Source organism: Lytechinus pictus, chromosome 6 (genome assembly GCF_037042905.1).
Source record: "Lytechinus pictus isolate F3 Inbred chromosome 6, Lp3.0, whole genome shotgun sequence".
NCBI lineage: Eukaryota > Metazoa > Echinodermata > Echinoidea > Temnopleuroida > Toxopneustidae > Lytechinus > Lytechinus pictus.
Window position 1 is genome coordinate 10,478,623 of NC_087250.1, and position 144,179 is coordinate 10,622,801.

The following is a 144,179-nucleotide window of genomic DNA, read 5'->3' on the forward strand; positions in this document are numbered from 1 at the left end:
GATTGGCATGTATTTATTAACTACATCCAACAGAATTTCCTGCCATCTATCGACAGCGTCATCCACACTGTCCATTTCTTTTACAATAGACCAGTCAATGTCCTCGATTTCAGCTTTAAAAGCATTTAAATCTATACCTTTTGACTTACGAAATGTGACGAACTTAGACTTAGAGGCGTTATCATTTGATTGATGAGCATTCAAAATTAAGAAACTCATGGAGTGGTCACTAAGACCGTTATGAATTACACCATAAGAATGTACATTTTCTCGACAGTTCGTTATAATATGATCAACAAGTGTTGAAGAATCTTTGCATATTCTTGTGTATTCGGAAGTATTTATTTGTTTCAGACCATAAACAGCATTTAGTTGGTTGTATCGTTTACATCCACTTGTCGGTGGTTGTTTTAAGATATCAAAATTAATATCTCCCATAAGAACGATAGGTGTATTAAATCCATCAAGAAATGTTAACATAGTTTCATAGTAATCAAGCGTATCACATGTGGAGCTAGGAGGGCGATACCATGTGGCAAATATGAACGGTTTATCTCTTTTTAAATCAATTTGTAGTGACAAAGTTTCTATCTTATATGGGGAAGCAGGCTTCAATTGATGAAAAATTAAACTATTGTGAACATAGATAGCTACCCCGCCACCTTTTCTGTCACGATCATTTCGAACAATAGAATATTGAGGTATATAGATCTCTGCATCATTGATACTATCGTCTAATCTTGTTTCATTCAGAGCTAATAAATGAATATCATTACTGCACAAAATTGATTTTATTTCGTCAAAATGTTTGAAAAGACTGACGACGTTCAGATGTAGGCATTTTATTCCACTCTTAGAAAGCTGGTCGTATTTCAGCCCCAAATTATGGACAATATTCCCATCTAATTCTTTATTTGGATTATAAGATACACTTGTAGAAATTTTACTTTCACCATAAAACGGTAAATGTTTCATTGCACACTGTGGACATTCCCAATTCAAGAACATTTCTGTGTTATCATCGTATAATTTAACTGGCACCAGAGCACATGATACGTGAATCAAATTTTTACATTGCGTACATAAAAGGCCCCTTTCATTTGATTTTACAGACTTCCTACATAATCCGCATGGATATTTCCTTACCATTAAAACAATTCTTATCAAATTTAGCTTAAAAGAAGTGGAGTTCCCAAGATAAATAAATTAGCAAAAACTACGTAAACAGGTTAGATATACAATTTACAAATGTCGAAAATTGACAGTCAATAGAAAAAAAAATGTTAAAATTAAAAAAAAAGCAATGGGTTTGTTTTCGTTAGAATGATACACCACATACGATGCCATCACAATTCACAAATCATAAATTCATCAACGGAAAAGATGTTTCTCACACCTTTTTAAAATCCTCGACGGACTTGATCAATTTCTTACTGGTTTCCAAGTATTGAAACAACACCAGTTTGGAATCAAACCGATGCTGTTTTGATACTAATTGGTGTTGTATAAACACCTATCTGGTGTTAGACCAAAACGAAGCTGGTGTTGTTTAACACTTCTCTGGTGTGGACATATATAGATTCCGGGCTGGTGTTAAATCAACACCGGAGTTTTTGCAGTGTACGCATTACCCCCTCGCTTTCCAGGGCATTAAACATACATCCTATTTATATCAGTAACTAAGGATCTAGAACCTCTTGACAAGAACAGATTGCCTGCATACTTGCCTTCAAATTCAAAATGCCCAGGAGTTCAACAATATGAAGTATACAATGCCCTTCGAAAGATAAAGAGCAATAAAGCAGGTTTGAAGGAAGACCTTCCACCTCGCATTTTACGTGAATTTGCTTATGAATTTAGTAAACCTGTAACAAATATCTTAAATGCATCTTTTAATTTAGGTATTGTACCATGGCAGTGGAAAAAAAAAGTCAAATTGTTCCTCTCCCAAAGTCACAACCCCCTACTATTACTCAACTACGCCCAATTGCTCTAACAAGCCGTCTCTCTAAAATAGCAGAATCCTTTATTGTTAAATGGCTTTTGGAAGATGTTTCTCAATGTATTGATTTAAACCAATGTGGCAACATTCCTGGATTATCAACATCGCATTATCTCATCAAATTATTACACCGTATTTTAGAAAATTGTGAGAAACCCAAATCTATATCAACTATTATTTGTACTGATTTTTCCAAAGCGTTTGACAAGTTGGACCATAATATTTTGGTTAGAAAATTAATTGATTTTAGAGTTAGACCGTTTATTATTGATTGGATCATTAGTTTTTTAGAACAAAGATCTCAGTGCGTAAAATATCAGAATAACTTTTCAGAATATGTAACCACCCACGCCGGAGTGCCCCAAGGCACAAAATTAGGACCCATTTTATTTTTGATTATGTTTAATGATGCTTGTCAAGAACAATTGTTGCCTTATTTCAAATACGTTGATGATCTCACGTTACTTGAGAACAGAAACTTACAAAAACTATCAATTTTCCAAAATGTATTAGATGATTTATTAGAATGGACAGACAGTAATCATATGACACTAAATCCTAGTAAGTGTATGGCAATGAACATAACATTTATGAAAAATGCACCCTTATGTGAGTCTTTGCATATCGGCTAATCAGAACTGCCTTGTGTTGATACCTTAAAGATTTTAGGAGTTTATATCCAACATAATTTAAAATGGGACTTCCATATAAATGAAATGTTAAAAAGTGCAATAAAAAGCTCTATATGTTTAGATTAGTGAAAAAATATAAATTACCAATTTCTGACTTAATACAAATATATATCGGATACATCCGCCCTGTTTTAGAATATTGTGTGCCTGTGTTTATTAATCGAAGTTTAACTTTAGATCATGTACAGAAACTAGAAAGAATCCAGAAAAGAGTTTGTAAAATTATCTTAGGCAAAAGTTATTCAACTTATGAAGATGCTTTAAAACGATGCAAACTGGTTACACTAAAAGATAGACGTGAGCAATTATTATGCTCTGATTTTGCAGTATCTGTAAGCAAAAATCCACATTGTAAAAACTGGTTACCGGAAAGGAACGTTGTTGGCATGACTTTACGCAATAAACAAAAGTATATGCAATACAAATGCAGGACCTCCCGTTTTAAACATAGTGCAATACCGTATTTTATTGATCTTCTTAATAACTCGTAAAGTGTATATTTTCATTGTAATTTCAATGTATACTGGGATTTTTTTAATGTACCATTAGTTTTATCGTCATTACATAATTGTTTTATGCTACATGTGCAATTGTTATACCTTTGTAAATACATACATTTCAGCGTTTTAGCTGCAGTATGTGTATGACTGTTTTTACTGGAAATAAATAAACCATGAAATGAATCCTAATGGAAAGGGTAAGTAGGTTGCCAAAATTGGGAAAGAGGGTCTATTTTTGCAAGACATGTATACGTATATGTGTAAATGGTATATATTTCAATCTATCATGAAAAAGAATGATAAAGCATTCACGCAAAAAAAGCTATTTAAACTTTTTACAACGCTGTTTGCTGTATATGATATGGTATTACACCAAATCCATGTGTGACACGTTCCTCAAAAAGTATTCATTGTCACTATTTATACACATTAAATATATTTCAAAAATGTATTATGACTAATATCAATGGAGGAGAAAACAAATTAATAGACGAGCTGTGATTGGCTGTCGAGGTAGACATATGATTTTAATACAGCCGTAAATTGAAGCAAAGTAACTAAAATAACGCAAAGGTTCTTTCGAACATCTGGCGGCAGAGAATAGGGTCAGTTAGCTTAATATATTATGCTGCCTGGAGCATACGCAGGTGAGTGAAACTCCTTGCTCGGCTGAGTACCTTATGCCTAGATAAACACTATTGTTTTCTCTAAATGAAAAAAAAATAAAGATATTAGTAAACCAACTCAAACTCACCGCAATTCTCCTCATCTTCGTCGTTGGGACAATCGGTGAAATGATCACAACCCAGATAGCAAAATATCTGGGCCCCATATGGGTCCAATGTGGGTTATCTGGGACCCATATGGCCCATATGGAAACCATATGGGCTAGAGGTGGGTAGGTCCACATGGGGCCCATCTGGGTTATATCTGGGCCCACATGTACCAGATGAATATCATCTGGGCTGGAGATGGGCATTTTCAAGTGGGACCCAGATGGGCTAAAATATGTGGGACCCATCTGGGTTAAATCTGTGCCCATATGTACCAGATGAATATCATCTGGGCTGGAGATGGGCATTTTCAAGTGGGACCCAGATGGGCAAACATATATGGGACCCATCTGGGATGTATCTGGGCCCATATGTACCAGATGAATATCATCTGGGCTAGAGATGGGCATTTCCAAGTGGGACCCAGATGGGCAAACATATATGGGACCCATCTGGGATGTATCTGGGCCCATATGTACCAGATGAATATCATCTGGGCTAGAGATGGGCATTTCCAAGTGGGACCCAGGTGGGCTAAAATATGTGGGGCCCATCTGGGTTATATTGAAGCAAAGCAACTATAATAACGCAAAGGTTCTTTCGAACATCTGGCGGCAGAGAATAGGGTCAGTGAGCTGAATATATTATGCTGCCTCGAGCATACGCAGGTGAGTGAAACTCCTTGCTCCGCTGAGTACCTTATGCCAAGATAAACACTATTGTTTTCTCTAAATGAAAAAAAAAATAAAGATATTAGTAAACCAACTCAAACTCGCCGCAATTCTCCTCATCTTCTTCGTTGGGACAATCGGTGAAATGATCACAAATCCAATAATGATGTATACAATCACCATTGGAACATCTGAATTCGTCGGGCATGCAACCTTTAAAAGGTAAACCAAAAAGAGGGAATCAGTGTTTCCATCGATAGCTCAAAAAAATATTTCGCGAACCTGAATCCGGAATTTCCACTATTGGAATTTTTTTTGTCATTTGAGATTTGCAACACTTACATTCCACCCTTTCACACGTAAAAAAAATTGATGATTCCATGCAGTGGAAAATAAGGCTAATTACGAATTTTTTGCACGTTTGAAACCATATTAGAACATGATTGAAACAACACCAGTTTGGAATCAAACCGATGCTGTTTTGATACTAATTGGTGTTGTATAAACACCTATCTGGTGTTAGACCAAAACGAAACTGGTGTTGTTTAACACTTCTCTGGTGTGGACATATATAGATTCCGGGCTGGTGTTAGATCAACACCACCAGAGTTTCTGCAGTGCACAGTGCCTATACTTTCATTCTCCACGAAACAATTTTATCTAAAAAGTTTTGTGATAACATGACATGTGTTTGCGCCAATGTGATTATTCGCGTATTACTCGCATAGAGGAGTTCTTGCTCCACAATGCATGACGGTTAGAAAAAAAAAACGTAGAAAATGTATTGTCAAATGCTTCATGACCAAGAGCAACCAAGAAGTCTTTGTCGAAAATATTATTGGTTAATCAATCAACCAGCAGCTTCGTCCTGGATTCTGGACAAGCGACATAATTGCACGTTTTCGTCAAATCTGAAATCTAGGACGAAACAGCCGTTCCCGTTCGCCTATTTTCGACAAAGACCTCCCAGCTGTTGTCGTTTGTCGGGAATTTTCAATACATTTACTATGTTCATGAATCCCTATTCTTGGCGCGACCGCATCAGGACAACTGCAACCTGGATAATCACCCCCGGACAACTACCCCGGACAATATTACCACCCGAGGACAATTACCCTATAGAATAATTTTCTTCGGGGGGGGGTAATTGTCCGGGGCTTGTTGTCCTCGGGGGTAGAACGTTGTCCTCAGGGGGTAGTTGTCCGAGGATGATTGTCCGGAGGTAATTGTCATAGAACCGTCGACCGTTTCGCCAAATTATACCGTTTTACTGGACCGTAAACCTCCTACTCACCGGCTCCAGGACGGGGATCTGTCGTCGCCGGGCTATCCGGAGGGCGACAAAAGACGCTACCGGTAGGAGAATGCGGCTTTCCAAACAACGTTGAGTTCCTGACCGGAACACCTCTGTGGAGCGCACCATCAGAGTTCCGGAACATGGGACAAACTACTTCCTGAAGTTCACAGTGTGATATTGGATAAGATGGATGCAACACTGCATTTTTAGTTTTAAAAAAATGATTGCATTGAAAAATAATCATAAGACTCTGCATTGAACAAACTACACTCAAACAGTTACAACACAAATAGGGGGGGGGGGGGTGGGGCACTTGTGTAAGACCGGCATATTTATATAAAAAATATTGACCATGACATTTGACCCGTGCGCCCCCCCCCCCCCGGATCCGCCACTGGTATAACTACACAGTAAAAACGCTGTTTAAGATTTTATACAACGCTGTTTACATTATGAACCTTGCAGTAGTTGTTTAACAGTTTAAACAATCGTGTTTAATTTATTGAAGATTAGATATTGAAAATTAAACTTTGTTGTTTAGATTTTAAACACTTGTTTAAACTGTTTAAACAGTTACTGTAAGGTTCATATAGTAAACAGCGTTGTATAAACATTTTAAACAGCGTTTTTACTGTGTATAATTTCAGCTCGAGCTTCGCGCATGTATAAGTTGTTCAGTGAGAGTATGTATTCTGTACATTAATTCCTACAAGCAACCCTTAAATGTATTAGTTTATCATAATTATTTATAACAATAAAAAATGCCGTTCGCGCTTCGCTCGCACACTATTTGTTTTGTGACATTATTATCTTCGTTTCGATTCATCAACACAATACCCGCAGTCTATTTAATTATCATTTACCACGAGTACGTACCTCAGTTTCTCATAACTCAATTAATTTTCAAGGACCTATTCTTTGAAATAATTTACCGCATTCTATTAAAACATGCCGAACCCTCAATTCTTTCAAACATTATTATAAATTGCATCTTTTAAGTTTGTATTCTTAATTTGCTTGTATAACTACGCTGTATATTTTGAATGTATGTGTTAATATATGTTTTCATTTATGTTATCTTTTTTTTATTTATTTATTGATTTTGTCTCATAGTTGTTGGGTCAACGCTCAATAAGGCTATCTGCTCTTTTTTGTTGGCCCCTCATTCTCATAAATATGTTTTTTGTATGTTGTCACAATGTTTTACTTATGTACCTTATGTATGTTTTTCATGTTTTTATTGAGAGTGTAAATAAATTGAATTGAAAAAAAAAAAACATGCTTAAGACCTGGTCAGACCGCCCGAACTTTGTTGGAGCGTTCCTTGAACAGTAGGGAGAGGGGGCCGAATTTCGACAACGCTCGTCATCGCGCACAAAATTGGGAAAAGATCGAAAACACGGGCGTTGCTTAAGCGGTGCACCATTGAAGCCGGCGTTGTTTAAGCGTTGGTTTAGCGGTGAAGCGAGCGTTGATAGGGCGGCGTTCTGCGCATGCGGGTGTTGGCTCGACGGGGGTTTAAAGTTGGATTAGCGGCATACCGCTTTTGACTACGGATCTGAACGGATCGCTTTGATAGAAGTTCTGGTGGGTGTTTCATAAAGCTCTTCGTAAGTTAAGAGCGACTTTAAGAACGACTGGTGATCCTTTCATATGGTAAATGGCATATTTATTAGAAATGGGTTTGCTCGTAAGAAAGTATCACCAGTCGTTCTTAAAGTCGCTCTTAACTTACGAACAGCTTTATGAAACGGCCCCCTGGTCCATTTCTCCCCGTATTTATAGCCAAATGCTGGTCCCGCTCCAACACCTCCATACCAACGCCAAACCAAAGTTCATCACCGCAATGCATCGCTGCTTAAACGCCCGACAACGTTCCAGCAATCCCGTGTCCGCTCGTAAAACGCTTAAAACCGCTCCATCAATGTTTGTGCCACGTTTAATCACCGCCCGGGAAAACCTTGCGAAGCAGCGGTGGTCCAGCATTCAAGGTTTCTGCGTTGGCCTAGCGGACCCAAGCGTCCACGAACTTGCGTCTAGTGATGCCAAACTTTGACTGGGCGTTTTTGGAGCGGAGGAGAACCTTGCCGGAGCGGAAAATTGCCCGCTCATCACCGCTCGCAATATTTTGTGCACCTCAGAACTTTCGGAGCGGTAGGAGGGACCATCAGCGGTGGCCGAGCGTATACGGCGTTGCTTAAACGGGGGCCAACTTCTGTTAAACGGGGGTGAACGGTAACGAGCGACCGGTGATTTTTTTTTCATCGCTCCAGGAACGCTCCAGCAAATTTCTGGCGGTGTGACCAGGCCTTTCTCCCTTTCAAAAGTCAGCAGAAAAGAAGCCATATGATATGAAATAATTTAGCATGAATTGTAATTAGATAAAAGAAAAAAAAGCGAAAAATATCAATAAGTTACATTTCAAACTATTCACATTCCTAATTGTTTGAATATAGTACAATAATGTACATATGTACATAAACTGAAAATAGTCATTAATTACAAATTTAAGAAGTAACAACTTGTTTTAAGGAAATTTCACAAGGTTATCGAAAAAGAAAACTTACTGTTGCAGAAAATCCATACAGCCAGCCCAACAAACCGATTCTGTTGACGAAAAGGAAGAAAAATTATTATTATTGATTTGTACATTATGACGACATAATGGAGACCTACGTGTACTAATATTGTTTCTCTAATTACTCTCAAGCTTCAAATACTTAATTCAAGGTAAGTCCACCCCAAAAAAATAGTCTGTTTGAATAAAAAGAGAAAATCTTATGGCCAAGTGGATTTGACTTTGAAACAGAGGGTCGTGGTTTCGAATCCTGGCCAGCCATGGCGTAATTTCCTTCCCAAGAAATTTATCCACATCGTGCTGAACTCAATCCAGGGCTCCGTAACACAAAAGATAAGCGATTAATTGTTAATTTGAAAGAACAATTCTGATTGGTTCCTAATCAGTCTACAGAGCAAAATGCGCACGCAAGGATGATCTTGATAGGCCATTTCATTTAACGATTAATCGCTAACCTTTGTGTTACGGGCCGGGGCCCGTTGCAGAAAGAGTTGCAATCAATCGCAACTCTAAAAATCATGCGCGATTTGATTTTCAACCAATCAACAGCGCGCATTTGGGACTTGCGATTGATTTTTGACTTGCGTTTAAACGCAACTCTTTCTGCAACAGCCCCAAGTTGGGTGTTTCATAAAGCTGTTCGTAAGATAAGAACTTTCTTGTGGTAAATGGTATACACCATAGGCGATGGTTTAGCGCGTAAGAAAGGATCACCAGTCGTTCTTAAAGTCGCTCTTAATAACTTACGAACAGCTTTATGAAACGGCCCCCAGGTGAGGTAAGTGGATACCTGGGAGGAATGTATTGCTTGAAATGCCACCGCGCTGTAAGAGTCTGCGGGGCTAAAGCCAGGGTAATAATATCCAATTGAGCGCCTAGGGACGCATTATGGAGTGATATGCGCTATGAGCATGTCACTATTAGTATTCCCTCAAACTCGGATGTAAAATAAGAAAGTGACATTTTTATGATTTTGATGAAATTTTCATCTTTATTCTAGTTTTATTTTTCTTTACGCCGATTACCATCTTCATTACCGTCATCATCATCACCATCATCATCATCTTCGTCACCATTATCATCATCATCATCATCAGTGGCGGACCGTGACCCGAAGGAGACAAATGATTGGAGGGCACTGTATTCTTTGCGAACAATGCTGTGCCCCTCCAATGCTTTGTCTCCTCCGGGTCACGGTCCGCCACTGATCATCATCATCATCATCACCATATCATTATCATCATCATCTTCGTCACCATCGACCACCAATAACAAAATTCATCATCATCATCATCATCACCATCATCATCGTCGTCATCGTCAATGCATTATGTTTTTATTTTTTAATTGTTTATTCCGTTGATCGTATTCTTCTATTTCCTGTTCTCAAACAAGCTAGCTTGTTCCAACTTTTATTTTCTCTTTAATTATTATATAGGGTCTACTTACCATTTACAAAGCCGTGCTAAATCTGCTTCGCTGCAAAATCAAATGGAAAAAAGAGAATATATCGAAGTAAATCTGTTCAGACAATTCCAAACGTTTGGGTCTATTTCAAGTGAAATATATTGCTTGAAGTGTGTCATTCACAACCATTCACTTCGGAAGTTACATTTTGATCTAACCCCAAAGTGATATTCAATTATATATATCATGAATTCCCAAAATTTAGCATTAAAAGAAAGGCTTTAAAAAAAGTATGCGCAGTTTAGGCACATGTCATTTTTTTTTTTTTTTTTTTTTTTTGCTTGATTTTTTTTTTTGGGGGGGGCAAACTATTGATAAGAATATAACAAACTCTGTGTAAATGATAATCTTTACTATGATTTTTGTATGTAAAAATTTCCTATATGTTTTTATTTTATATTTTATTTTATATATGTTAGAAAGTCAAAAAAGGGGCCTAAGCTTTCGATCCTAGCAGAATCTTCGTCGGAGGCAAATATGTGTATCAAAATGTACGAAACGAATTGTGAATGTTGGAAATGAAATGAAAAATCCTGAATTACCGAAAAGAACCCACGGTCGATCAGCAGCACGCCAAAGTCTTGAAAAATACAAACATATAGGGCCTACCCTACTTCGAATGAACGGCCGAGGGAGTACACGTGAAACATACTTGTTAACGCCAAATTACTTCCATCATTGCCTACTTCGCTACCAATAAACACAATAAAAGCTGGTTAAATTTCTACATCTATTTCTCAAAGAGCACGTATAATTGCTGCGTTAAATAGGTCAATATTAATCTCACATATGGCACAGCGATGGGTCATAGCACTATATGGACTGGTGCATTATCAGGTTAATGGCTATTTGGGGGGGGGGCATAGTTCCGGTATGCCCCCCCCCCCCAGTGACAGTGGCGGATAACCCCGTTTTTGTGCTTTTCTAATTTCGTGGTACCAAAATTACCTTCATTTTATTGATAGTGAAACCCCCTTTTCTGCTTGTCCAATATCTCGGTCAAACCCCCTCTTGGAAAAGCTAGATCCGCGCTAGTCTAGATTCTAGACGTCGGTGTACTTGTTATTTCTCTCCCCTTGCTTCATTCTCCCCTGCGCGCCATCCCCAGTGATCGCGCTATCCCCTCTTTCATGAGGGTAGGAAATCTTGGGGCTGTTTTCATTTCGGGCGTAGAGGTCGAGGATTGTGTTATTGATCAACTGAAAAACAGAACAGTCCTGGCAAAGGACTAGATCCGCGCCTGCCTGATGAAAATAGAATAAACCACGTACTTACTCCTAATGACGTCATGACCCCCCCCCCCCCGGAAAATTTACGGGCCGTACATCTTGACTTAAGGGGCAACATTTCACCAAAAATATGAATAAATAAATAAATACATAAATAAATGATAAAAAATAATTAATATATAAATACATGAATGAATAAACAAATAATACTTCTTTTTTTCAAACATGCTATATCAGAATACATTCACTCAAATAGAAACAATTAATTGTTACCCGAAATTCCATCAATTTCAATCACCGAAAATAGAAACTTCTTGTAACCAACATTTTGCTATCGGAATTTTGCCAATCTTGATAAAACATATTTCGGCATTTACAAGAATGAATCAGATACAAATAAGTTTTTAGGAAGTTGAATATCAAGAGTATATCAACTCTCATATAAATAATATAGATTAATAATAAAAAAGTAAATAAAATATTTATTACTTACCCTTGTCAAAAATTATGGTGAAACAACAAATGATAATAACAAGAACCGTGCAAAACAATTGCAAATATTAACAATCTATAATTTCATATCAATCAAATAGAAAAACCCAATATCATATAATTTTACAATATTGTACACTTTAAAGGGATACTCCAGGCTGAAGATATTTCAATAAATTGAGTAAAATTCACAAAGCAAAATGCTAAAAACAAATTGATCAAAATCGGATAACAAATAACAAAGTTATTGAATTTTAAAGATTTGTATTATTCCGGTGAAACAGTTCTAGGCATGTCTTCATGAATATTCAATGAGCAAACTGATGATGTCATATCCCCACTTGTTCTTTTGTATTTTATTATATATATGAAATTAGGATCATTCAAACATTTTCTACCAAGAACTAAACAATTGTAATGACAACTGATTAAATGCATTAGTTATTTATTGCTGTAAATTATTTCACTATAATGGAGACACATCATTAACACATGTATGGAAAAAATGAAACTATTATTTCATGTAATAACATAAGAAAAGGGAAAGCGGGAAGTTACATCGTCAGACGCCCTAATGAATAATCATGATGACGTGCATATAACGGTTTTCACAACTTTTGCTAAACTTTAAATTTCAATAACTTCGTTATTTGTTATCTGATTTTGATGAAATTTTCAGCATTTTGCTCTGTGAATTTTACTCCATTAATTCAAATATAATTATCTTCTACTGATAGTCAACGCCCTCTCTTGGTAATATTTTTTACGTTTTAAAAAGGGGCTATCTCACAAGTAGATCAGTTGTAGGCCTACTTATGTAGCTTAATTTACACTAAGAAATGAGGTATCGCATATGGTATTGAAGTCTGGGTTGGGGCTTGATAGATTGATCTAGATTCCATACTATAAATTAAAAAAATTGCAATGCGTGCGATAACAGTAATTTAGTACGTACATGATAAGGATCTTAAGATACTTGACATTTTCCAACTTTATAGATTATCTATCTGTTTAGCTTTATGTAAATATGATCTAATTAATAAAAAATTGCCACATTCGCTGCTACAATATTGTTCACTAATTCAACATAGATATATAGTACAAGGCAAAAGGAAGATGAGAGCTTGGGAATCGAGTTATTATCTTAATGTAGGCACAACTTCTTGGAATGAGCTACCAATCAAAATCAGAAAGAAACCATCAAGGTCAAGTTTTCATAAAGCTGTTGTTGAACATCTGTTGGAAAACTGAACTTTGTTATCATCTATATGGGATTTTTGTTATTTATATATCTTTCATATATGTAAATACTGTTAATTTTTATTAAATTGTTATGTAGGCATTATATTACAGAGTATATTTAGTAGACTTACGATTATACATTCTTAAAGGACCCAGATTCCGCCATGGGGGGGGGGGGGCCCAATTTTATTTACCCATATTTTCCCCAATCGGCCGCTTAAAGTTAATTTTTTGTTTGTTGCTATGAAGGGGTTGGCGCAGTGGCGTAATGAAGCACAAATTTTGAGGGGGCTCGATTTGGCGTATTGCGCAAAATGATAAGAAGTTGCGAGCGAGCGAGCAAAAATTTTGAAATTTTTATTCAGTACAAAAATCCAAGTTTGTGAAAGATTTTGACATAACTTTTGGAAAATAATATCATATTTTTCACCCTTGTCCCTTTTCTTTTTTCTTTTTTTCTTGGTCGTGATTTTTTTTTCCGGGGGGAGGGGGGCAAAACGCCCATGTCCTAACAGTTACTTCTTAGCTTTATTCTTATAAAACAACATAAATGTATAATATTCTCATAAGCCCTATTTAAATAGTGCGAACGCGAAGCGCGAGCTAATTCTTTTTGGAATTTCATGTACTTTGTCCTGAAAAATAAACATTCTGGGCAATGTTTGTGAACCTGAATAATTACTGCGAGCGCGAAGAGCGAGCAGAAATTTTTAACATGCGTTCTGGCCTGATCGAAAAGGGACCTGTTAAGGACGTTTTTCAGTTAGTCATTAAGACGATACATATTTCAACGATTAAATTATGCGAGCGCGAACTGAACATTTTTAACATTCCGACCTAAAAAATTGCCATTCTAAGCACTTATTGTAATCATTAACGGTATAGGTATATAACCAAACAATTGATGCGAGTGCGAAGCGCGAGCGGCAAAAATGAGATTTATGACCTAAAGACGGGACACTATATATATTTTGTAAATCATGAAAAAGGATGGGATTTGGTATCTTCCTACATTGATAATGCAAGCGCAGAGCGCGAGCAGAAAATGTTTGATATTTTTATCAGAAACTGGATAATTTTAGCACGTTTTGAATAAAGATCAAACTGCGTATTTAAATAAACATGCATGCGCGTGATTTAGAGTTAGACAGAATCTGCATGGGCATTCTGAATACATTTTATTTTTTTAATCATGACTCGCGAAGCACGAGCTGAAAATATTTGATATTCCGGTATGAAAAGGGTAAAATTTAAGCACTGTTTAAAGCACTGTGTAGGGAAATTGAAGTGAAGTGGATGTGGATAGCACACTTTATAAATGATGCGAGCGCGAAGCGCGAGCTTGTATTTTTATTATAATTTTGACCTAGGACCGGGACATTCTAGGCCTAAGAACGTTTTGTCATATAAAATGATGACTATCTCCCCATTCCTCTTCCTAAGCGCAATATGAAACTTGTCGATAATCCTTTCTGAAAATCCTCTCTGAAGAATTTAGTTATTGGGAAATCATGAAAATTTTATTATATTTATTAATCTGATAAGCCTAATGATTGCATGAAATTGGTTAATGTTGAGGCCTGAAAACTGACTATTTTAAGCACTTTTGTAATGATGAATAGGATTCATGGGTCGATATATTTTTAAGAAGTAATGAGAGCGCAAATCGCGAGCCGAAATTTTTGATACAATGTACACTGTTATAAAAGGTGGATTTTAAGTAGTTTGTTATAGAATTAGTATAGAATAACTCACCAATCAAAATGCGAGCGCGCAGCGCTAGCTGATTGGCCTTTGTTTTTGACAATCACACCTGAAAAGGGATATTTTGATAATCTTATGGAATACAAAAATACAATAGGTGGGCCTACTTGGAAAATCAAATAATGCGAGCGCACAGCGCAAGCATGAAATTGTTGATATTCACACCATAAAACGGAATTTTACAGAGCACTTTGAAAAAAATTTGTAAATCAAAGCTCAATGTCCGAGGTGCAGTATGTTTTCTATATTGACTTCAAAACTTGATATTTTAAGCTTTATATCGACCCGTATTGAGCAAGATTTATATCTCACCGAACAGGCAATGCGAGCGCGAAGCGCGAGCGAAAATTCAATTATTAAAATTATTTTCCAAGTCTTCCCCTGACTGTATTTTATTCACTCGTCTCCCTCCTCTTTCCTCTTCTTTTTTTCTCCTTTCTTTCCCCTTTTTTTCTTTCTTTCCCCTTTTTTCATTTTTTTGCTCCTCCAATAGGGGGGGGGGGGGGAGGGGGCCCCTCTCCCCCTGGATCCGCCAATGTTAAACGAGAATGAAACCTTTGGAACAAGTGGGCTTGTGTGGAAAGAGAAAAATCAAAGGATAAGATCAAAGAAAATTTGAGAAAAATCGGACAAAATAATGAGAAATTTATGAGCATTTGAATATTGTGATCCTCCCATTCATTGGCATTGCGTCAGATATGTGTGATGTCACATGTGAACAACTTTCCCTTTGATGGAATATGAAATACCCCCAAAATGTCTCTTTTTGCTCTTTCTTATGGTGATACAAACTCTTTATCCGTGATATATTCTTTGAAAATCTATATTACAAGCCCTCCTTTAGAAAAAATTCATGATCTACTGATAGATGTGATAAAAGAGGCATTTTAAGTGAAATAAATACAAAAGCAATGGGAAAGTTGTTCACATTTGATATCACACATCCTTGTCGCATTGCCAATAGGATCTACATTACAAAAGTGATCTAAACACACAAGTTATATTGTTCCAAAGGTTTAATTTTCCTTTAACAACTTAATAAAAATGTGTTTTTATCTGCCTAAACTACATGAACTACAAGGAGCTAGACTTGACTATCATTTATGCTATGTTCTGGTTCCTATTATCCTGGCTTTTTTATGTATTCATAACTGAATGGCTGTAAACTTGAAAAAATATTATTCATTATTATCATTATTTATGTTTTATGTCCTGCGCTTTTCACCAAATGTCCCAAAGCGCTTACATCTTCAAAAATGTCAAATCAAGTATAAAATGAACTTTGCAATCTTAAGACTCTCGGACTGGAAAAAAGAAATGTATCAAGTCCCTTTGTCAAGGTCAAGTCCACCTAAGATTTTTTTTTTTTTGAATCAATAGAGAAAAAATCAGACAAGCGTAATGTTGAAAGTTCATAAAAATCAGATGAAAGGCAAAAGCGAAATTTTAAATGTCATAACTTTCTTATTTTTCATCTGATTTTTGATGCACAATTTAGTCACATGCAAATAGGAGAATCGATGACGTCCCTCACTCACTATTTTTTTTTAATTGTTGTCTGAATTATACAATATTTCATTTTTACAGATTTTACAATAAGAACCAACTTGACTGAACCATCAACATGTTAAACAATGGTAATTTCCACATGTTCAGGGAGAAATAAAATTTGGTTTCATAGATTATTTCATATTTCCAATAAAAGAAACAGTGAGTGAGTGATGTCATCGATTCCCTCATTTGCATATTGACTGGGAAGTGCATATCGTAACTTTTTTGTGAAATTAAGCGAAATTTAAATATGTCATAACTTTCTTATTTTACATCCGATTTCGATGAAATCGTCAGCGTAATTGTTAGTTTTTTCTCTTTTTATTCAAATCAATTTTTGTTGGGGTGGACTTGTCCCATAAATAAAAAGAGCGATGGTTACTATATCATATCACTGCATTGGATAATAAATAAATTTATTCATTAATCAGAATACATAATGCGGGGGCGGATAACTGTTTAGTGAGATAACACAATCGAATGATTATGATCATAAAAGTTACCGATTTTAAAAACCTCTTTCGATCTAATCAATGTAATATGATGTTCGTCTGATGTTTAAGATATTTCTTTCCAAAATAATAGGACCCACTCGTATAATAGCCCCCCCCCCCCTTCTTGACCGTCAGCTGAGCTCATTGGCATTGCATTGAGTGACAGTTGTGGAAACAAACAAAGCGAGTGCCACGCCCCCTCTTTCACCACGTGCATGCTTAACGCTTCTATAGCATATAATCGTTCGATGTTCTGCGCATGCGGTTTGGCACTCAGCTGATCGATGGTGCGTGTAAATGACAAGACCGTACCCGGACCCCACCACGACAGAAGCTCGATAATTTTACCACTTATGTGCTGGTCGCTACATCGTCCGACTATTACATGGGCCATTATTCGTCGGGAGCCTTTTGTTCTTTATGAATAAAATATCGGAATATTTTCCTCAAGATCAAACGTAAATCAGAGAGCTCTCAGTCGGCAGCCTCGCCTCGTGTCTCGTGAACCATTTCGACGAAAGTACTTCGACGTTAGAAAAGCCGGCTTAGCTTATTCGTGACATATCGTTCGATAGACGAGGCTCAAGTATAGCTGAGCTGTTTCCATTCTGCCTTATTTTTAGCATCAGACTCCTTCATCAACCTATTTTGAACTGGAAAACTGAAACTACAAAATGGCTTCGTGGTTAAGTGATCCCCTGGCAGCTTTGGAGAGCACGTTTGACGGTTCTTGGATCGACTGGTCGCTGTCTTCGTGGTATATCACTTTCATTTTCTCCGCCATTTATATCATGCTGATATACCCCCTACGAAAATGGATGGAACCACAAGAGCCAAAGAAACTCCGTGGACCGCTGGTCGCTTGGAATCTAATTATAGGGATGTTCAGCATTATTGGGACGGCGAGGGTTCTCCCAGATTTCCTCAAGAACCTCCGCAATGATGGATTTTATGCTAGTTTTTGCGAGAGCAATTACTTTTTGAAAGACCATGTAGGCATTTGGGGGTTCCTGTTCATATTATCGAAGATCCCCGAGCTAATTGATACCCTATTTATCATCTTACGCAAGCAGAAATTGATATTTCTGCATTGGTATCACCACGCTAGCACCCTCATTTTCGCCTGGCGAATGTACGCCACACGCAGTTCAGTCGCTTATTGGTTTTGCACTATGAACTATTTCGTCCACAGCCTCATGTACAGCTACTACGCGATCCGCGCTGCGGGTTTTCGAGTGAACAGAAAAATTGCAATGGTTATAACTTCGCTACAACTTCTGCAAATGTTCGTAGGAATTTATGCTGTGTTGTACGCAGTGCACCAAATAGCCAACGGCCACCGCTGCGATACGAAAACCCCAGAGCTGGTATTTGGAGTCGTCATTTACACAAGTTACATGATACTTTTCTCCAAGTTTTTCTACGATGCATACATCGGGTCACGGCGTGTACGGCCATCGCGCGATAGCGTAGCAGACGGCAAAAAGGTCGCCGAGGTCAATGCCAATGGATCGAACCATGACGTCATGAATGGAAAGGGAGATCACCTAATTTCAAATGGCAATGGACACATGCGGCTTAGAAGTACACAGACCCAACAATAATGAAACTGAATGTTTATATTGTTAAAAGTATAAAATTATAGTTATTTAAGGTATCAAGTACATTAAACAAAAAACAAAAAATGCTGGATGTTTTTAGTTTAAAGCAGGAAAGAAAGATTAATTGTGTCTTTGAATTCACCTTTTTTTTTGTGTTGGCCTTGTTTATTTTTGCTTGTTGATTCTTGGTCACAAAGGTTTAATGTTGAATCAATTCTAACTATTTACTACAGGTCTGTAAGACTTGAAAAGGAGAATAAAAATCCCAATTCGGCCCACTCAAAAGTCGTATTTCATGTGGATTTAAAAAATTGATATAATTGCACTTGTAACTTTGTCTTACATTTTTGCAAAGAATCAATGAGTGGTTGACTACCAAATTTCAAAATATCTTGAACAATATTTATTTCAGCTGCATGCTTGCACAAAGGTCTGGAAAATATTTTGATATTTAATAACACGCCAAGCCTCAATTCTCAAACATGTCAATTCCTATTTTTGCAAAATGGAACTTCGTTTTTGAGTTGCGTTTGTATTTTGAAAGCTAGAGCTAGAGTTGTCCTGAAAACTTGTGATTGTCAATGACAATATGTATTTACTAAGTGATGTGTGTGCAGTACACTGTAACTGCTGATTCCTTTCAAAGCGCACAATCTCTCTCACATAGGCCTACAACTTTTTTGGGGCAAATGCTGTTTAAAGGTCAAGTCTGCCAAAGAAACATTTCGATTTGAATAAATAGAGAAAAATCAAATTAGCATAACGCTGAAAATTTCATCAAAATTTGATGTAAAATAAGAAAGTTATGACATTTTAAAGTTTCGCTTTAATATTTTTCACAAAACAGTGATATGCACAACTCAGTGACATGCAAATGACACAGTTGATGATGTCCCTCACTATTTCTTTTGTTTTTATTGTTTGAATTTTACAATATTTCATTTTTTACAGATTTGACAATAAATGAAACTTGCCTGAACCATATAGTATTAAACAATGCTAATTCAACATGTTCAGGGTAGAATCATTGTTTCACTTGACAATGAGGAGAAAATTTGAATATTTCATATTTCAAATGATAAAATTCAAAAGAAAGTGGATGACGTCATAAAGTCTTCTCATTTGCATACCGACCAGGATGTGCATGTTATAGTGTTATGTGAAGTGAAATTAAGCGAAACTTTAAAATGTCATAACTTTCTTATTTTACGTCTGATTTGGATGAAATTTTCAGTGTTATGCTTGTTGGATTTTTATCTTTTTATTCAAGACAACTTTTTGTTTGGGATGGCCTTGTCCTTTAAGTATTCAAAGTCAAACTGCAAAATTATTGCTGGGAGGTACATTAAACAAGCAAACAATACTTGCTCTTCAAGGAGCCATTTGTCATTGTCAAATTGTTTTTTAGTAGGCCCCATTGTGCGTTATCACTGTTTGCATACATTGTCTTGGATATTTATTCAGAGATCTATACACACTGAAAATCTTGAACATTGCCATTACAGACATGCATATTTTTAATATCTGGCGAGTCAAGATGGGGAAGATTTTGCACAGAAAAGCAATGCTGTTTTTACACATGTATAGATCTGGAAAGTGTTCAATTCATCCAGGGGAGCGTTTCATGAAAGACGTTTTATCCGACAAGTCCTGTTTTATCCGACAGTTACTATAGTAACAATAGTAACAGTGCTTCTCAACCAATCAGAATCCAGGAAAGTTGTCAGATCTGACAACTTGTCGGACGAAAATATTGATGAAACGCCCCCCTGATCTGAACCAAGTGGCCTAGGCCCATATACCATACAAATATGATGTTTAATGTGTTTTTTATTAGTAATCAGAAGAGTTGCAGGTATTTGTCATATTCCACATGTTTCATCTTTATAATGTGTATTGTGTGTGAGTTCAAATGCTGTTTGATTATTTACCAAGGAAGATGATAATTATTATATATGTTCCTGTGCAAGTTTGTGCATTATTGGGGACATTATATTGTGCATGTTATAATTTGTGCTTATCAATAGCAAAGTTCATGCATGGAGGTTTGTGTTATATCCCTATGGCTTATGCTTATATGCTTACATGTAGGTGTAAACCTATTTCAAAGAAAGGGGGGGTCGGTTAGTGGGGGGGGGGGGGGTATATTTTGCATGAATCGATGCTACTCTGCATGGAACTATGTAGATGGAAACGGGCTCTGATTTATGAAGAATTCACTTTATCCAAACGTTTGGATAATATATCGACAGAATAAAATCTGTATGTTTGTTTAATGGTGTGTCTCCACTTCCACAAATGTTCAATCATGCGGAAAATATTGCCTACAATGTATGTTCATCAAAATATTCTCCATTTACATGTATTCTCCCGTGAGTCAATGTGTGTGTGTCCAACTATGTGATCATGCATTGACGCTGAAACACAGTTTGTACTGCTCTATTTCTGTACAATGTACATAAATCTAGCACAGTGTATGTATATGTATCTGTTTTTGTAATGACAAACTATGTGTGGGGCATTTCGCATTGTAATAATAGATGAATTGCAGTTTGCACTACATGTACTCGTGAGGGGAATGTATAATGTATCATGTATGTATTCATAGTAAAAAGACCTACTGAACTCAGATTGCATGTGCAATTATACTGGATGCATTGTTGCGTTTGATAATTATGGAGAAATAAATACTTTGAAGTAGGACGAATGAAGGAATGAAATGCGTAAATGTTACAGAGCTCTGGATGATGCCATGAAGCATTTACAATGTAGTAAGAAGGCATGGTTACATGTAGGACTTGGGAAAATAAATCACGCTATCAAGGATACTGTATAATACATATTCGGTTACTTGGAGTCCATGACACGATACAGATTTTTTTCATTATCATCTGCAAAACCTTGCAAAATGGCTCAAAATGTTCATTTGTGTGCATTTCCAATTCCATCATTATTAAATATAAAAAACACCCAAAAATAGTTGTGTGTGTGTTATTAGTCACGTTAAACCTTTTATTGTATCACTTGGACATGATGAAAATGAATGTTTTCATTTTTCTTTTTTAAGATGAAAGGAAACAAATTAAATTCTGTGTTTCAAAAACGAACAAACAGCCCATGTGCAGTGTGCACACAATGTCATGGAATTTCGCACATTTTCTTTCAGTAAAATTTTGTGATATTTAACATTGTTAAAGTGATTATATACAAATATTGGTGTAAGTATTTGTGCATATATTAGATATAGGTCACAAATATTGAAAGCTTTATTTTAATTCTTGTAGAAGTCACTTCCTCTGTTAGTATTTCTGTTAAAGTGTTATTTTTAATGCGCAAAAATGAGTCATGTATTTGAATATCTGGTACAGCATGCACTGTACCTAGTATAAGTTGCATATTTAAATGTATTCGTTTGAGTGTTGATTTCAATGCAAGCAAAATGAGGCTTATTTGAAAGAATAATGAAATCTAATGATTTTCATTTCTTTGTAAATATTTTTGCATTTTTATGTTAACAAAAGCTTGTGAATTACTGAATTGAACAATTGTGATTGTTTTAGGCGACTAATTCCATATTGTGAATAAAATTCACTTTAGTGACATCAATTTAATTCAAGTGTTTGTTCTTTTAAAATCATGGAGCTACATGTACTAACACATGGTTCTTTGGAAAGAAACAAAGCATTTACATGAACAGGTCAAATATCACTTCTGTCACAGGGTCTGACATTCGACCTCATGGGCGAGTTAGGGGATGGTCAAATGATGGATGAATGAATGGATGGATGGATGAATGAATGGATGGATGAATGAATGGATGGATGAATGGATGGATAGATGGATTAAATGGATGGATGAATGAATTGATGGATGGATAGCCCCCCTCCCTATGCCAGAATGAGGGAACATGAAGAAAAAAATGGGTTCCTGTTGGCCTACATAAGGACATACATTTTCATTCGAAGAAGTAAAAGAAAACCACTGGAGGTCGCGAGAAAGACTAAAAAATATTACGCCCCTCCCCAACTTTGATCCAAGGTTGTGTCTTTAAAAAAAGGTGCACTTTTGAAAAAAAAACAAAAAACAAACATTATAAGGGAAGGAGTTATGGGAAACTCGTAGACTAGCCTTGTCCAATATTGTAAAGAATGTATTGAAACTAGATTGCTCATCATCTATTATAATAGGCTTTCATGTTTCTGAGAGGAAAGTCATTAACTTTGATTTAAGGGATGGTCCGGGCTGAAAATATTGATAGTTATATAAATAGAGTAGAATTCACTGAGCAAATTGCCGAAAATTTCATCAAAATCGGATAACAAATAACAAAGTTATTGAATTTTAAAGTTTAGCAATATTTTGTGAAAACAGTCGTCATTAATATTATTTTGTATTTTATCATATTAAAATATAGGTTTATTCAATTTTTTTCCTCCAGGAACTAGAAAAATTGGATTGACAACTGATTTAGTGCATTAGATATTTATTGCTGCAACTTATTTCATTATAAGGGAGACATTTATTCACGCAAGTATATATGAAATAATGAAAAATTATATGATTTTATGTAACGTAAGAAAATGGAAAGTGGGGATGTGACATCATCATCCCACCTAATGAATATTCATGACGACTGTTTTCACAAAATATTGCCAAACTTTAAATTTCAATAACTTTATTATTTGTTATCCGATTTTGATGAAATTTTCGGCATGTTGCCCAGTGAATTCTACGCTATATATCAAGATACACATATTTTTAGCCCAGACCATCCCTTTAAAGCTTACGGGGTTGATGATGATATGAACGAGTAATAATGTATTTATGTTTGGCCTTGCTGAGTAAAATCTACTGGTTGTGGGATAGTAATATTGCATCAGTAAACAGGAGTTGCTGTACATAGCAATATAAATTTCCTGGTAGACTCAGTGGTAATGAGAGTATTATTAATATAAAAGTAAATGAAGTTATATGTATAAAAGTGAGCAGTGCTCGCCTTACATGCAAAGTTTTCGAACTTTTGCGGTGTCTTCTAGAAAATATGCTATCCATACTGATAGGCCTATACATAATAAAGCATTTCCCAAGCATTATCTGTTATTAAGAAGTCATTCAAAAGTATGTGTAGCACTGGCGGATCCAGGGGGGGGGGGGGGCACAACCGGGCCGTGCCCCCCCTTTGAGAGCCACAATCAAATTTACAATGTAAATAATATACCGCTTTTACCCAAGTGTGCCCCCCCCCCCTTTTGAAATTTTTTTTTTTTTTTTTTTTTTTTTTTGCTTGTCAAATTTTAATCGGAAAAATGTGCCTTCCCTTTTAGAAAATCCTGGATCTACCCCTGATTAGTAGCACCCCATTTAGGGCACTGTTGTACGGATGAGGCGGGAAGGGGGCAGGTTCAAACGAGTCACGACAAAGGGGGAAAAATGATAACGAAAATGAAAGAGAGAAAAAAAAAACAGACAGAACTTGAAAGAAAGAATATGGTGACATATGATATAATTTAATATTGGAATGTTATGACAAAAATCTATGACAAAATTTGATTGACAAATGATTTTACAGTGTCAACATATTCGCGCGCTTGCAAATTTTTTTAGGAATCCTCCCTATGCCATGTTGTACCTTTCAACATTTTTGGAAATTACGCCTCTGATTTAAAGCATCAAAACTGAAATATTTTTTCATCCGTTACAAACAAACACGTAGCATGTTTGTTTTGTTTCCTTCCATTTGTTAATTTCACCACTCAACAATATAAACATGGCCATACGCAGATTTTCCCTGCCAAGGGGGGGGGGGTGTAAGATGCGGAAAACTTTTTTGAAGAAACTCGAAAGCAAGGGAGCAAAGCTTTTCATGAGGACGCTTTTGTATTTTCTAATTTATAAGTGAAATTGATTAAGGAATTGTGCACTTATTTTTGTGACTTAAAAAAATGTCAGCTTTAAACATTTCTGGGGGTCAACTAGCCCTCCCCCCTGCTGCATACGGCCATGAGAATAAATAATGGTTAAAAAAAGTCACGCCAGCATTAGATGATCACTAACTTGTATAAAAGGTCAATGCGTCCGATAAAAATAGCACCATATGATTATAGTCGAGCCATATGTATGTCTGGATCTGACCATATCTCAGAGAACAAGCTGAAAGGACAAGTCCACCCCAACAAAAAGTTGGCATGAATGTAAAAAGAGAAAAATCAAACAAGCATAACACAGTGGCGTAACAGGCGGGGGGGGGGGGGGGAGCAGGGGGGCACTGCTGCCCCCCTGGCGGAGTTCACCGGATAAATGGGGGAAAAAACGGGAAAAAGAAAAAAGAATGGGAGAAAGAAAGAAAGGGAAGGGAAAAGGTGAGAAAAAAGAGGAAAGGGGAAAGGAAAGGGAAAGGGGAAAAGGAAAGGGAAAGGGGAAAAGGAAAGGGAAAAGAACACTAAGAAAAAATATAAAAAGGGAAAACGGGGAAAAGTAGTGAGGCGCGATAGCTCAGTCGGTAGAGAGGGTGTTTCGGATTCCGGTGACCCGGGTTCGATTCCCAAGTGGTGCGCTACCCGGGTGCGCTAGTGCCCTTTGGTAAGGCATTTATCCTCATTACCAGGTCCCTCGGAGAGGACATTAAGCCGTTGGTCCCCTGGTTGCTTGCTCACAGGCATTCGTGCTTTCTTAGCAGTCAGGTAAAACAACCTCGGTATAACAAAAGGAAAGAAAGAAGAACATGTGAGAAAGAACAATTCTCCCCGATATACTCCCCGAGTTTTGTGACACCCCTGGTATAATAATGATAATTATTATTTGATGATAATGATGATTATGATGACGTTGGTGATGATGATAATGATGATGCTGACGATGGTGATGATAATGGTGGTGCATGGTGATGATGACGTGGTTGAAGTGGTGGTGGGGTGATTGATAGTGACGAGTGTCGCAAAAGACTGTCATATCAGACCCTGGTGAGAAAGACTGCATACATGTATGGATCTTTTTTTCCAATAAAAGATTTTTGCAATGCTAAATTCATCCACAATATTGTGCAATAAATGGAATTTTGATTTATGGTGATCTATTCGAACGAAAGTTTATATAGGCACCTTAACCCCCCCCAAATGATAATACATCACCACCACCACCACCATCATCATCACCACCACCACCACCACCATCATCATCACCACCACCACCACCACCCTTCATCTTTACCACCACCACCACCACCATTATCATCACCATCATTATCACCAACGTCACCATCATCATCATCATAATCATCATCACCATCGTCATCGTAATCATCTTCACCATCATCACCACCACCACCACCCCCATTATGATCATCATCGTCGTCGTCATTATCATCATCACCACCACCGCCACCACCATCATCATCATCACTACAACTATTACCATCATCATCATCAACATCACCACCACCACCACCCCCACCACCACTAGCATCATCATCATCACCATCATCATCACAACCACAATCACCACTATCATCATCATCACCACCACCACCACCATCATCACCATCATCACCACCACCACCACCCCCACTATCATCATCATCATCATCGTCGTCGTCATCATCATCATCACCACGACCACCATTCCCATAATCACCATCATCTCCATAACCTGGAGATTGTGGCTCAGTGGTAGAGCGCCTGCCTCTTGAACAGAAGATCCTGGGTTTGCTCCCAGGCTGAATCATATACCAAAGACTTTTAAAGTGGGACCTTCTGCCTTCTTCTCAGGTACTTGACATTTTCAAATGGAGAAGTGTAATAATAACATTATGTTATGCAGGGCCCACTGGGAGAATAAGTGCTGAAGTTGCTTCCCTGGCTGAGTAAAAAAAGAAATATTACCACCACCACCACCATCCTCCTCACAATCACTCTCACAGTCATTACGATACTGACAAACCATCATATAATTGACAAATGAATTGAATGAACAAACAAAGACAGGTACATTATACAAATCTCGTTTAATCCATAGGTATTCGGCTATTTATTGCCATAAATACATACATGTAATATACAGCAATTATCATAATTCAGTACTAACAGAATATCTTCTGTCTTCTAATACAATAACATTTTTCTAGGGAAGCATCCTCTCTCACATGCATTTGGATTTCAATAAACACAAGCAGAAGTTTTGTGGGGAAATGGTTGTGAGAAAACATATTTTCAGGTTCCTTACACTGACAGCTATTACTTTTTGAAAGGAGCCCATTATAAAGTACAAACTTTGATTTTAGTGTACAGTCACCATAATTTCAACAACAAAAAAATACAAATCCCAAGGTATTTAATGATGGTCATAATCCTTTTGTAATGCATATATACTCACATACACTCATATTACAATCAATTATATGTTTCCCGTCATACATGTCAATTTTTATGATTTACAGTTTAAACTGTAGGTATATAAAGATGCAAAGCAGCAATTATTCTGTTTGTTCTTTCTGCTCATAGAAAAAAGGATGAAAATATTTAAGGCAATTAAATTCAAAATGCTACAACTATTAAACAAAAGCCCACATCAATTAAGTCTACTTATATTCCTTTTCTGAAATAGGTAAATGCTTTGTTTTACCATACTTTCTTGAAACTTCATTTTTTACATATTTGATAAAAACAAAAACATCATCAAACAGAATGAAAAAATAAAATTATTAGCAATCAAATTGCTTAAATACAATAAAAAAACATTCTTTTTTATTTTTGTCTCTGTTAAGTGGACATTTTTATCGACAAGGGCCAACATAACAACAGTGTCAAAGAAAGCAAAACTTCCACAACTTTTATGCTAAAGTCACACCAATGCAACCGACTCCAGTGCCCCCATTTCATAAAACTTGTCACAATAAACAAATTGTAATAACAGTTAAAAGCTACTGATATCCTTCAATCTCATTGGCTGATGAAAAATTTGTTATAGAAATTGTGCATTTGTTATTCTAACAAACAGGGACCCAGATCGATCAAAACTATTTTGTTATTTTGAATGGCGTATCATCGGTTGTATTGGAGTCGGTATCGTTGTTGTGACTGTATCGACATCTCTAATGTCCACTATCAATGCACTCTGTCTCTGTAATATATCTTTGATTTTCCTTTAATTTTCCATGCAACATATATAGTACTGATAAGGTATTTTAAGCATGATATATATACAATTGCAAGTAGAGTAGAACTATCCTCATACTCTTTTCATAGCAGAATCTTGTGTGTACTCTGTAGCACTTTTTATGCTCGAACTGTAGACCATTAAAAAAATATCAATTACATAATTAACTCCTTCTAATAATTAGTAATCATGATAATAATAATAATAAAAAAAAAATAAAATAATAATAATAAAAATGGTAATAATAATAATGATAAAAATTATAATGATAATAATAATGATGAATATAATAATAATAATAATTATAATGATACTAATGATGATAGTAATACTGATAATAAAAATAATAATGATAATAATAACAACAACAATAATAATAACAATCATAACAAAAATAATATTAATAATGATAATAAATATCACTAATACTACTACTGCTACCACTAATAACAATAACAAAAATATAATGCATGTTCATCTCTCAAGTATAATAACAATGATAGTCATTGACAATAAAATAAAATTATACATCAATCATAACAGAAAACAATGGATCACAAAAAATATATGTATATATAACACAAAACAATAAAAACCATGGGAAAATATAAATGTATGGTACAAATGGAAGTATAATATGTTTGAATTTAGCAGCCAATAAAAAAAAAGCAAAAGCACTTTTAGTGCAAAAAATAGATGAAATCCATTTCAACATACTTGTTTAAGATTCACATTTGTACTCACCACCCATACAAACAATATCATACAACAAGCAATGGGCATAAAATAAACTTTAAACTATAGAGAGTGTACAAAAATAATTAGTTTTATATATGTGCAAATTATAAGGAATAAAAAAAATAATTGACTTTGATACATGTAGGACATGTTTATGAAGGTTACATTCATTTTGGATAAAGGATTGCGAGCTCTATATGTATGTTGATAAAATCTTAATTACGTAAACATAGTAATGTAGTAATAGTTACTTTTGTTTCTTAGAGAATACTGAAATAAAAAAGAGAAAAATCAGGAATTTACACTCACAATGACTGATCCTGATTTCGAAAAATTATTAAAAATCTCACTAAAAGAGGAAAAACAATTAAATTAATATGTTAGAAAGTCGCTTGAAGAATAAAATTAACTGAAACAACAACTAGCAGGGCCCTGTCTCACAAAGAGTGATGATTGATCCAATCAACCGCAACTTTGGCAAGCCAGCAACGTCAACATCGAAAATGCATGTTTGCTCAAAATGTTTTCTAGACTTGATGTATACTCATACATAATATGCATTGCTGTTTTGATAATGTGGTGTGTTCTCATTTGTTTATTAAGGATATTGTGTGATTTTCCTGTAGGAAAAGTTATAATGATGGAATTCCATATAGTTGCAATCGATCCGATCAATCATAACTCTTTGTGAGACGGGGCCCAGATCTTTCATTATAATGCTGACAAAGCAAAAACATGTATATAATTCAAAAAAAGATAGCATCAAAAGAAAAAAGACTTGCCTATGAATCTGACATTGAGTAAATAAAAAAGAGAACAATTGCTCAAGAATGCTGACAAAGCAATTAAAGGACATTATAGATGGGTGTCATGCATAAGTAACTACCGACTCATGGCCAACAATGCATCTGGCAATTACTCATGCATCGCAAATTGACCTGATGCAAGGCTACCCATGCCTATGGTAATTACTTACATATGCATGGCTGTAAAAAAAAATCAACCATCCTATAAAACAAATGATACACAGGTTTGTGCATCGTTAGGACAAGTGAGTATGCGGTAAATATGAAAACTAGTCTAATAGCTCTATCGTTACCTTTAATATGCTCACTAAACCTACCGATGCACTCACATCTGTGCATCATTTGTATATTAACCCTCTGCCCACAAATGTTACAAAATTGCTCATTAATTAGTGCAATTAGATTCACCGATAGTGATAACAAGTTTTTCTTACTCATTTTTGAACCAGCGAAGCTTAGGAGTAACTAAAATGTAAAATTCTTCAGTAACATCTACAATATAACTATCTGTATCAATGGTACTAGAGGGAAAGCAAAATTCAGTGAAAATATTCAACAATAATCATGTATCATGGCTGGCAAAAATGTTAAAACTGTCAAAGGTTCTTGCGTTTCAATTTTTTTAATAATTCTGACTTTGTATGCCTTAAAGTCTTTATTTGTATATTTTTAGCATTTATATATACTTTTTTTTTTTTTTTAATGCCTTTAGGGCCCCTTTTAATACAAGCTTTTGCTGAAAGGGCACCCTATTAAAATATTGTTCAATAAATAAATAAAATAAATCATCATTATCCTTTTAAACTTAATTCAAAATGCAAAGAGTTTTAATCAAAGAGGAATAGGAGCAAAGTATTGACTTTAAGGTTTATCTTGAAAACTTAATCCGGCAAACATGACTATTATGACACCAGTATTGATTTGACAAGGTAATCACTCATCGGCAAACAGTCAGAACATTTTGGTACACTTTGGACTCAGACTAGGTGATATGTCTATCAGATTGATTCTATTTAGATTCAAATATGGAGGGGGGGGGGGGAGGAGATAATTAAAAAGTATTTGATTTGAATGAACAAAATCGGAGGAAAATTTAGGAAATATAAGAAAAACAAGAATAGGAGAAGGGAGAAGAAAGAGAAGGAAAAACAAGAAGAAAAACAAGAAGAAGAAAAACAAGAAGAAGAAGAAGAAAAGGAAGACAAAGAAGAGGAAGAAGGAGAAGGGGGAGGATAATAAGAAGAAGATGAAGGTAAAGAAGGGGAAAGAGAAGGAGAAGGGGGAGGAGGAAAACATCAACTCATTATCATACAAATCACACCTGTTTTCAATGCTTCAAACCATCTTTTGTTTGTGGAATGACAACTGAAATTGGGGTTACCCGTGCCATAATTTAGTCTGGAAAAACGAATCTTCTGCCAATGCCAAGCCTTGTCAGGAGAAGATAAGATACACAGAAATCTAATCTGTCTAGACAGCTTAACAATGTGAAAAGTTAAATGGACAATACTTCTTAAAACTACATTGATAATACCCCCTGGAGGCCACTTACATTGACAAAGTGGATATCACGCCTGCCCCAAAAAATATGAAAAAGGGTCCCTGGGCATGTTACGCAATGTAATAAGGCTGTCAAAAAAAAAATACTGAAAATATTGTAGGCCTATATATGTCACTTGGAGAGCTACGTGTTTACGGTCCAATTTGCAATTAAGGGTATAAGAAGACTAAGATGCCTCATAAAGGATGTAATTTTTGTGCAACCCTACGTGTTCAGGGTCCGACTTTGAGCGAGGTGTGGGAGGTAAATCCAATGTACGTAAAGGTAATAACTGTAACTCAAATGAGCATACACATACTAGAAAAAGAATTGCTGGGGCTGTTAAACTATCGCTGTACGTGATTGGGGGGGTCAAATTAAAGGAATATTTGTCAAGGCCAGGGTACCGTCTTGTGTCCACTACTTGTGAGGGGTGGGGTTTCACCCACCAATGCTTGTAAAGGGGTGCATTTTCAGAACATGGAAAATACTTGTTTGGGGTGCCTTTCGAAACCCCATGGACGTGCATGATATCCACTCATCAATGGAGGTGCCCCCCCCCCGATTAATACCCTAAAAATAGGTGAGTGTGTCATAAAGTTGTTCATAAAGGAGGCGCGATAGCTCAGTTGGTAGAGCGGGGGATTCTTATTCTGGTGACCCGGGTTCGATTCACACTTGGTGCGCTAGTGCCCTTTGGTAAGGCATTAATCCTCATTACCAGGTCCTTCGGAATGGACCTTAAGACGTCGGTCCTCTAATTGCTTGCTTACAAGCATTCATGCTTTCTTAGCAATCAGGTAACAAATCCCCACCAATCAATCAATTGTTCATAACTTAATACAAATGACTTCATGCAGGATTGGTGAACAATTGTTCTGCTAAATCTACCATTCATGTTCATGTGTGACCTAATGAACACCTTTTTGCTATTTTAAGTCTGAAAAGAGTTTTCTATTAATTCCAGTAGAGAACACTCTCAGTGAAAGAGGTACACTAATTACTTACAGAACTCTAAAATCAAGATTTACAAGAAATTTCAAATACTGAAATCCTTTGATTAGCAAAGGGGTCTTTTTAGGATATTCTTCAACGAGAATCATGTCAAATCTTGTTAATCTCTCCCCTTCAAAAAGAAGATTTTTTTTTAGTTGCACCAGATAAAGAAATAATCAACTGCTACAAAGCGAGTTAATAAAAAATTCCAATTGTCTTCTTTTGCTGAAAATTAGGATTTGGCAGAGAAAAAAAGCAAAAGATCCATTTGTTTAGAACAAAGGATATCACATCATCGCATAGCTTCTACATTAACTGTAAGTGTTCTAACTCAAGTGGAGAACTCTCTGAGCTAAAAAGGAGCACTACTCCTGCAACTCTAATATTAAGATTTACATGTACAAGTACTTCCAAAGAACGAAAAATCTCTTGAATAGTGTAGGAGTCGCTTTAGGATATTCTTCAGTGAGAATTAGATCAAGATCCGGTTAAAGTGATTGGTTAACATTGGTTTGACTTTGAAAAAATCTGAGCTAGAAGGTCACACTTGTCACCTGTGTCTGTGATATGTTACAAAAATGAAGCCCAGAAAAAATTGCGTTCGTAAATAATTATTTAGTGCTTCAAAAATTGAAATATAAAGTGACTGGAAACACCATCTTAATTTCATCCCATACACTTATGTGTACTATTTAGGCGTCTATAAGATGCCTATTTACAAAATCGGGGTTTGCCTTGTAGTTTTAGCTTTTCATTATCAATAATGGTTGTTTTCAGGGTTTATTAGTTCTAAAACATGCACTTGTACACATGTTTCATCTTGGTTTGAGACTTTTTTAAATCGGCTGCTCACAAAGTTAAACAATACCTTTAATCTCTCCATCCACAAAAGAGGAGTCTTTAGATGCACCAAGCTGTAACAAAGCACTTGGTGTTATGGGCTTGCAGATGACCTACTTTTAATTTTACGACATGCTTAAATAAATTCCCCGACTTAAATCTAAATTAGAATGGCTTCCTTAAAAAGAACGAGTGCCCAATTTACACTACAACGATGAGGATATTTGTTACAGAATTTGAAAAAGAAAATAAGTCTATTTCTTCACAAACATGTATGCCTACCTGGAGAATTATCCCAAGCACCAAGAAAAAACCCAACACGATCCATTGTCTTATGTTGATCAAGAAGCATTTCATCCAAAACGAATATTTACATACATATATGTATAATCATCATCAGCTGCATTATGACTAATTACTTCATGAATATGCAAAACACATGAATATTCATGATACAATGTTCAGGAACATGAACTTATTATATACTTCAAATTTTGATTGAATTAAAAGGAAACATTTAAAACTATTTAACATATATGAGAGCAGAAAGGCATTATATGTACAGTATGTTCAATGTTGTTGCAATCATGGACCTATTACGAATGGACATTCAACGAATCCCCTCCTTTGACACAGAGACCGTCGCCGCTAATCCTTTTATAAACAGAGCGCTGGCAGCTGACACCCATCAAGCCGGTCGTAAAACATGCTCTCATTGATTGACAGCGGAAATCGATTGTACGCTGCTCCTACCCATTGCGATGTTGTTCGTTCACTTTATCAAAAGCAACGCACAGCAGCGAACGTTAGCGCTATGAAAATGATAGCAGAAACAAGAAAACAGACGTGCATAAACGTATTTTTTACGTACATCGCTAACAACCGGAAATGAAATGCATTGACATCACCTTGCAGATCCGTATATCTACGGCAAAAAAGCAGTTGAAATTCGACGAAAAAATCTGCGGAAAAACGTTAAAATCTCAGCTTTTTCGGACAGTATCGATGTCGATAGTAGCGCTTACCTTCGGTCAGAAGTTGATTTTCATTTGGGCATAAAATTCCACAGGATTGATGAAATTTAACGGGATTTTTTTTGATGGACAGACGACAATCGCACATTATAGAGAGCCTAAAATAATGTACTGAAAAACCGGATATGAAAAGCGCATTGCATTCTAGGTAATGTAAGGACTTTCCCTATTGGCAATCGGGGCTACAACATGACCGTCTTTGGTCGAAAGAGGGCCAGTGATCGATCGGTGACGATCATCGGGCGAAAGGAGCTTGTGTAAACAATCACCCCGGGCGGTCGTTGTAAAAACCGCGTAAAGAGAAAGTTAAGGGTTAGACAGCAATTTTGACAGCTGGAAACAGGTGGTGGTCATAAAATGCTCTCGTTGAATGTCCATTCGTAATAGGTCCATGTTGCAATAAAGAAGATGACAACAAGTGGTTAGCAAATACTGATTTTTCCATCCAGAAGTATAGTATACAATTAATGAATGTTTATGAGTGCAATGGACAGAATACTTCATGAGGTGAAAGATGAAATGATCCATTCAACGAGGCGTAGCCGAGTTGAATGGATCATTATTTCATCTTTCACCTCATGCAGTATTCTGTCCATTGCATGAATGAACAAACATTCATTATTTGGTTTATACGACACCTTTTTCATATGAAATTTATGAATTTCGATGCAAAACATGCTCATGCAGTGAGAGTTCGGTCTGTTGATTGTTACGTCATTACAACATGCGTACTGCTGGTGCCTGCAGCTGCAGTCTCGGTGCGCGGGTGCAATGGACAAAATCGTATGGATCCACAATTGCACGATGAATGGATCCAAAATTGCACGGTAGAGGACGTCATTGCAAAATGCGCTGAATGAACGATATCAAACAACCAATCAAATCACGAGGATCTACCTAGGTGTCATATAATGTTTGTTATTTGAATGCATTGCTTAAATTGTTGTATGCAGTTGCATTCATTTGGGAACAGGATGAAAACTTGACAGAGGTGAATATGGAAGTGTTTTTTTTTTGCTAATGAAAGTTTGTAGGCCATCCATTAGAGGGGGAATTGTTTAATGTTGTGAACTTGTCATCATTTAATACATATAATGACAAACACAGAAAAGCAATGTAATGATAAAGCATCTTTTACATCAAATATCATAATATAAAGATCATTTCAAAATAAAACTTTTACCTCAAAGCAGTTTGATTTGAATAAAGAGCTTAAAACATATATTTCAAAATAAAAAATTTATGATATACCACATAGCATTTTGAATGAATGAAAAAACTGAAAATAAAACTTAAAATTTCAGGTAGATGGCAACATGCTTTCCTATTAGTTTCCCGTGCTATCATTTTTTTCTCAAAAGGCAAGACAAACTGATTAAAATTGAAAAAAAAAAAAAAGGATAGCGATGAAAATACTAGGAACTGTTCTTGTAAAATCACAAGATATATCCGCTAAAACATGTTCCTAATTTATCATCTCCTGTACACTTTTAGCAGGCGCGGATCCGGCCGGACTAGACAAAAGACCATTCTCGGGGCCAAATTGTTTTTGAAAAACAGTTGGCTTCTCGAAAATACTGTGTCTAATCTGGCTGGATCAGAGCCTGCTTTATTTATAGGATATAGAGATTTATTATAATGTAGTAATGAAGTGGGAGAACTGAAAGCCGCAAATAGGGATTTACTCAATCTAAAATGAGGCTTCAATCCTTGCATTCAATGATAGTATACCCTACAAGGGCCCAGGGGGCTATTCAAAATGACTCTGTGAAGTCACAAAAGAAATGACTAAGCCGATACAACAATCCAGTGAAAGCTAATCTCAGATTAACAGGGGTCCCATCTTTTACAAAGAATTGCGATTGGACCAATCAACCGTGACTATGGAAAGCCAGCACCGTCAACATCTAAAATGCATGTTTATTCATAATACTTTTTACATATGTACAGGCTATTCATACATTCATCGTTTTCTTGAAATTCAGTGTGCTTCTCTTTGCTTACAAAGGACATTGTGCACATTTCCTGTAGAAAAAATTATGGCATTGTTGGATTTCCATATAGTTGAGGTTGATCGGATCAATCGTAACTCTTTGTAAGACGGGCCCAGATCTCTGTCCTTAGGCCTGATATCTTTCAAGCCAGTGATTTATCAAGTCAAGCATGATGTCAGAGTTTAATGCAAGTGCAAAGGTATCAAAGTAGAGCTAAAGAGATGCTCTTCCACACGCATGAGTCCCTCCTCAAAACTAACAATCAATCATCTCGAAGGTTTTCTGTAATAAAGGATCTCCAAAATAAACAAAACAGCTTATTCCATAAAACAATCAGAAACATGATGCAAATTTTGATAAAAAAAATTACATGATCATTTAGCATGAATATAGTAGAAATTATATTATTGGGTAGATTATGGTATAATTCTTAGACTATATGACCAAACTGTTGCACCCTGAGTAATAATCCAGGTACTACACGATTGGTTTCAGTCTTGAGTTGGCACTGTTCAAAATGACTATGGCATGTTGTGGTATGAGTATTTTAAATCATTAGTTACTTTATTCTAGTTGGAATAATTCAAATAATTCAAAAGACTGCATGTCAAAATGTTGCATCATGGGTAAAGGTTTAGGAACCACTTTAGTCATACGCTGATGCTATTCGATGTGACTGTGCTACATGTATATTGCCTCTAAAACATGAAAACAAAACAGTGAGCACTCCATGACAATAAGCTACAGTAGAATACAGCAATGGAAGAATTATGATAAGGGGGGTGTTTCACAAAGATTTAAGTATGACTTAAGTCGCACTTAAACGCCGACGCGTATCTGAAATACAACGCGCCATCTTATTGATAGATACGCAGTAGTGCGCATCCTTATGACACGATCTGACCAACGCGGTCAAGACTTTCATACCGTACGCAACTCTAAGTCATACTTAAATCTTTGTGAAACACCCCAAGGTTTCCTTGAGTAATTCATTAAATACCTTGGTGAAAGTAAATGGTGGAGGGTGGAATCACATCCCGAATATTCATCTACTCATGAATATTCATCTTATACATTGATATTCTGCACACAATGAATATTCATCTAGGGATGTACTTTCTTCAGAACAGAACATGGTGGGGTCACATCCTGAATATTCATCTACTCATGAATATTCATCTTATACATTGATATTCTTCACACAATGAATATTCATCTATGGATGTACTTTCTTCAGAAAAGAACATGGTGGAGGGTGGAGTCACATTATGAATATTCCTCTATTCTTCTCTTCATTAATATTCATCTACAAATGAAAAATCTCCACATGATGAATATTCATCTATTGATGTACATTATTCAGAAAAGAATATGGTGGAATCACATTCATGAATATTCAGTTACTCATTAATATTTACCTACTAATGGATATTCTTCACATAATGAATAAATTCATCTATTTACGAGCATTCTTCAGAAAAGAACCTATGAGGTGATGACTCAATAAACCTGAATAAAGATGAGGATTAAATTAATTATTATTCATCTCTGTTGATCAGCAAGATTGTCTGATATTACCTGAATAGTGATGAGAATGAAGTTCATGAATAGTCATCTTTGTTCATCAGCAAGATTGCCTGAATATTGATGAGAATGAGGATCATGAATATTCATGTCTCAACCGCTCAGAGGTTGTAGGTCGACCCTAACTTTCTCCTCTGGACTCAGGAGACCAACGGTCGGATAAAAGCCGCCAGCTGGGATGGTCACATTTTCTCTTCTTCCGATCGTTGTTCCGTTTCGGGTAAAGAAGACCTATAGAAACACAAAACAGAAAAGACAAATCGTGTCATAGATGTATCATAGTGATTCTGATTCTTGCCTTGTAATTAGTGCTGGCCGATATTTGATCTTAATGTTAGTCGATTATCGCCAGCAAAATATTGCCGATAACACGATATATCGCTTAGTCTGAATTTCATAATACGTGTATATTATTCAGTTTCATTGTGAACTCTAGGATTTCATGAGAGCAAGGAATGGAGAAAAAGAAAGTAAGGCTTCCATCAGTACTTGTCCATAAAGAGCGGGCATTTGGGTAACAACTTATGAAGTTCTGATTTGGTTTAAAGCAATATAGAGCAGTATTTTGTGGATGTGCCGTGGTGTAGCGGTTCTGACTCTCGCCTTGTAATCAGAGGGTCGTGTGTTCGAATCCCACCATGGCCTAGCGCCCTTTGGCAAGGCGTCAATCCACTCTTTGCCACTCTCACCCAGGTGCTAATTGGGTACCGGTAGGAAACAACCGTCATTGTGGTTGGTTTAGCAAGTTTGCGCCTAACAGGCTGCTTGGAATGCTATGAATCCAGTGACCGGGTAATAATAATTGTGAAGCGCTTTGAACAGTCGTAGATTGATAAAGCACTATATAAATGCCAATTATTATTATTATTATTTTGGTTAATAAAAGTGATCAACTTTTCATCATAAAAAATATTTTGGTCAAATTGTGTTCATGCAATATAAGAACATAATCATAAGCATCCTTGCACAATCTCTGCAAGCCATTTGTGAGCCATGAGAAAACAGGATTCTCAGATTTTCAAGAAAACAAAATTCCCTGATTTTTCCCCGATGAAGTTTAAAAATTCCCCAATAATTATTAGAACCCCTTCCCAGTTGCGCATGTTTTCTAAGTTGTTGCACTGAATTACTTGTGTTTTCAGTACAAAACCAATAATGTAAAACTATTAAGTACCACCATAACCAGTTATTCAATGGATGTTGTTATAATATGCAACAAAATATAACAGAGTCTGCCTGACTACCATGCTTTTGACCTTTTGGCTGGTCAAAATTCCCTGATTTTTCCCTCATTTGAGGTATTAAAAAATAATCAAATTTCCTGATTTTCCCTAACTGGAAAAAAGTAAAATAATTTTACTTGATTTCCCTGATGGGCTGGGAACCCTGGAAAGCCAGGCTTTAGCCCAACTTGACAAACAGTTTCTGAGGTGCTGTATAAAAGTGGATTATTACCACAACAACTATTGGCTTACTCACTTGTACTTTTGTTCTCTCCTGTTTCCTCTGACCAACGCCCATCGCGTTGATGAGCTCGTCTTCGAGCCAAAGGTCCTCGTCGTCCGAGAAGTCGTAGAGGTGGATACCAACGTTATCTTGATCACCCGGTTCACCGAGCCTGTTGGGGTTGGGTTTCCCGGGCCTCCATTCGTCGATGATCTCCTCTTCCGTATCACTGCCATCATCACTGTAGAGACAGGAAAGAAGATATGGGTCGGTATTTTGTTATAACACACATCAGTGAGGGCGTTGGTAAAAATTAATCCCCATAAGCTACATGTACCTTCTGGACATGGACATACCATGAATGATACAGCGAATGGTATATCAACTGTTTCAAAAGTACCTCCAAGTACTATACAATGATGTCTTTGCTTCATTAAAAATACCCACTACTCATCACTGCAATCAGTACTGTAAGGACTGGAACAGAAGGGCTGGTATTTCATTATAATACACAGCAGTGAGGGCGTTAGTGAAAATTATCCACACAGGGTTCATGTACCTTCTGAACAGGCTGAGTGTGTTTTAACTGTTTCAAAGGTACCAAGTACTGGGAAATTAAACTGATAAGAAGTCAACAAATCATTGTCATCATCACTGTAGCAATTGAATGATGGTGAAAAGAGAAGGGCTAGTATTTCATTATAATACACATCAGTGAGGGCGTTAGTGAAAATTATCCACACAGGGTTCATGTACCTTCGGAACAGGCTGAGTGTGTTTTAACTGTTTCAAAGGTACCAAGTACTGAGAAATTATACTGATAAGAAGTCAACAAATCATCGTCATCATCACTGTAGCAATTGAATGATGGTGAAAAGAGAAGGGCTGGTATTTCATTATAATACACAGCAGGGAGGGCGTTAGTGAAAATTATCCACACAGGGTTCATGTACCTTCGGAACAGGCTGAGTGTGTCTTAACTGTTTCAAAGGTACCAAGTACTGAGAAATTATACTGATAATTGGTCAACAAATCATCGTCATCATCACTGTAGCAATTGAATGATGGTGAAAAGAGAAGGGCTGGTATTTCATTATAATACACATCAGTGAGGGCGTTAGTGAAAATTATCCACACAGGGTTCATGTACCTTCGGAACAGGCTGAGTGTGTCTTAACTGTTTCAAAGGTACTAAGTACTGAGAAATTATACTGATAATTGGGTCAACAAATCATCGTCATCATCACTGTAGCAATTGAATGATGGTGAAAAGAGAAGGGCTGGTATTTCATTATAATACACATCAGTGAGGGCGTTAGTGAAAATTATCCACACAGGGTTCATGTACCTTCGGAACAGGCTGAGTGTGTCTTAACTGTTTCAAAGGTACCAAGTACTGGGAAATTAAACTGATAAGAAGTCATCAAATCATTTTCATCACTGTATCAATTGAATGATGGTGAAAAGAGAAGGGCTGGTATTTCATTTTAACACACATCAGTAAGGGCGTAAGTAAAATTATCAACACAAGCTACCTTCAAGACATTTCTAACCCAACCAAGATATAACTGACAGTATTTGGAGTGTTTCAAAGGTACCCAGTCTAAGTATTTATACTAATGCTCGATCAACAGTCTCCTCTTCTGTATCAGATTCGAGTCTATTAATAATAGAAAAAATGGGGAAGGCTGATATATCATAGAACACATCAGTAAGTGCACTATTAAGTTTTCCCACTAATTTCTGATCCATCTAAGATATGACTGAAAGTATTTGAACTGTTTCAAATGTACGTAATGTAGCCTGGTCATGTTAATGGTTCATTAAAAATATCCTCTTATCATTGTATTGACAGTAAGATGCACGTAAAGGAAACAAGAAGGGCTGAAGAAAGAAAGAAAGAAAGACAGGAAGAGACAGAGAGAGAAAGATAGAATGAAAAATATGAATCTCACCTATCTGCTTGGTAATCTCTAGGAAACATTATACCGCACCCCATGATGTCTCCTTTGTGGCATTTAGGTCCAAAAGGGTTTCCTACTCCGTGGCCGGTGAAGATCTTACCATCGTCTAAGGAAACAAGAGTAAAAAGTCACTTTACAAGGGTATCGATTCTGACCCAGTCCCACATATACATATTCATGTCAGTAGTCTTTAAATGTAGTTAGATGATTACCTAAAACAGCACTGCAGACATATGAAAAGAAAGAAAGCAAGAGAGGAAGGAAGAGAGGAACGGAAGAACGATGGCCTGTGAAGATTTAACTATCATCTAATGACAAGATTAAGGAAAGAGCATGTAAAGAGACCCTTCAAAAGGGTTTAAATTTTTACCCAGTCTCACATATTGATGTCAGTAGTCTGAAAATATCCATTCACTCAAGCATGAGATGTGTTCACTGGACCAAAATTTTAAGAAAACGTCCATTTTGATGAAAAGTGTTTAGGGTTAGGGTTAGAGGATCTGCATTCGCAAAGGTCCAGTAAATTGGCGACAATAAACTACATCAAAGACACAATATGCATGCACATGAAGCTCACATCAAAGTTAGATCGTAACCAACATAGTGTACATGTGCATGCTTTGCAACATGCATGATACCTTATGGCGTGCTTCGTTTGTAGGGACAGTGATTTTCCGTTTTACCGGTAAATAAAACGGAAATTCCGTTTGGTTCTTACACTTTCATGTAAAAATTCATGGAATTCACCTTTGCAAAACGGAATTCAGGTTTTCGCTGTGTACATTTTCAGTGACAAAACGGAATTTCCATTTTTACATCAAGTTGAAACGGAATTACAGATTTTCAGAAATGGAAAAGATCATTTTTTGAAACGAAAATCACTGTCTCTACGTTTGACCCACGTAGACCAATCGAAAATAACATGTTCGGACAGGTTTGTGCAATATACTATAGCCTTATTTCCCTTATTTTTTTCTCTCCCTCTGGAGCTTTTCACGGCCCACCCGTTGATAAGTGCTGATTTAGAGAGTACCTTCCCTGGCGACTTCTTGCTGGTTCTGGTGTGGCTGGTCATGTAAAAAAACTTTTATTTCGAGTTAGACCTTACCTGCATGGTAAGCGATTGACCCTCGATCCCAACCAGGATGCATATTGGTGGGGTAGTCCTTCCGGGTCACGCCGAGGGCGACATAGCAACTCCTTCCCGGGTCAATGATCTCCAGCTCGAAGTAGTGGTTTGCCGGGCCGAGCCGTTTCCGGCCCTGAGCCATCCCAAACTCTGAGAAGTCCTCCCCCTTTCCTGTGTACGTCACGATCTGTAGCCAATAAAAAAGGAAAAACCAAACAATCATGGTGGTAACCAATAATACAGGAACCACCTGTTTTCTCTTGAATAGCACTTCCTATTGAAATATGTTTTCCATCCACTTATGTTGTAAAATAGCCTTAAAAACAAACATTCTTAAGCATGTCGACATGCACCCATCAGAGTAAAATTGCATGAATGAACAGAACGCTAGAACGAAAAAGAGAACCGAAAGAGGCAATGGACGCTATTTTATGATTTTGCAGTACCAAACATTTATTTATCCATTTACATGTATGTATTAATTGCTAGAATCTGTTTATTTATTTATTTATTTTTTCTCTTAAATTACTTTTAGCAACAAATTAAAAAGACAAGTGTGCTATATAAATATCATGTATGTAAGTATGTATTATTATTATCAGAACAGGATTATGTCCATGAAGACTAACTGCTTATCAAGACCACACTTCTCATCTACGTCGGGCAATCTTTATAAACAAGTTACATTAATACAACCTTGATCACAATACCATATAATTCACCCAAAGTCAGTCTACACTCCAAGGTCTACTTAAAAAAATCCTTACTGATTGTTTTTTTTTTTGTATAACAACCAGTTTGTCTTCTTGCTATTTGATTAATTGAATGACCTTTGACCTTAACCACAAATGATCTTTGACCCTGACCAGATCATTTAAACACGATGGTTTAAATTAAACTCTGGTTTAAAGTTGTGGTTTACCTATGGATAGCCAATAGTGGCATAAATCTCTAACAGTAGAATTTCAATAAATCAGCTCATTTTTCTCTAAAATCATTCTTAACTTTTTCGCAAGAATAAATAAGATAGCTTTCTTCACCATTCACCAGTTAAGAAAGAGCACAGTAAACGTAAGAAATATACAAAGTAAGGAAAATTTTGACATTTTTGGCTCTCCATAATTTTAGCACAGAGTTAGACCATGGTTTAAGTTAAACCTGACTTTAGAATAAGGGCCAATTACTTTAGACCTTTATCAGAGTATAACACTAAATGATCTGTAAAACATACCTGTATATTGTCACATTGGTGGCCTTCTACAAAATCTGTTCTTTGATGACATCACACTATGCCCCAAATGACCCTTGATCTTAACCAGATCCTTTAAACCTCAGATGACCTTTGACCCTTACCTGTCCATTAACCGATGCATGGTTGACCCTTCTCCACATCTGTTCTTCCATGACATCATCTATCAGCATATCCTCCTCCTGGTATGACCATCTACTGAGGCCGAGGTACTTGACGTGTTGCTCTCGGCCTCCCAGACTGAATGCTGGGTAAAATGGCTTCAAGGGGTCAAGGGTTATCTCCTCTTGTAGGATCTTAACCAAAAACAAGAAAATATCAGCATACATCATAATTAAAATTATATGAATTTTTGGGCAATTATTTAATCTATATCCTTTATATGCAGTAATATAGGATAGCTAAATAAAAATATTTTTCTTATAGGAGGGGGATGAACTGATATATCCGAGACGCAATTAAATCACTAAATATCTGTTGTCTATAAGGTCAGCCACTATGACTGATCAACCTAGACATAAAACGTTTCCTTGGTAATTGGTTATATACCAGCTTGACTTTTACCAGCAAAATGCTGTCCTTCCGAGTTCCTACGGGAGTTACCATAAACAAAAACAGAAACTTTCATTATTTTGAGAAAATTGCATTTCAATTTTTTTTTATATTACATGGCATGTGGAGGAGCTGCTCGTCTTCGACGTCACAAAATGAAAACTTTAAAATTTTACGACTCTATAAAATTCCTTGATGGATTTTCATCAAACCTTTGCCAATATTTTTCTAGTCTTTTCTGCTTTTAATCAAACCAACTTATGGTCAGAGTGAACATTCCCTTTAATTGAATTGAATCAAGCTTTCTCGTGCCACGTCGTAGCGCCCTCTTACCCTTTTCCCATTGACCACAACAGAGAGTGGGCAGATGAACGTGCTAGCATCCTCCCCCGAGCATTCCGCTCGCTCGAAGTGAAGCGCAATTCCAACTTTGTCAAAGTTCTGGGCTGGTGTGCAGACTAGCGTATCTGGTCTGCCAAAGTACCTGTATGAACAAATAAAAAATATTTAAAGGAAGGGCCCATATGAAAAGAGTCCTGGACATACATACCTACTTAATATGGCATTGCCCAATTAGCATTAGGCATATTGTTATATTGTTTTGTTGCGGTTTCAAATTTCGCGCGAAACGTGTCACACCACTGAGAGTGTTTCCATAGCAACAAGAGCGCTTTCAATTTCAATTTCAATTTCAATTCAATTTCAATTTCAATTTCAATTTCATTTATTTCACATCTCTCATAAAAACATTCAAATGACAAATACAATATAAAACATATTCATACAAATATACACAATAGAAACAAAGAAAAAAAATACACGATAAATCAATTGTAAAAAAGTGGACAGATAGGGAGTGAATAACATTACTAACATAACATCACTTTACGTGAAGTGATTTAGAAAAATAAAATGTTATGTCAAGTCAACTGCCCTCATCCAAACCACCATAAAATGCGAAAAACAGTGTCATGAAGAATATACAGATGCAATGTCTTTGGGGGAAAAAATGCAAGATTTGGTGAAGAATTGCTCAAATTTGTATTCAATGAAAAAGCACTTTCGTATGCGATTTGACTGCAAAAAAAAAAATCATCCCATCTCTTTTATATACAGCGCAGCAGCGATATAAAAAGGGAAAACAAAATCGACTGACTGACCCAACTTTCTGACCTAGGGCTTATGAGGGCAGCAAAACAATATTTTAGGTTTAAGGAATTGACCTAGAACTTCTGAGACAAATATCGGGGGCTAAACTTCACAACCTACAGGTGTACTACCAAGAAGCATAAACATAACATCACAGTGAATGGGAATTTTCTGTTGCCCTTTTTAAAATTCCAGGGCTGTTTTGAGCATTTTTTTGGAGGCAAAATCGCCCCGATCACCCCAGTAAGTTTTTCCCTCAGACCCTGGAACCTACTCTTTTGCCATCGTAGACGCTATACCGTACGGACGTCTTTGTTGATAATCAGCTAGAACTTACCCTTTGCCATCGTAGACGCTGTACCCTACGGAGGTCTTTGTCGATCCTAGATGAGCATCTGTAGGGTGTGTCTGCATTGCCAGACCAACACGGATATCCTCGCTCCCTACTCCTTGCCCTTTGATCTCCACCTACAAGGATTATTAAAAGAGGAAACAATAATAACTGGATTTATCAACATATACAGATGACAGTGTTGAGACACAAAACAAGTTATGATTTATCACGTACATTGTAACATATTTTCAAGATAAAGCTATTAAAGATCTTGACGCAAGATTTCAATGTATTTCTATTGTTTTTTTCTTCTTCATATTTTTCCATTTTCACAATTTTTTTTGCTTCAGTTTTTTTCATTAATCAGTATTAATAACAAATCAGTCTTTAGACACTGAAGAGAAGGTAAATAAATCGCTTGTAAGAGCACTCTTAAAATTTGTTTTTCTCCATTCACTTTGTACACAAATCTCCCCATTGACATTGTGTGTAAATGCCCCATACGTAACATGTTGTCCCATACGTAACAATTTTTAAATCAACTTTTAATGAAAAAGTCTCTCTTGGCTTGCTTCGCGAACGAAGATTTATAAAGGCAGTCCACGTCTACTGCAGGCACGCATGTGACTCACAAGGCCAATACGTGATAGACAGACACGGCCACAGCGGCCGCAGTCAAAAGTCACGTTTGGTGTGGCTGCTGAGGCTTCGCGATTCTTTCTGCGGCGACGTTTCTCCCTCAGGTGATCTTTTCGGGATTCCTCGAAAGAAGAGGCAGCCTGATGGACTATATGTCGCCAGCTAGCACGGTCAGCAGCCAGAGTAGACCACTGGCAATGATCGATATGGCATGTACCGAGGGACTTCTTCAGGATGTCCTTGAAGCGTTTCTTTGGAGCCCCTCTGTCACGATTGCCAGTAGAAAGTTCGCCGTACAGGGCTATCTTGGGCAGGCGATGGTCTTCCATTCTTGAGATGTGTCCTGCCCAACGGAGCTGAGTCTTCAGCAGCATGGCCTCGATACTGGGGATCTCCGCCTGTTCAAGGACCTCAACATTTGTGACATAGTCGGTCCAGTGAATGTTGAGGATGATCCGGAGACAGCGCTGATGGAAACGCTCCAGGAGTCGCATGTGGTGGCGGTAAGTTACCCACGACTCAGAACCGTACAGTAGGGTGGTGAGGACAACAGCTCTGTATACGCTGATCTTGGTGCCCCTTTTCAGATGCTTATTTCTCCAGACCCGCTTGTACAGTCTGCCGAAGGCACTGTTAGCTTTGGCCAGTCTGTTGTCTACTTCCCTGTCAATCTTGGCGTCTGAAGTAATTGTACATCCCAGGTAGGTAAACTGGTGAACGCTCTTCAACACAGTCTCGCCAATAGTGATGTGAGGAAGGCGGTACTCTTCCCGGGGTGCAGGTTGATGGAGGACTTCCGTCTTCTTCAAGCTGACTTCGAGTCCGAAGAGTTGAGCAGCCTCCGCAAAGCAGGATGTCAAGCACTGCAGGGCTCTTTCGGTATGGGCAACGAGGGCAGCATCATCGGCAAAGAGAAGGTCTCTAAATATTTGCTCACAAGTTTTTGTGTGGGCCTGCAGTCTCCTGAGATTGAATAGACTGCCATCGAGGCGGTAGCGGATGTAGACAGCCTCGTCTTCATCAAGACCTTCCATGGCCTGCTTGAGCATTACGCTGAAGAAGATACTGAACAGCGTCGGTGCGACACAACCCTGTTTCACACCGTTTGTGATTGGGAAAGATTCGGAGTGATGGCTGTTTAACCTAACTTGGCCACGCTGGTTTTCATGCAGCTGGATGATCATACTGAGGAACCTTGGGGGACAGCCGAGGCGTTCCAAGATTAGCCAGAGGCCCTTTCTGCTCACCGTGTCAAATGCCTTGGTTAGGTCGACAAACGTTATGTACAGTCCTTTATTTTGTTCCCGGCATTTCTCTTGGAGCTGACGGAGGACGAAGACCATGTCTGTGGTACCTCGGTTTGCTCTGAAGCCACACTGGGTTTCTGGGAAGTGGTCTTCTGCGATGACAGGTACTAGCCTATTCAAGAGCACTCGGGCAAAGATTTTTCCTGCGATGGACAGTAGAGTGTGATACCCCTGTAGTTTGAGCAGTCAGACCTTTCCCCCTTATTCTTGTATAAGGTAATGATGACTGCATCGCGGAGGTCTCCTGGTAGCTTGCCCTGTTCCCAACAACAGACAAGGAGTTCATGGAGCTTGTTGTGTAACACTGGTCCTCCACATTTCCATATCTCAGGTGGAATTCCATCAACTCCTGCTGCTTTGCCACTCTTCATCTGCTCAATGGCTTTTGTAAGTTCTTGCAGAGAGGGCGGTACATCCAGTTCCTCCTTGACTGACAGCTGGGGGATGCGGAGGGTTGCTGAGTCCTGGACAACCCGGTCAGCTCCAAAGAGTGCCTGGAAGTGCTCAGACCATCGGGTAAGGATAGATGTCTTGTCTTTGAGGAGTGTCAGTCCATCCGCACTGCGTAATGGACTCTGAGCCTGGTGTCTGGGGCCATAAACAGCCCTGATGGCTTCATAGAAGCTTCTGTAGTCACCAGCATCGGCGTACTGCTGTGTTCTTGCTGCAAGTTTGGTCCACCACTCATTTTGCATCACACGAAACTTACGCTGGAGGTTGTTGCAGATGTGACGGAAGGCAGCTTTCTTCACAGGACAGGACGGATGTGACAGGTGGGCCTGGTGGGCCGATCTCTTCTTTTCCAGCAGTTCCTGGATCTCTTTGTTGTTTTCGTCAAACCAATCTCTGCTCTTCTTTATGGAAAACCCGATAGTTTCCTCAGATGACTGCAGAATGGAAGCTTTAAGCGAGTTCCATAGTGTTTCAGGAGAAGGATCCTCTAGGCAGCTGTTGTTTTCAAGCTTGGCCTGTATGCCTACCTGGAACTCAGCTTTCACTTCAGCTAACTGTAGCTTGTTGAGATCAAACTTTTTCCTGCGGGGGCCTCCCTTTCTTAGCTTAGGTTTGAAATGCATCCTGAGTTTGCAGCGCACTAGGCGATGGTCAGTATGACATTCTGCGCTGGGCATCACTCTGGTGTGAAGGATGTCGTTTAGGTCACGTCCACGCACTAAGACATAGTCAATGAGGTGCCAGTGTTTAGAACGAGGATGCATCCATGTTGTCTTGAGACTGTCCTTTTGCTGGAAGACGGTGTTGGTAATGACAAGTTGTTGTTCCATGCAGAGCTCCAGCAGCAAGCGTCCGTTGTCGTTACACTTTCCAACACCATGCCTTCCGAGTACTCCTTTCCAGGCGACATCATCCTGTCCTACTCTAGCATTAAAGTCGCCGAGAATTAACAGCTTGTCGTCTGCAGGGGTGCTTTTGAGAAGTCTGCGGAGTTCCGAGTAGAACATGTCTTTTTCTGCAGGATCGGCTTGAAGAGTCGGAGCATACACACTAAAAAGTGTTGCATGCTGCTTGTTCTTTAGAGGCAGGCGCATGGACATGATGCGGTCGGAATGACCAGTTGGTAGGTTTTCCAGCTTGGAGGCTATGGAAGATTTGAGCATGAAACCAACGCCAGCTAGACGTCTTTCCGTTGCAGGTTTCCCTAACCAGAAGAGGGTGTATCCAGCGCCCTGCTCATGTAGGCTGCCTTCTTCTGAGAAGCGGACTTCGCTTAGGGCAGCAATGTCAACATCAAGCCTTGATAGTTCATGCGCGATAAGAGCAGAGCGACGTTCCGGTCGGTTGCTGTCAGTTCGGTCAAGCATAGTTCTGATGTTCCAGCATGCTAGTTTCAGTGTTTGTACACCCTTACAGGTGGGTGTGTACCTTTTTTTCTTTGTTGTTGTTTGACCGCGTGAGAAGATGCCCGTTGACCGCGGCTAGCCAACTGGGTGATGAGAGACGAGCTTTGGTTAGGCCACCTTTTCTAGGCCCCTCTCCGTGTGGAGCAAGCAGTGCTGTCCCTAGATAAGGCTGCTCGGTCGTTCAGGGTGCTGCCGAATGATGCCGTCGTCTCTGGGTCAACATCAGGCGACCAATATCCTGAACCGCCTGCATGCAGGATTGGAACTGCGGCTTCCAGTGACATCTTCCACCTGCCGATTTCGCCCCTTTCCCGTCGCTACAGGGCTTGGTAAGTTTGGTGGCGTTTTGGACATGGACATGTCCTTTATGCCTGCGCTATGGAGGTTTAAAGTGGAGTACAGTGTGCGCAGTCCTGGCCCCACCCTTTACACCCGGGGTTCATCTGCCATAGCCTAGCTAGGTGGGACGGTGACAGCGAGGTCCTCGAGTCGTAGGTTTTACATCAGACTTTCCTTGTCCTAGATGAAAGGCCTGCCAAGGCTGGAGAGTTCCATCTACCCTGATTTGCTGGATGGCCGCTGTTGGCTCTCCTAAGCCAGCGCCCTTTAAGATGGATCTTACTTTTCATTCCATCAGGGTGTCCAACCACCCTCCACACCGAAACCCAAAAGGAAAAGGTGGGGGAGACGGTTTAGTCGCCGTCGACTCGACCCTGAAACAGGTAGTACTGGCTTCCAGGTTACCAGTAGCAGAAAACTGTCAGGTCTCCAGACCTGACAAGCCTCCTGACCTGACTACAAATGAAAAAGTAAACTATATTCTTTAAACTTTTTGTGACAAGTACAACATTTTCATAGTCAATAAAGACCTTTTCTTGGACTTGCCATTGAATGATGGGAGAGACTTTCTTAAAGTTATTTCTTCAACTGAATTAAATGCTTGAGTGCCTTATCAAGGCAGCCGAGCTGAAGCCAGGACAGTATATGACATAAAAGGCAGGGCCCGCTTGGGAGAGCATTTTTCAGAACTGAAGTGGCTACCCTGGGTAAATATAATGTCCTATACTATGAATATCATCATCATAATTACTATTATTACAACTATTATCATCATTATCATTTTTACTATCATCATCAATAACATACCTCAAAGAAGTTTTCTTCTTCCGTCAAATCAACCAAGGCTATGCACGCCACTGGCTCCTTCGTTTTCCCTCCCGTGTGCCGGAAGCTCCTCGCTTTTCCGTACAGATTCAACAACATGCAAGAGAGACCCTTGATGAACTGGACTTCTCCTCGTTTGGCTCCGCCTTGCGCTGGAGCCTGCTGACCAAACCGCAGCGGCGGTGGGGCGAAGTTGGGGGCATGAAATGGTCGACCCACATTTACCGGTCCAGGTGGTCCTTGAATGTGGTTTGCCGCGATGTGCCGAGGGGCGTGCATATTTCGGCGACCAAGGAGCTGGGCAAAAAGGTCTTCGCCGTTGTCGGCAAGTCGTCTCCTGCGACGCCGGGGATCCATGCGTGGATCCATGTATAGGAGGTGTGATGACTAATATGGAGCAAGTCTTTAAAGTTAGTGCAGATGGATCAGAAGGAAGAAACAAGTGAAATTCCTGGATATATACACAAGGATAAGAATAAAAAAGATTAACATGATGGTATTGAAGCTAAGCATGAGTAGTTGCAGCAAACAATCATGACTTCATGAGAGGGTCTTTCAAATAAAAATCTTCTTACACAAACCTTACTCTGTGAAATCACCAACAAAAATAAGCACACAATGGACAGTGTAATATCACTGCTTGGAAGAAGACCCAATAACTTGTTAGCATTAAAACGAGGCCCTGTGTTTGTTATATTTTTATCAATAATAAAATGCCTACCAACTGGAAAATAGAGTATTTGCGAAAGGCCGGGTGAATGCGAGGATGGCGAGCCAGTCACAGGGATTTCTTGGCAAAGCCAATACTGGAACTTCTCTTGTAGGAGATAGTGATAGCAGACTTGAATTTGATTAACAATTATTCAGGTATTGTGGAGATACATCATACATATTGATATTCCTGCTTGGGATAACATAACAAAGTCCGGCAAATAATTGAGACATTCTACTTTTCTCTTAAATCACGGTATCAAAATATGCTTCCATACCTGCCTAAAATTCACCTGGGGGGCGTTTCATGAAAGGACTTGTCGGACGTTTTGTCCGACAGTTACCATAGTAACAGTACCTCTCAGCCAATCAACATCAGAGAAAGATGTCAGATCTGACAACATGTCGGGTGAAAATGTTGATGAAACACTCCCCGGATCAGCAACAAGACTCTTGCATTTCAATAAAACAAAATTTGTGCATCGTTCTCACCTCGTTCTAAAATTTCTTGCAATTTTTTAGTTTGTAAACTGTCCCTAAACATGTGAAGGTGTTTTCTATCATTGATATCACAAATTCTTCGCTCTCACATTGGATTTTTTGAATTTTGTATTTTATTTTAATCAATTATATATATATACATATATATATTTTTTTTGAGGAGTGGGTGAGTTAGAATTACCGACCAAAAGGATATATGCCAAAGAATGATAATAGCCTTCTGAGTGTATTTGAATACAGCAAATTTCTTGAAATGTTGTGTGAAAAATCTGACTATTGTTCTTCTTTCCTCTCTTATCTCTCTCCTCCTTGAAGTTCAATTTCTTTGTTCACTTTTTCATTTTCCCCCTTCTTTTACCTATGTTTCCTTTTCTCTCCTCTATTTCGATTTCAAGCTCTCCTTTCTTTTCCAATACACCACCAATTCCTTCTTTACCAAGGGGAGATTCTGAACACATGTATGTTTAATGCCTCTTTACATCCCAGAAGGAAAAACCAGTAAGACCAGTAAGAATTTTTACTGGTTTCCAGTAGAATTTTACTGGTTTCCAGTATATTTTTACTGGGCCAGTTGATTTTTAACTGGACCAGTAAAAATCAACTGGAGACCAGTTCAAACAATTGCATTCCAGTTAAAGCAAAGTAGTTACACCAGTTAAATTGTTTTTCATCAAACTTGTGTTACTGGTCCAATAAATGGTTTCCAGTAGATTTTTACTGGTTTCCAGTATATGTTTACTGGACCAGTTGATTTTTAACTGGACCAGTAAAAATCAACTGGAGACCAGTTTAAACAATTGCATTCCAGTTGAAGCAAAGTAGTAATACCAGTTAAATTGTTTTTCATCAAACTGGTGTTACTGGTCCAATAAATAATGACTTTATTTCAAGTCAGATCATTTGACGAATTGTGGAAAATGAATCTTGCAATTCAGAGAAAGTTATTATCGTTATCATTGTTATCATCATTCTTCTTATAATTATCATAATTATTATTATTTAATTTATTATGATCATTGTTGTTATCATTCTTATTACTGTTATCATTGTTTATATCGATATTGTAATTATTATTATTAATATTATCATAATTATCAAGTATTAACATTATCATTAAAATAATTATTTCCTTTAATTATGATAAAGATCAAAGCAAGATATATTCCTCTGATATAGTCAACTGGTCTAAAGTAATTCATTGTTGAAATTGAACTGGTCAAGACCAGTAATACCAGTAATTCTGATGATGCTGATCACGTGGTTTACCTCATTTGCATATTTCCTATTTTTAAAAGAAAAATCAGGATTTAGATTAGGAATATCCTTGCAATGGCACTCATTGTTGTTTAAAAACTTTCCAAATAAGTGTGTGAACTAATTCACAATGGAAATGTGTAATTTCATATATCACATTAAAAATAACAGCAGAAAGATTAATTTACTAACCATCTTTTCCATCACATTTCACTGGCCATGGTATATAACAAACCAAATGAAAGTAATAAATTGATCCAGTAAGACCAGTACGAGGACCAGTTTGACCAGTTCGAGGACCAGTTCGACCAGTTCGAAGACCAGTAGAAAATACCAGTAAAAGACCAGTATGATCGAAGACCAGTGAGACCAGTAACAAGCACCAGAAACAAAACCAGTATAAAATTCCAGTAATTCAAGACCAGTTTAATTTTTAACTGGACCAGTAAAGTTTTAACTGGACCAGTATGACCAGTTAGACTAGTAAACCGATGTTCCAATTTCCAGAGTTACCAGTTAAAATTCTACTGGTCTAACTGGTCCAGTGGAACTGGTTTTTCCTTCTGGGATGTATTTAGTTTCAGGTTTTCCTCCTAGATGGCTGGCTCACTTCCAGGTCAGCCAGGAAGTAGTCATATTTTATTGGCTCTTTTCTCCAGCATCCACAGCATCTTTAGCTTGTCTTTCTTTTTCTTTTGCTCCTTCTTCCTTCCTTTTCTTTTGTTCCTCCTTCCTTCCTCTCTTTAGCATTTCATTCTTCCTTTTTTTCTCCTGTTCTTGACTTGAGCATTTCATACACTTTTTAGCCTTTTTTTCTCACTCCCTCCTTTTCTTTCTTTCACTTTCAAGTTTCTTTCATTTTTTACAGTGATTTGGTGGATTATTATTTTTTCACTTTAGAGGAAGGTGCCAATACCTGGTGTTGGCTTATCTTATTATTACTTTTACTAGTTTTAGACCCCAACTTGTTACTGTTAGATCTATTCTTTTATTTAAATTTTTTTTACACCGAATCAAATGACATTTTGATTTTCTCATCAATACTCAATAGAAAATGGTGTAAATGGTTGATGTGATCTGGAGGCTGGAGCCAGGACAGAGGTTTGAACCCTGGACGAATCCTCACCCGACGCTACAGCTGGAATTGGAAACAAGTCACAAATTATGCTGAATTCAATACTGAGTGTAGTGTAGTAGAATAGCCCTACAAAATTTTATACGGGTGGGACCGCGATGAGACTCCCTTCTCAATGCCATAGGCCTACAGAACAAAATCAAAAAGTGATAAAGGTGACAATAAAACATTGATACTTTCAAGACATTTATAATTTGATTCAATATATACGTACTCACTCCTCCGCATATCATTTTATGAAATCACAAATAAAACAAGAGGATAATCTGTAAAAGAATTTACCCAATTTCCATGTTTTGATATTCACTTTCGGCTCCAATGATCTCATCTTTTTTTCACTGATGTACAAAATTTCTATACCTTTATGATTTATGCGCAAATCTGTGTATCAGCGAAAAATTTTCAGACGTTTTCAATTGTGTATATTGTGGGTAATAATTAAAAAAACAAGCGTATGTTTTCTTATTCAAAAGCATGATTTGAAACATTTAAGAGTGATTTATAATGATATGAGAAAATGAAATCCTTTATTACATGTACTATCAATTCTTTTTAGAGCTTATGAGCTCTTAATATTCCAATTTGAAATAATAATTTACTGTGATACCCTCTGACATAATGGAATAGACCAACAAATTGCAACCTTGCAACGAGACGCTACCCATCCTATTGAAGCGAAGAGACAAATTTTGACAGAAATTACCTCTAGATTTCACCATGGGATGTTGTTTTTCTGGTGGTGATGGAAAACTGGCTGAACAAGAGGAACCTGCCCCTCAATTTAGTTGGTGAGTTTGATATGAATGGAGTTGATTTCGAGGTGAATATCCCATTACAAGCAGAGGCAGCGAGATGGCCCCGGCCCCGCACTGCCACTGGCCCGGGCGCCCGGCCTAGCCTGCACCAGGCCAGTCAGGGGCCAGGGCCGCAGCCCGGAGCTCGAGTCGAGGTGATGCTTAAACAAAGGCAAAGCCTTAAAATTTAAATTGCTGCCAGGCCAGCCTTAGTTTTCTTAGTCTTAGACCAAAAAGCTTCGGTCTCTGATATATTGGTTGTTCCGATGGGGCCGATTGCACGAAAGGGTCCTTGCAAGGACCGTCTTTCGTGTCGCCCATCTTTTATGATAGGGCCTAGGCCTAGGCCTAGTTGATATCAATTCAATGATACGCCATGTGAAACGCATTTCAAATAAATAATCTGCAAATATATTTTATTTGTCCGTTAGAATAAACAAAAATATTTTTTTATAAAATGATGTGATATCTTATGAAATTATATAAAATTTGATTTAAAAGCAAGCTTACGAATTTTATTTGTGATAAATTTCAGAAACACCCCGCTTATACTACCGGTATAGCGCATCATAAAAGATGGGCGACACGAAAGACGGTCCTTGGAAAGACCCTTTCGTGCAATCGGCCCCTGAACTCACCAAATACAAAGACCGAAGTTCTAGCTCGATCTGTACAGGGACTCAATGACAATGGCCATGTATTAGGGTGTCTGGAGAAAAAAATTATTTTTTCATTTCAAGAAAATATCATATTTTCTTTGTGAATTTGAATAGAAATAACCTTCAGACTGACAGAAATATAAAATTTTATGAAAAAAATCAAATTATTTGCTGCAAAAATGAAGAATGAAATCAGGTTAAGAAATGGACACACACAAATCCCAATTTTTAGCTTCTGAGAGCTGTTATAAATTTATTCTTGATGCCAAAAACTTGTCCATAAAGTGCCTAATAGGAATTTTGATTCTCTTTCTGATGGTATGATTTTTTAAAAGGTTTGGAATTCAGATCACGATGAAAAATTGTGACAAAGTGAAAAAAATTGTGCCAAACAGAAATTTCATTTTCCCATAGTTTAGTAAACGCATGGGGAAATGACAATCTCAACACACACACAAATAAGGGTTTGCAATTTATCTCTAAATCCTTATTTAAAATGATCATATAAACTTTCTTTACTGTCAAAAGAAGTCCCTGAATTTTCCCTTTCCATACATCCCAAACATTAGATAGAAATCAATTCAGATCACATTTTTTTAGCAGCCTGAATTTCCCGAAAAAATGTGCCATATTTTCCCCTAAATTAGCCTGTTTTATGCTGACACTTTTCAGTGTGGCTTCAGACACCCTACATGTATGTATGGCACGCCCATAGGGAAACAATTAAATATATATTTCACTTGAAATAAATATGTTTCTCTTCTACTAAATTATTTCACTCAAAGAAATTTATATTTCACTTTTCAAAAAAATGTTTCACTTTTCAAAAAATTTATATTTCACTTTTCAAAAAAATAAATTTCACTTTGCAAAAAAATATATTTCACTTTTCCAAAAAAATATTTTTCACTTTTCAAAAAAATATGTTTCACTTTTCAAAAAAAATATATTTCACTTTTCAAAAAAATATATTTCACTTTTCAAAAAAATATATTTCACTTTCCAAAAAAATATATTTCACTCTTCAAAAAAAATATATTTCACTTTTCAAAAAAATATATTTCACTTTTCCAAAAAAAATGTTGGAATTGATACTTGCTCCATCTCCAGCAAAATTGTTGCATAATTATATACATAAATAAGTGACATACTGAAACTTTTCGACATGCACTCATCGGAGTAAAATCGCATGAATGACCAAAACGCCAGAGCAAAACAATATATAATAGAACCGAAACTAACAGACCCGATTCTGTGGCGCCAGAAGAAGTTCGTAAGAACCATTGCGATATTTTAGTTGTTTCGCTTCAATATACGGCTGGTAACAAGCCTAACTTGTTTACTTGACAGCCAATCACGGCTCGCCGTTTAGCGTCCATTGTCTTGTTTCGGTTCTATTATATATTGTTTTGCTCTGGCGTTTTGGTCATTCATGCGATTTTACTCCGATGAGTGCATGTCGAAAAGCTTCAGTACCGGTATGTCCGTTTTTAAGGCTACATTTTTTTATAATTTATACATAACAAGATCACTATCAGCTTAACAAATTGAATGATTTAGTGCTAATAGCCAGGGTGCTACATAAGTACTTGCCTGATTGCCCGGGGCAAGTAAAAGTTAGAGCCGGGCGAGTGTTTTGAAGTAAAGACCAAAACTACTTGCCCGAATTGGGCAAGCAAAATTCACACAGTAGAAAGCAAAATTCTGACAATAGAGATATGATATTGACCCTAATTTTGGTCATGGCAGGCAGGATAAAATCACCTTGGAAAAAGAAATGCAATAGATCAGTTCATGTCAAAAGAAAAAGGTAAGTGGTTTATAAAACCGCAAAACTTTCTTTTGAAGAGGTAAAACTTTTTTTTTCAAGGATTTTTTTCGGGCAAGTGAAATAGATTTTTGGGCAAGTATATTCCAACTATTTAAAGATTTACTTGCCCGACCGGGCAAGCGCTTCTAAAAAGTTATGTAGCACCCTGTAGCTTTAAACTTGTCTAGATTAGTTTTATGTTTACAATGGACCCTTGATCTAATTAACAGGACTCAAACAGTGATTATTCATTAGGGAACCATTACAAATATCTTGGTATCACATCATTATTTGCTCCACCTTTTTTCACTTTAATGACTGCTGCACCATTCTGAGATTTCAAAATTTTACAAGGTACATGTATCTGTGAAGATTTTTAAGTGTCAGTCACATTTATGTCATCATTGCTTTTTTCATCCATTGTGAATTTTCGAGAACCCCCTGCAATATTAAACTGCATGTGTTCTAGATTTATGATACATTGCACCAATATACTAAAATGTATTCCCATTGTTTTTTCCTTTCCTCCCACTTTGATGATATTGCTTCGCTCTCTTTTTCTCTCTCATTTCTGACAATTTCACCATGTATTCTTTACCTTTCCCCTTCTCTTGGTATTTTTCTTTTTCATTCTTTATTTACTCTCTCTTTCTCTTCCTCTTCTCTTGAAAGGCTTTCCCACCGTCTTTCCTATCATTCCTGAATTTATCTATATTTTCCTCTTTTTCTTTCCTTTTACTATTATGGTTTCTGTCGCTTTATTTTGATATCTCTGTCTGTCTCTATCGGTATCTTGAATACTCTCCCTCTTGATATCTTCTACTCTCCCACCATTTTCTTGTCTCCATTTTTTTTTCTCTCTTTCTTTCTTGCTCTGTCTCGTATTCTCTCTCTCTTTCTCTTTATTTCTCTCTCTGTCTCTATTTTATTACCCTCCATTTCTACACATCTCCCTATCTTCTCATTGTGCTGCAATCATACATGTACTGTATATTGCAATTTATTTTCCCTTATTCAATATTCAAACATCCATATATTCGCATGCATTGCTTCCGCCCTTCTCTGCTTTTACAGTTGTATGTCCTGTCCTCTATTTTGCAGGGAAAAGAGAGAAAAACTCGACATCAAGGACTTCACCTTCGCCGACCTGAAGGGCGAAGAGGTCGGCAAGGTCCCGGGGAAGATAAATGGCCAGCGATTCATCATCAAGAATTGTGAGGTACAGTAATTGTCAATGGTAGGCCTATTTGAGTTAAAGAGAAATTCCAGTAGTTGCAGTAAACACTGATTTCATGAGAAAGTCTGTAAAACCAGGCTTAATTGTCAGTATATCATCGAGGATCTAGATCTGGTACAGTTACATAAACTGAACTTTGTGAAATCTTGAAATCTACGCTGCAAATGTTCAGACTGAACTTCCCCAACACAGATAAGCGCACGTGGGACAGTGTATAATTATTGCTTTGAGCGTCGGGCCCGACGCTCTACCCGAATCCTGTGCTTATTTGCTGATTTCTCAGCAATTACACAATTTCTTCCAGAATCCTTTGGCACATGCGTTTTATTTATACAAACAGACACTTTGGTGGTCATTTCATTGGATTCTGTACGAACTCATTTTGATATCGTTACCAAAACTAGCATTTATCTTTAAGTATAAAGTGTGTATAAAGGCTGCATGATGCAGATATTGCCAGTTGTACGTTTCAAATAAGACTGTACTCCACAGAAGAAGAATGATTATGGGTATATGTCATCCCATCTATATTTTTTCAAACACTGTTCATTAATCTTCTTTTCTTTAGCTAACAAAATAAAACAAACAAAAAATATCTCAATACTCAGAATACTTGCTTTATGGAGGTACATGTAGCATAGGTAAATATCTCCAATTGCAAAAATCTACTATGAAAAAATATATAGCAAGAAATGTCTAGTCCCCCAAAATGCTTCAAAAATAAAAAAAGATCTTGGGAATCGTGTGTAGGGTCCGGTTTTGTTTGAAATGTTAGCATTTGTAATATATTAATTCTAGATGACAGAGTGATTAAACTAACCCAAAGTGGCAGCTCATCCTTTGTGTGACTCATACTTTTAAACATTTTTTTTCTTTTGTCTTAGGATTGCACCATATATCTGTTTGATCACATGGCAACGATCACCGTGGATGATTGCACGAACTGCAGGCTATTTGTAGGACCAAACAAAGGAAGGTTTGTGTTTTAAACTTTATTTTAATCTCTAATTACGATGATGTATAGGCTCATCCCTCCCTCCTTTCCACTCCTCAAGAAAAGCATTCTTGAGCATTCAAGAAAAAAATCCTACCGGGTACCCATTCACCTCACCTGGGTTGAGTGCAGCACAATGTGGTTAAATTTCTTGCTGAAGGAAAACACGCCATGACTGGGATTTGAACCCACGTTCCTCTGATCGAAAGAGGAGTCATAACCACTAGACCACAACCAGGAAGAATAAGGAGCGAAAGAAGAGGAAGGAGGAAGAAAAAGGAGGAGGAAGAAGGAGGAGGAGGAGGAGGAAAAGAAGGGGAGGACGAAGAAGAGTTTGAAGAGGAAGAAGTAGGAAAAAGGAAGGAAGGAAGAGGAGAAGGGGAGGGGATAAGACGAGGAGAAGAAGAATATCTCTTTATTTTCATAATCAGTATCCATATGATCTCTCAACCATGTTTTCTGGTTTGCCTCTCATTAACAGTATTTTCCTGAGGAACTGCAGCTCAATGAAATGTGTGATCGCCTGCCAGCAATTCAGGACGAGAGATTGCAAATCAATAGAAACACTATTGCACTGCGATTCCAAGCCTATCATAGAGTCGTCAATAAAAATGAAGTTTGGCTGCTTCCAGTTCTACTACCCAGAGCTGTACGGTGAGTGGTAGCAGCAAAATGTAAATGGATTACTGTATTGGCCAGTGTAAAAAAAGAAAATACACATCTTGCAGGGGTGAAAGTAAATTATGGTAGAATAAGAGTACGTTTTATGGAAAACCATTTCAAGTGCATTTGTGTAGAAAAATTGTCCCAAAACTTAATTTTGTTGTGAAATTATGAGAGGGGATATGGTGAATGTTCAAGTGATTAAAGGGATGGTCCAGGATGGAGATATTTATATCTCAATAAATAGAGTAAAATAAAAAAAAAAAAGCTGAAATTTTGATCAAAATCGGATAACAAATAACAAAGTTATTGAATTTAAAAGATTTGCATGATTCCGGTAAAACAGTTCTCGGAATGTTTGTATGAATATTCATTAGGTGGGCTGATGATGTCATATCCCCACTTGTTCTTTTGTATTTTATTATATGAAATTAGGTTTATTCAAAATTTTTCTACCAAGAGCTAAAACAATTGGATTGATAACTGATTAAATGCATTAGTTATTTATTGCCGCAACTTATTTCATCATAATGGAGACACATCATTTACACATACATGTATGAAAAAATGAAACATTTATGATTTCATGCAATAACATAAGAAAAAGGAAAGTGGGGATGTGACATCATCAGCTCACCTAATGAATATTCATGACGATGTGCATATAACTGTTTTCACAAAATATTGATAAACTTTAAAATTCAATAACTTCGCTATTTGCTATCCGATTTTGATAAAATTTTCAGCATTTTGCTCTGTGAATGTTACTCTTTTTATTTAGATATAAATATTTTCAGCCCGGACCATCCCTTTAAAGCAACAGGTTAAGGCTCTTTGCTGAACTGATGCAATGGCATGGTTTTGAATCCCGCTCTTGATGACAAATATTAATTATATATTTTTACAGTTACAAATTATAAACAGTAGTATGTATTCCATTGAAATTAAACCTGACAGCTGACAATAAAAACAAGAAACTTGACTAAAAAAATCACTTGGAATCAGTGGTGGCGGGGCATAACGAATTTTGCAGAGCTTTGTGTAATGCTTTATACATAAACACTGTAATACGAACTTTGATATTCCGCTTACTGGTAAGTCAAAAGAGAATATCCATTTTGGTTCCTGACTTTCTGACTTTTTGTATAAAAATTCAGTGAATTTACCTTTGCATGAAAGAATCCATATTTTTGCTGTGTACATTTTCTTTGACAAAACAGAATTTCCATTTTAGATCAAGTCTGAAACACAATAACAAGATTTGGAGAAACAGACAAGGAAAGGACAGGGGGGGACGCATCCCCCCTACCTAAAATAGTAGGGGGGGACACAATATCAAATGTCTCCCCTACTATTTTTGGTCTGTTATGATGGAGAAAAATACATCATTCACAATGGAAATAATACATATATTTTGGACTAAATGACCTTACCTTTTGTGGGCGAACACTTATTTTTTCTTCTTGTTTTTTTGCTTGTCAAATTTTGTCTGGTTAAAATGACCTTAGATTTTTGGTGATAACCTTTTTTTTTTGCTGTCAAAGTTTCCAGCCCCTGGTCCCCCCTACCTTTGGGGACAGATTTCCACCCATGGTCCCTACAACTCCCTAAATTCTTGACTGTTTTCCTTTCTTAGACCAATTCAAGGCTGCTGGACTGAAGGCTTTCAGTAACACATGGAGTAACATACACGATTATACACCAGTCCCTGGGGAAGAAAACTGGACCCTCTTGCCAGAGGTAAGCCTGACCCGTCAGGGGAACATTTCATCAACATTTTGTCCGACAAGTTGTCAGGGGCCCGTTGCAGGAAGAGTTGCAATCAAACGCAACACTAAAATCATGCGCAACTTCATTTTCAACCAATCAACAGTGTGCATTTTGGACTTGCAATTGATTTTTTGACTTGCGTGTAAACGCAACTCTTTCTGCAACGGGCCCCAGATCTGACAACTTTCCTTGATGTTGATTGGCGGAGATGCACTGTTACCATATGATGGTAACTGTTGGATAAAATGGGACTTGTCGGATAAAAACGTCTGACAACTCCTTTCATGAAATGCTCCCCGGGTCTGACAACTTTCCTTGATTATGATTGGCTGAAAAGCACAGTTACTATGGTAACTGTCTGACAAAATGGATTTCGGATTTCGGTGGCCCGGGATCGATTCCAGCTTGGTGCGCTAGTGCTCTTTGGTAAGGCATTCATCCTCATTGCCACGTCCCTCGGAGAGGACCTTAAACCGTCGGTCCTCTTGCTGCTTGCTTACAAGCATTCTTGCTTTCTTAGCGATCAGGTAAAAAATCACCACCATTCACTTGTTGAATAAAATGTCCGACAAGTCCTTTCATGAAACGCTCCCCCCAAATCCTATGTGATCCATTGATATCAATAGGTGGATAGAGCTACAACACCCTCTTTTGGGAACAAAAATAGTGCTCTGATAAGTCAATTGCACGCAGAAAGTTACACACTTTTTTCTTCTATTGCGTGTGCAAGTGGATGCATCGCACATGGAGTACTTTACGCTTCAGAGCACAACGAGCTCCATCCAGCTTATTGATATTGATGATGTGATCAGGATTAATCTTCAAATTGGCAATATTAATCTTCAAATTGGCAATGTTTATATTCTATTTTTTAATTAAAGCGAATTCGAATGAAACAGACCCTTGCATACAGGAAAAACCTTCCCATCAGACATGTTTGATGTATTAGTAAGCTTTACTTGCACACAAACCTACATTTTTTTATAAGTCTCGTTTTATTATCTATGTTTTACATGTTACCGATAAATGCAGAAAAAGATATGACCACAGCCTTGTTATTTTAGAAAATGGAAAACTGGGGTCTCTATTTTAATCTTCATATTTATAGTAATTTGTTATTTTTTATCAATGCTAAATGATTTCTGGATATCAAGAATAAGAAAAAATTGTACGTCAGCATATGCTAGCCAAATCATCCAGCTACGACAGCCTCTTAAAGGAAAAATACTAAACAAAATGGCGCACATATCCGCATGTAAGGTGATCAAGCCCTTCTACATTACCCCAGCTAAGCTAGTCTACCGATTCCGGTGCACACAGCTATTTAAGGAATCACTTCCTGCTAGTACCCATTTACCTCACCTGGGTTGAGTGCAGCACAGTGTTGATCAATTTCTTGCTGAAAGAAATTACGTCATGGCTGGATTTTGAACCAACGACCCTCTGTTTCAAAATCCAGAGACTAATCATCTGGGCCACAACGCTCCAAATAATAATAAGAAAAAAAAAGCTTCCAGTAATTTTAGCTTCAAATCTTCTGACCTTTTTCCTTATTAATATATTTCCCTACTTTGTTGAAAGAATGATTATGATTAATCTTAACCCTAATTCTCCCGGGGGGGGCCATTATGGCCCCCCCCTCGACAATTTTCGCGATATATCTGCTGCGCAAAATTTTTTGACCTCGCCGCTCACTGACTTTTTACTTTCAAGTCTCGCGCAAATTTTGAGATCAAATTTGTGATGCCCGGGTACGCGGTTACGACATTACGCAACATTATGTAAGTGCATGTCAGACCAAAAATTGCTCATAAACGTGATTTCATGTACAAATCCAATGCAAATTGTGTATTTGGCCAAAATTCATAAATGTATCATTATTTCTACTTTTAATGATTAAAATTAATTAATTTTGTCTTGTTTATGATTAGAATTAAGTCTGGAACGATTTCCATCGAAAAAACAATAAAAAACAAAAAGTAAAAAAACAAAGAAATACATAAGAAATTAAAAAAACAATAAAATACATAAGAGCTCGGTCTTGGTACCAGAATTTTTTCATTCACAATTGTTAGGAATGCTATAAAGAATATTTTCACCAAAAAATAGCATTCTAGGAGCTTTATTTAGTGAATCAGAGCAAAAAGTATGATTTCATGAATAAATTAGCATAATTAATTCATATAAAATGAAAATATATGAATTCAGTGAAATTTACCAATGCAACTGCGTAGATTACGTCATTCTCTACCATCATGCAAATTTTCGTTGTGATCGCGCAATCCACGGCTGAGATCTTAAGGGGGGGCCATAATGGCCCCCCCCCGGGAATGACAAGAATCAAAATACCCCGGGAGATTGAGGGTTAACAATATGTATTCATGTCATGTCTAGACAAGAAGACAAAAAAAAAAAAATCTGTGTATGGAGTTTGCTAAATCTCTTAAAAAAACCCTCACTGTAATAACTGGGTACCAAAAAGGAAAAATGTCTCAATCTCATTAAGAAGTGTTCCAAACTTTGCTCAGATAAAATGCAAAACAGATCGTTTTAGAAAAAGTGCAATGCCATATTTCATTGATTTACTAAATTCTGAATAAATTATTACTTTCATACCCTTGAAATCAGCACAAATTTTTGGCCATTGTTCTATTCTTCATTTCAATCCAATTACTATTTGAATTTTTAATTGTCGAATATTGTATTTACATAGTTTTTCTTTTCTTTTATTTTATTTTATTATATTTAATTAATTTGTACGCATGCTTGCTCTTTAAAAATTATTTATTATCTAGGTGAACATCTTATTGTAAACATGCTAATATCAGCCTTTTGGCTGTGTAACATGTATTGTTTTTATACAAAATAAACTATGATTGAATTGAATTGAATGTATTGCACATGATATGGTACTTTTTGTTTTGAGTGCCTCTGAATATTTAGAATTATGAATTATTAATATCATTATTATCATTTTCACAGGATTTGAATGTGGAGGAGTTTTTACCGTTACCCAAGTCCGAAGAACTTGTTGCCGTGGGAGCATCGTTAGACCCCGAGAAGAGCGTCGTCCCCATCACACACGGGACAAGAAGACGTGTGGGAGATCTGGTAAATATATATATTAATCAATACCACTATATTGGTTTAAACATTTAAACCTGACTGTACTGTGCCATAGTAAGCATCTTCCTGGAGTAGGGAGGGGGAGGGATGTCGCTCAAGCCCCCTACGGTTTTGACGTGGTACATGTGTTCATTTAAAAGAAAATAAATGCATGTAAGCTCCAAATTATTAAGACAGTTTCTCCCCCAAAAAGTCAAATTTAATCATTTATATATGTCCAATTCCTGACTACAGGAATGATTTAAACTATCAAACATACATTTTGCTTCAGATGCTCTTTGCAATTCACTGATGAAAACAAAAAAGCTTAAACAGTATTAAATGTTTTTTATATTCATTGACACCAATTTATGCCAACAAGCTCATTATGTACTTCATTCAAATACATAAGAAAGTTTATTCATATCGTTTTTGTTCATTTTCTTTTATGTTATAGACATGTCTGATGTTGGTGTTTCGGAACGAGCATTCTGACGAAAGGATTAGAGCCATCATTAGGGAGGTTCACAAATCTGTAAGTATAATACAAAGTTCATTTATGCTACCCCCCTTGCCCACCCCCCCCTTGCCCTTCCCCCCTCCCCCTCCCCCTTCCATACTCGATCAATATCAGTTTTAAAAAAAAGTGTCGTCATTAGACAGATTTATAACTGGGTGATTTGACAAGTCAATGATAGTTGTAATTTAGTAAAATAACTTACTGCCATTCAAAGTCTTTATGTACCCCCCCCTCCTTCCCGGGGGGGCCAATCTCTAGTAGTCTTTGACCACCCATAACTTATCTCTGTTGAAAGAAGAATTGGTAAGGATCACCATTTGACAGACATTGCAAGCTTGTGAGTTGAAAGCGAACGATAGGTGGAAAATTCAGTGTTAACAACTGGGCAATCCTGGTTTTTATGACCTCCCCCATTTGACCCCACTTGTTCCCTTTTATCCTTCTTACTTGCTGTACCGCAATCTCATAAATCATGGGGGATCGATCATTTTAGTATGCTGGGCCATTCCTATGGAATATACTTCCAAACGACATTATGCTATTTTTTTGTGTATACCACCTTAAAAATCATGAGAAACCTGGTTATTCACGCAAGCTTTCAAGTAAATTTAATTCTTCCCCTCTTGATAGGTTCCCATTTATTTTCTCTTTACTGTCTCTTTCATGTTGGATATCGGTGCATCACAAATGTCCATGTTATTATTTTATCATTACATGGTTCCCACAGTCATGGAAAGTCCTGAAAAATCCTGGAAAAATTTGTGGTTGTGGAAAGTCAGGGAAATTGGAAAATTTGTGAAAAGTCATGGAATTGCATTTACCTCTCGGCTATGGCAGCTTTCCAGTTTGTTGTGTCTCACAACTCTCATTCTCTGATCATACTCTGCTATCGTAATTGGTGTTCATGATTTCCATTTCTCCCAGTTTTGAGACATCCCAACTCCCTGGAGGTCACAGGAAATCATGGAAAGCAGCAATGGAAAACTCATGGAATTCTGTTTTCAAATTTCTGTGGGAACCCTGCATTATAACTCGTTATGTTACAAGATTTGTTTTACTTTGTCTGTTCTCTTGAAAGTAAAAAGTCAGGGAGCGATGCAGTCAATCGCGAAAAAATATCAAGGGGAGGTGCTGAATCAGCCCCCCCCTGTCTTCTTAGGGTTATATTATCCTTCCTACTCTTTCATAGGTTTCCATCTATTTGCTCCTCTTTACTGTTGCATGAGCATCTTTGGATACCAGCACATCACAAATGTACGTGTAATTATTTTTATCATTATGATTCGTTTTGTTACAAGATTTGTTTTCCATTGTCTGTTATCTTTTGTGGAGCGTTGTGGCCCAGTGGATTAGTCTTCGGACTTTGAAACAGAGGGTCGTGGGTTCCAATCCCAGCCATGGCGTAATTTCCTTTCGGCAAGAAACTGATCCACAATGTGCTGCACTCAACCCAGGTGAGGTAAATGGGTACCGGTAGGGAGTAATTCCTTAAAAAGCTGTGTGCGCTATGAACGCCTAGCTTAGCCGGGTAATATAGGAGCGCCTTGAGCACCTAACAAGGTGGATATGTGCGCAATATAAATACCCTATATTATTATTATTATTTTGGTAGAGTGACTGTGTACTACTCAACACAAGACAGACAAAATTGAATGAGCAAGATGTGATGAGGATGTTCGGCGGAAACCCTGTGCATAAGGAAGCTACGAAGAAAGGTAATCAAATAAATGTGACCAGGGGACCGTGTCATCAACATTTTTGTCCGACAAGTTGTCAGATCTGACATCTTTCCTTGATTCTGATTGGCTGAGAGGCACTGTTGCTATTGTAACTGTCGGATAAAATAGGACTTGTTGGACAAAACGTCCGACAAGTCCTTTCATGAAATGCTCCCCAGGGGCCCACTGCAGAAAGAGTTGCAATCAATTGCAAATCTAAAAATCAAGCGTAACTTGATTTTCTACCAATCGACAGCGCGCATCTGGGACTTGCGATTGATTTTTTGGCTTGCGTTTAAATGTGACTCTTTCTGCAACGGGCCCCTGGTACCACAAAACCAACAATAAGTTGTCCAAAATGAATTCTGAGATATCATTGAGCTGAGAGAGCGCATCCTAAGCTTTATAATGGTATATAACTTGTCAAAATTGATCAACGATAACCTACAAAAGTGAGAGCTATCTTAAAAAAAGAAAAAATAAGGAGGAAATAAGGTTTGAACTTTGGGTTCACTCAAGCATGAGATGTGCTCATAGTGCAATCTCGGTGAAACTTCCAAGCAGTCTGGGAAAAACAGTGTCAAAGAAACTCTTACACATGGATATCTCATCTTTTATTTAACTTTACAACATCAAATTTTGACATTGTGAAGAAGAAGAAGAAATTACTCTTTCAGATAAGAAATACTCCAATTTCTGCACTTTGAAGACCAAATTTCTATTTTGGCTATTTACAGAGTTCCTTCCCTGGTGACTTATTGTGAGAGAGATCGCCAGCCACTAGGGTCGGGTCAAACCGACCAACCACCGGTGAAATTTCCTGCAGATTGGTCAACCCATGAAACAAAGAAAAAAGTTAGAAATGCACTAGAGTCGAAGACTCGCAAGAAACCTGTTTAAGAACTAAATTTCCTAAAACTTGATATTATTCACCAAATGGGACTTGTGAGACTACCATGCTTGACTTCTCCATTATAATTTATCGTTCCAGATTGTTAGAATATTGTTGCATTTGCGCTGCTTTTTTTTGTTTTAAAGTATTGCATTCCTCGCTTCTAGCCGTGAGCTGGTTCTATAACTCCAGCGGAGTATTTACGATTTGCAAACAAAAATTAACTTAGCCGCGTCCATACGTAATGCAAGTATATCATAACACTTTATTTAATTCTTTGTTGTTATTTTATTTTCAATACGTTATTACTACTACATTGTAAGTAGCCTTGCAGAAAAATACAGTGTAGGCAAATGATGATTGTGCTCCCACAAAAAATGCAATTTGCCTTGCCCAAAAATGGCAACTAGGTTATATCATAATGGTCATTTGGCAGAAGTAGTTGTTGGAAACAGCCATGGTGTAGAAAATATTAATTTGTCTCCTTCAACATGCCTTCCTTATATTTCTCTCCTCATATAGGCCTTGTCACATCACTGGAAATCAATGGCACGGACACAATTAACAGATGCCGGAGCATCATCGAGCAGGTTGCTGGTGACTGCGTCATATACCTATCCGCAGATCAGGAAGCGGCCTCCCGCGATCACGACAACTGGGTAAATTTCATCGATTCCCAGATGACCATGTGAGCAGGAAGCCATGGCTGATTGAGGCTGTCATCTTAGATTTCATTGATTTAAGTCCCACATGCAGTGATTTGTGTTGGGTTGCGCCATGTAGTCCCATATAGAGTGGATTGTGTAAGTAGGAAGGGGGTGTGTAGTCCCATATGGGGTGGATTCACGTAAGTCGTGAGGGCTTGTGTAGTCCCGCCTGCTCTGTTTTGAGTAAGGATTCCCTGCAGGGTAATATTGGCATGAAGTTCACTTATTTTAATATTTGAAAGGGTTTGTGATTGATTCAAAGAAAAGTGCAGTACTTAATAACAATATTTTGTATTCAAGGCCTATCTCACTGTCTGTAGGGAGATGCATGGGTGCAAATCCATGCCATTTGTAACCTCACACATCAACAACATGTATTTGGTGACAACTGCCTTTTGTGTCACCAATTGTACATGTGTGATGTCGTCTACAGGATTGCGAGGCCGATTGTGACAAAAACGTCTTTATCTAATATTTATTTATAATAGTTATTGATGCAAATTTACTTATGAAATCATAATCATTTGATTGATAAGATTGAGCTATTTGATTTAAAATGCTTGTGTGATGATTGAAAGTATGTATGGATTTTTCATTTAGTGGTGTGATAGGTTACAAATAATGCACAGGCATGAGAGTGTGAGTGGCCATGCAGCACATCAGAGTTTTATATTGTGTGAGAAGCATGAGGCACTTGCGCCAAACATTTATGTGTAATTACCGAGATGCCTGCATTAGCTCATTACCTTTCCAATTTCAATCTGTGCATTATTTACTTTATAAATTGTTTCAGCATTTTGAGAATTTGTTAATCTCTCAAAATTTCCTCACATCAATTGCACAGACGAAGAGGCAACGTTTGTCTTTTATTGTGAAATCACATTAGTGTTGCCAATATAATTGCGGGGCCGAGTAACTGCCTCAAAATCCTTGCCATAGCCTTTGACTTCATTGGCATCACAGTTTTATGCCGCAGAGGTTAAGTGGTGCATCAAAAAAAAAATGCACAGTGCTGCAACGACCATTGCAGCATTGTATGGGTGCATAGAATTAAAGTGTGAACACATGATTTGCGTAAGCAATCGCCATTGGCTACATCCGTGAACTTGTCTTAATTTTGATTTTGACAATGAAAATACCTCACCCTACCCATGCCACTGGCTGTGATTTTGTACAAATGTGTGAGTGGTGCAAATTTTACTAAAGCGATTATTGGCTTGTAATATATGCTTCACGTTTGTTACATGTTTATGTTACCTTTTATGTCCAAGGAAAAGTTTTTTTTGGCATGTTATATTTTCCTCTCAGCTTTTAATTTGGACAAATTGCAAAAAAACCCAAACATTTGGAGGCATAAAATATAACCTTCTCTTAAAGGACAAGTCCACCTCAACAAAAAGTTGATTTGCATAAAAAGAGAAAAATCCAACAAACATAACACTGAAAATCGGATGTAAAATAAGGAAGTTATGACATTTTAAAGTTTCGCTTAATTTCACAAAACAGTTATATGCACATCCTGTTTGGTATGCAAATGAGGAGACTATGACGTCATCCACTCACTATTTCTTTTGTTTTTTATTATATAAAATATGAAATATTCTAATTTTCTCCCCATTGAAAGTGATACAATGATTAATTCCTCCCTGAACATGTGGAATTAGCATTGTTTAATACTATATGGTTCAGTCAAGTTGGTCCTTATTGTCAAATCTATAAAAAATGACATATTCTGTAATTCAAACAATAAAAAACAAAAGAAATAGTGAGTGATGGACATCGACTGACTCACCTAGTTGTGCATGTCACTGTTTTGTGAAAAATAAGCGAAACTTAAAAATGTCATAACTTTCTTATTTTACATCCGATTTTGATGAAATTTTCAGCACTATGCTAGTTTGATTTTTCTCTAATTATTCAAGTCAGCTTTTACCTGGGGTGGACTTGACCTTTAAAAAGTGTAATATACTACCTTCTCTTAAAAAAAGAGCACTGAAAATAATCGCTAATTGTATCATGAATTTTGTTTTCCTGTTAATAACAGAAGTATGTTGTTATATGACATGTAAAGAGACAAGTGTTAGAAGCATTTTTGTAGAAACTGTATCTTTTTTATATAATTAATTTATGAATACTACTTGAATGTGTATACTTGTATTGTATGTATTGTGTGTTAAATCATATATTTGTTTGTACCTTGACATTAATCTGTATTCATTGCATGTTTGTGTATTAAGAATAGATAATGTGAATTGAGTGAATGTTATATTTGATGAATGTGCTTTATATGTATCTGATTGAATACATGATTTTATCCTGCGAGTAAGAACAGTTCACAAGTTTTATTAAATCTCTCCCTTTGGGTTTTATCCATTTATCAGCTTTGTATTACTCATCATCATCATCAGCATCACCACCAGTATGGTCATCATCATCATCACCACCATCATCATCATCATCATCATCACCACCACCATCATCTTCATCATTATCATCACCATCATCATCATCATCACCACCACCATCATCATCATCATCACCACCACCATCATCTTCATCATTATCATCATTACCTTGTTCACCACCCATTATTAGTCTGTATTCCACCAGACATAAAACCTTGATTTTTTTCTCAATTATCTGTGCTATGTGTACATGCTTTTATAATTTTCTATAGGGGAAGCAGATAAAATGCTGATAAATATTGGTGGAGGTTTGATGAAATCCATCAATGAGTGACAGTTACAAAATAATAAAGCCTAATTTGTGACGTCATATGTGAACAACTCCACCGTACATCATGTACATGTAAAATACATTCCATCAATTTTTTTTTTTTATTGGAGCACTGATAAATAATATCATTTTTCTTAATAGGAGGTATGATATGGCTCTTGCTCAATAAAATCACTTTCACTTTTTTTAGAAAATGTTTTATTATGGAATTTATATCACACAGAAATGGAGCTGCTCGTCTGTGGCATCACAAAACCCAAAGTTAGCAATCCATAAAGTTCCTATTCTTTGACGGATTTCCACCAAACCTTCACCGAAAAATTTTCTCTACTTTTCTGCTTTTATTAAAACAAACTTATTGTGAGGGTGAAATTCCCCTTGAAGAATTCAATAATTTTGCTCATCTTTCGATTGTAATGTATTTTCAAATGGCATCACCTTGGTTTGTTTATTAATGATGTAATATTTCATTTTGAATTGATTATTGTATATTACAGATCTTTCTTACATGTATGTATATGTATATTGAGATCAATGTTGAATAAAGCAAGTACATAAACTATAGAATACCTGAGAAAAGTTTAATACATGTATTTCTTTTATGTCATATATTCTTTAACTGTTGACCAGGCTTTAGTCACTAGTGTTATACTGGTTTTCATGGGGCTCAAAAATGTGTTGCGCTTGACCGATGTAGAAAATTTCAAATTCTATGTGGCAAAAGGGTGCCAAACATGGTTAGTTTTGGAAGCTTTGACATTCATTTGCTAGTCTTTTTTTTAATTCAAATTGAAAAAAAAAAAAATACTTGTGAATGTTTCCCTCGTCCTTGTACGATACGATTGTGGACATTTATGTCTTTTGTGAAATTTTTTGGAACCTTGTGAATACCATGCCTAAAAACTAGGTAAATTCCATCATATTCATAAATACAATAAATTTCCCAGACTTGTTCTGAGCATTTAAAGCAAATGGGGAAAAACAATATACATCAAATATCATGTCTGGCTATGCTCAAAACAAGCAATTTTTCTGCAATAATTCAATAAAATGTCACATTCATTTTGCGAGTAATTTAATGTTAAATGTCATGGAAAGAACTGTTTAAATGGTGTAGATTTCAAATTGTGATGCTTTGAAACTCACTAAATCGCCCATGAACATTACTGGCTATTTCGGAAGAATTACAAACAAGTAATTTCATTCCCATCCTCATGCTGACACCACTATACATGACAATAAAAATCTTTAACAAATTTGCATATAATCAATCTCTTTATATTTTAATTATAGGTGAATATTTTATTTACATTAAATCAATGTAGAGATTAGATCATGATTATTCATTTGATTTAATAAATTATGAACATTTTCATTTAAATACAGTGGAAACATGGCACAGTAAAACATCCTATTTGAAACAAGTCTTCATTACATAATATGCCAAAAGTGTTTATTTACCTCTTCATCTAATATGCTTTTCACACTGCATTTGCTTAACCTCATACTATCTTTTTTGGGGGGTTTCACACTGTCTTTCTTAACCCCATGCTATTTGCTTAGCCGGGGTTAACGCCTTAACCCCGGACTATCGCAGAGCTCATGAATATTGATGATTTTCCCACACAGAGCGTGATTAACATGCAAATTCGACTTCTCTGATTGGCTTATGCTTAGCCCCACTTTTCATTTTCCCAAGAGGCATTGTGAATTTTGGCCTGTCCGCTGCGACCCCATTGGCGCACCGTATTGAGAATCCACCAAATTCTCACATTTAATCACACACAACAATTAAAGGGGGGAATGCAGGAGAGCCGCTATGAAAAGACGCGAAGTGCCTTAATGAGACGCACAGACGCCTGACAAGGTACAAAAGTCCAATTATGTCAACTAAGGCTGAATTAAAACAAAATAAATGATAGTCTAAAATTCTTACATTTGATTGTCATGCTGTTTGGTCCAATTCTACGATCAACATCTGAAATGTATACATGCGTAGTTACGATTAATCCACTAAAAAAACTGAAGCAAATCAAACCCACTGAGGCTGAATTGAAAAAAAAAATGATAGTTTAAAATTCTGATTTTACATCTAATTGTCATGCTGTTCGGTCCAATTAAACGATCAAAATCTTGTGCAGTTGCGATTAATCCGCTAAAAACTCAAATATACACAGGCAGTGAAACCACTGTCAAGGAGGCTTTGTTTACAAAGACTTGTGAATGACTAGAGTCATTCTTAAGAACGGCGCACATTACACATACAGCACGATTTTTCAACAAATCACACTTTGCATTAAAAGTAAAAGCTCCAAGAATTAACATTTCACTTGAAGTTTGGCATAATGCTAGATATACCAAAATCAGAATTCTACTTTGCGGAAAGTCTTGTGGTCGGTGGAAAGTCCAAATCAGCTTCAAGCCGATGATGACGTCATTACGACTTGGAATTGAATGTGCTTTAATTTGTGCACGAAAGCTCCAAATAGACTGGGATTTTGGTTTCAATATACATACTGTTCGCAACTATGATTGTTAATATTTTATGGGTGGGAATTTACATATCAAATGTTGTTACAATTTCTTTGAAAATCGGGTTGCAATGGATCGTGTAGTGTGTGCCAGGCTGTGCTGTGCCGACGTGCACTTAAATAAATGCATAATCCCATTGATTAAATTACAGTGCAGTAGCAACTTCCTCTCAGCTTTGAACTTAAAAATAAGTGATACAAGAATTTGATTGCTCACACCGTGGACCCTACTAGGGTCCAAGCTCACATTGTTTCCATCTTGACAACAATTGCTTATCTTCAAGAATAAAAATTTGAAGAAAATAGACAATTTATAGATATTAAAAATATAGCTTTCCATCATAATACATGAAACTCGATTTACAACAAAATTTGAGAATCATCTAATTCAGAAAGAACATGAAGTTCATGCACGCAACAACATTTCATACAAGAGTGGCAATTAATTGTAACTATGGCAGTTAATTATCGCCAGAAGTATATATGTCAGAGACAATATGGAAATAAAAAATCCATAAAATACAAACTTAAGGCAATATCATCACCATATGTCATACCAACAAGGCACATTCACTCATACAACCATCTACATTAAGCATTACATTAAATAGGAGATTGGTGATTTATTAATATTTTGATTGCACACATTCTAAATAACACATCTTTATACATATAGAGTTCAGTCAGCATTAATTGACCTTTCAAAACATTGAGTTATGTCAGGGCATATTTTCTGACTAGGGGGTTGTTTCACAAAACTTTAAGTACGACTCAAGAGTCGCACTTAAATGCCAACGCCTACACGATATGCAATGCGCAAACTTATTGATCAAGACGCAGTAGTGCGCGTCCTCTTGGCATGGTCTGATCAATGCGGTCATGCCTTTTCTGACACACACAACTCGGCATTTAAGTCGTACTTAAATCTTTGTGAAACGCCCCCCTGATTATTAATAGCATGATTGTCTATTTGCCAAGTCAAACAAGACTCACGTTAAGCAGATCATGGCCGTACGCAGCAGGGGCAGTTGCCCCTTCGAAAGTCCGAAAAATCTGTTTTTCAATTAAAATTCACCCCCCCCCCCCCCCCCCCCCCGGAAAAAAAAAATCACCAAACGTGTCCACAGAATCCTTCGATTTCACATTAAGAAATGCAGAAGTACTCACATGTCACACTCTGTCGCTTTGGTTCCTCGCTTTTGAGTTTCTTCAATTTTTATGCATCTCCCCCCCATCCCCTAAGAAAAAAAATTAAAGTCCAGCCAAAAAACAGATTACTATGGTTCCACAAGGTTTGAAGCAGAGTTTCATAAAAAATTCCATGTCACTTTCAAGTCCATCAACAAAGCTGAAAGTATATTACATGACAGATGGTAAATATTCTGTCCCAAATATACGGATTTCGGCTGAAAACTTGCATCTTTTTATGTTCCTTAAATATCCAATCGCCAATTTCAGTCAATACTTATTTAGTAAAGCTGCAAAATTTTTAACACATATATTGATTGATATTTAAAAAAAAACCCAGATGACTATGGTCCCACAAGATTTGATGCAGAGAGTTGCATCTAAAATTCCATATCCGAGTCATTTATCACATCCATCAACAAACCTAGTATATTACATGAAAGATAGTACATTTTCAGTCCCAAAAATACAGATTTTGGCTGGAAACTTGCATCTCTTTATCCCTTGAATTATCCAAATTGCCAATTTAAGTCAACACTTTAGAAGCTGCAAAAAAATTTCACACATATATTGATTGATGTAAACAAATTATATAACAAAATAAACAGCATCTGTATCATACATTTTTGTCACTAACATGAATGTCCCCCTCTTTTCTTGTACATAATAAATCCTTATAAGAACAGAAAATGACAAAAACCAGTCATTAATACCAATTTACCAAGTGACCAAAATCAAGGAATTTTAACATTTTTTTGTTCACGCCCTCTTTAAAAATAGGAACAAAATTACGAAATGCGAGCGCGGAGTGCAAGCGGGATATTTTGAGCTACGTATCGAGGTAAACAATTCCTTAAATGTAACATGAATATCGAAAGTTGCTACGTTTAATTCTTGTTCCATTATAATTTTCAGATTTCGCATAATTTCCTGGAATTTTTTCATTTCCCGAACCTTTCCTGGAAAAAGTAAAAACTCTCCTGAAATTTCGGGAAGAGTGAAAACACTGCTGCAACGTCAACATCTAAAATGCATGTCTGTTCAGAATATCTTCTAGATATGATGTACACTCACTGTTTTCTTGACAATTCAGTGTGCTCCTCTTTGTTTACAAAAGACATAATTGTGCAAATTTACCTGTAGGAACAAATGATGACATTGATGGATTTCCATATAGTCGCGATTGACTGAATCAATCGCAATTCTTTGTAAGACGAGGCTGTGGTCACACTCTCTATCAATCATTTAATTAGGTCCCAATTAGTGACTTTTAATAGAACATGGAGTATTAATCCTAAAACAATGGATTTCTTTGGCCCATCGTCCGATCGTCTGTTTCATTCACTGCTTCAGGGCCTGGGGAAGATACTTGTCCACACCAAAAGCCTATAAAACAACAGAGAGTCAGAGAGAAAAAAAAAAAAATTATAACATTTGTTGGGCGCTTTATATTCAAATTCAAATTTATTTATTTCACTTCCATCAAACAAAAACAAATTGTATACCATATATAAACATAAATATTTGTATCCGTAGCAAAAAAAAAAAAATTAATAACATATGTTGTGAAGAAAAAAAAAAAAAACACAATTTGGGCAACACATTGTAGGTTTTAAATATGTATACCGGTACTATTTTTCAATAGAAATTAAATTAAGATGGAAATGGAGGGACTAGGGACAGTGATTTTCCGCGATCGCGGAAAACGGACGGAATTCACGGAAAGGGCCTTTTGAAACGGAAAGTGGCATTTCAAACGGAAAATCACGGAAAACGTATTTTCCCTCAAAATACACAGAATAGCAACAGAAATTACTCCAAAATCACAACAAAATGAGAATATTAAATGGCCCAAAAAAACCAGAAAACACGATCTCACTTCGCTACTATCATGACAATTCACACATCGTGACTGCACTTGACATCAGCACACTCGATTGTACCCCGCACCGTAGCTAGCCGTACCCGGCCGGCCGGGTTGGGCTTCACATGCACACATATCGTTCAACTCCTTACACGGTCGTGTGTTGCTGCCCTCTACGTTTGAAGATGTAACAGCACGATATCGTGGTCTTAAAATCCAAGATGGCGGATTGGCAATAGCCGTTGACTGATGATAACGATGTCCAAAAACCCCCAAAATTATCGATGAAATATCATTTCACCGTGAAATAATGCTAATAATATGAAAGGTGAGGATGTATGCATGCAAAATGGGTGTGTAGAAATATTTTATGCACCCGCATAGATCCGATTAGAACGGATTTTATTGTGTTGTTGGTACAGTAGCAGATACAAATTTTGACCAGTGCGAGTGTGCGTGTTGTGATTTTGCTATTAAATGTGTAAACGGAATTGTCACTTTTCCGTGTGTACAAAGTCTATGGGGAAACAGAATTTCCGTTTTCTGACATGCTGAAACGGAATTTGAGATTTTCTGAAACAGAAAAGGCAATTTTTTGAAACGGAAAATCACTGTCCCTAAGGGACCCACTAAAAAGCAATGCTTGTACAATGTGGGCCCCTCAAAAAATAGATAACACAACAAATAGCAAAAGTACAAATACAGTTATATGTAATCAAATGAGAAAAAAAACAAATAAATGAGAGAGAAATAAATACGAAGTTATCAAAAAATATAGTTTGATATAGGACAATATACAGATGTTTCAAAGCGTGAAGGTTGACAGAGTAACTAATAAAAACATTGAATCTGTTCAATGACGACAACAAGAAACCAAAGTCATACTTGTTAAATCAACCCCCCTCGACATTTTCCACGACCGTTCCGCTGTGCATATTTTTTTTTACTGCACCGTTCGCTGAAGTTTTATATCGAAGCCTTACGCATCTTTTGAGGCAAAATTTACGATGTCTGGGTATGCGGTTGAAAAATTACACAACATTATGTAAGTGCATGTCAGACCCAAAACGTGGTTTAGTGAACAAAGTCAATGTAAATCGAGTTTTCTCATCTTATTCATAAAGATATGATTATTTTCATTTTCATCAGCTGAAATTAATTGATTCTAGCACATTTATACTTTAAAAAGGTTCCGCTGTAAATTTGGATAAAAAACACACAAAAAGGTAAAAAAAAACAAAGATAAATTAAATGTATGTACATTATATACTGTCAAATTATTTTTTATTATGCATGGTGAAAAAATAACAAAAAAATAAAATGAATGAAAATAATATAAAGAAAGTAAAATAAAAGAGAATCCTTGTTACCTTGCAAACAACAGCGAGTAGGAAGCCGATGAGAGTTAGTCTGAGGAAGGTATAGAAGAATCCCTTCCTCTTTGGGCTTTTCTTCAGGAAGAACTCTGCTACGGAGGCCTTTCCAGGGGTGTATGGGGGATAACGAAGTCTGTATTAAAAGGAGTGAAAAAAAATCATTCATAAAAAGATATAAATGTTGTGCATAATCATAATCGTAAAAAAAGGAGTTTTCAACAAGATAAACAGGAGGAATTGTCAACATCAACCTTAAAGGGGAATGAAACCTTTGGAACATGTGGGCTTGTGTGGAAACTGAAAAATCAATGAATAAGAACAAAGGAAATTCGAGGAAAAATCAGACAAATAATGAGAAAGTTGTGAGCATATGAATATTGCTATCACTAATGCTATGGAGGTCCTTACATTGGCAATGCGACAAAGATGTGTGATGTCACATGTGAACAACTTCCCCTTCGGTGGACTATGAAATACCCCTAAAATGTCCCTTTTTGCTCTTGCTTATGGTGATACAAACGCTTTATCCATAATGTATTCTTTGAAAATTTGTATTAAATGCCCTCTTATAGAAAGAGTATGATCTACTGATAGATGTGATAAAATAGGCAGTTTAAGTGAAATATATATACAAAAGTAATGGGAGAGTTGTTCACAAGTGACATCACACATCTTTGTCGCATTGCCATTATCAGGATTTTCATACCATTAGTGATCGCAATATTCAAATGCTAATCACTTTCTTATTATTTGTCTGATTTTTTTTCAAACTTTCATTGATCTGTTTCTTTGATTTTTCTGTTTTTACACAAGCTAACCTGTTCTTCAAAATCAGACCTGCCAATCTCTGCGAAGGAGCAAGTGAATTCTGTGCTCCGCAACCCAAGTTTTCCCCCCTAAAATGGCATTTTCTAAATTTTTACCCCCCCCCCCCGTCTGCCCAAAACAACCCATTCCCCTTGGCCAAATTACTGAAAATTGTACATTTTATGAAATAGATATATAGATGTATATATATATATATACATGTATATAGACAATTTTTTTCTCAATAAATACAGTTTTTTATGAAAATACATGTATAAAAAAATTGTTATCTCTTGAAAAAAAATGTAATGCTGAAATTTAGGTGAAGCATAAAAATCAGGGCAATAACATCATTGGCAGCTCTGTAAATGGAGTAGAATCGAAACCAATATCATATTCATGTCATCTATATATGGTTTGAGAAAATCGATCAGAGAACTTACGACTGTGCCTTTTCGGTGAACCACATGTGCTTGTCAATGAGGACTGGTTTCTTGTGTGAGAAGACCTCAAAGGAAAACTTCCCGTGGTACGCCCCATGGCCTGATCCACCGACTCCTCCAAATGGCATTTCCTCAACTGAAAATAACAGTAATAATAATGATGATAATGATGATGATGTTACTACTAATAATAACAACAGCAACAATAAAAATAATCATCATTATCATCATCATCTCCATTATCATCATCATCATCCCCATCATCATCTCCATCATCATCATCATCATAACCATCATCATCATTACCACCATCATCATCATCATCTCATCATTATCACCGTCATCATCATCACCACCATCATCATCATCATCTCATCATTATCACCATCATCATCATCATCATCATCATCATCATCATCATCATCTCATCATTATCACCATCATCATATCAACATCATCATCTCATCATCATCATATCAACATCATCTCACCATCGTCATCATCATCACCATCGTCATCATCATCATAACCATCATCATCATCACCACCAACCATCATCACCATCATCATCATCATCATCATCCCATCATTATCATCATCTCATCATTATGACCGTCATCATCTCATCATTATCACCGTCATCATCTCATCATTATCACCATCATCATCATCATATCAATATCATCCCCATCGTCATCATCTTCATTAACATCATCCTCATCATCATCACCACACTGTACATTGAGTGCTGAAAATGCCATTTTCAATATGATAACAAAACATTACTGAGAGAGGGCACTCAAAGCCAAATTTAAATTCTAATGACAAAAAATACTTTCAATGAGCACTAGGCTGTTGTATTACTGGAATGTTTGACGAAACAGGTCAGTATAATTCGCATTACAGACAAATCGCCTAAGATTTAGACAGGCTTTAAATTGAACCAGATTTGATGAAAGGGGAAATTCACCCTGACATAACATTTCTGGTAAAAATAAAAGAAAAAGGAACAACTTTCATGTAAAATTAACAATAATAATAATAATGATATTGCATTTATAGAGCCCTTATTATCGAGCGCTTTACATTAATTAGAAGACTTCTTGAATTACGATTATTTTACATTTCTACATTATTATGTAGAATTCTAATAACTTTCTTAATCTTTGATGGATTTTCCTCAAATCTTCACCATTTATTTTTTTTCTGGTATTTTTCAACTTTCCATTAAGGTGAACTTCCCTTTTAAATTGACTTAAGTGAGAGAAACACATAGTATATTTGCTCCATAAAAGAAAGTAGAGTAACTTACTTGCAGCATGTATGATAACATCGTTTCCAACGAAGGCTCCACTCGATGTCTCGCGAGCAATGCGTTCTAATATCTTCTGGTTGTTGGAGAAGGCATACAAGGCAAGTGGTTTATCCCTGTCAAAGAAAAAGAAAAAAAATGTATAGTAATAATAAAAATAATAATGATAATAATGATTCAGAAGGCAGCTATCTTGGGTACAACCAGATTGATAAGAAAGACTCTCAGACATAAGTAGTGTAAAGTTCTTAGTTGCACTTGAAATTACTTGGTGCTTTTTGTTAGAGAAAAGTTATTGAAGAAAAATACGGACTTGATCCTGTTTAGAGGAATAATAAATAGTAATAATAATTATTATCATTAATATTAGTAATCATAAAAAATAATTACTACTACCGGTACATATGTACTATTACTACTTCTCCCACAACTACTACTACCACTACTACTACTACAACTACTAACTATTACTACTACTACTAACTATTACTACTACTACTACTATTACTCCTACTGCTACTAATACCACTACTACTACTACTGCGACTATTTCTACTACTACTACAACTACTCTACTACTACTACTACTATTACTACTACTACTACTGCTACTACTACTACTAGTACTACTACTACTACTGCGACTATTTCTACTACTACAACTACTACTTCTACTACTACTCCTACTACGACGTCTACTACTACTACTCCTCCTACTACTAAAAATATTAGTTATTATTCTTATATATGAGCTACATTAAATTTAACATATTTTAATCATAATTTCAAATAATAACATTAAAATTGGAGCAAATAACAACATAAGTATACACATGGCACAAAAAAAATGCACACTTACGGTAGGAAAGTTTAAAACACATTAACTGCAAATAAAATTACTCAGAAGCCCATTTTAGCTTTCCATATCTTTCTAGTCCGTTTATATAGGTCTGAACTAGGATGAATCAAGTTTAAATTACACTCTGGTCTAAAATTGTGGTATAACTATGGATAACCACTCGTGACACAAATCTTTGACAACACAGGTGCAATTTTATCAGACCATAGGACACTCAAAACCATTCACAACTGTCTGGGAATGACGACTAAAAGAGTTTTCTTCACCATTTAAGCATGGCCAAAGAAGAAAGTAAATATATAAAGAACATGCAAACGAATATTTGACATTATCAGTTTCACTAATTTTAATACAGAGGTAAACCATGAACTAATTATTAAAACAGAGTCTGAGAATGTAGGCCATAGAGCTTTTCAAAAGGTGACAAATAGTTTTGAGAACCCCCCTCAAGGATTTTTTTTGGGGGGGCGGACTACTTTTCACATCTTACTGCCTAAATCTGTAACATTGGATAAGGTTAAACACAGCAATGAGTGAGGATTTTCCTGGGCTCCTTTTTGAGTTTCAGGGATCTTTGGAGCATTTCAGGAAGGAGATCACCCCGAGCCCCCATGTAATTTTCCCGTACCCCCCACCCTCCCTCTCCCTTGGAACCATATCTTTGTCTGGCCATAAATGAGATCAATGGCTTGGTACAGTGTATCTACTTGTTTATGGTCAGAATAAAGTCCCGGACGATTTCGAAAGAATAAACAATTTAAAAAAGTAACAAATCGTTTTGTGACCCCCCCCCCCTCAAGGCAATTTTTTTTTTTTTTTTTTTTTTTTTTTTTTGGGGGGGGAGGGGGTACTTTTCACATCCGAGCCCCCCTGCCCCCCCCCCTCCTGGAACCATATCCTACCTGTCATTAATGAAGTCAATGGCTTGGTCCAGTGTATCTACATTGAAAATGGATATGATGGGACCAAATATCTGAAGAAGAAAAGATGGGTGTTAAAAATTTAGCTGAGAGCAGATAAGTTAATAAAAATCACTGACAAGTTCTTCATGAAATGTGATCGCAAAATTGTTGAATTTATTCCTCTGCCTCAGAAGCCTTCTAAAAAAAATCTGGTAAGATCACTTTTTAAAAATAATTCACTTTGGTAAAGTGGGTTATTGGATCACCTATTATTCTTTCAAAGTGGCAATTTTCCTTTAATTATTAATGATAATTGTGGGGGCGTTCAATCAGAGGGAAGTGGGTTCGTGTCCCAGCTGTGGCGTGTTTTCCTTCAGCAAGAAAGTTACCCATATTGTGCTGCGCTCAACCAAGGTAATGGTGAATGGGTACCCAGGAGGAATAATTCCTTGAATGCACTGAGTGCTGAAAGGCAGCTCGAGCTAAAGCCGGGTAATAATAATACCAACAATGCGCCTCATATAAGATTATTTCTTGATAGATGGCACTATTATTATAATAATTGTACGTTCGTTATATAGTACTCAATATACTCAACTGCACATTACAACAATGTTATTACTATTACCCCGGCTTAAGCCGGGTTGCCTACCGGTGCTTTTTCGGAACTGCTTCCTACCAGGTACCAATTCACCTCACCTGGCTTGAGTGCAGCACAATGTTGGTAAATTTCTTGCTGAAGGAAAACAGGCGATTGATAGGAATCGAACCCACGTCCCTCAGATTGAAAGGCGAGAGTCATAACCACTAGACCACAAACTCCCACAACATTCATCAGTCTTTAACACCAATACCAGCAATAATTGCTGCATTTTTCTATTTGAAATTGTTGCAACAGAAGTAAATCAAGATCGGGAATGGATGTCTGTATGAAATTTGTTGGCAGCTCTGAAGACAACCCTTTGTATGCTAATGCAGGGCTACCAACGTGAAGAAGAACAGTATTTCTAAAGCTGAAACTCAGTATATTCAAAGAAATAACACAGGACAGCACATAAAAGTGAAACTTTAGAAATCAGTATTTTGCATAAAACCATCAGTATTCTTCTCATTTTTCAGTACTAAATACAGAAAATCTGTACTACTTGGCAGCTCTGCTAATGTATTTTGCACATTCATACAATTAAAGCGGACATTAAATTGCAATAATCATGCAAAGAATTAAAGAATCAATTTACTTGCAGTAATCCTAGTTGGGCGATTCCCCTTGGCTTTAGTTTCTATACATACCTCTTCTGTCATGCATTTAGCAGTTTCGCTTGGGTTCAGAATAACAGTGGGGGCAATGTACAGATCAGATTCATCGGTCTTACCACCGATTGCGATATTCTGACCTTCCAATATTGCTGATATTCTCCTAGTTAGGGCAAAGAAAGAAAAAAAAATTATATCAATGACCTCTGTGACCTATGACCTTGTGATGCTAACATCTAATCAGAGCATCTTCAAAAATAGTGGCAATGTACAGATCAGATTTATTAGTCTTATCACCGATTCGGATATTCTGACCTACTGATACCAATGATATTTTTCTGGTTAGGTGAAAGAGAATGATGAATTAAAAAAAAAATGACCTGTGACCTCTGATCTGTGACCCTAAAATCTAATCAGACCTTTGCCACAATGGGTGTAATGTAAAGATCAGAATCATCTGTCTTACCACCAATCTTAATATTCTGACCTACTGATACCGTCGATATTCTCTTGGTTAGGTGAACGAGAAAGAAAAAGAGAATTTTTATCAACGACATCTGTGACCTTTGACCTTGTTACCCTAAAATCTAATCCCATCTTTGCAATGTAAATCGGATTCATCAGTCAGTCACAATATTCTGACCTTCAATTAATGACAACATTCTCCTAATTATGTGATAGAGGAATTCTCTCTCTGATAATGACCTCTGACTTTGTGACCTTAAAATCTCATCTGGTGCCTGTAACACAAAGTTTAGCGATTTTATCGCTAAATGAACTGACCAATCAAAGTCATTGTCGCATGCGCATTTTGCTCTGTACACTGACTGTGAACCAATCAGAATTGTTCTTTCAAACTAGCAAATAATCGCTAACCTTTGTGTTACCTAGCCCAGACCACCATGAACATTGACCCACTTACTTGAAGTGCCTTTGGTTGACGATCCGAGCGTAGGCAGGGTTTTTCTGGGGGTCATCACCAAAGAACTCCTGGATGCACGATCTGAATGCTTTCAGTATCTTGTCATTATCTCGCGAGTGACAGAGGATGTAGTCCGGAGCGACGCAGGTCTGCCCGCAGTTCATGTAACGCCCCCATGTGACCCGTCGCACAGAGGTATCGATGTCCGTGTCCGAATCGATGTACACAGGACTGAAATGAACAAAGACAGTGGCTAAGTATCACAAAACTTAACAACTGGGCCCCATCTAACAAAGGGTTGTGATTGATCCAATCAATCACAGCTATGGAAAGCCACCAATCAATTACAACTATGGAAAGCCAGCAAAGTCAACGCATAAAATGCATGCTTGTTTAAAAAATTTCTATATATGAATGCACATCCAAAAATTCATTGATTTCTTGACAATTTGGTGCTTTCTCCTTCATTTACAAAGCACATTTTGCAAATTTCCTGTAGAAAAAAATATGACACTAATGGATTTCCATAGAGTTACGATTGTTTGGATCAATCGTAACTCTTTGTAAGGCAGGCCCTGATCGTGAACTAATTTGAACAATTGATTCTATTGACTATAATAAGGGTTCCATGATATTTGCACTGGTACAATTGCTCTGCTCTAAATTCCACACACTAATGGAATGGCCAACTTCAACCCTGGATTTAACACTATACCCTATCATATCCCTTACATAAAACCCTATTGCAGCCCTAACCATATAAGATGGAGCAATTGTTGCAGGAGCAAATGTTGGGTCACCATAGTAACAAATTTAACTCTGTTTACCGTTCCAAAGACTCAACAAATTCGAGTGATCGCACATTTACTGTAACAGCATCTAAAGAACCAAACAATATACAAATAATGCATGCAGCCGAGTGCGTTAGTGGAAATGCAGAGCACACAAGGTTTCTTTAGATGGGTGCCGCACTGTGCACCAGCCGCTGTGCACCAGCCGCTGGCGGCGAGTGTCCAGTGTGCACCTTGTGAAGAAACCGAGCTTTCTCTGCATTTACTTTTACGCACGATAGAGCAAGTGCATTATTTGTTTTATAAAGAACCAAACACCATCCCCTCTTCAGTGAATGATCACACTCTACAGATCAATAGAAGAAACTCCTAAAAAATATTTATTTTCCCATTATTGATTTCCTATTTCTTTATCTCTTTTATATACAGTACATCATGTATTGTAATTATCATATACACTTGGATACTTATTATTTGTAAAACACTGTGATATAGTGAACCGTGGAGAGCACACTAAACGCTGCTTAATATTTAAGAAAAGACATTTGAATAACAAAGATAGTTAAGTATTTTACATATAAAGGCCTGGTCCCACTGGCCGACGGACACAAAACATATTCATAACAGATACACCTGACAAGCAAAATTTCGGGGTGGCTCCATCTGTTTTCATCCGCTCCAGAGAATTGACAAAATGGGTGAACAATGAAATAACAGTGGACGGATATAGAGTGTATGAAACACGTGTCCAAAGAGTACACAACGGATACATAACGTTTTCCAACTGATGGCAAGATTCTTTTCCGTTTCACATCCTCTCTGCATCCGTACATGTAAGTGCAGTGAGACCTGGCGTAAGTACCAAATTGAATATCGGGCCAAGTGAACACAAAGGCCTGTATTCTGAAGTCGGGTTTAACTTCAACTCAGGTTTAAGTATGGATAGCCAATTGATATAACAATCACTAACAGTAGAGATATCATATTTCAGCTCAGTTTGCTCTCAAATCATTCATAATTGTCTAGGAAGTATAAATAGATTCATGATTGTCTTCATCATCGATGAATCAGGAAAGAGCACAGTAAACATAAGAAACATACAACTTAATACAAATTTTGGCACATTTGGCTTCCCACAATTTCAGCACAGAGTTAGTCCACGGTCTCAGTTACTCACCTCTTTCCTCCAAGCTCGAGAGTGACTGGTGTCAGGTGCTTTGCAGCAGCTGCCATCACAATCCTCCCCACTACACCACTTCCAGTGTAGAGAATGTGATCAAACTTCTGAGCTAACAACTCGGTTGTTATCTTAGCATCACCATTCACAACTTGATAACAGTCCTGAAAAGAAAGTGCACCAGTCAAAATATACATGAGAATGTGATCAAACTTCGGTTCTAACAACTCAGTTGTTATCTTAGCATCAACATTCACAACTTGATTACAGTCCTAAGAAGAAGAGGTACCAGTCTTGAGAATGTGATCAAAGTACTGTTCTAACATATCAGTGGTTATCTTAGCATCAGCATTCACAACTTGATTACAACCATGAAAAGAAATAACAGGCTTGCGAATGTGATCAAAACTTCAGTGCTAACTTCTTAGCATCACCATTTACAACTTGATAACTCTCCTACAGAGAGAGGGTACTATTCTTGATAATTCGATCAAACTTTGGTATAGGGGTCTGTTTCATAAAACTTGTTATAATGAATTTACATTGACAGTCAAAATCTTCAATCTCATTGGCTTAGACCCTAGTAAATTTGTTATAAAAATTTGTTATCATAACAAGTCATTGTGAAACGGGACCCAGATCTAGCGATGACTCACTGAGAAATTCTGACATAATCATACCATGTGCCAATCGCCGGGATGATCGCACAATTCATGATTTAGTTCTAGAGGAAGGGAGGGGGGTGGGGGAGGTTCCTTGTTATAAAAATTTGTTATCATAACAAGTCAATGTGAAACGGGACCCAGATCTAGCGATGACTCACTGAGCAATTCTGTAAATTCTGACATAATCATACATGTACCATGTGCCAATTGCCAGGATGATTGCACAAATCATGATTTAGATGTAGAGGAAGGGAGGGGGGTGGGGGAGGATCCTGGGAGGCTTTATGATTTACACCAAAATATCCTGGTTGCCGCACTAGGGTTTAAAGGTCAGAAATATACAAAAAAAACAATCTAATTATCAAAGCAACAACTCACATTGTCAAGGTACTGTGGAATAAGCCTCTCGTAGAGCAGGGCCGTTTCGGGTGAGAGCTCCGACGGTTTGATGATGGCGGTGTTCCCCGCGACCATCGCGCCCACGAGGGGCTCGATGACGAGCTGGAATGGGTAGTTCCAGGCTCCTATGATGAGGGACAGTCCCAGGGGCTCCCAGATGTTGTAGGCCACCTTGCCCATGGTCATCAGATTGGTTGACACCTAGGAAAGATAGAGACGGAAGAAAAAACGAAATTGAACAGTGGTCTAATCCTTCACCAGTGTTCCCAACTTTTCAAGAAAACAAAATTCCCAGATTTTTCCCTGATGTTTAAAAATTCCATGATAATTATTTAAACCCATTCCCAGTTTCACATGTTTTCTATAAAGTTGTTGCATTGAATTACAAGTAAAAAAAAACACTAAAAAAACACCATAACCAGTCACTAAATGGATATTGTTTTGATATGCAACAAAATATAACAGAGTCTGACTGACTACTGTGTTTTTGACTTTTTGGCCGTTCAAAATTCCCTGATTTCTCCCCGATTTGAGGCATTTTCCCTGAATTGAGGTATTTTAAATCAATACCTGATTTTTCCCTGACTGGAAGAAAGTAAAATAATTTTCACTGATGGGCTGGGAACCCTGTTCACGCAAACACATGGGCCTGAATTCTGAGCTCAAATTTATGGTCTTAAGTCTGGGTTTAACAATGAGTAGCCAAATGCGACACCGATCTCCGTCATTCGTTGATCAATTCATCATCACATTTTGCGTTCAGTTCAAATCAGCAGAAATTGTCTTGAAATTAGAAATTTATATGAAAGCTTTCGTCACTGTCAAAACATGGGTAGGATCCTAGTAAATGCAAGAAGCTTGGGCAAGAAGCGTCATTGCGTAATCAAATTCCTCACACCTTGATATGTTCCCTTCACTTTCCCCAGATATAGACCATGGTTGAAGTTTTACTGGGATTCAAAATAAAGGTCATGGTATTTATACTTCATTTACATTTGCTATGATCATCTTACAATGGATTAGTCTATAATTTTTTGAGGAATTGTATAATAATAACAGCGGTATATTTACCCAGGGTAGCCACTTCAGTTCCGAAAACTGTTCTCCCAGCGGGCCCTGGTATTATTACCCTGGCTTTACATGTAGCTGGGCTGCCTAGGCGCCCAAGCATTCAAGGAATTAATCCTGCCGGGTACCCATTCACCTCACCTGGGTCGAGTGCAGCACAGTGTGGATAAATTTCTTGCTGAAGGAAAACACGCCATGGCTAAGATTCGAACCCACGACCCTCTGTTTGAAAGGCAAGAGTCAGAACCACTAGACCACGACCCGAACACTGTATTGGCTAATGGCTTCAAATTTTGTGTTTACATTGCCCATAGCTATCATACGATATCCGTTTGGAAATAGTACGATCATTGTACGTAAAGAAATGTACGCAACCCAGATTGTAGATCAAAATGTAAACGGGGCAACAACGCCCACTCTATTACATGTAGTCGCTGGGATGATCTTGTATAGTGTAGAATGTCCGACAGACATAACAAAGTCAGTCCATGAAATCAAGCCTTAGATCAACATCTAATATTGACTTCAATAAACTGGAGTCGTTGCTGCTACGATGACTTCATATTGTGAACTGAATCGAGCCATCCGCTTTTCACTTTATAATATAATGTATGGTATCTCTGAAAGGACACTGACTACATATATCAAAAATAAAAGAAATTTTAAGGACAGCTTAGGATTGTAACATACACATGTATCTTCTTTTGCCTGGGAAGAGTTCCCTACAGGAAGTAAAAGAATGTTTTTCAGCCTACATTAGGTTGCCACTATTGCTATATTTTTAAAATTCAAAATTTTTCTGAGATTTGGGATCCACTCAAGTATGAGATGTGCGTTCCGTGCAATCTCAGCGAAACTTTCAAGCAGTCTGCAAAATTTAAACAGTATAAAGAAGAAGAATTATTTATTCAGATAAGCTAATTTTCGGATGGTTATTTTTTAAGATCAAATTATAATTGTTTTGGCTTTTTACCCAGCACCTTCCCTGGGGTGGCTGGACGGTGACTTCACATTTTTCCTGTGACAATTGCTCCAGGCTTAATTTCCTCTAAGATAATAATAATAATAATAGTTGGATTTATAAAGGGCTTTTTGCCAGAGGATACAAAGCGCTGCTATTATTACCCCGGCTTTAGCTCGAGCTACCATCACTGGCGCTCAGTGCATGCAAGGAATTACTCCTACCGGGTACCCATTCACCTCACCTGGGTCGAGTGCAGCACAGTGTGGATAAATTTCTTGCTGAAGGAAAATACGCCATTGCTACGATTCGAACACACGACCCTCTGTTTCAAAGGCGAGAGTCAGAACCACTAGATGTAGGGTTAGGGTTGCAATAGGGTTTTATGTTAGGTAAGGGTTAGGTTTGAGGTAGGGTATAGTGTTAAACCCAGGGTTGAAACTGGTCATTCGATCAGTGTGTGGAATTTAGAGCGGAGCAATTGTCGCCGGAGCAAAGGTCACGGAACGGGCTGGTCGCATTTGCGATTATACTTACATTGACTGGTTTTATCCAATCTTCTAACTCGTTCATGAACTGAACCAGGTCCTTCTCAGCCATCATGATCTCATAGGCATTTGATTCAAAGGCTGGCTGTTAAAGGATCAAAATCAGATAACGTAAAGAGTTATATGAAAATATAAAATGAAAATGAAAACTATACAATGGCCCGCACTCTGAATTCTGGTTTAACTTTATATGGTCTAACTCTGAGCTAATATTATGGCAAGCTGAAAATGTAAATAGCACTGGTGACGTCATACTATTCAAGTGGGGGGGAATGTAGCAATTAGATCACCCCCCCTTGAACAATAGATTCACAACACAAATCGACACCCATGGTAAATACATGTAGTTCGTTTTGTTTACATTTTTGTTTCTTATGTTTACTTTGCTCTCTCCTTGTGCTATAATGATGAAGAAAACAATTTTAGTTATCATTTCCTGTCAGTGATGAATAATTTGACTGCCAAAAGAGTTGATAAATTGAACTTGTACTGTGAGGGATTCGTTTCAAAGTTGGCTACCCATAGTTAAACCACAACATTCGACAAGAGGTTTAATTGAACCCGAGTTCAGAATATGGGCAAATTTGTTTGATATAGAATGGATGAGAAAACATATGTACCTGCAATATGAATGGTCGAGAGCTATCTAAATGTACTGTATGCATGTATTTTCACTGGGCTGCATCAATTATACCAGTAAGCACAATATTTATTGTAAACATGCTATAATCTTTTCTCCCCCTGATATGATTCACACCACATAATAATAATAATAATAGCGGTATATTTAATACCCAGGGTAGCCGCTTCAGATCCGAAAACTGTTCTCCTAGCAGGCCCTGCTATTATTACCCCGGCTTCAGCTGGGCTGCCTAGGCGCTCAAGCATTCAAGGAATTAATCCTGCCGGGTACCCATTTACCTCACCTGGGTCGAGTGCAGCACAATGTGGATAAATTTCTTGCCGAAGGAAATTACGCCATGGCTCAACCCCCACCCTCACATCCCCATCCATTTTCACTCTTTTAGCATACAGCATGAACAACACTGGTCAACATACATTGTCGAAAAAAAAAAAAGATCGGTCCCTCCCTACCAACCACACAACCCCCTCTCCATCCACACACCCCTCCTATATTTCTCTCCCCACCCCTTTCCCTGAGCTTTGGAGCATTTCATGAAACAAACAATCACCGGCTTTCACTGGCAACTGGTACAAGCTACTGAAATCCTTGCATCTGATTGGCTAAGAACGAATTAGTCAGTGAAAATTAGAGACAAGATGCTCCATGGAACACACCCCCAGGGCCCTGCCTCACAAAGAGTTACTATTGATCCCATCAACCTCAAGTATATGGAAATCCTTTAACATCATATTTTTTTTTCTTCAGAAAATTTGCACAATATCCTTTGTAAGCCGAGAGAAGCACACTAAATTTTCAAGAAATCTATGATTGTGTAAACAGGCATATCTAGAAAATATTTTGAACAAATATGAAATTTAGATGTTGATGTTGCTGGCTTTCCATAGTTGCGATTGATTTGATCTATCGTAACTCTTTGTATTAATAAAGACAGGGCCCAGATGTTTATAAATCTCACCTTTTTCAGATCTTTGTGAATGGCATCGATAAAGTCTTGCCGATGCTCTTGGATCATGCGATGGCAGTCTGAAAGATGTTTCATCCTCGCTTCGTAAGATCGCGTCTTCCCCGCTCTGAACGCAGCCCGCCCTCGCTCGACCACCTGTTAAAAATGACAGAGTGCGTTCATATTCTGGGATCGTCTGGATATCTTTATGGACAAGTAAGGCATCACAAAAGGATCTGCATTATATACATGACTTGTATTCAATAATTTTATGAGGGTAGGTAAAAACAAGTTTCATCTTTAACCCTAAATAGGCCGGTCTTTTTTGGCTGTTCTGTGGCTGGGGGGGTTGATTCAACCCCCCCCCCCCCCTGAGATCTCAGCTGCTCTAATTCACTAAATAAAGCTCCTAGAATACTAATTTTTGGTAAAAATATTCTTTGTAGCATTCTTAACAATTGCAATTGAAAAAAACTTCGGCTTGGAAATCAATTTCTTATGTATTTTATTGTTTTATGAATTTCTTTGTTTTTCAACCCTTTGTTCTTCTTTGTTTTTTTCACCAGATTTATTGCACAACCTTTTTGAAGCATAATTATCAATTTATTTCAGCTGTTTAAAGTAAAAATAATCATATCTCTATGAATAAGATGAGAAAACTCAATTTGCATTGACTTTGTACACAAAATCACGTTTTGCAACAATTTTTGGTCTGACATGCACTTACGAAATTTTGCGTAATTTCGGAACCGCGTACCCGGGCGTCGTAAATTTGGTCTCAAAAGATGCGCGAGACTTCAAAGTATAATCTCTGCAAGTGGAGCGGTCAAAAAATTTCGTGCAGCGGAATGATTCCAGAAAATGTTGAGGGGGGGTTGATTCAACCCCCCCGGCCTGTTTAGGGTTAAGGACTATCTTATTATTGCAACAATGGGGCGATCGCCGAATGGGGGGGGGGGGGTCATTTCTTTCGTTTCAAGGGATAATTTATGCTGTAAAAGCATATCTCATTAAATCTGCTGTATGTAATGTAGAATATTGATTTTCTATGTTCTTGATTATTGTTTGTGGTAGATCTTTGGGGCAACTTTATAAAAGTTTGGTCTTCCCAAAGCATTCAATTTTTCAAATTTAAGGGGCCATTTTGGCTGTCCTATGAGGGTGAAATCGCCTGCCACCCTATGTTTTTCCTATGCCAATTTTTAATAGTATAATTCTTTAATATTCAGGGCTTCAATTTATCCAGGGTCTTTCAAAACCACGGTCTTGGATGCCCCATTATGGCCTCAATATACCTTTCCATGAAATTGGATATTCATGTGCCCTTTAAACTTTGCCTTTTTCAAATCTCAATACAAATCATTAAAATTTCAGCTTTCATGTCATCACATGAAAGAGTTCAAACTTACCGCCTTTGCATCAAATGTTGCCATGGTAACAGGTCTGGTGAATCCTTGGAAGATGGGAGAATGTGGTAAATGATAAATACACCTACAGAAATGAAATAAAAAAATGACAATGATAAGTGACTTTCTATAGAGTACCGAAGTGATGACATCACAAAAAACTTTTTTAAAGCATTTTAGCGTGTTTGATACCATATTTTGGTAGAGCATGATGAACCCCCCCCACTACCAAAATTTGGTGGGAATCGGTCCATGGGGGCCATAGATATGATCTCATGAATTCATAATTGGCTCCAGTGGAAGTCAGTGTATTATTGGCCTGGTTCTAAATTTAAGAACCAGGCCAATAATACATTGACTTCAATGGGACTAATTATGTATGCAAGAGGTCATATCTTGGGGCCCCATGGACCGATTCCCACCAAATTTGGGTTGTGGGAGTTTTTCATCATGCTCAACCAAAATATGGTTAAAAAAATGCTGTTGATGATGTCACACTTCAGTACTCTAAAGGCTCGTATTCTAAAGTCGGTTTAAACCTAGACCATGGTCTAACCCTGCGCAAAAAAAGTCAAATATTGTTTACATTGTACTGGTAAATATTTTTCTTTAAATTTACTGTGCTCTTTCCTAATGCTTTAATTGCGAAGACAACTATCTTGTAGCGGTGTTGTGGCTCAGTGGATAAGTCTCTGGACTGTGAACCACAAGGTCCGGGGTTCAAATCCCACCACAGCACTAGCGTCCTTTGGCAAGGCGTTTATCTACATTTGCCACTCTCCACCCAGGTTTAGTTAATGGTTACCCGGTAGGAAAGTATTTCTTGAATGCTCGATGCGCGGGATCAGGGTATCCGTACTAAAGCCGGGGTAATAGTATCCAGCGCTTAGAAACATTTGTATCAAGCGCTCTATAAATGTTGCATATTATTATTATTTTTATCCCTCCCCAGAAAGTTAAGATTGATTTGAGTGTCAAATGAGCTAGTAAATTGAACCTCGACAGTTTAAGATGTATATCACAATTGGCTTTCCATAGTTAAACCACAACTTTACACCAGGATTTAAATTAAACCCAACTTCAGAATATGGGCCCTAGGGGGTCTAATTACAGGGTTCCCAGCTTTTCAAGAAAACAAAACTCCCTGATTTTTCCCTGATGAAGTTTAAAAGTTTACATACACCCCATGGAACATGCAGTGAAATGTGTTCGCTCGCCAAATATCGTAGAATTTACTATATCTTCAGAAATATAAATACGAATAGGGTTGACCCTAACCCATGACAAATTTTGTATTAAATGAAAGAGCGTATTAAGCTCTTTCACATGACTGGGATGCCGTTTGGATTAAAGAATATTTCAGGTAGAAGAAAAAAGTAGCATTTGTGCCAAATGTATTCTATTGTTATTTATTATATTTTCAAACATCGTTTCATATAAATATATAAATGTCAAATCTATGATTTATATTCCATTTTCTATCATGATATGTCACCACTGAACAAAAAAGTGTAATCTGAAATGTTTGTGTTGAGAAGTACATGTAACTAGCACAAATATGAAATTCCTGTAAATTTCAAAATGAAATTTAACTTTCAAAATCATCATACAGAATAAAGAAAGAGAGAGAGAGCGAGAGAAAGAAATCATTTGATGATAATAAATCCTAGGTTTGTTGACCTCAAACAACCTCTGACGCTTGTTAAATAAACTTGTTCAAAATTTCAACTTGCCTTTGAGTGGTCCAACCGCTCTTGATCGTTGAGAGATATCTGATAGAGTTCCTGATCGGGTGCCACATACATGTAGACTCTTGTCAGCAGTCTAAGATAACAAAACATTCATAAAGAGAAGGAAATCATTAATTAGGACGAACATACATACAAAAATACTTTTGGGGGTGTTTCACAAAGATGTAAGTGCGACCTAAAATCAGGCTTAGCGCCGATGCGAACATGATAGAGTTTAGTTTTAGGAGCAGTGAACGGCGTAGCAGTCCTCTGTTCGTTCGAGTCAACATCGTCGTCTGCCCTTGTTCACTACGGATGCGAATATTTTAGATTTTACTCGACTTGTACGTGTACGTACGTGCACGTGAAAAGCATAACCTGGGGTACCATCGCCTGGCGACCCGTTCAGTTGATGCAAAGGTGCAACTTGTGCACACTAGCCCTTTCACTTGCTTTGATTCCTTTTTACGTGAGTTAGGATATATCGATATATATTTTGGAGATCAGAAAGCAATTTCAAATATGATAAACATAATTCATCGTACAACTAACATTCATTTTGTGAAAAGTCACTGAAAACTGTATTTCAGAAGGGAAAGGTTGATCTTCATGCTGAGCTTGAGCGGTTAAAATTACATCACTCACGTACACGTCGACTATGATTTAGGAGAACCGCACAAAGGCGAGGTTCTCGATTCTGATAGTCGACATGTGTGAGGACCTGAGGCATATGGCAGCCCAAAAAATGATGTCATCTCGTACCAGTCGTCTATGTCGATGTACGTTTTTAAAAGTGCTCATTAAATACGCAGAAGGGACATTCTTGGTCACATGTATGGCAAATCTTGAGCAGCTATAAATCTAAACATTTTAGAGATTCATAAAGTCTACTTGATTTTGAAAGTTTAAATTTTCATTTTTACATTAAAAGGAAAGAAAAAATGAAATTAAGCTTTCAAAATCACGCTTCTGTGTGAAATCACACACATGACCCACTTCTTTTGACCTCTGACCTTGAACCTGCATATTGGAGACAGCAAATGACTGAATGATTTTGCTGGTACACATGTTTTCTAGAGACTACAGCCCGCATACACCAAATGCAGGCTCAATCTTCAACGGGTAAAACACTAATAATGCACATCAAATAAAATTAGAAATAAAAGAGATGAATGAAAATTATCCATCTATAGGCAATGAACTTTGAGTTTGTATAATATAGACTTTAATACTCTCCAATTTACCAAGTAATCCCATGACTCTTTGGTATTAATAATGAACCACGGCCACTTCCTCTTATTGTCATTAAGTATTTGCTTTTACATCATACCAAGGCCAACTAGCAATGCCTATTTTACTTCATACATCATTTACAAATGTACCTTCACCCTACAAAATGGAATCTTATCATGGGCCATGGGATACGTTGCTGAGAAAAGTTGCCGCACAAAATTTACACAAATTATCAAAAGCACTGTCGAACAATCAATCATATTTATCACCCAACAGCTGCTGAATACCGGTAATTAAAAAACATACAGGCCCGTATTCTGAAGTCGGGTTTAATTTAAACTCAGGTTTAAAGTTGTGGTTTAAGTATGGGAAGCCAAAAGTATCAAAATTTTTATTAAGTTGTATGTTTCTTATGTTTAAGTACTGTGCTCTTTCCTGATTCACCGATGGTGAAGACAATAATCTTTTCATATTTCCTAGACAATCATGACTGATTTGAGAGCCAAATGAGCTTAAGTATGATATCTCTACTGTTAGTGATTTATGTAACAATTGGCTGTCCATACTTAAACTACAACTTTAAACCTGAGTTTAAGTTAAACCCGACTTCAGAATACGGGCCTATGTGTGCACAACCATTTAAACTGGTTGTTAATGTTATTATAATGACAAGTACAGTAGATCTACATGTACTTGAATTTCTTTCTTGACTATAGCTCTCTGGTGATCAACTCCATACTCCATACATCAACTCCAGGAGGCAGCGTAGCTCAGTCGGTTAGAGCGCACGTTTCGGATAAGATCGTAGATCTCAACATGAGGGGTTCGAGTCCCGCTCATGCCGAAACGCGTCTAACAAAAATCTGATGCTATAGCGTTGTGTGTAAGTGTGCCTCACCACTGTATTCAGTGCAGTTGTGAATGCAGTTGGAAAACACTCCATCCATCGGAAAGGATGTAAATGTTGGTCCCGTGTATAGGAGAGTCACAACCTATGCACGTTAAAAACAATACACTATTCGTCAAAGAGTACGGTGTTCACCCGGTGTATTGCACCTGCCGGTCCCGGCAAAATTCAGGTCAAGTCAATCTTGATGTTCATATGCCATAATAATCAATGTAATGATTGTGGGCATTAACGGAAAGACAAGACAAGATATGTATCCAGCTAGAAATTAATCACAATAACATGAGGATACATGTACTTTGACAGTGCTTTTTCCCAACATCAAGTAAAAACCTGCACAGAGCACGAGGGTGAATTCACCCAGACAATCAGGGCCCCTGGACAGTGGCGTACCTAGGATTTTCCACAGGGGGGGGGGGGGGGGCAAAACCGTCCGCCAAAAAGGTCTTCAATCACAAATAAAGGATTTCGTACCAGAAAAAAAATTTACAAGCAAAAAAAAAAAAAAGAAGCTCGTCAGGGGGGGGGGCAAAAAAGGTTTTCAAGCTCGTCATGGGGGGGGGGGGCAGGGAATCCTTTGCATGGGTTGTGACTCGTCAGGGGGGGGGTAGACTGCCCCCCCCCCTAGGTACGCTAGTGCCCCTGGAGATCCATAGCATGCAAATAACAGGGCGAGCTTATCAAGCCTGCACGGTACTATACTGTAGATCACGTACGTACAGTGTCAATGCAAACTTCTTGAATACGCATTGATCACAAAATTACATGTACAACATTGTTGTGATTTTCTTATCAAACATTCAAAGTACAAAGTTGACTGTTGATAATGGTAAGATCATCGGAGTAGCTCATCAAGGACTAGGCTTGTACACCCTCTTCAATTGATTAGTTATTGATTAATTAGCATCTATCAGGCAAAGAACTGAAATGATATGCACTACATTTTGATACAGCTCTGTAATTGTACATGCTGTATCTTCATACACATGTAGGGCTATGTTTTCAGACAACAATAATAATAATGGCTGGATTTAAGCGCTTTTTGCCTGAGGATACAAACCGCTGCTAAGTGCTATCATTACTTTGGCTTTAGCTTTGCAGTCATATAGGCGCTGAAGCATAGTTTTTCCAACCAGGTACTCATTTCATACCTACATATAAATGGGTTGCATGCAGCACAATGTGGGTAAATTTCCTGCAGAAGGAAAACGCAACATGGCTGGGAATCGAACCTAGGTCCCTCAGATTGAAAGGGTGTCAAAACCACTAGACCATGATGCCCCCAACACAATGTACACGCAGTAAACAAGGATCTACATGTAATGAGAAAGTCTAAAATCTGAGTTAATTGTAGATTCAGAGAGTGACACAGGGGTAAGAGAGACCTACATGTAGACAATTATTAGGTGATCTGTCTGTTGACAGATCACCTCTTGTGTTTCTATGAATTTTCTTTTTTATTTATTTATTCTTTTTATTTATTTTTCTTTTTCCACCCTCTTCTTGTTCCACCAAAATCAGAAAAACTGTTCTATCAATTTTCATCAAATTATTATCAATTATGCACAGTTATCATGCGATGTGTACGAAACAAGTTCAACGTCAAATGGTCATCGTGACGTCATCTACGCGCCATTTTGTAAAATCACATTATCAACAATATCTTCATCATCAATCATCAAAAATGAACAATATTAACATGAAATTAACTTCAGATCATGGGTCAACTGTCCATGTGATCAAACGTCATTAACACGTCACAACACGCATGTACGCGCGCGTCAAAATTTTAGAATGCTCAAAATCACTTTTTGATCAAAGTAGAGTACGAATCAGGTCATTTAAAGCATTTCAAGAATTTGCGCGCTCACGCGTTTTCGCGGTAACGTCGTTACGCAATGTAGAATCGCCGTTTGTGACGAGATAATAATACACGTTTAAGTCTGGAGTACAGACTAGAAAAAGAATATCGCTATGTGAACAACGGACTTGTGAATCTGAATCGTCATGTGTACATTTTGTAAATAAACTGTTTTTAAACGATTTGACACGGCGTGGCTTGTTTGCTAATTCAGGAGTGTCTGAATGGAGAACAAGATTCAGGAGGTTTACGTTGGAGTTTGTCCAGTACAGGTAACAATAAGAGCTTGTCAGGACCAGCAAACGTAACAGTGGGGGCTTGTCCGTGAATCAATCCTCCGCCTAACAGTGGGGGCTTGGTGAGAGTCGACCCAGAACTCTCGGCGTAAGTTATATCTAAGTACCGTATACCGTATAATGCTAGCGCCGGCGCGACAAAGTCGCATGAACGTATTCGAAGAGTGTGCAATCGTATTCACCGTGAAGATTGTCATTAGACATTTGCATGGGTGTGTGTACACGTAGATGTAATGCCAGTGTGTGTGGATATCGCTGTCAGTTGTTGTGTATGACGCTGTGTGGTGGCGCACAAGGTTGAGTATGGCGTGCCGTTTGTCCCATAGGCAATTCCATGTATTTCAGTGTGTCTCGCTATGCGATGTGTTTTTGTCACGTAGTGTTGAATGGAATTTGGGTTGATGATATTTCAACTGGTTAACCATTTTTTAAAGGGTTGCTGTGTCGGTTAATGGAAACTGACAGTGTCGACTGGAGTCAAGTTGACAGTGTGGTTGGAAAAATTTTCAACTGGGGTGACCGAGTCAGGTTACCGTTTCTGTAGGTTGAGGTCATATCTACAGGGTCAGCCAGGTCAGGTTGACATTTTCTTCTGTGGTTGATATCATTTTCAACTGTGATAACCGTATTGGTTATTGTCTTGGCTAAGAATTAAAGGTTTTCTTTAGCTGTTTCTAGTCTTTTCAGCGTTAAAGATTAGGGGTCTTTTGTTGACCATGGCGGAATTTTCTTTGGATGATTTCGTTGATTCTCCCAGTGTTGAGAAGTTGCTGGTTCTGAAGAAGGTTCATCTCTTGGAGATTGCTCATCATTACCAGGTTGCTGAGGTAAGGAATACTTGGCGTAAATTAGAAATTCTGAAAGCTGTAATTCAGTGGTTAGTGGAAGAGGAAGATGTTCTGCCACTTGAAGCTTTATCTAAGGTTCCGATTGAGTCTGTGAATGTGGACTTGACAGAGAAATTGCGTTTGAAAGAGTTGGAACTAGAGATAGCGAAAGTTGAACTTGAACGAGAACAAGTAGTTTTGAGAAGGGAGCATGAGAATGCTAGAGAAAGAGAAGAAATTAGGCAAGTAAAGTCTGATTTTGATGTTGCGAAACATGTTCGAATGGTTCCCGTTTTTCAGGAGGGGGAGGAGATAGAGAAATATTTCCTTCACTTTGAAAAGGTAGCTGTTAGTTTGAGTTGGCCGCAAGAAAAATGGTCACACTTGTTACAATCTCAGTTGAAGGGTAAAGCTCGAGATGCTTATTCAGCTTTGTCAGTTGATGATGCGGGTCGTTATGACATTGTAAAAGCAGCAGTGTTGCGTGCTTATGAGCTTGTACCGGAGGCGTACCGTCAACAATTTCGGAAAACACGCAAAGATGAGACCGAAACTCATCTTGAGTTTGCTAGGCGCAAACAACAGTTGTTTGATAGATGGAGTTCGTCACTCCATGCAGATAGCTTTGATAAGCTTAGAGAAATAATTCTTCTCGAAGAGTTTAAGCGTAGTGTGCATTTCGATGTTAGGTTGCATCTTGAAGAGCAGCAAATAGGAAGGCTTAATGAAGCAGCGAAGCTTGCAGATGATTATGCGCTAACGCACAAAATCACAAACAAAAAATCAGATGAGACAAACAAATCTGGAAAGTGGAAAAACAAAAACAAAAATGGTGCTTCAGCACACAACAAGAAAGAAGTAAAACCACAATCTAAAGATGACGAGCAAGAAAAGAAATGCTATGCATGTCACAAGGTTGGTCATTTTAAAGCAAAGTGTCCTACACTTAAAGGAAAAACAAGTGAATCAAGTAATGCACATCCAAATGCATTTGTGAATAATTTGCTAAGTTCAGAGATTAGGATTGAGCCAGTTAACTTAGAGAAATTGAAAAAGCAATATGAACCGTTTGTTTCTGTAGGATATGTTTCCCTAGCTGGTAGTGTCGAAGCAAGAAAAGTGAAAGTGTTGCGTGATACTGGTGCTTCTCAGTCTTTGATCTTGGAGAGTGTGTTGCCTTTTGGTGGGAAATCTTGTGTTGGAACTAGTGTTTTGCTCCAAGGAATAGGAGATGGCTTTGTAAAAGCACCCCTTCATGTGGTAGACTTGAAATCAGACCTTGTTTCTGGTAGTGTGAAAATGGCTGTGAGACCATCACTTCCGGTGGCAGATGTTTCCATCATTTTAGGGAATGATCTTGCTGGTGATAAAGTTGTACCATGTCCAGTTGTGAGTGCTATTCCGTGTGAGAGTAGTAAAACAGAGCAGTTGGTTGCAGAATTTCCTACTGTGTTTCCGTCTTGTGCTGTAACTCGTTCGATGGCAAAGAAAGTAGAGACTGAATCGAAGTCTAGTGAGCTAGATGATGTTAACTTGGGAGATTCTTTCTTTTGTCGTTTGGTTGATGATGAATGTGAATCAAATGTGAATGAGGGTGCAGGAGAAACTCAAAGTACAGAAGAGAAAAATAAATGTGAACCAATGCCGATAAGTAAGAGTAAGTTGTTGGAGGAGCAACAAAAAGATCCTCAGTTAGTATCCATGTTTGAGAGAGCGATCTCTGAGGAGGAGGCATTGACCGTGCCTGTTTGTTATTATACGAAGTCAGGTGTTTTGATGAGAAAGTGGAGGCCGATAGATGTTCCTGCTGATGAAGTTTGGAAAGAGGTCCACCAGATTGTAGTTCCTTCTACTTATAGGCCAGAAATACTTAGTCTTGCTCATGATGCACCACTTGCAGGTCACTTGGGAGTCTATAAGACTCGGGAGAAAATCCTTTCTCATTTCTTTTGGCCGGGTTTACAAAAGGATGTTGCAAACTATTGCAGAAATTGTCATGTATGTCAGGTAGTAGGTAAACCGAATCAGAAAATACCAGTCGCGCCATTAAAACCAGTGCCAGCGTTCGATGAACAGTTTGCAAGAATTATCATAGATTGCGTAGGTCCGCTTCCGAGGACAAAAGCGGGTAATGAATTCCTGTTTACCATTATGTGCGCAAGTACCAGGTATGTCGAAGCGATTCCACTTAGACGTATCACCGCAAACAATGTGAGCAAGGCGCTGATCAAGTTTTTCACGACTGTAGGATTACCGCGTACCGTTCAGTCTGATCAAGGATCAAACTTTATGTCGAAAGTCTTTAAGCAAGTGCTAGGGCAGTTAGGGATTGAACATGTAGTTTCTAGTGCATACCATCCTGAATCGCAAGGAGCACTTGAGAGATGTCATCAGACACTCAAGAACATGCTCAAAACATATTGTTTGGAGACAGAGAAACAATGGGATGAGGGAATTCCACTGTTGCTATTTGCTTTGAGAGAATCTGTTCAAGAATCTCTTGGTTTCAGCCCATTTCAGCTCGTGTATGGACATGAAGTCCGTGGACCCCTCAGGTTGTTGAGTGAAAGGTTGTTGTCAGATGAGGAAGATGTAAATATGTTGGACTACGTATCGTCTTTCCGTGAGAGATTGCATCGTGCTTGTGAAGTTGCTAGGAAGAATTTGTCTGATTCTCAGGAGAAAATGAAGTCTTGGTATGACAAGAAGTCCAAGGAAAGGAATTTCAAGGCAGGTGATGAGGTTTTGGTTTTGTTACCAGTAGTTGGTAATGCTTTGCAGGCTAGATTTACTGGACCGTATACCATTCTGAAGAAAGTTGGTGATGTTGACTATGTCGTCAAAACTCCAGATAGAAGAAAAACAAAGCGTGTATGTCATGTGAATATGATAAAAGCCTATGTTCGAAGAGATGATGAAAAGAAAGCACAACCGGTGTTGAGTGCTGTAGAATCTGAGCTGAATGATGAAAGTGAAGAGATGTATAACATTGAGAGAAATGAACCATGTGTGAAATTGAAAAATTCAGAAGTTCTAACACACATCAATGACAAACTAACCCACTTGTCTGAGAAGGAGAGGAGGGATGTGAAAGACCTGTTGAATGAGTATCCGCAGTTATTTGCAGATATCCCATCTCGTACTGATGTTGTTGAACATGATGTTGATGTGGGAGATACCGCCCCAATCAAGCAGGCACCTTATCGTGTTAACCCAGTAAAGATGAAGAATCTTGAAAAAGAAATAGAGTACATGCTGCAGAATGGCATCATCGAGCCAAGTAGCAGCGCATGGTCGTCGCCATGCATCTTAGTTCCGAAACCGGATAAGTCGTATCGTTTCTGTACCGACTACAGAAAAGTCAATTCGAGTACAAAGACCGATTCTTTCCCGATACCGCGCGTAGATGACTGTATTGACCGCATAGGCAAGGCGAAGTATGTGAGCAAATTTGATCTGCTTAAAGGCTATTGGCAGATTCCGTTGACTAAGAGAGCGCAAGAAATATCTGCATTTGCTACACCCCAAGGCCTATTCCATTACACTGTGATGCCATTCGGTATGAAAAACGCGCCGGCTACATTCCAAAGACTTGTGAATCGTCTTGTCTCTGGTCTTGAAGGCTGTGAAGCTTACATAGATGACTTGATTGTGTATAGTGAAGATTGGAAAGTTCATGTACAAAGAATCAGAGATTTGTTCAGGAGATTGTCTGATGCCAAATTGACAGTCAACTTGGCAAAGAGTGAGTTTGGAGGTGCTACTGTTAGTTTCTTGGGTCACGTTGTTGGTTCAGGTCATGTTCGACCACTCTCAGCGAAGGTAGAAGCTATTCTGGCGTTCCCAACTCCAACCAACCGGAAGAAACTGATGAGGTTTCTTGGCATGGCAGGCTACTACAGACGATTCTGCCATAACTTCTCTGATGTCGTCGCCCCGCTGACCAATCTACTACGCAAGGAGGTGAAGTTCATCTGGTCCAGTGACTGTCAGAGTGCTTTTGACAAAGTGAAAGCACTCCTATCTACCAATCCTGTACTGGTAGCTCCAGATTTTAGTCAGCCATTCTCTCTGATGGTTGACGCTAGTGATGTGGGTGCCGGAGCTGTTCTTACGCAGAAAAATGAACAGGGGACAGACAGGCCCATATCGTTCTTCTCAAGGAAGTTTTCGAGCAGTCAGAGAAATTATTCCACTGTGGAGAAGGAAACTTTGGCGTTAATCTTTGCACTGCAACACTTTGAAGTGTATGTGAGTGGATCTCAACATGCATTGGACATATGGACAGATCATAATCCTTTGACGTTTCTAAGTAAGATGAAAAACAAAAATCAAAGACTTACAAGGTGGAGTCTACTGCTCCAAGAGTACAACTTGAACATTAGACATCTACCGGGAAAAGACAACATTATTGCAGACACATTGTCGCGAGTGTAAACTGAATCCTTAACTTTGAACAATTTGATAACTTCGAATTCGTGTGAACTTTGAAGTCTGGACAATGGAAGTTTAACGTCGTGTGTATCAATGCGAAATTCGGACAACGAAAGTTTGATATCATCAATGTGATAAACAGTGAACGTTTGACATCGTGTTATGTCATCGTGACGTTTGAGCAGTGAACATTTGACAGCGTGTTAATTCATCGTGACATTTGAACTGTGAACGTTTGATATTGTGTATAATCAAGGTGAAATTTGGAAACTGCACTTTCTGTGAACTGTGGAACTTGAAACTTATTTCATCATGTGAATTTATACCTAAATGCTTACTTGTCATCTCAATTTAATGGATACTCCGGAATGGACTCTTTACCATGTTTGATTTGAAAGTGAACTGAACTTGTGTTTTTTTCTGGATTTCGGCATGCCAACTGTGCTCATGTTTACACTATATCTTGGATCAAGTAATCTGAACCTACTGTGAATCTTCATGAACATTCAATGAACCCTAACACTGAAGCAATGATGTTGAACTTCGTTGAACTGAAACTATAGTTGGAAGAAGATATTGGAAATCAGAAGTTTGAACTTACATCTTGAATGATTTCTCGTATTATTGACTTTTTGACTCAGTGAAGCAATGCTTTTTATATTGCATTTCTCATAACACTTGGAAGTAATACCATGTATTTTTATGTTGATTATTCATATGAAATTTCTTATGACTATGTTTATTACGAACATACATGTATTTCAGAACATGCGTGTACCTTTTGATGAAGAAGTTTTACTACATGCATGCGCTATCAATACATGTCTGTTTTACTCATTTCATATATACTATGTTTTATATTATGCTTATCTTTGCCAAAGTATACAAAATTGCTGCACAAAGAGCGTGAAATTGAAATAAGGCATTTCGATATGTTTTAATGCATTAACTGTGTTTGGTTAAGGGCTATATTCATTGTGATAATGTTCGTTTATATTAACAAGCAAAATTTGAGTTGCGAACATACTTATTGCAATTTCTTTGAAAAATTATAAGCATGTTTTTAAGGAAGGGAGTGTGACGAGATAATAATACACGTTTAAGTCTGGAGTACAGACTAGAAAAAGGATATCGCTATGTGAACAACGGACTTGTGAATCTGAATCGTCATGTGTACATTTTGTAAATAAACTGTTTTTAAACGATTTGACACGGCGTGGCTTGTTTGCTAATTCAGGAGTGTCTGAATGGAGAACAAGATTCAGGAGGTTTACGTTGGAGTTTGTCCAGGACAGGTAACAATAAGAGCTTGTCAGGACCAGCAAATGTAACACCGTTTCTTTTACGTCAATGCATTTATAATGAAATTCTGATTAATTTGATACCTTGATCAACCTTCTACGACCAGTAGTAAAGGAATTAGCTTCTATCAAATTTTGAATAACGCGCGCACGCGCGCGTTCACAATTTAGGCCAAATATGTGGAAAAACATGCCTTTACAAAATTTAATATAACTCTTCGGATAGTCCGTTGACCCTCAAATATTCTTTTAAATTCCGATAGAGTATGAATTGTAGATGTGATTTCATGTCACATTTGACCCTAAATTTTATCATGACGTCATCAAAATGGCGTCGGAACTAAAATTTTCCATTTTTGTTTTATGACGTTTTAATAATTTTGCAAATATGACTATAACTCCGTAAATATTGGTCAATTTTCGCCCAGTTTTTTTATATGTTGTAGCTGAATACATACTCTTTCTAATGTAATGGCTATATTAACATTTAAAGGAACGGATCATCCTGAAAAATGGCAAGTTATAAAGGCATGTCATTTTCGCTCATTTTGTGTGCAATCTCTATGGGAAATGACTTTTTCTCAAAACTGGATTTTACATTCCTCTATTTCGCGAGCCATATCTCCATTTCTAATCGTCGGTTTTCTCTTAGCTTGAAGTATAATTTAGCTGAGATTGTAAGCTATCGCAATCTGGTCTTATTTTTCTGATAAGAAGCCGGGATCATGCCCGTATTTTTCTTGAAAAATTGGATTTGAGATCCTCTCAATTTGCTTATGTGTAAAGTCTATGGGAAATAGTGCTTATGTGTATTAGTCTATGGGAAATAGTGTAGCTCAGTTGATAAGGCACCAGACTTGCGTCCTTAGGGTCGAGGGTTCGAGCCCAGGGGTGAATATGAGAATTTTTCTTTTCTTTTTTGTTTATTTTCAACATTTCACAAATGGTCCTTTATGACCATTACAATGTATATATTGCACAATAAAATAGTTTTAAAACCGTTTTATTATAACTTGTACATATACCATGTGTAACACTTATTTCACAAAACTTTTCATTTCCCTCTTTTCAAGGGTATTCAACATGTTCTCTTCGTAATAAAAGTTCAGTTTTGAATATGATCATCGTATTTATCTCAATAAACATGGTGATTGTATTCGTGATCATGAAAATCAGAGACAGATCACCTAATTCGTCCTCATGACGAATTAAAGTTCTAGTTTGTTTTGTGTTTTAAAGGTCAAGTCCACCCCAACAAAATGTTGATTTGAATACACGTATAGAGAAAAATCAAACTAGCATAACACTGAAAAAACTTCATCAAAATCGGATGTAAAATAAGAAAGTTATGGCATTTTAAAGTTTCGCTTATTTTTCACAAAAAAAGTGATATGTACATCTCAGTGACATGCAAATGAGACAGTCGATGATGTCCATCACTCACTATTTCTTTTGTTTTTTATTGTTTGAATTATACAATATTTCATTTTTTACAGATTTGACAATAAGGACCAACTTGACTGAACCATATAGTATTTATAAAACAATGCTAATTCCACATGTTCAGGGAGGAATTACTCTTTGTTTCACTTGACAATGAGGAGAAAATTAGAATATTTCATGTAATGAAATACAAAAGAAATAGTAAGTGGATGACGTCATCAGTCTCCTCATTTGCATACCAACCCGGATGTATATAACTGTTTTGTGAAATTATGCAAAACTTTAAAATGTCATAACTTTCTTATTTTACATCCGATTTTGATGAAATTTTCAGTGTTATGCTTGTCGGATTTTTCTCTATTTATTCAAATCAACTTATGGTTGGGGTGGACTTGTCCTTTAAGTACGTTTCATTCTCCGCTGGCGATATTAATGATGATAATGTGGTGGCGGTGGTGGTGGTAATGATGATGTACATGTACATAGGCTGCGGAAACGGGCAATCGTTTCCCGGCCCCTGATGCAGTGAGGGTGGTAGTGATGTTTGTGGTTACCATTGTTATTGTCATGGAGATGGTAATGAGGATGATGATGACGATGATAAAGATGATGGTGGAGATGATGATATAATAATGATGCTGATAATGTGATAATGATGATGACGATATTCATGTTGTAATGATGTGATGATGAAGATGACCAAATGATGATGATGATGATGATGACGATGATAATAATGATTCTGATGGTGATGATTGAATGATCATGATGATGTTGATGATGATAAAATGATGAGGATGAAGGTAATGATGTTGATTATGATGGTAATGATGTTGATGATGATGATAGTGATGGTAATGATGAGGATGATGATGACGATGATAATAATGATTCTGATGGTGATGATAAAATGATCATGATGATGTTGATGATGATAAAATGATGAGGATGAAGGTAATGATGTTGATGATGATGATAGTGATGTTGATGATGATGATAGTGATGGTAATGAGGATGATGATGATGATGATGGTAATGATGATGGTAATAATGATGGTGATGATGACGGTAATGATGTTGATGATGTTGATGAGGATGAAGGTAATGATGATTGTGGTGATGATGATGGTAATGATGATGTTGATGAAGATGACTGATGATGATAATGATAAAATGATGGTGACAATAACATGATGATGAGGATGAAGGTGATGATAATGGTGATGACGATGGTGTTGTTGATGACGATAATGATGATGATTGATGATGATGTAGATGGAAGCTCGAGGCGAAAGGTGAAATCATTGCGGTCGTGATGATGATAATAACAGATCTGAGTTAATGTGATAATTATCAATCAAATGATAATTATCAATCAAATAATAATTATCAATGATATGATGTACATGTATATGGCAAGTTTTTTGGAAGAGATTATTTTACAATACAATGATCCAGCCAACAAATTATAATAATAATATAATAATAATATAATAATAAATAAATAATAATAATAAAAGACAATCAAGAGACATACATCAAAGTTAATACTAGCCTTACGCCATGTAAAATTTCATGAGAAAATCATGATCATTAGAAAGTCAAAATAATTGAAAGAATTCAGCCCTATTTATGATTTCACTGTTAAAATAGGGAGGGATATTTAACAACATCCCCCCCACCACCATTGCCAACAGCGCATACAGATACTGACATGATGATTCAAAGATACAGTACCTAGAGGCTGATACGCAATAGCGGTTAAAAGCTACAGAAATCCTTCCATCTGATTGGCTGATCAATGGTAAATGTCTTAAAAGAAATTGTCTTTATGAAACGGGACCCAGGAGAAGATCAACTTCCTGAGTATTCTTGTAGCCAAACATGAATAGCACGTGCTGAAATCTTGCAAGTTAATTTTAGATTAAAGGATCCTTCACATCCACTCCATGATGAACATTAAAAAATAATAATAATAATAATAATTAGACTTATTTCGCGCCAAATCCACTCTGTAGAGTGCTCAAGGCGCTTTTTAGGAAATTATAAAAGAAATTAAGAAGAATTGAAGAGAAATGTTTTGAGGTAATGTTTGAAAGTTTCAGAGGTCAAGCACTGTTTGATGTTTTCAGGGAGGCTATTCCATAACTTAGAGGATGAGTAAACAAATGATCTTTCACCCCAGGTTTTGGAAACTTTGGGGGTAACAAGAGAATTGGAAAAGGAGGAACGTAAGGATCTTGAAGGGGTATTTGATCAGTGAAATGAGGTAAAAAAACTTCAAACCCATCAAAGGCAGCAGAAAGTATTAAAGCAATTAGGGTCGCGAATCATACATAAATAGTTTCCCAGACAATGATATCACAATAGGGCCGTCTGCACCATCCCGAGTTTTAAAATTAGCACGCTATTTCTGATCTGGCAAATTATCCCGATCTGCACAATCTCGAGATTATTTGTAATGGAGACACAATTATCGCGATAGTTCGTAGGATTAATCTTGAGATTGCAATCCCAAGTCAACTTGGGATTATTTGCAAATATTTTACAAATTATGGCGCTAAATTGCAGGTGCAGACCCACTCGGAATTATTTCTTCACGGCGATGGTGGAGACAGGGTTTCTTGAATCTAGAGATTAATCGCGAAGAGGGCCGATCGGGCTAAAGTCTCGAGATTGAGCCAACTCGGGATGGTGCAGCACCGCCTAAGGCCAACAATTTACAACTAGGGCTAGGACTACAAGCAAGCAAGCACACAAACACACACACAAAAATATTAAATCAAAGAGGCGACAAATTTCATGAGGCTCTTGTCAATCAAACTTATTTGTGGTTTCAAGATTAGCTCCAGCTGGAACATCACTCATCTAAAGGCGGTGCTGCACCATCCCAAGTTTGCTCAATCTCGAGATTTTAGCCCGATCGGCCCTCTTCGCGATTAATCTTGAGATTCAAGAAACCCCGTCTCCACCATCACAAGAAGAGCGATTCCTGCTCGAGCGAGGCATCGATGCATTATGGTCTGACGCCGTGAATAAATAATCCCGAGTGCGTCTGCACCTACGAATTAGCGCGATAATTCGTAAAATAGCGCGCTATTTTGCAAATAATCCCAAGTTGACTTGGGATTGCAATCTCGAGATTAATACTACGAACTAGCGCGATAATTGCATCTCCATTGCAAATAATCTCGAGATTGTTCAGATCGGGATAATTTGTCGGATCAGAAATAGCGCGCTAATTTGAAAACTCGGGATGGTGCAGACGGCCCTTTGGAGGAAACAGATTCTTGAGGTCAGATAGAAGACCCAGTTCCAGGCCTAATGTAATTACGTAACCCAGGCATTATGATCTAGGCTAATAATAATAATTAATAAAATTAACATTATTTGTATAGCGCTTATCACAAAACATGTCTCTAAGCGCTTTAGAAAGAGAGAAGAAATATCAGCAAAAAACTAAAGTAATTGTACATGTATAGTTCATAGTAGACTGTATTAAAGTAAGCTTGTAACCGATTTTGCAATCGGCAACCGATTCCATTCGATTTCACCACAATCGGCAATCACTTGCCGATCTTCGATCATGCCCCTTGAAGGAAAAAATCGAAAATAAAAAATCGGCGTAGATCTGGTTACAGTGCGTGATCGCTCAGAACATATTTCAAGATTGTTTTTGAGGTGCTAGCTATTTAGAGGTCGCATTATTCAGGGAGAAAGTCGCGGTATTATCTATGGCAATGTTTAAGGGGATAGATATCTTCTCTTCCAACTCATGGTGATAGCGGATGCCGCCGTGAACTTTGAAAGGTCGTATTACCGACGGAGCTCACTGCGTTACTCTCTTACATCGTTTATGATTATATACATTTTATTTTCAACCTCGTGGTGATAGCGGATGCCGTCGTGAACTTTGAAAGGTCGTATTACCGACGGAGCTCACTGCGCTACTCTCTTACCCCCTTTATAATGATATAAATCTTCTCTTCAACCTCGTGGTGATAGCGGACCCCGCCATTAACTTTTAAAGACTGTACTATTGACGGAGCTTATTGCGTTACTCTCTTACATCGTTTATGATGATATACATTTTATTTTCAACCTCGTGGTGATAGCGGATGCCGCCGTGAACTTTGAAAGGTCGTACTATTGACGGAGCTCATTGCGTTACTCTCTTACATCGTTTATGATGATTTACATTTTATTTTCAACCTCGTGGTGATAGCGGACCCCGCCGTGAACTTTTAAAGATCGTGCTACTGACGGAGCTCACTGCGCTACTCTCTTACCCCCTTTATGATGATAGACATCTTCTCTTCAACCTCGTGGTGATAGCGGACCCCGCCGTGAACTTCAAATTGATTTGAAAACGCTAGCTACCCAAAACATTTTAATAACATATTTCAAATCATCGTGTGTGCTTGCGTCGTCTACTTCATTTTAATTGCACTTGCGACTTTAAGATGATGCGTCGTAAGAGATCATTCCAATAATTCTAAATCGCTAGCACCTAAAAATACTTCTAAAAGATGTCCCGCCGATCGTTCATTAACCTGTGATCTATGAGAAATATTTTCATTTTATTTTCCTTTGCGCCTTTGCTCGGAAGATGCGTCTTTCGTTTATCTTTCTAATGAAAATCACTCGGTTTATTTTAAAGCAATAACACCTCAAAATCCCTGGCTTTAAAACATGTTCCAAACGATCGCGCATGTTGGCGACTTCCATTCCAATGCATTCGTCTTTGTGACTTTGTCAGGAAGATGCGCGCGACCGCGAACAACATTTTGATGTATTCCTTTGTTTTTAAACATCGCCGATTCGATTTTCGATTCGATTTCGATTTTAGAAGCTTAACTGCCGATCCGATTTTCGATCTGATTTTTGATCCGATTTACAACATTATTAATTAAAGTGTAACAGTTGAGTGGCTTCACATGCAAAGGGAAAGGGTATTTTTAACAAAAAAGTAGGGTTTTAACATGGATTTGAAAGTCTCTGTTGGATCTGCTTGTTTGATACTTTGTGGTAGATTGTTCCAGAGATGAGGGGATGCGGAATAAAAAGATCGTGAACCATAAGATTGGGTATTGGTGGCAGGAACTGATTTGTTTCTTGAGCACAAGTTGCGGGAGGGTGAATATTCTGATATCAACTCTTGAAGATAGACTGGAGCTGATTTCTTCAAACATTGGAATGTCAGCAAGAGGATCATAAAATCAATTCGTTTCGGGATCTTTAGCGTGTGAAGCTCTCTCAGCAGTGGAGTGACAGACTCATGTGAACGATGATTAGCAATCACTCTAGCGGCTGAATTTTGTACTCTCTGCAGTTTGTTAATTCGTGCATCAGTCATATAAAAGACTGTTGCAAAAGTCAATGCGAGACATGACTAGTGCCTGAACGAGTCTTTGGGTGGTCTTTTTTGAGAGAAATGGACGGATGCTACCAATTTTATGCAACGCAAATTATGAGGCAGATATGCATACATTGTTCACAAGAGTCTTCAGAAACAGATTATTATCAAATGTGACCCCTTAGTTTCTGGCACATGGAGAACATTCTACATCAGTACCATCTGAAACAAATATCACCAATTGGACTACAAGTAGTACAAGTCCGATGCCTGCTAACAAAGTGTAAACATTCCGTTTTAGTTTAATTTAACTTCAATCCATGCTGTATAGACCAATTTTAAATGTCTGTAAAACAGACGTTAACATTAATAAGATCTAGCATGGTTGGTGATTAAAAATTTGTTATATTTGATTTAAATCAGATATTTTTTTTAAATTGAAATCAGATTTTTTAATTTATTTTCTATTTTTATAAAAAAATGTTTTTAGGGAAATTTAGAACAAAGCACAAACACCAATAAATATAATCCTTTACATTGACATAAACTTAAAAATCATACATTTCACTACTATTACTAAATTACTTCTTCGCTTTTTATTTCATAATTACATCAAGTAGATCTACATGTAAAAAGAGAATTTTTAGAAAATATTAAAGTCATGAAGATGCTGACAATTTCTGCTTTGTCTGCGTCCTCTGAGGTACAATGTAGAGAGCTCCTACTGACTGCTTCAATCAAAGTTAATGAACTTTCTTGGTATCACTAGTATAGGGCCTAGACAGCTGGCAGCCGTCTGTTTCGAGGAGTTTTTCAACATTTTTTAATTTTTTTAATTTCTCCTCATATTTGGTGAGTGGAGCCAACGTAGTTCAGCGGAACAACCAACACAACATAGACCAAAGCTTTTGGTCTATATAGGGCCTAGCTACATTTAATTTGGACAGCTGGCAGCCGTCTCTTTCGAGGAGTTTTTACACATTTTTAAAAATTTTTGATAAATAATTATTATTACAATTATAATTATTTATTATCAAGTTTCAAATTTCATCATAATTTGTTAAATAATAATTTGTATCTATATATTGTTCAAGACGGCATTTTGTTATCGCTTATCGAAGCTACGTCATAACGAAGCGGTTCACAGTTCAAGGGTCAAGCCTATTGTATTGCGGGGTTTGCGAATGGATCGAGGGATTTACACGACTCAACACGAGATCAGTCTGGTAAGAAACCTCTCATTTTTACAAATAGTTTTTTTGCACCTTCATAAAAATATGCATGATTATTAGGCGTATGACTGTACAGATAAATAAAATGCAAGTTAATTGCAACAACTTTATGTCATATGATTTGCAGGTTTAACATGGATTTCCTAGCCCTAGGGAAATCCATCCATGTTTTGATGTCTCGCTTAGCCTGCATGGGGGAGGGTTTCAAGGCATCGTGATGAATAAGACAGTATAGGCCTATGTCAAAATATTAAAAAATATAATCACGAAGTCCTCAAGGCTACGCCCACTCCTGTAACACAAAGGTTAGCAATGATCGTAGAACATTTTTCTATGATTGATTGCATTGACTACAATGTACAAAAAATCGTGAAAATCAAGCGTACGATCAATTGCTAACCTTCGTGTTACGGGACCCTGCTCCACTCCCTCCAGTTCTCAACATGATAATTGTGCACCGCAGCTGCTGCAACGATCGACCCACTACTATGGAATGCCTTTAATGGCTTGCCAGCATGGCCAGTGAAAAAAATCAAATTATGCCAGAGGAGCAGCGAAATTATGCTAAATCACGATAATTATGCCAAACCGTTTTGGACCCTAGGATTTTCCACAGGGGGGGGGGGGGGGGAGCATAACCGTCCGCCAAAAAAAATTGACAAGCAAAAAAAAAAAAAAAAAAAGTCTTCAATCTTCAAAAGATCAAAATTATGCTAAATCTTACTAACGTTACCGGTATTTTATTATGACAATTGACAGATTCTTTGCTTAAATTAAAAAAGTCTAATTATGCCCCAAATAATGCTGAAAGGGTCGAAATTATGCCAGAAAGCATTAATTAGGCCTAGGCCCTAGGCCTATGCCAGTTCTGGCAACGTTGTGGCTAGACAGGAATAACCGTCGCTTCTGTGGATTTATTAAACAATTTCTGACATTTTACTATAATCCCCATAACTATTGGTGCGTGAGCCAACTCAGTTCAGCAGAACAACCAAAATACAGAGACTGAAGCTTTTGGTCTACGGACTACGTTGTGGCTAACTCAGGGAACTCCCGCCCCGCCGCACTGCTCGGGCCGGAGCTCCCTGGGTTACGTTGTGGCTTGCTCAATCGAGAAGCGAGCGGTGGATAAAATGCAAATCGCTGCAGCAGCGAGTCTGCTCAGTTCGCAATCCCATTCCGCCAAAGCAGTACAGATTCATTATCAGTTAATACGCATCATTCATGGAACGAAATGACAACAAATACATATGAAAACTATGTTTAATCAACTTCACATTTCTGGAATGGCGTAAACAATACCAAATTCTGACAACTTACCGAACAAAATAGGCTCCCAAAACAAAAGGGCTCTTACGCAAATCTCTATAGGCCTATCTTGAAAAGAAAAAGCACACGACAGAAATTATGTTATGGCGAGATGGCGCTGTTTGTTTTTGTTTTCGAAGAGCTATTCATTCTTCTCCTTCGAAGCTTCTTCCAGTCAAGAAATCATTATTTTTGCCACTGCTTTTTGAGCTTTGTTTTTCTTTGAGAGGGTGAATAGCTTCTTTCTTCTTCAGTTTTTTCTGTTCAATTTTTTTCTTCTTGTTTTTGTTTTGTTTTCTGTTTTTTCTTTGTCTTCCCTCTTTTTTCTTAAGTTCTTTTCTTTTCCCCTTTTTTTGTTTCTCTCCATTTCTTTGCTTTTTTCTTTTCTTTTCTTTCCCTTTCATTTCATTTCTTTTCTCTTTTTCTCTCAGTTCTTTCCTTTTCTTTTTCTTCCTTTTATTTTTCCTTTCCTTTCCTTTTCTTTTACCTTTTCCTTTCCTTTTCTTTTCTCTTTTCTTTTCTTTTCTTTTAATTTCTTTTCTTTTTTCTTTTCTTTTTCTTTCGCTTTTCAGCAGAAGTTCTGCTGAATATTTTTCTGATAGAGGGTACCATAGGCCTATACACCAATTGATGTGTCTAGTTAAATGAAAACGAATTATGAGACATATTTTAATTAATGCATATGAGGAGTTTGGTTGCAAAACGGGTTAGGTCCATTTTGACCATTCCGAGTAAAATCACTTATTGCAATATTCTTATGAGAAACTAAATTGTCACGATGAACTTACCCTATCATGTGAACATAAAATTGGGTATAAATTATAAAAGAAATTTACCTGTCCTCAATTTTTTTTCTGTCATATATTTTTTCAAGAATTATCATTGTGGACCTAACCCCTCTTGCAAGCAAACTGAAATGAATCCAATCCCTTTTGAATAAAAATGTGATTCTTCTTTGCCACTTTTATTCACGTTTTAACGTAAATTTGACATTTACTTTGGTATAATATAAGAGCGACTAAAAATGTAAATGTTTTTAGACAGAAAACAATAAAATTTATGGAAAATTGACCTAACCCCTCTTACAAAATGAGCATTTCAGAAGAGTTTGGTTGCAAAAGGCAGTGGCGTAACTACGGGGGGCATTGGGGCACGTGCTCCCCCCCCAAAAAAAAAGGGGGGAGGAGAAAAAGACGGAGAAAGGAAAAGAAACTTATATTACAATTATATTATGTTACTGTATATTACATAAGATTTTTTTTCCCATAATTTTATGAAACATAATTCCTCAGGACCTATGTCTTCATTGTTCATGGTGCCAGTGGCGTAACAGGCGGGGGGGGGGGGGGGGGGCAGGGGGGGCAAGCTGCTACCCCCTGGCGGAGCTCACCGGGAAAATAAAAAAAAAACGGGAAAAAGAAAAAAAAAGGGGGGAGGGAAGGGAGGCTCGGTGTAAAAATGGCAGAGGTAAAAATGGCAGAGGTAAAAATGGCAGAGGTCATAATGGTAGAGGTAAAAATGGTTTTAAAACCCCATGCAAAAAAATATCAAAAAGCCCCCGCATGTAAGCCCTACATAGATTAACTAAGAAAGGTTCTAAGAAAATAAAAATAATGGAAAGGGTAACATTTTAAAATCATAGATAGATCGTCTGCACAAAATTGATAATCTTTTGGTTGGAATATCTTATTTTTTCTGGACTCTCATGGACAGCCTTCTCATGTCAAATCGCTGTATTAATATTCAAATTTGAAGCACACTCTAGATCGCAATTGTACTTAATTCATTAAAGGGGGAGTTCAACCTCACATAAAATTCATTGTAGAATAGCAGAAAAAAAAATAAAATGATATTGGTGAGGGTTTTAGGAAATCCATCAAAGATTAAAAAAGCTACACTTTTATATTTTAATGATGACGTCATTTGCGAGCAGTTTTCCCATATTTGGTGTATAAAAAATACTAATGAAATGTAATTTTCTAGAAAAAAAATCAAAATGGTTTTTATTGTATATCTTCAGTATATATCAAGAGACAAATCATTTCACTTACGCCCCTGACATATTTTTTAAAAACAATTATGAACCATTTTGCAGTGCATACAATGTCATGGGGCAGCTTTCCATATATTATGACGTCACACCCTAAAACTTAAACTTCTAATAACTTTCTTGATCTTTTATGGATTTTTCCTCAAACCTTCACCAATATATTTTCTGCTATTTTTATTATTCATTAGGGCGAACTACGTCTTCAAAACAGCCCCCATGCAGAGAATGGTACCTATTATAACCTATATAAGAAACACCCATAAATTTGAATCCCTAATTCGCTACACATTTCAAAATTCATGTGGTAACAGTTACCATACACTAGTTTGGGAACCTGACATCCACTTGGACTATAGCTGCAATGAGGTATTGCTCTAAAGACTGCACAATAATCGTATCATTTCCATTTAACGTATCACATTAATCAGGGGCGGATCCAGGATTTTCCAAAAAGGGGGGGGGGGGCACATTTTCCTAAAATGACACGCAAAAAAGTTTTCCACCTATAACTTAAGGTAATTCGTCCACAAAAATAATTAGCAAGCAGAAAAGGGCCTCGCTTTAAAAAGGGGGCACACTTGAGTTAGAACCGCATATTTGCTAAGATTTTAATTGTACATCTCAAGGGGGGGGGGGGGGCACGGGCCGGCTGTGCCCCATGGATCCGCCAGTGACATGAATATCTATTCATCATGAACCATCATGATGTGGAAATAAAGAAAATTATCTTTATTACAGAATGTTCAGTTATTTTGTGTTATCCAGGTTAAACTATGAAAGTAGTTCAAAGTAAACCCGAACTTGTTCGTTTCGGAGGGTTAATGGCTGCACACATTGGTGTTTACATTAAAAAAAATCGTTGGGTTCGCATGTGACACGCTGTTCTGCTTACGAACTTAAGATCCTTTCATTAGTCACTAATTGAAATCATTTTGGCAAGAAAATGGTTGAGTTTAGTCATCTAAATGACAAAGTATAGACCTAAAATGACAAAAAACAACATAATATTTAATCAGTTCTTATAGCCCATTTCGTCGACAAGAGTCCGGTCAAGGATAATAATTATTGTGACGTAGCCTATCTTTATCATCTTTACCTCTGCCATTTTTACCTATGTCATTATACCTCTGCCATTTTTGCCTCTGCCATTTTTACCTCTGCCATTTTTACCTCTGCCATTATTACCTCTGCCATTTTTACCTCTGCCATTTTTACCTCTGCCATTTTTACCTCTGCCATTTTTACCTCTGCCATTATTACCTCTGCCGTTTTTACCTCTGCCATTTTTACCTCTGCCATTATTACCTCTGCCATTATTACCTCTGCCATTTTTACCTGGCACCGGGAAGGGAAAGGGAAAGGAAAGAAAAAAAAGGGGAAAGGGAAAGGAAAAGGGAAAGGGAAAAGAAAACTAAGAAAAAACATAAAAAAGGGAAAACTGAAAGATAACGGGAAAAGGAAGGAAAAAAAAAACAAATGAGAAAGAACAATTCGCCCCGATATACAAATACATTAGCATGATTAGTAAGACAGGGAAATAAATTAAAGATGACAAAAAGCCAAACAAAAGCGGGAAATAAAGGCAGAATGGAATTAGCCAAAATCTAAATTGGAAAATAAAGAATAGGGACAAGATAACGTACACTACCGGGCTGCCGAGGATTGAGATAACGAGCGGGAAGAGAAATGGATGGTATATAGTATAATGTCGTATGAAAGGCTATCATAAACTTGCTAAATCTCCAAAGGCTCTGTCCAAGAGTCAAGACCCCGTGCAGTGGGGGCTCTTCATCTGTAACCTTTAATGGGTTCTATAACGGTCCCCTATATGGACCCTTCCTGCATTAAGCTTTACGTTGAAGCACTGGCGTACCGGGGGGTGGTTCCACAGCCAAGGGGAAATAAAAGAAAATGAAGGAGGCAGCGAAATGAGATGAATGAAAAAAAATAAATGACATGATATTTGCTATAATGATGTAACAATCTATCACATAATTAGAATTTCATTTTAACAGGCCTTTTTTTTCTGGCTCGCTTCGCTCGCTGGCGACTTTTTACAAATTTTCCCACATTTGCTATGGTGTGCCCCTCACAATATTTGGATGATTACGATACACAACTGTATTGAATTTATGTGTTGTGTTAAAGCTATATGAATATACACGCAATTTGATTGAAATAAGTGGCCATCTGTAAGGTTTAAAATGGCTTTGATATCAAGAGGTTCCGGGGCTCTGTCCTGGACCCCACCCATTCAGGGATTTTATATGGATGAGTTTAGACCATGGCCCCCAACAGTTCTAAAACCAAACAAAAAAAATGAGGAAAGAAAGGAAAGTGTATTATATTTTTCTGAATATCACGTTAAAATCTATCTTCATGTTAGATTCTCATGAAAAGGGGATTTTTTTTTATCTCGCTCGCTTCGCTCACTCGGGACCTATATTAAGCTACTTCTTGCCAGAAGCGCGATACTCGGCCCCCTCGAGCATATAGAGCTTCGCCCTGATGCTCACAATCATAACAAAAATCCTGTTCACCGTGGCGTACAAAAAAAGAGAGAAAAAAGGAAAGAGAGGAGGGTGAAATATGATATCATCTTTTAATATTATGTCAAAATCTATCACAAAATTTGATTTTTGCAATAAAAATGTCAAAAATTTTTGCTCGCTCGCTTCGCTCGCTTATATATATTTGCCCGATACGCCATATCGCCCCTTCAAATTTTTGCCTTATGACGCCATTGCCTGTTCCATGATATAACCGGGAAATTTTTGGCTCTTGCCCCCCCTGGCCACCGACCCCTGTTACGCCGCTGCCTGGTGCTCGCATTGTCTGTTTAACTAGATATAATATATCAAATATTTTTCGGAACACTATAGTTTTCAAGTATATTTGAGAAACCTGACGTTGTCAAATTAAGTCAATGTACACCAAATATACAGTGCGTCCCAGAAAAAACGAAACCGAGATTAACCCTAAAATGGCCGGGGGGGGGGGGTTGAATCAACCCCCCCCTAAACATTTTCTGCGATCATTCTGCTGCGCGAAATTTTTTGACCGCGCCACTCGCAGAGTTTATACTTTTAAGTCTCGCGCATCTTTTGAGACCAAATTTACGACGCCCGGGTACGCGGTTTCGAAATTACGCAACATTTTGTAAGTGCATGTCAGACCAAAAATTGTTCCAAAACGTGATTTTGTGTACAAAGTCAATGCAAATTGAGTTTTCTCATCTTATTCATAAAGATATGATTATTTTTATTTTAAACAGCTGAAAGCAATTGATTTTAGCATAATTATGCTTCAAAAAGGTTGTGCAATAAATCTGGTGAAAAAACAAAGAAAAACAAAAGGTTGAAAAACAAAGAAATACATAAGAAATTCATAAAACAATAAAATACATAAGTAATTGATTTCCAAACCGAAGTTTTTTTCAATTGCCATTGTTAAGAATGCTACAAAGAATATTTTTACCAAAAATAAGCATTCTAGGAGCTTTATTTAGTGAATTAGAGCAAAAAGTATGATTTATGCATAAATTAGCATAATCAATTCATATAAAATAAAATCTCATTATTTTGGGAAATTTTACCATACAGCCTTGTAGATTACATCGCACACTACCAGCGTGCAAATTTTTGCGGCGCTTGCGCGATCGGCGGCCGAGATCTCAGGGGGGGGGGATTGAATCAACCCCCCCCCCCCGGCCACAGAACAGCAAAAAAAGCCCGGCCTAGTTAGGGTTAAGCGATGATTTATCATAACTTAATCATAAAATAGATAAATGACCTACCAATGTAAAGCCTAGTATCTCCTCTTTCATCTGATATTACTTAGATTATTCCTCATTCACGCACGAGTGAGCAAAAACAATTTGAAGAAAGGATGCCAAAAACTCATTTGGCGAGGGGTATCTGAATTTCAAAAAGAAAATCACATGCCTAAAAAGTTCAATATCTGCTCTTTTATTTGATACCTTAATCACAAAAAATGGTCAATGTTCTTGAAGAATGCTGTAAGACCTCACCGATTTTAAGTCTTTCAGTGGTCTTTCAATTGTCTCCGTTCTATGGAATGGGGGCCTAATGTCATGTTAAACATAAATTGTAGAGAATTCTTTATCTTTACCAAAAATTGGCAAAGGATTACATTCCAACACAATATGAACAAAAGTTTCTTCTGCTTCACAGAACATACAAGATGTGTCATTAGCTTGAAATATTATAATGCATTATTTTTTTTACGATTTATAAATCTTGCATAAATTAAGGCCCCTGTTTGGAACTGTTTGTGGGTGATCCGCCATTCTCGCAAACAATACCGCGGTCCAATTACTTAATGAAATAACGCTTTCATTGGAATAAAAAACAACAACAAACAAACCAAAAAAGGAAAAAAAACAAAAAACCCAAACCACAACTAAGCAAATTACAAAAACAAAGCAATTCCGACAACGGGAAGCAACCCCAATCACGGCAAGTGTTCATATATTGATAGATACCCCGACCAGCCTACGACTATCCACACTCGTGTGTGACCTGGTGCGGGCCGGGGGGGGGGGGGGGGCACTATAATTTGGAAAAGTTAAATGTAGGGTTGTGAAACCATAAGAACTCAAGTTGCTTATGAACTCGATGGACCTCTGCAAATGGGGGTGCATGCATGGGAACAGTGAATTCAACATGAAATGGGAGTCTTCGAGATAATGATGCCTTAAAATGAGGGGCTTAGGGGCCGAACGTACCTATACTGCCATTTTACGCGAGACCCCCCCCCCCGATATGTGACTTTAAAGGAACTGAGCCTCCCTTCCTCCCTTCCTCCCTTCTCCTCAATCACCAATAAACGCGTTGGCCATTTAATATACGTCTCACTTCGGTGGCTACTTCCCCTATATGGCTATTATCCTCATCTTGACCATCCTCAACCATACCCAATTAGCGTAATGGTCAAAATAGGAGTAGACCTACTATATTCAGCCCAACCCCCTCTGAAGCCAATTTGATGCCGCATGCAAGGATAATTTTTTAAAGATATTATTATCATCAAAAGAGATAAAAGAACAACATTGAGAGAAAGTAAAGGGGATGCCTTGGAAGAGGGGATGGGGGGGGGGGGGGTGGCATAACAATGCATATTCCGTCGGTGACTTTAAGACACTGTTCAAAATGAATTCCTGTATGAGTTTTGATCGAGATGCTTTTTTGTGATACTGAAGGAGCATTTAGCCTACTAGTCATGATTTGTTTTGTATTGAATGTTTTATGATTCATTTATTTATTCATTTGTTCGTTTGGTGGAGGTAACTATCATTTAACATTAAGCGTACTAATTAGCCTACTATGCCAATTTGATAAAAAAGAAGAAGTTCCAAGTCATAACACATAAACTGCTCACTTAGTATAAGTATATTTTGCATTTGATGTATTTTTTTCAATATGAAGAATGAATAAAGAATAACGTGAAGGTCTATTTAGTATATTAGTTTTCCAAGGATTGTGATGGGATAATTTCCATGATTAATTTGTTATCACTCTAACTCATTGCTTCGTTAATTAATTGGACCTGGGGCCCGTTGCAGAAAGAGTTACGTTTAAACGCAAGTCAAAAAATCAAACGCAAGTCCCAAATGCGCGCTGTTGATTGGTTGAAAATCAAGTTGCGCATGATTTTTAGAGTTGCGATTGATTGCAACTCTTTCTGCAACGGGCCCCTGGATTGGATTGTCTGCCGGAAGAGATTGAAATTGATGACCACTCTAATTTGGAAGTTGGCGTGCTATATTATAATGGCATGCTATTCAGTCGTCCAAGATATTGTATGTCAACGTGGGCTTAATAAACCGTGCCGAAGCCATAATTTTCACCCTGGTTGATGCTGATTTCTACCAGTTCAAAAAAGACGATTTAAAAAGTGACACAATTTTGCTTAAGTTGTATCCTCATCCAGCCACTGGAACCACCCAACGATTCGAGGCTTTTCTGTTTGACTGTCCTAATGACGTATAATAATAATATAGGGTATTTATATTGCGCACATATCCACCTTGTTAGGTGCTCAAGGCGCTCCTATATTACCGGGCTAAGCTAGGCGTTCATAGCGCACACAGCTTTTTAAGGAATTTCTTCCTACCGGTACCCACCGGTATATACACCTTACGGTCAGAAAAATTTGACAACGAAGACGATTTAGCAAGACGATTTAGCAAGAGGGAAGGAAGAAAACAAGAAGAACAAAGTTTTGAAAGATTAAGATAAAAAAAAAAGCACAAGGAGAGGAAAGGCGAGCAAGAGAGACACAGAAGAAGAAAACCAATAAATTAACGAATGCGAACAAGGAGTGGAATATAAGAATCAATAGAAGAAGGAGAAGAAGAAGAAGAAGGTGGAGAAGGAAGTGTATTACATAGAGAGCAGAATAAGTATAGGCCTACTGGAGGAGTGAGAAAGTGAAAAAGAGTAAGGAGTAGGGATGAAGTGAAGGAGAAAGGAAAGTGGAAGAAGAAGGAGGATAAGAAACAAAAAGCGAGAAGGGAAGATTATCAGCAGCAGTGGCTTGACTTCAACACCAGCATTGGTGACAACAAAGATACCCCTCGTATTCTGAAGTCGGATTTGATTTAAACTCTGGTCTAGAATACGAGTCTCAATGCTTCATCAATCATCAGGACTTGACAATACGGAAGAATCCCGTGGTATGCAGACAGTAAAAAGACTGAAATTTAGGAATAAGATGGTGAGTTATCTTCTAAAAATAGTCACTATCAGGAGCTCACCCTTTAGAAAAGGTTTGTTTTAAAAATACCAGAAGAGAAATAGTTTAAAGGAAAATCAATCAAAGATTAATAAAGTTAAAAGTGATTTTTTTTATTTGTGACGTCATTATAAGAGAATATATGTGTTAAATTGAGTATACAATGCATAAATGTCAATTTTTCAATGGTTTCCATGGTGACTAATTTCTCTATCTTTCATGAGAAGTTATAAAATAATTTCTCATCTGTTGATGTTCTGAAGGTGCAATGAAAACCATTTTCACCTTTCCAGTAGAAAATGACGCTTTATTTATTTATTTTGTTTTACACACGAAAAATTGAGAAGTTTCTCGCATAGGATGTCACAAGTCAAATAATTACAATTCTAACAACATTCTAAATATTTGATAGATTCCCTAACACTTAACCAACATTTTCATTATGGTTTGCAACTTTTTCAATAAGTTTTCTGCCTTTTTGGCCCATTTTTTTATCCTCCTCATACGTTTTCTCTTCAAGTTATAATTCTTTTTTTTGTTTTAAATTCTGAACTTCCACCATAAGTGAATAATATTATATATTTTGTTCATTCTTGATCATTAGATCCTAACGCTTTGCACCATTCTTCAAATAGCAGTTTATATAGATGGTAAGTTCTCTCATAATGATCATGCCTACTGGAAAGAACACAATGTCCCACGGTGTGTTCACAGTGTGGAAAACAATATGGAATCATTTTCACTCTGTTAGATTTGAGTATTTCAACAGACGAGTGTGATTCACATAGTCGACCATGTGAACACACTGTGAACAGTCACACCGTCGAGGTGTCCACAGTGTGAAAATATCTTCACACTGTTGAATTTGAGCATTTTAACAGTATGAAAAATAAACTATTTTCACATCGTCTTTATGTGAATACACTGTGTCACATACTGTGTGACACTATGTTTCAAGAAGGGATGCTTATGATTAGTTTTTATTTTTAAGGGAGTAGATAGGCCTACCTCTTTGAACTATTTAATGCGAAATGGGTTGAAATATTATGTTTGAGGTGTGTAAATCGCGAGTTTTTAGCAATTCCTACGCACACGCAATTCTGGAACGTTGAGAATCTATTGAAAATGGTCATCAGATCACGATGAACGGCTAAGAGGTCATTGTCGAAAATTGGTAAACCGGGACAGCAGGGGCCCGTTGCAGAAAGAGTTGCAATTAATCGCAACTCTAAAAATCATGCGTAACTTGATTTTCAACCAATCAACAGCGCGTATTTTTGACTTGCGATTGATTATTTGGCTTGCGTTCAAACGCAATTCTTTCTGCAACAGGCCCCTTAAGATTCGGAGCTGACGAAGAATTGCAAATGCGTCGTTTGTCCAGAGCCCATGGCGACACTGCTGTTTTGATTCAACCAATTTTCGACATAGGCTGCTTTGTTATGAAGGGCATTTGACAATAGATTCTCAGCGTTCCAGAAAGTGTCTGCCTAGTGGTAGTAAAAACTCCCTAATATGTTCAGATGAATAACTAAAGATCCAGGAAGAGGAATGTTTTAAAAGAGAATAATGTCATTTTTTGGATGTATATGACTACATGATAATAATAATTGTAATAGTAATAATGCAGTTCAAGTATAGCGCATATCAAATTATGTCATAACGTCCCTATGCGCTTCCAGAGGACTTGGATATTATTACCCTGGCTTTAGCCCCGCAGCCTTTTACAGCGCGTTGGCATTTCAAGGAATGAATTCCTGCCGGGTACCCATTCATCTCACCTGGGTTGAGTGCACAATGTGGATAAATTCCTTGCTGGAGGGAATTACACCATGCCTGGGATTCGAACCCACGACCCCCTGTTTCAAAGTCAGAAGATTATTCCACTGGGCCACAACGCTCCACATTGGCATTCATTATTTTTATTTTCGCAGTAGACATGCCCTTCTAGCTTATGGAAGTTACAACGACCTATCAAGTCATGTAACGACTATATTTTACGACTATATATGTGAAGAGGGGGGGGGGGCGTCGTGGTCTAGGGCTTACGTCTCTTGTCTTTCAATCAGAGGGACGCGGGTTCAAATGCCAGCTATTGCATGTTTTCTTCAGCAATAAATTTACCCCAATTGTGGTGCACTCAGCTAACCCAAGTGAGTTGAATGGGTACCCAGTATATTATTTCCTTGAATGCACTAAGTGGAGGAAGACAGCTCGAGCTAAAGCCGGAGTAATAATATTAACAATGCGCCTCAGAATTCATTACTTTCAGATAAATGGTGCTATATCGTTTGGAGTAATGGTCATTCTTGGCTGCACACTTGAACTACCCGGGCCCGGCCGTCTTACAAAGAGTTGCGATCACTGATCTCTCCTCTACAGGAGAGATCAGTGGTTGCGATTGATCCGATCAACCACAACTATGGAAAGCCAGCAGCGTCAACATCTAAAATACGTGTTGAAAATATTTTCCAGATATAATGTATATTTATACATTAATTGTTCTGTTGAAAATTCAGTGTACAAAGGATATTGTGCAAATTTCCTGCAGTAAAAATTATGACATTGATGAATTTCCATACAGCTGTTGATCGGATCAATCGTAACTCTTGGACCTTGGCAGTATGAGGAACCCTAGGTAGACCATTGATGCTGCTGAGTAGGGCCATCCTCCCGTTTTCATTTGTCAACTTCACTTTACAATTCGTGGAGAGCCATGCAACTCATAATTACGAAATCTGTAAAACTTTAACATTTTGCTATTTTATACACAGGATTGGAAAATCTTGAAAGGCCGTGCATTTCCTTCATGCCATGTAGCTTTATTACATCGCGTAATAATGACGTCATCGAATTAATCCCGAAGATTTCAAGCAAAATGATGACAGACAATGCCTTTAACAGAAATCTTGAGGAAACTACGATGTTAATGTGTTCTTTGCCAGGTATGAAAATAAAGTTACTTGAGTGTGATAAAAGTGAGTGAGAGAGAAACAAAGAGGGGGGGGGATCAAGAAAGTTGCTATAATTATTATAATAATAAACATGAATTTGTATAGCGCAGTTTTTATATGAATTTATTCGGCTGCACTTGTTCAGAATTCTTTTTACTGAACTCTACATTGCTCATTTATATTTCACAAATTATATGCGCAGTTGATAACAAATCAATGAAATAATGGAAAATCGATGTGCAGTTTTTGTTTACCTTTGTACTGCTTCACTCCCTTCTCACGGTGACGATCATAGGACCAAAGAAGACTAGCATGAAGAGAATGTTATTCAGATGACAATTACAGTCACCTGTTAGTGAATTCGTTATCTAAGCGATGAATGTCCACCTCTTCATAGGTCCATGGTTTAACAGTAGGAAGACCGGGCTTACTCGACCATTGGCTCATTAGCATAATTATATTCTTTGTTAGGTTTCCGTCACTGATCTATAACATGAGAGTGGATTCATATTCACACATGACTGACATGAGCTTCTGCGCAAATCGTTTCTGATGTGCCTCAATATTTATTGTTTGTAATCCGTCTTGCATGAACGATTTGCTAAGCTGTTGATGTTAAATCAAAGACGAGATCCTACTCTTACCAGGCATATATCATATTTGTAGTTAAAACGTACTTAATGATTGTGAAATCTAAGAAAATGGCTTTCCCGTTTGTTTGAATGCACTGTTGACTTAAATTTTTTATCTTTATCATGTCCTGATGAAGCCCTATCAGTGAAAATTCGATTGATTTTTTTTCTCTACGGTTGTTTCATTCACTTTATATATATATATATAAATATATATATATATAAATATATATATATATATATATATATATTCCAAAGGGAAGATAGCTCTGGGGAACCATGATTTAAGGTACGCCTACCATTGTTCTCTTCATTCATTTCTTTCACAAAATATTTAAATACTAGAGTTGCCAAAACTGTTGTACATGTATAATTATATATATATATATATATATATATATATATATGTCAAATATTCATAATATCTCCTACAGCCTGCCTGAGTAACCCTTGTCAGAATGGAGAAACTTGTGTGGAAACCATGGTCGGTTATCAATGCGAATCACCGGGTGAATATCTATTTTCTTATTCCATGCATTCGAGTTCTTAATTATCGTACAGTTAATTTTCATTCCTATCATTGAAAACAGAAATTGATAACTTGGATAGTATATCGTGTATGGTCTTTAACTTCCTATGCATGTAGACATTTGAGTGGGAAGTTGATGAATAAACGATGAATATAATGGTGATAGTGATATTGTAATTTATATATCGCCTTTTCATGTTGATACAAAGCGCATGATGCAAGAACATATGAAATTGATTTTATATACATGAGTTTTCACATGCTTTTTTTATAGGGCAATTGATGCCCATTGTTTTTTTCTGATCAAGTGAAACTTAACTCCGAATGGAGCTAGGAGTTACATCTGTTTCGGGTCAAAGTGACTGGTTTCCGAGCTACTTCGACTTGGAAGCGAATGATTTTTACCTGATGACACAACATTCTGAGTCAAATTCATTCCGTCTGAGTCATGTTAACTCGGATTAGCTTTGAGTCCCAATTGGAATCATTCCAAGTAGAATTTCACTCTGTAGAACCAAGAGTGCATTGTTTCGTAAATTTAAGGAGTAGAAGGAGGGGAGGGGTTATATTACATGTATACCGCCCAACCTGTCTATTTCAGTGACCTGTCTATAGTGACCACTAAATCTGATTTCCATGGAAGCAGATTGTTTGTAAAAGAACCTTGGGCCGTTTCTTAAAGCTGTTCGGAAGTTAAGAGTGACTTTACGATCGCGACTGTTGATCTTTTGTTGTGATAAATTATATTCACCATTAAACATGATAAATGTTCATTGGTGATTATCTTGCGTGTAAGAAAGGTTCATCAGTCGTTCCTAAAGTCGCTCTTAACTTACAAACAGCTTTATGAAACTCCAAACTGTCTATAACGGCCAGCTGTCTACGTTTTTTGCCTCCTGAGGTGGTCAATATAGAGTACCAAAGTGTGACGCCATCAGTTTTCCCTTTTTTTAATTTCAACGTTTTGATATCATATAATGGTAGAGCATGATGAAAAAAACTCACTACCAAAATTAGGTGGGAATCAGTCCATGGGGCCTGAGAAATGACCTCATGAATACATAATTAGCCCCATTGTCCAAAGTCAATATATTATTGGTCTGGTTCTAAATGTTGGAAACCAGGCCAATAATACACTAACTTCAGTGGGGCTAATAATGTATTCATGAGGTCATTTCTCAGGCCCCTATGGCCCGATCCCACCAAATTTTGGTAGTGGGGGTTTTCATCATGCGCTACCAAAATATGGTATAAAAAACACTGTAATGCTATAATTTTTTTGTGACGTCATCACTTCGGTACTCTATTGGCAGGTTTCACTGTCATTATTATCATTGACATTAGTCTTACCCAAATTTTTCTCCCCAGTGTGCTATTCTGATTGTCGTGCTGCGTATGACGCTGGTCACCGCGAGGATGGTGTCTATCAGATCTGTTTTATCACATCAGACGGTGTTCACAAAGGACCCTACAGTGTATGGTGCCGCTATGATGAAGCATTTCAAATTGGATGGCTGGTACCGTCCTCATTCATTATACACTAACAATACAATTTGTTGTCATACATGCATGCTTTTGTTTGTTTTTAATCTTCTCCACTACTTTCTTCATCTTTCTGGCCAAATCCTCTCTCTGTAATTTCTTTATATATCTCCTTTTAATTACATTTTCCATTACTCACCTTTTCTCTGTCTGTCTCCCTATGCCGTCTTTATCCTTCCCCATCTTCTCGTTTCTTATACTTTTCATTCATGCATGTACAATGTGCCTCATTTAGTGGTTATAATTTGCGTACTTAATATTTATAATGTCCAATACAATGTATGATTTTTTAAATAATTTTCAACAATTTATATCCCTGTATTATAATAAGAAGTACTAGTAATTGTATTCAATTTATATAATATCATGTTTGTACTGAAGTATTACACGTATTCTTGTTATTGTAAATTGTACACATGTTTTTATTCAGCCTTTGGCTGCGAGGCATGTTTTAATAAACCATTGTTGAATTGAATTGAATTGAAGTTTTTGCATCCACTACGCAGACGCTTTCTGAAATGTAAAAAACTCTACTGATAAATGCCCGTCAAATTACAATGAACAGCTTAAAGGGCATTGTCGAATATCGGTGAACCTGTGCAGCAGATTGTCCTAAGATTCGGAGCAGACAAAAAGAAATTGCAAATGTGTTGTTTGTCCCATGGACCTACTACTCCTCTAGGTCCATGTTTGTCCAGGACGACACTGCTGTTTTGATTTACCGGTTTTCGACAAAGGCAACTTTGACATTAAGGCCTTTTGACAATAGATTCTCAACGGTCCAGAAAGCGTCCGTGTAGTTGTTGTTTGAGTGTATGTGACTATAGTAACACACGTCACAACTGAAACTGTAAATGATTCACCTATATTGTCAAATTACAAGAATGTGTGAGCTTAAGTGTGATGGTGTGTGTGTGGGTGGGGTGTGAGGGTGTGTGTGTGTGTGTGTAAGTATATCACAATGTTTTCGTATTAAAAGACTTTCTGATACCTATTCATTTCTTTTCTTTTATACGATCGACATCCATTTAATTCAGGTCATTCAGAGGCGCTATGACGGGAGCATAAACTTTGAACGGCCGTGGGATGATTACAAGCACGGCTTTGGTAATATCTCGACGGAGTTCCGGCTCGGGAACGACCTCGTCCACGACCTGACAAGTAGGAGGTCCTACCTTCTCCGCATAAACATGTGGAGTGTGGACGGTTCATATATGCACGTGAGATACAGCCCTTTCCGAGTCGAAGACGAGGGTAGTGGTTACCAACTCCACCTTTGTCGACATGTATATGGTACGTGATGTCCGCAGGTTTATTCTGGTTTTATTTTATTGATATTATCACATCACTTTTCGCAGGCTTGTCTCATTCCATCGGGTCTTCGCGTCGCAGCTAGTAATCGCGCAACCCGACCATTCGAGGAATCGAGGAAGACCAAACGGAATGACACAAACCCTTTTCGCACTATCAATACACATTTTTTGTAATGTGTAATGGTTGTTATCCTCACTATTGTGATTATTAATATTAGTAATAGTATTAGAAGTATTGTTATGATCTATTATGGGGTCATTCCATGCCAATTCACCCAATGAATGTGCAATTTTGCACCCGACCCTCTCAGAATTCGTTGTAATTTGGTACACATAAAATTCACCATAGCCCACGCACAAAACAAAAAAAAAATGTCCAATCGGTCCGTCGGTTCTCGTGCTACGGCCCACCCTTTTCTCATTGTTTTGACAAAAATGGGCGTGACCTTCAACTTTCAATGGCCATTGGGCCGTAACGTGTTGACCAATTTTCACGAAACTGGTACCATTCAAAAGGAAATTCAGAGAAGAAGAATTCAACACATGCGTCAAATAATGTATTGGAGGGGTTTATAAGGTCATGACTTTTGACCTTTACTTTGACCTTGAGTTTGACCCCCGGACCAATGATATTTTATTTCTTCACATTTGAAAACTCTTCCAAAGATACCAATTATCTGATCTGAAATTTCACTCTAGTCCCACATACTGATATTCATGTTAGTAAAGTGTTTACCAGTCCCATGATATATGATTTCTTCCCATTTTAAGTTACAGTTCGCAAACAGATGAAAATATTTTTTTTTTGATGACGTGTATGAGTGTACGAGAGACGTGCATGCAAAACCTGTTGCGAGGGTACGTTTTCTCCACGCTGTCACTGAATACTTCGATCACGAAATGAAAGAAAACCCAGAAGTTTATCGAAATTTTGGATTTTCAGATTGATGATTTTGAAGATGAAGAGAATGATAATGAAGTTTCTAGCTCTAGTGACGTGGATGGAGGTAAATTAGGGGAATTACGTCTGTGATGATGAGTCGGACAATTCAACCTGCATGCCAATTCGCTATCAACTCATGCAGCTGCTATTGCTAGCTGCACGTAGGCCTACCGCGGGCCAAAATAAATCCATGAAAATTCCAGCCTGACTGTACTTACAAATAAGTGAATATATCCGAATCTGAAGGCAAATCAACTCAACGAATAGAAGCAGACGATATTCACCGACGATAAACTTCACGTGGTTGGGATAAATATTGTCACTCGTTTTGTTAGATATAATTTCTACCTCATTATTTTGACAAAATTACGAAGCTCGGGTAATTATTTATCTATATTAAAATATAGTAACACCTCGTATTATTTTTAAATTACGATAAAACTTTTTTGAAGCAAAAAGTTGAGGTAAATTAAAGTTAGATGTAAAAGATCACCCCCAACATGTGTAGCTCGTATGTGATTGTAAACAAACCATCCAAAATGCCGATTGTGAGCTGTGCAACACGTGCATCTACTCTCTCAGCCAAGGCGAGCAAGCAATGTGTTTGTGAAGGTTTGTTTACAATCACATATATCATTATTTTCCTTCTTTAGAGCCTTGACAGAGGGAAGAGACTCTGTATGGCTGGTCAGGCTGGAATTTTCATGGATTTATTTAGGCCCGCGGTAGGCCTACGTGCAACTAGCAATAGCAGCTGCATGAGTTGGTAGCGAATCGGCATGCAAGTTGAATTGTCCGACTCATCATCATAAACGTAATTCCCCTAATTTACCTCCATCCACGTCACTAGAGCCAGAAACTTATCATCATTCTCTTCATCTTCAAAATCATCAATTTGAAAATCCAAAATCTAGATAAACTTCTGGGTTTCCTTTCATTTCGTGATCGAAGTATTCAGTGAGTGTGGAGAAAACGTACCCTCGCAACAGGTTTTGCATGCAAGTGGAGCTTGACGTGGGAGAGGCAATCACGTCTCTCGTACACTCATACACGTCATCAAATTCGAGTCAATTCAGAGACCGATGGGAGGCGTATTTTGGAGAGACATTTTAGCGCTTTTTAATTGGCGATTTCCACCTTATGTAATACTTTCGTTATTTTTGAATGACAAAAATGATAATCCCCACATCATGACCTTTCCACTGATATATAATAAGGCCATATTCATAATCAATATATTTCTTCTTTAACCAATAGTCTAATGGGTATTGTTTATACGTTCATCATTTGCGTTAAACGGGGTCGCCTGGGAGGGTTTTCTGTAATGGAAAAAGTTTTCAAGAAAAGAAGTAAGAAAGAAAGAGAAAAGGAAATAAAGAGGGTGAAATGTACCATTTTCCGATGAATACGTGTCTATTTGAAATCTATGGCTATTCAATTTTTCAAGGTCTTTGCTATTGCCACATATGCCTTTTGTAACACCTAAAAGTATTGGCTCGTTGTGCTACTGGTCATTATATAGCCTAGAAAAAGTGAAGAGGAATGAGTATAATGGTACGAGATTTGCGCATACATTCGTAATTCCGAAACTTCGTTATTCCGAAGGTTCGGATATTTTGAAGGTTCGTTATTCCGATGATTCATATTTCCGAAGGTTCGCTAGTCGGAAAACGAAATGAGGTTCGTAATTCCGAAGGTTCGTTAGTCCGAAAACAAAATGATTAACGAACCTTATTTTGTTTTCGGACTAAAGAACCTTCGGAACAACGAACTTTATTTCGTTTTCGGATTAAGAAACCTTCGGAACATCGAATCTTATTTCGTTTTCGGATTATCGAACCTTCGGAATAACGAGCCTTCGGAATAACGCCACAAATGTTCGGATTAACGAACCCTTTTATGTTTTTGAATTAACGAACATCGAGGTATAGGTAATTTACGTGTTTCGGAATTACGAACCTAGCTTTAGAATAAAGCTCCTTCGGAATTACGAACCTCCGGAATTATGAAGGGTAACCCGAGATTTGGCCACGTCATACTCATGCCAAAAAATCGTATACTTTTTTTAAATGAAGGTTGATAAAAAAAAAATTGTGGTTGGCTTATATAAGATATCGGTTAAATTTTGTCCCCATAACTGCAATGTCACTTAAAATTTCGCCCTTTGTTGCCTCCTTTCACCCCCATCCAATCTGATGAAATCAAACCTTTGGTTTCTTTTTACGTAATTTGCTTGAATTAGAGAGTAGCCTCGAACTGCAAGATAGAGCTAAGTTCAGCACGATCGACCGGGACAATGATCAGTTACCGGGAAATGACACTTCATGCGCTCGACTGAAAGGGGCTGGATGGTACGCGGATTGCGGCAACGTCAGTTTCAACATGAGACGAACGGAGAACGGAACGATTGGGGAATGGCTGTTGGATGGAACGGTGATAAGGTTGGGAAGCTTTGAATTTGCCATGAGACCAGTTTGAATTGATGACAATAGGCGGCGCTGCACCATCCCGAGTTTGCTCAATCTCGAGATTTTAGCCTGATTGGCCCTCTTCTATGAGCCGCCGATTGTACCAATATTATATAGAACAATTATTTGTTATATAATAATTATTTATTAAATAGTAACTATTATTGATATATAATTTACATTTTATTTGTAAATAATTACTATCATATAAAATAACATTTCTAATTAGTTATATATAATTCCCAGTAATACTTCATTATTTGTAAATAATAATAGTTCGACATTCCATTATTTATAAATAATGATTATTTGTTTTTCATTATTTATAAATAATGTTTATTTGTTTTTCATTATTTATAAATAATGATTATTTGTTTTTCATTATTTATAAATAATGATTATTTGTTTTTCATTATTTATAAATAATGATTATTTGTTTTTCATTATTTATAAATATTGTTTATTTTTTCATTATTTATAAATAATGATTATTTGTTTTTCATTATTTATAAATAATGATTATTTGTTTTTCATTATTCATAAATAATGATTAATTGTTATTTTGTTGCCCTCTACGTTCGTTGGCTTAGATTAGATGATATCACCAGGTTGCACGGGCCTAATCACAAGTGGCAGGCCATAGATATTCATTCGAGGCAACCCATTGCTCAATTTTTAAATTTGATCTTGCTGATTGACAAAAATGAATTAATATGATTGACAATCTAACACTGATTCTAGGGAGGGTACCTACTGAACTTCTTTTTTCCAAATTGGAAAGATATATCACCACTATGGAACTAAATTTTTACTGGCGGAAGAATTAGGGTCATGTTACTCTCTCAAGTGATGATTTCGATCCCGTCAGGTGTAGTCTTCACAAATGCAAATTTTTGAAATGAGCCGGTTAAGGTACCTCTTTCTGGTCAGATATGGAATGTCAGACATTTATCCTATCCACTGGTAGTAAACATTCAACCCTCGAATTCCCTCCTTATTTTTAATGAATTCTTTTTAGGTGCCACTTTAACACACGAGTCTATGGGGATTGAATTAGGCCTGTGATACCACCAGCAAACACGTAATTGTGATTGATTTATGTAGCATCGGTAACAAACTAACGGCACTACAAGGTTGTGAAAATAACCCAAAGGGTAGTATTAGAAGCATTTGTGAAATGTTCTGAAACATTGCTAAAAGCTCTTATTTTGTTATGAATAACGCACATTGACCCCACTGTAGTTTCATAGAGAGCCACAATGATCAGCAACACAAAATCATTTTATCATCTCACCTTTTTCATATCTACTTTAGATGTAAGCTGAACTTGGCCATGGGTGTATTCCTATATTATTGAAGTTTTTATCTTTCACTTCAAAATGTTGCTGTTTCATCAAATCTATCACCCAGTCACATATTGATGCTTCAGTGACGTATATATATATATATATATATATATATATATATATATATATATATATATATATATATATATATATAAATGTGTAAAGTTTAAACGCAAGTCAAAAAATCAATCGCAAGTCCCAAATGCGCGCTGTTGATTGGTTTAAAATCAAGTTGCGCGTGATTGTTTTGAGTTGCGATCGATTGCAACTCTTTCTGCAACGGGCCCCAGGGCCCCGTCTTACAAAGAGTTACGATTGATCGAATCAATCGCAACTATGGACGGGCAGCAAAGTCAAAATATAAAATGCATCTTTAATTTATATATATATATATATATATAAGCAGATATGTTGCAAGCTACAACTCACATTCCTACTAGAGGTAATTGATTTATTTTCTTCATGTTTTTTTTGCTATTGTACATTGTTTTCTAATTCGACTGTAAAATTGAAAAAAGGTGATACCACAATAAGAGACCCGTACCTACCTAGCAGTGATTGGGAGGGTCCATACTAGCTCCCTTTGGTGTCAAACCCTTTCCGTGGCTAGGGTTGAATGAACTCTTATCATGGTGCTCCTATGGGATTCCGCTCCCAGTCTGATAAAATAATAATAATAATCCGCTTTTTTATATAGCGCTTAATCCATCAGAACGACGTGTCTAAGCGCTTTACAGATATATTATTACCCCGGTCATCGGATTTAATTAGTCATTCCCGCACTCAATGTGTGCACATCCTCCACTCCCTGGGGAGTATTCCAGTCAGTCGCCTGTGAGGCGCACACAGTACTGGACGAGCTACAATGACTTTCACATCCTACCGGGTACCCATTTAGCACCTGGGTCGAGAGTGGCAAAGTGTGGATTAACGCCTTGCCAAAGGACGCCAGACCGCGGTGGGATTCGAACACACGACCCTCTGTTTACAAGGCGAGAGTCGGAACCACTACACCACGGCACGTCAGGCGGCATTCAAGAAAAAAAAAGTTTAAAAGAGGGTGACGTAGGTCTTGAAGAAACCTTTGAAAGTTTTCAAATTCACAAGCCATGGCGAAATGACACGTCTCTAACAAGGAAACGTTCTCAAGTAACGACATTTGTCACCGCATGGATCCATTTTACCAATAGACATATTAGATTAAAATGAATATATATTCCATTGCCGGTTTGCCTGGAGAAACTTGTAGCGTTAGCACTGGCGTAAATCCGTGTTGAGGGGTGGGGGGATGACTGAAATATTTTGGAATTTTTTTGTTATCATGTTTTTAGATATGCAAGGAATTGTAATTGATATGTCCACAGTTGCTTACCGTAGGTCACGGCATTGTGGGGGCACCAGCAAAATTTTCGAATCACTGAGTGAGCGCGTGAAGCGCGCTCGGTTGCTAGTTATTCTGACCTAATAGAGACATTTTAAGGACAATGTCATTGAACGGATATGTATCTCACTGATCAAATAATGCGAGCGCGAAGCGCGAGCTGAATTTTTCATATTTACACCTAAAAAGGGACATTATAATCAAATTTGTGTAATCATGATAGGTACCTGTCTCGCTAAACAATGCGAGCGCGAAGCGCGAGCTGAAATTTTCGTACATTTTGACCCCAAACAGCGAGATTTTAAGGAAAATATTTTAGGAATCCATTAAGAGTATGCATATCTCACCATAGTCATCTAATGCAAGTGCCAAGCGCTTGCTGATTTTATTAGAATTACATCTGAACACATGAAACACTTTTTGTACTCATTGCAATCATGATTATCATACGCATCTCACTAATCAAATATTGCGAGCGTGAAGCGCGAGCTGAAAATTTAGATAATTTAGATAATTCAGACCTGAAGTGGGGCATTCTAAGGTTTCTTTGTAGGAATTAACTAGGACTATACGTATTCGCGCGAGCTGAAAATTTTTGATATTCAGATCAGAAGAAGGGACATTTCAAGGACTGATTTTAGGAATTCATGAAGAGCAGACATATCTCTCTAATCCACTAATGCGAACGTAATCACGGAAGGAAATGTTTTTATATATACGAAGACCTTAACATGGGGCAATCACCTTTTTAATCATGTAAAAGAAGCTTATGTCACTACATAAAACAATGATAACTCAAGTGCTAGGAAATATATTTAGTTTATATTGACTTGAAAACGGGATGTTTTAGTACAACAGGATTATATATCTCGTTGAACAGACAATGCGAGCACCAGGAACTATGAAGACGTAGGCCCTGGGCAAATTATGTTTCATGAAGTTATGATAAAAATGTTTCTTATGTAATGTAACATAACATAATTATAATATAACATTATAATGAATAATATATTTTTCTTTCCCACTACGTTTCTCTTCCTTTCTCCCTCTTTTCTATTTTTCCCCATTTCCCCGTTTTTGTTTTGGTCAGCCGATGGGGGGGGGGGGGGGGGGGGAGCATGTGCCCCCCCCGTAGTTACGCCACTGTATGTCCATATGGCAAATACCTCTCCAATATTATTATATTTTTACCCCATGATGGTTTAATTGTTTTATTAGAGATTACATTCAAGAACTTTTGACATTCCATCTTAATCCCTTCCCAAAGACCCCAACATTGATGAATTGGAAGAAACGGGGGTTTCTCTTCAATGTTATAATAAGGACATAAGTATTTCGTTTGGAAATGGTGAACTGGCTCTTTATTTGCATTTTATGATTCAATAATATTGTTTTATTTGTTAAGCGGTATTTTAGGAAGAATTTTCACCAATAAAACAATTATCTCTTGTGATTTTTTTATATTTCTTTCGTAAAAAAGTGGGGGGATGTTTGTACAGGCCATTCCCCCCTCCTCGAAAAGTGGGGGGGGGGGGATATATTCCCCTATCCCCCCGGGATTTACGCCAGTGAGCGTGAGGTACATCGGTAAGGGTATAGAAAGAAAAACTGTCTGGAAACTCATGAAAATGATAATTGTTAATCGAGCATTCCCATGACTACTGAAAGTCGCTTCCACAAACACAGCACTTTACGAAAGTGCTTCAAGTCATTTTCAAAGGAAACATTTTAATTGAAATAGTGGGCGTATTGAAATGTAGCATTACGATATACCAATTCGATGCAAAAAAAAAGGAAAAAAAAATCAAGTGATTTCAGTAACAGATCGCAGTCAGGTGAATTAATATTTGGAATGTTTTACCTAACTTATTGATTTTACTCGCTTGAGATAAAACAAAGTGATTATAACAATAAACAATACAACTCAGTATGTATTGGAGTGAATCTAAGAGTAGGCGGGAATGACGATCTCGAGAATCCTGTGAAATTATCCGTGCTACCAACTGAAACTTCAGTTTTGTGGATGCTGTATTTTAACGATAGAATATGGATTTTCCGCAACAGCTAAGCAGATCTGGGCCCCGTTGTACAAAGTATTACGATTGATCCGATCAATCGTTACTTTATGGAAATCCATCAGTGTCATAATTTTTCTACAGGAAATTTGCAAAATGTCCTTTGTTATCAAAGGAGAACACCCCAAATTGTCAAGAAATCAATGAATTTTTGGATATACATTCATCTCGAGATAAAAAAAAAAGTAAAGATGCATTTTATATTTTGACTTTGCTGCCCGTCCATAGTTGCTATTGATTGGATCAATCGTAACTCTTTGTAAGACGGGGCCCTGGGGCCCGTTGCAGAAAGAGTTGCAATCAATCGCAACTCCAAAAAATTACGCGCAACTTGATTTTAAACCAATCAACAGCGCGCATTTGGGACTGGCGATTGATTTTTTTGACTTGCGTTTAAACGCAACTCTTTCAGCAACAAACCCCTGTTCTAACATTAATGGCAGTGTGCACATGTATTCAAGATCAAGAGAAAAATGAAACAAACGAAACACAGCAACAAAGAGGAAGAAAAATAGAGACGCATTACCAAGAAAAAGAGGAAAGAAAAACGAAGTCGCGGATGCAGGATGTACATTTACACTGTAAAAACTGTGGTGTTAAAACTGACACCAGTGGGTGTTAATAGAGGACCACACCCTCTGGTATTAAAATTACACCCTAGAGATTGAATATAACACCAAAGAGTGTACATGTAACAACCAAAGGTGTTGCAATAACACCTATGGGTGCTAAACTAACACTGTCAATTTAACACCGGTGTAAAATCACTGGTGTGGTCCTCTATGTACACCGGTTAACACCGCAGTTTTTGCTGTGTATGAGAATCAGAATATCAAAATGAAACGTGAGAAGACTGAACGGAATGGGAAAAAAATAAATATAGAAATATATAAAATATAGTTTCTTTTTAGTTTGGCTATATAAGTATTGATGTTTTGGCAAAAATGGTAGAGTGCAATTTGAAGGGGAAAAACCAGTACAAAAGAGAAAATGAACGAAATATTCCTTGTTCACTCATATCAAAATCATAAGAACTAAGAGTGATAAATACATATCTTAAGCTAGATCTGACAATAGCGATACAAAATATAAAACCCAATGGTGATGTAGACAAATCAATAGAAATCTGAACGGCAAAGTCCTATTATCAAGAATTTATGTTTCAACAAAATCAATTTGTATTTGCTTCAACAGTTATTCGTCCTCTCAACAAATGGGAAATATTATTGATTTTATTTTCTCAATGCCAACAAACGAAATAAAAATCCAGAAAAGAGTTTTGAGGAAGAAATCGATATCCCGAAGATTAAAATCAAGATTTGGTCAGGTGTGATAATGCTATTCACTGAATCCGGGCTTTATTCTCCGTTTGAAATTTGTGACACTAGCCCCGTTCAGACTTGCGGGTATTTTACAAAGATTTTGGTTACATGCCGACTTGCACTACTACGACATTTCCTCCGACTGGGCTTCTCCAACCAGATTAGCTTACGTCTAGGTCTTGATAAGATATTTGGAATTTTAATCAATGCAAAAGAAAATTTTCATCCGAGAAATAATCCGCGTATGAACGAGGCTACTGTAATAAAATCGTTTATATGGGAAATGCCTAATGATCTCGTTCACGAGTGGCTCCACGAGGCAGTGGGGAGGGGGGGGGGGGGAGGGAGAGGGGAGGGGGTGGCGACTGCCCTCTATGATTCTTCAAGTAATGATAAAGGGTAAATGGGGGGGGGGGGCATGTGTGTTTTCCTTATCTGTTTTCACCTTTATTGTATTATGAAAACATCTTTTTTACAATCTAAGCAAAAGGGGACTGCAATCGGCAAGTCTAGCAGTTAAGCAGCCTCCTCGCCCAACCTGCCTATTGTACTTAATGAACTTTGAATTTTTTGATTAAGCTTAATGTTTTACAGCGTACAATTAATATCATACGTAACTTGAATTATATTTATTTGTTGGATATGGACATAAAATGAAACGTCCTGAATGAAAAAAAAAGGGGGGGGGGGAATAATAATATATAGAGTATAGAGGTTTTGACTGCATGTGTATCTCTATAGTAGGAAAAAAAAACGAAGGTCATCTTCAGCTCATCTCCGGTCCCCAATTAAAACACCCTGGATATATATATGAACTTGTGTTTATTATATATATATATATATATATATATATATATATATATATATATATATATATATTACATATATATCTATGTATTGTGAAAGGAAAGGGTCTTGAGGAAGTAATTGACATCCCCCTAAAATTAAATAAAGATTTGGTTAGGTGTGATAATGCTATTCGCTGAATCCGGGCATTATTCTCTGTTTGACCTTTCCACCCTTTCACACAATAAAACAAAAATCGTAATTTGAATGACGATTCCAGTTAAAAATAAGGCTAATGACGCTTTTTAGTACGTGTGAAACCAAACTAGAATCACGCTAATCACAATCACGAATTTGAATTCTACTTCGGAGGTGAATTCCAGTTAAGTTTCACTCAAATTACGGTACGAATTATTATCCTAACAATGATGATTCAAGATTCACGTGTGAGAAGGCCCCTTGTGACACTAGCACCGTTCAGACTTGCGGGTGTTTTACAAAGATTTAATTATGACCCTGGATATATATATATATATATATATAAGTATATAAATATATATATATATATATACATCCGACAAAGGAAATCATAATTGGTATAGTGTCGAAAAGCTGTCTATCTGACGGTCAATCGGTCGGGGTCGCCCTAGCCACTAACCCGTCGCTGTGGTGTAGTGGTTAAGGCACCGGCGCTCAAAGCTATATGTATATATATATAAACATAAACATATATATATGTATATATATATATATATATATATGTATACATTTTTTTACTAGATGTTTCTAATTAATTCCCCTATATTTTCTTCAAACAATACTTCGCTATTATCGTTGATCTACTACATTGCATTGTATTGTATTTATCATCTTTTCATAATGTTAACTAGATAATTCATTTACAAATTATTATATTTGTATATTGCACTCTAAAAAAGGTTTTCCATATTACGTAAAATAGGTGTATGCAGGTTGGTTCGGGAAAAAGACATTGAATATTTTGTAAATTCAATGTTGCATTGAAATTTATCTTAATTTCAACATACATTTTGCAAAATACCCAGCATACATGTATTTTCCTTTTGTACCCAATATTGGGTAAAATCTTGCTCAATGTTTTAGAGTGTGGTTTAGATCCTGATAAAGGGCATGTGCCCAAAAGCCTGACGAATACTGGTTTCTGATTTTGTTTCGGCCCTCTCTATACTCTTGATCTCAAATATATATAATCAACAAAATAATTGAAGGAAGGCCGAAGAAAACTTTCACTTTTACTAGTTTTATTTAATTTAAGATTCACTCTTATCAATTTAATCTTCAGAAAGCCTTTCAGAAAGACTTTCTGAAGATTAAATCGATAAGAGTGAATTTTTCTTCGGCTTTTCCTCAATTATTTTGTTGATTATTTTCTATCCTTGACGGAGAACGTTGTTCGTTCTTGGAAGACAATGATTATTTTCTGTTCAGTTGTATTTTGCTTTTTCCGACATCGAATAGGTAAAATATTTAAAAAGTCATAAGAAAAAAAAAAGTGTTATTCTTTAGAAGTGGTGCAGTAAATCAATAGTAATTACGGAATTGACCGGAAAAAGCTTCGAGAGTGGTTCTAAAGAAAAGCTTATTCGCAGAGGAAATTTTCATCGACTGATGAATGAGTGTGTGGGTAGGTTGGTGTGTCGTGTGTGTGCGGGTTCCATTGTGAGTCGGAAAAGAGTAAAGCAACAAGCAGTGGAGAATTATATATATGGTCGGAATATTCTATGATAGTCACTTTTGGGTCATGGATTTGCATGAATTCGGAGACTCTTTCTGACTGTGGAAGTGCAAAACAGGCAAGCATTTCATCAACTCTTCCTTCCTCCATAAAGGTTGACGAAAGAATTGAGTAAGTATTATATGTATTATTCTGTCTCCCTCCATTCTGTATTTGTATAATAATATCAATTTAGTGATTGACAGGGAGGGGGAGGGCAGGGGAGGGGGAGGAAGGGGGATGGGGACAGTGAGAAAGAGATAGAGAGCGAGAGAGAGACAACATATTTGTTGAAATTCTTTATAAAAGAAGTGCTATCCTTTTAAACAAAAAACAAAACAACACACACGCACACAAAAGCCTGCTATTTTTTTAACCCGGATTTTCTTTGGTTGAGAAAAATAAAGTTCCACACTCGACGCTAATAGATTTCGAAAAAGAAAAAAGCTTTTCTAGTAATCATCCATAATTAATATTGAACTATTTTGATAACTTATACATAAACACAAATGATTTATATTTTGTTCTCTTCTGACAAAAATTAATGTTAACATTATATCTTCCGAAGATTACGTTCTTAATTCTTATTAGAGATGACATATTTTTAAGAAATCATTTTGTTGCGAGTACCTAAAGCATTATAGTTAAATGCGTTTATGCAATTCTATTATTTGTATGAGCTGAATTGAAAATATTTTGTTATTCTGATGTAAATAGGCAAAACCAGGAATCAACGTCAAAATCATTTAGAATAATAATGAATGAGCCAGGACTTCTAAATTTTATTCATTTTCACTTAATTGTTTATTCAATAGACATGTATCGCATTAAAAAAAGTGAATTACACATGCATTACATGGTATTGCAACATACATGGTTAAAGAAATACAGATATGTAAAATTTGCACAGTAAATTATCGATAAAGATGAATACATAATAGAAGAATGCATACAATTAATTGATAAAATTATTCCTAATAAAACCCCTAAAACACGATAAAATAATGGTAATTTAAAAGAAAAATCACAATCGCCAAGGATGTAGATTAAACGTTAAATAATTTTCAATTTATTTCAGTTAAGATTTGTAATATACAGTGCGTCCCAGAACAAAACGAAACCGACATTTAGCGATGATTTATCATAACTTAATCATAAATAAAATAGACAAATGACCTACCAATGTAAAGCTTAGAATCTCCTCTTTCATCTGGTATTACTTAGATTATTCCTCATTCACGCATGATTGAGCAAAAACAATTTGAAGAAAGGATGCCAAAAACTCATTTGGTGGGGGGTATCTGAA

The 144,179-nt window shown here is 37.2% G+C and overlaps 4 protein-coding genes across 5 annotated transcripts; 2 read left to right on the top strand and 2 right to left on the bottom strand.

Moving 5' to 3' along the window:
• The first annotated feature begins 17,055 nt into the window (after window positions 1–17,055).
• LOC135154525 (very long chain fatty acid elongase 6-like) lies at window positions 17,056–21,959 on the top strand. The gene has a single exon (XM_064100888.1). It carries the CDS (start codon window positions 17,427–17,429, stop codon window positions 18,354–18,356), a length of 930 nt encoding a protein of 309 aa, XP_063956958.1. The 5' UTR covers window positions 17,056–17,426; the 3' UTR covers window positions 18,357–21,959.
• Window positions 21,960–34,325: 12,366 nt separating this feature from the next.
• On the bottom strand, window positions 34,326–53,795 carry LOC129263823 (SPRY domain-containing protein 3-like). Its single transcript, XM_064100890.1, has 9 exons — window positions 53,711–53,795; window positions 49,810–50,278; window positions 44,862–44,992; window positions 43,709–43,859; window positions 42,928–43,119; window positions 41,554–41,761; window positions 40,437–40,551; window positions 38,515–38,722; window positions 34,326–37,266 (listed from the first exon to the last, which is right to left on the bottom strand). Exons 2-9 carry the CDS (start codon window positions 50,194–50,196, stop codon window positions 37,129–37,131), a joined length of 1,530 nt encoding a protein of 509 aa, XP_063956960.1. The 5' UTR covers window positions 50,197–50,278; window positions 53,711–53,795; the 3' UTR covers window positions 34,326–37,128.
• Window positions 53,796–53,821: 26 nt separating this feature from the next.
• LOC129263822 (protein XRP2-like) lies at window positions 53,822–70,809 on the top strand. Of its 2 annotated transcripts, XR_010293873.1 has the most exons (10): window positions 54,044–54,216; window positions 57,793–57,910; window positions 58,813–58,904; window positions 59,404–59,576; window positions 61,222–61,325; window positions 64,338–64,466; window positions 64,918–64,995; window positions 66,593–66,695; window positions 68,113–69,720; window positions 70,160–70,809. XR_010293873.1 is itself a non-coding variant. In XM_064100891.1 (9 exons), the coding sequence occupies exons 1-9, from the start codon at window positions 54,146–54,148 to the stop codon at window positions 68,280–68,282; spliced, it is 1,038 nt and encodes a 345-aa protein (XP_063956961.1). In that variant the 5' UTR covers window positions 53,822–54,145; the 3' UTR covers window positions 68,283–70,809. The 2 variants fall into 2 exon arrangements, 1 of the variants encoding a protein (XP_063956961.1); XM_064100891.1 differs by having other exon boundaries at window positions 53,822–54,216; window positions 68,113–70,809.
• Window positions 70,810–72,295: 1,486 nt separating this feature from the next.
• Window positions 72,296–94,923, bottom strand: LOC129263381 (aldehyde dehydrogenase family 3 member A2-like). Its single transcript, XM_064100889.1, has 13 exons — window positions 94,829–94,923; window positions 93,099–93,180; window positions 91,702–91,845; window positions 90,090–90,185; window positions 87,503–87,724; window positions 86,460–86,623; window positions 84,492–84,722; window positions 83,606–83,732; window positions 82,316–82,386; window positions 80,555–80,670; window positions 79,243–79,378; window positions 77,987–78,125; window positions 72,296–76,138 (listed from the first exon to the last, which is right to left on the bottom strand). The coding sequence occupies exons 1-13, from the start codon at window positions 94,894–94,896 to the stop codon at window positions 76,094–76,096; spliced, it is 1,641 nt and encodes a 546-aa protein (XP_063956959.1). The 5' UTR covers window positions 94,897–94,923; the 3' UTR covers window positions 72,296–76,093.
• Between the last annotated feature and the right edge of the window lie 49,256 nt (window positions 94,924–144,179).

What these genes read in the sequence shown, in the direction of transcription:
- LOC135154525 (XM_064100888.1), top strand. Translation starts at nt 17,427, where the DNA reads ATGGCTTCGTGGTTAAGTGATCCCCTGGCAGCTTTGGAGAGCACGTTT.
- LOC129263823 (XM_064100890.1), bottom strand. Translation starts at nt 50,196, where the DNA reads ATGGATCCACGCATGGATCCCCGGCGTCGCAGGAGACGACTTGCCGAC. An exon ending in AAGAAGAAAACTTCTTTGAG is followed by an intron (nt 44,993 to 49,809) that starts GTATGTTATTGA and finishes TAATCCTTGTAG; the next exon opens with GTGGAGATCAAAGGGCAAGG. An exon ending in GTCAATCGCTTACCATGCAG is followed by an intron (nt 40,552 to 41,553) that starts GTAAGGTCTAAC and finishes TTGTTTCCTTAG; the next exon opens with ACGATGGTAAGATCTTCACC.
- LOC129263822 (XM_064100891.1), top strand. Translation starts at nt 54,146, where the DNA reads ATGGGATGTTGTTTTTCTGGTGGTGATGGAAAACTGGCTGAACAAGAG. An exon ending in GTAGGACCAAACAAAGGAAG is followed by an intron (nt 58,905 to 59,403) that starts GTTTGTGTTTTA and finishes TCTCATTAACAG; the next exon opens with TATTTTCCTGAGGAACTGCA. An exon ending in TAAGGAAGCTACGAAGAAAG is followed by an intron (nt 66,696 to 68,112) that starts GTAATCAAATAA and finishes CTCCTCATATAG; the next exon opens with GCCTTGTCACATCACTGGAA.
- LOC129263381 (XM_064100889.1), bottom strand. Translation starts at nt 94,896, where the DNA reads ATGTGGCACCCGATCAGGAACTCTATCAGATATCTCTCAACGATCAAG. An exon ending in CTCGAGCTTGGAGGAAAGAG is followed by an intron (nt 84,723 to 86,459) that starts GTGAGTAACTGA and finishes TGTTCATTTCAG; the next exon opens with TCCTGTGTACATCGATTCGG. An exon ending in TGTTATCATACATGCTGCAA is followed by an intron (nt 79,379 to 80,554) that starts GTAAGTTACTCT and finishes TGTTATTTTCAG; the next exon opens with TTGAGGAAATGCCATTTGGA.